Source organism: Sciurus vulgaris, assembly GCF_902686455.1.
Source record: "Sciurus vulgaris genome assembly, chromosome: 1".
Lineage (NCBI taxonomy): Eukaryota > Metazoa > Chordata > Mammalia > Rodentia > Sciuridae > Sciurus > Sciurus vulgaris.
Genome location: NC_136461.1, coordinates 90,311,036 through 90,429,874, shown reverse-complemented (window position 1 = coordinate 90,429,874; position 118,839 = coordinate 90,311,036). Strand labels below are relative to the sequence as shown.

The following is a 118,839-nucleotide window of genomic DNA, read 5'->3' as shown; positions in this document are numbered from 1 at the left end:
TTTAACTTCAATATTAATGAAATTGCAAAGTGAAAACTGTATTATTCATCAGCAGGAAAAGGATGAACAATATTGTTGTTGATCTACCCTGAAATCCCAACATTTGGCAGTTAAAATGGAAATATCTGAAGGCTACATATGTTTGTTTGTTTAGTGGTTATTAGCTTTTTAATACTATTTTGTTTTTCTGTGCTGGGGGATGGACCCAGAACCTTGAGCATGTTAGATAAGTTAGATAAGTACTTTACCACTGAGCTGCATGCCCCCCCACTAAATTTTAATGTTATTTTAAATTATCATACAGTGAAACTTTCCCATAATCTTGATACATAAGAGTATCATAGCTAGGCACAGTGGCATATGCTTCTAATCCCAGCAGCTTTGGAGGCTGAGGCAGAAGGATCTCGAGTTCAAAGCTAACCTCTGCAACTTAGCAAGGCCCTAAGCAATTTAGTGAGACCCTGTCTCAAAATATAAAAAGGGCTGGGGATGTGACTTAGTTGTTGAATGCCCCTAGGTTCAATCCCTGGTATCCAAAAAAGAAAAAGAAAAAAGTATCATCCTCTTCCCCCCCACAATTTCCCTTCCACTGTCCCTTTTCTATTTATCCCTCTATCCACCAATAATTCCTGGCAACCAATGATTTTTTCTCTTTTTCTGTAGTTTTGTCTTTTTGAGAATGCCATATGAATGTTTAAACAATGCTTTTGAGATTGATCCATGTTGTTTTTTGTATCAAAAGTTTATTCCTTTTTATTGTTAAGTAGTGTTCTCTTGTATGGATAGACTACAGTTCATGAAATGTGACACATTTTGAGATTTTTTTATGAAGTCTAATATTTGGTCTGGTTTCATTTTTTGAATATATTGTCGATGTCCAGTTGTTCCAACACTTTGATAAAGACTGTCCTTCATTGAATTGTCAATCTACTTCTGTTTGTCTTTTTGCTGTTGCTTTGTTCTGTGTCTCCGTTTTTCATTGAGTACTTCTGTCTTGATTACTTTAGCTTTGTGGTAAATATTAAAAACAAGCGAGCACATATGTAGCACACCTGTAGTCCCAGCTCCTTCAGAGGCTGAGGTGGAAGGGTCACTTGAGTCTGAGTTTGAGGCCAACCAGGTAAACATAGCAAGACCCCTTCCCCCCACCAAAAAAAAAATATATATATATATATCAAATCTTACAGTGTGATTACTTCTTCTTTTTTCAAAATTGTTTTAGTTGTTCTAGTTGAGTGATCTGCACCCTGACCTACGTGGAGGAGGGACAGAGAAAACAATATGAATTCGTTCTGCCCTTTAGAAGGATAGCTCTCCCAATCAGAAAAGTGGTCTTCTCTCAGGAGTTTTAAGCTTCTATATCATTCCATAGCTGCTATAGGATACCATAGGATTGCCTAGGGAAGTCTTTGCTTCAACTAATATAACTATAAATGTATAAACGTTACCTTCTTTTGAAGTCTGTAGCAGCCATTATGACCTGTGGACTAGTTAATGCTCAAGGAGAAGTTTGATGCATATAAAATGTAGACAACCTCTGTAGAATTGAACAGTGTTATGATCTAACTTGCTGCTTAGGATGGGAACACAGCACCCACCCTAATGTTTTTACTTAAAAATGTCAACCTTTTAAAATACTATTTTATGCCTATGTTCAGGAAATACTCTTTGGAATGTTTTTTGGTTTTGTATTACCTCTAATCCATTAATTTTTACAGTATAACTGGCTTACAAAGAGTATAGTTCACTTCAACAATTCATACGGGACCTTTCAAAGAGGATTAACTTCCTATTAAAAGGCACAATTTCTCCATTTTTTTCCAATAAATTTTGATTGCTGTGTCAGGATCAATGTATTTGAGTATTATCTCATTAGTATTTTTCTTGGTTATAGGAACTTGGCAGATAAAGTTGAATTGTACATTTGAATGTTGTAACTTATACTAGGCCTTAACTGTATAGATTAAGCTTAGAGGTAAGGCAGAATGAGCTGATAAATGTGTTTGAATGAACTAGAATTGCTTTAAAGTGCTACCCACTATGCTCCCTATGTTTGAACAGAATGAAATAATAAATGACTATCATTCTGTTTACATCTATTGGATGGGTTTGCTTCTCCCTGTCTTTGCTGTTTCCTGGTGTAATGAAAAGTTAGTTTATTGCCACAGTGTGGGTAATGTGATTGAAAAAGGAGGGAAAGAAAAGCATCAATAGTTTCCAGAGTTGTTCAAAGAAGTTGTACTTGATGAGCATTAGGGAGTTGCTGAGGATTCTGAGCAGAGGACTCTAAGTGGAAACTGGGAAATTAACACAAGGAGGCTTCTAGAAGGAAACAAACTAAAGGAAGATTGGTTGGTGCTGTATTGTGTTGAATGAGGGAAATTAACACAAGGAGGCTTCTAGAAGGAAACAAACTAAAGGAAGATTGGTTGGTGCTGTATTGTGTTGAATGACTTGCCTAAACCTGTTGTAAATAGAAGAGGCTGCTCTGAAGAGGTGTGGATAGGCCACTGTAGACTCTGATTAGGCCACAAGCTAATTCCAGAGAACACAGGAAGGGAGGGGAGTCCCTAGAATATGCTCCAGACCTCGCAAGTCAAAGTGCAGCATGCAGCAGGGCCAGCACAGTGACCAGGAAGCCAGGGAGGGGGAGACTGTTTTAAAAGGCCTGGGCAAACGTCAGATTCAGCAGAAATTCCTTGTACTCCCTGCCAAAACCAGAACTGTTTTTTTGAGTGTGTGTGGCGGGGGTGGGGCAGTGGGTCGTGAGCTGAAATAGATGTGACTTAAAACTGAACATGGAATAGATGGGAAGCCGGGCAATTAAATTCCAAATGTGATTCTGCTCATGGTCATCAGTGAGGTCCTGGAATGGGACAATGGAAATGAAAAAGGTGAATTTTAGAGAGGGAAGAAGGGAAAGACCTTATGAGAGGGGATTCATGAACTAGAGGTGACAAAGAAAATGTTTAGATTTCTAAGAATTTTATAAGGAATTGTGTCAGAAATTGGTAGTTGCAAAGAAGTTTAAATGGAAAGATGATTCTTTCTCTTTGTTTTGAATTTGCAATGCTGCTGTCATGGATATGACAGTAAGCCACTCATACCCTTAAACAACTTTGATAAATAGGCGGGAGTGAAGGCATGCTACAGAGCTGTAGAGACGGTTAGGAAGGGAGTAGGAGCCTGGGCACATAGTTCAGCGATAGAGTGCTTAGCATGAGTGAAGCCTGGGTTCAATCCACAGTTCTGCAAAACACAAGCACACAGCAGCCAAACACCTGCACCACAGAGTAGGTGTCCAGTAGCAGATATGCTGATGAAACCCTTATAGTGTGGCTGAGATTAATGTAAAGAGGCTGCTTGGAGGTGAGATGAGCAGGGACTAGGATTTGGTGCAGGCATTTTAAAAATAACTTCTGATTAAAAGGAAAATTTTAAAAGGAATGGAGCTCGTGTCAGATTCTTTGATCTTCGTTTCATATAATGAGATCATTCATAGAGGATGAGGTAAGAAAAAGAACAATTTGGGGTTAGTGGAAATATTCACAATTAATACTTTGAGACCTGTATATGAGGTCAGGTGATGAACAAGAGCCACCACGAGGCTCTGCTATGTAAAGAGTCATCTAGTATCTTGTCTGCTAATGAGTTCTGCTGCTTCTTCACTCTGCCAATTTTTCTTTTGCTTTTATATCACAGATCCTTTCTAATTTGTTCCAATACAATCCAGTTCAACAAACTGTTAAGACATAATTCAGATAAAGATTCTTAAACAAATTTTATTGAAAAGAATTTTGATACAGTTTCATGATTCTTTTAAAATACACCTGAAGTTAAACAAAATGTATATGTGAATGTGTGAAAGTAGAAAAAAGTGAAATATACATTCTGAATTTTTTATATTGCACTTGGGCAAATCATAACCGCTATCCTTAGCATCATCAAGCCACATCACAACATCTCAAGTGTGATATTTCCACGTAGCCTTGTATACAGACAGTTTTGGAAATGCTTTGATGCCATGACCTTCACCAAAGGAATCAAACCCAAATCCTTAGCCATATGTTTAAAAATCCTAAAGACAGAGGGGTAGAGTATAGTAGGCGTGTTTAGAATACTAAGAAGGGATTTGACAATTTTTCATAGCATTTCCAATATAAAATGCTCATTCTGCTTGTTTATCAATTTAGGAAAGCAAGAGAAAACTATCACATGGGAAAAAGTATCACTGAATTTGCTGCTATTTGAGAAAACAATGAACTTATTTGATAGACTATTGACAGGATAAACCTAGTTCAAAGTAGATTCTTCATTGAGGGTGGTATACAATGTGAAATATATAACCAAAACTCAAATACTAAAATTCAAAACAAAACTTTTTCCTCCCATCAGTATAAAGTAGAAGTTTTACAGTGGAAGCAACAATGAAAACAGATTTTAAAATGAAGAAATAGATTTATGTTTTATTAAACTAATATTTGGAGGGGGACAAGAGAAAAAAGGTACAAAGTATTCCAGGAATATTTAATTCACTTAATGATTACATGTTTTTATAGAAGCACCTTTAAGAAATACCTGTGAAACAATTTTGGATGATGATACACATGGGGATAAAATAGAAGACATACATAGGTCCTTTAAGTAATATGAATATGGCCATTCTCCATTAAAAAACAAAGGAGACTGTGGATGTGGTTCCTAATGTAAATATACAAAATACAAAAATTCTCAAGTGACCCAGGTTGCAGTCCCAGCTCTGCCAAATTCCTTTCCAACAATATGCAAAAAGGATAACATCTGTATACTTGCACTGTTTGTGTACTGAAAAGAATGGACAGCTCACAAGAATACTTGTGGGAAAAGTCACTTATTTGTGCAAAAAGGAGAAACACTGAGATGTTTTCTGTGACGTGTAGATTACTGATTTTACTTGTCTATAACTCTTGCTTTTATATCTGCTACTATCTACAATAGGTACTCACTATTAGCTAGACATTTGGTGAGCATGTTAAGTGTAAATTCCTAATAACTTTGGGGATAAAAGGATGTACAAGACAAAGACATTCTTCTTTATAAGCTTTCCAACATCATGATCAAAATTACAAATACTAAATTTTCAAAGCTGTGGTGGCAGCATAGATTTTTATGAAACAGATTTATTTATTTTGAAAAGATATATTGTATATATATATATATAAAATGTACAAATCCTACTTATCTTTTTCCTGCAGCACAAAATTATTTTTACTTCCTGGAAGACAATTCCTTAATAAAGTAAGTTAAGTTCAGTTTCTTAATAAAATAAACAGGAGTTCAGTTCCTTATACTGGCACAGAGGGCACTATCTTGATTCGGTCCCTTATGCAGCTTACTCCAACTGCCAATAAAATTTTGTTTCTTCTTCTTCCTTTTTTTTTTTAAATGGCCTTAAAAGTGTTTAAGAACTTCTGATTACTCTTTTCAGCCTGCATAGTTTTACATAAGTAGCCAAAATAGAAAATAAGCATAAGAGTATAGAAAGGAGTGAGTTTAAATAATTTATAACAACTGTTGCCCAACATTAATTCTGTCATGGTAATCCATTGGCTGGCTTTCTAGGAGTCTTTTTAGATCTGCTATGTCTTGGATCTGGAAAGTACTGTTGAATGACATACACAAAACAAGTAGTTATCAGAAAAAGTGCTGGGTTTGGAGTTGGTGCTCTACCCTAGGCAACTTACTTAAAATTCTCTTGACACAACTTCATCTAACAAGGGGATAAGAATTCCTTCCTTATGTTATGAGAATTAGAAAATATATTTGAAACTGCCCTCAGTAAAAGTCATGCAAAATTCATTCTTTATAGAAATGTGCAGATTAAATGTGATAACATGAGAAAGGCCACTATGTGCATGGCACATAATACTGAATAACAGTTATTCTCCACCCTGTTTTCTGTATAATCTGCAGTTAGGAAATGTTAAACCAAAGATGCCCTCATCAAGAAGGCTCCCATCCATTTGGCCTTTAAACAAAACTATACTTCCCTGCTCCTTTTCTGCAAACACTTGTTGGTGCATTAACATTTTTCATTATCGAGTCTCTCTTGATTCTGTGGTGGGAATCTGAGTCACTAAGGCTTTTGGAGAATCACAAAATAGTCTTGATACAACTTGTCAAAAATGTTTTTTAAGGAATAAAATTTCCATGGTTCTTGTGAATTGGAAAATAATTTGTTTAAAAAAAGGTGGCTTTTGTAAAAAAAGAAAAAAACCCTTAATTTTGTAAAGATAATGCCTTAATGAAAAATTGGAAGTAATGGTTTAATATTTGGAATTCTACTAAGATTTCAAGACTTTACCTTACTGAATTGGAAAATTCCTTCAATACATTTAATGCCATTTTAAAAAAATGGCTCCAAGGATTTCAGAAATAAATTTCTCCAGTGACTGAAATGCAGAGTGGCATGATTGAAATGATATAACCTGTGATTCACTTGGTTTCTAAAAAGTACCAGCTCACAGAATATAAACAAAAAAGGAAACTCAGCAATCCTTAAACTGAATTGAGTCTTGGAAAATTAAAAGGAACATTTTGTTCACAGAAGTATTCACTGTAAAGATGTCATCATTAAAAAAATTAGGAATTAGTTCCACAAGAATAAAAAAAGTAGAAAAAAAAATTACAGTCTTACACAAAGAATATGGAAAAATCTAAGCTTCATAATTAGTTATGAAAATGGAGACAAAATTACATTCATAAAGTGCCTTAATGTACCAAAAACGTTGATCGGATAGCCTTTATTTACAAATGACAAATCACAATTACAGAAAGGCAAATATTACGCTGAAGAGTCAGCACAATAAAAAACTCTCATCTTGGAGTCAGAAGATCTAAATTCTAGTCTTAGCTTTGCCACTAAAGATCTCTGAACCTTGAGTAAATTACAGCTTTTCTGGGCTTCAGTTTCCTCATCTGTAAAATGAGAGGTAGAGCTAGACTGCTTCTAAGCAGAGTCCTTGCTTAGATGTAAAATTTTGTTAAGTAATGTTATTCTTAAATCCCAGCAATATGTACCATATTGACATTTGTAAAAACTGCTTATTCCATAGGAGGTAAAACATTACGGAACTCTAGTCAGCTTTACAGAGGTACACAAAAGTCACAGTATCTGGGTTACTGGTAAATACGTGTAGGCTTTGAAGACTGCTGAAACATTTCAGACAAAGTGAAATCACCTTACCAGTGACACCTGTTTTACCTCTTTTGCCTCCATTGCAGAAGAATGTTACAAGTGATAGCATGAGGAACAGTAACCTACAGATAAACTAGATACTGTCCTTCACCAAGATGCATGGGGAGTTAGCAAATCAGGAAGTTATGCATATGTCAAGTCCTTCATCTTCAGTAATAAAATGAATTTTAAAAGAGACAACTAAAACAGGTGTATTTCTGTTTGGGAAAGCTTACCTGTCAAAGTAAACTTTCCCCTGAGTAATAATTGGAATACTGGCAAATTTACACTCAAATATGCATGGTTTTTGTTTTGCAAGGGCCTAATGCTAAAGACAGTCTAAATTTACAACCATAAACAGGTGGTATTTCTCAGTGAAATTATCTATCTTAGTAATAGAGCAATTATTTCCTGTGAGAAAAATGTTGCTTTTTCTCACAATAATTCTTTTCTGCTGTTACACAGGTATACTGACATTTAATTAAAGCAATGTTAATGTCAACCTGCTCAATGATATGATCTGGAAATTTCTTGAAACAAGTACAAAACTCAGAGTTTCATATCCAACACTCATCGAAGGGGAAAAAACCATACTCATGGATTTGTGCATTGAGGGTACAGTTAAATAAAGTGAAGTATATTTTGACAAAAATTTCACTTGGAATGGAGTGCTTAGTTTTAAGGCAGAACTAGATCTTCAAAATACACTGGTAAAATTTACAAACCAATGCAATTATCTCCATATGTCAGTATAGTTACGTATAATTAGTTTGTAAAGGCATACATCCAAAATCTCTGCCTTCATCTAGACCTGTCATTTTCTGTAATATGCCAAAACCCACAGACTATCCCAAAGTTCTATCAAACTTAGTGGTGGTTCAAACTTCCAAATGACTACTTACACTTGTAATGAAAAAGCAATACTAGTAGACCACATTTCCTTTTGTACTTTCCCTCCTAAAGGACCTTTTTCAATTAAACACAATCTACTGCAGAAATTCTTAGCTTTCAAACTACCTAGAAGTGAGCAAACATGTCCTGAACGGTTAGTTCATGGTAAGCTATAACAGTTTAGAAAAGCATGAAGAAAGTGGTGGTGGTTTTCTAATATAGAATAGTTCTTAAATGGTAAATCAGAAGTAGGGGAAAGGATACTCTAAAACCTATGCAAAATCAACAATGACTTTGTTGAGTGTGTGTAAGGTGTTACCTACACACACTCTTCTCTGCATTTTTGCTCTGCCAAGATTCCCCCTCAATGATTTCAGTGTTCTAAAGTAAAAGGGAATATATGTTGTGATAAAAGGAAGTACAATGGGAAAATGTTTATCCAAATCAGTATCTCTTCATAAAGAGAATACTTAAGTAGCGTGTTGAAGCACTTGTCTCAAATTGCAATTTTATTTTTCAAATACACAAGAACCTAGAAATTCAACTTATCTTGTACTTCTAAGGTACCTGTGTCAGAAAGAGTTCTACATCACCACATTTGCTCCGTACCTTAAATAATTCAAACTCAATCAAATGCTGTATAGTATTCCTGGAACCAATCATATTTGTGCAAAGCTTAAACAGGAAAACAAACTGTATGACTTGGCATTGAATGAAAATGCACATTAATGCTATGACAACCATTTCTGCCTTCAGTCTCCACTGCCATTTCCAAACATTAATAAAATTCATAAAAATGGGAGAAGGAGAGCTATTGGAAAATTTATCACAAACACAAACCTTTACAGAAATTTGGAATTTAGCAAATGTTTTAGGTCAAAACAATTTTGTTACATTTTCAAAGTTTTGAAAATCCAATACACAAAGTAATTTGATATGATTATTGAATTTGTTTTAAAAAGTAAAATAATACCTTTTATTTATTTTTTTGATGAGATAAAACAATAAAAAGAAACTTCATGTATCTAAACCGATGCTGGAAGTACACACAAAAAAAATGATCAGTATTCTAAGCAAGAGTCATGTTTTGTACAGATTATAGAATATCCATTTAAAAAAACACATACATGACCTTTGTTGGTACATTTCTATGCTGGCAAATACATTTTCTGATACAAAGGCACTTTGAAAACCCAATATGGTTTGGTTCATAAGTTTGCAAGGTACAAACAATTTTACAAACATATGATTATACTGAAGAACGTCAACAACTGTGACATTACATATAAAACAGATTTCCATTTCTTTTTAAATAACACTGGTTTTGTGGGAATAAAAGCAGTGGTTTCCAGCAGCTTCAGTGAAGACATTCCAAATCACTGGAAGCCCACAGTCTGAATCTCTCACCAGCTGGGATGAGTGAGGGACAGGGCAAGGGCATTCACGAAATTCCCTCCCACCCCCTGAAGTGGGGAAAAAAAAAAAAGGACAAATCAACCCCCTAGAACAAAACCAGAAACCTCAGAAACCAGAATGGCTTGGAGGGAAGAGCACAAATGACAAGTCCAGGAGATATCCTCTTAACTGTGATCCCTTAGCGGTGAACTCCCCAAATGGAGGACTCTACCTGGTCTTCGACGAATGGTGTTGGGGAGTTGTAGTGATGATATCTCTATTTTAAAGAGCTTAGTACAATGTTTCAGATTGTACAGTACCCGAAAAATTTGGTCAAAAAAGAAAAAAGAAAAACATTCTGTTCATTTACTACATGGCTGCAAAGTCAATCTGTACATAAAGCTGTCTCACTCCAGCCTGAAAAGTTGAAAAAAATAAAAGAATATCAAGAAAAGTAAAAGTTAGAATATCAAGCAAATAACAGACTATACATTTCAGAAAAGTAATAGAAAAATGTCAATTTTTACAAAAACAACTTTTTCTTTCCTGTCTCTGGGAAATAATTATTCGTATTTTATCATAAAACACCAGAAAATTATATCAGAAATATTACATTTATAAGTTGTAAAACAATTACCAAAAGCATGCTACTATTCACAAGTGATAGCAGAAAAATGAGGTTACCCATCTACACTTCTGTTGGAGAACACCATAATGCTTGACGGGTTAGCTATTAAAATTCAATCATCCCAGTCTAAATCTTCCCATGGTAAATGGTCAAGAAATACATTTAATAAGTATAACCATTTACTAGTTATTTGATTATTTTACACTCTAACTCCTCTCTTTAATTTTGGATATGTACTTACTACTCAAGAATCTTGCTCTCTAAATTGTCCCCTATCTCTTCTATATTATCAATTTTTCTCTCTCAACTGGATCATTTTATTAGTATACAAACACACTATTATTTGTTTCTCCTTTCTTGTCAGTACCTTAGGTAAACTAGAATTTTTAAAGCAAATGAGCAACAACAAAGAAAACCAGAGTGGGGAGACAACACTACCTTACAGTAATTTCTGGGATCCTTCAAACACTGCTTTCTAGCATGATTCCCCCCACCCCAGCCCTCAACATTCATATGGGAGGGCTCTCAGAAACCAAATGCTTGAGGAGTCAGAACCTACTCTAATGCAGTAAAAAGCTGGACAGACACTAGAAGCTTGCCAGTACAGAAAACATACTTTAACTTTTTTGCCCTAATTAAAAAAAAAAAAAAAAAAAAAAAAAAAAAAAAGCCTTTCCATGTAAGTCAAACCCCTGTTATTCAAACTTTGAGAGAAGACATTTACTAGTACCTTCTCCTTAGTTAAGAGGCTTGTGGCAAAAGACAGAATTTAGTGTCTGTAGATTTTTAAGTACAAATTAAACCAAACTTCATCATTTCTCATTTAACAGATAAATGCCAATATTAATCTTACAGAACTGTTACATATTCATCCAATAGTTAATAAGTACTTAAAAAGTCTTGCTACATACCAGAAACTGTTATAAGGATCATGAATGTTAAGAGAAAGAATTTTATATGCAATAAAAGCTATTTCAAGATATTCGGATAATATGATTTAATTTACTCAATCCAGATGGCCCCTGAAATAACTGTATTTAGGAACTACTTTGCAAAACTGTTGTATACCTAATCTTAACAGAAAACAATCACTACCTAAATTCTTAATAGCTATTCTTTTTTAAACAAAATTGTTAATGAAAGTAAAACCTGCAAAATAAATTGGACTCCTTTTATTGTGTCTACCATTCTCTTTACCCCTAGCCTTAATGCAGTGAAGATGGTAATAAGAAATGAAATAGCCCAAGGCAATAAAAAAAAGAGGAAAAACAAAGAGGCTAGATAAACTATCTTTGCATAATCATGAGTTAATTACTCAAGCTGATATCAGTCCCCTGAGGGGTTACAGCTTTCCACAAAAGCTGAGTCTAACAGCAAAATGGGGGGGGGGGGAAAAAAAAAAAAAAAAAAAAGTCACTTTATTTCATCCATCTGTCCCAATAGGGAAAGCTTCAAATTCTCCAGCTTCCCATTTTCCTCTTTCAATTTCCTTCAAAGTAGACAGAAAAGCAGAATTGCCAAGGAATCTTACGGTGAAGTCACCTACTCCCTGAATGCAAATGAGTCTTTGGATAGTTTCTTTGCACTACAAAGACATGACAGACATTTCAGCAGATGAAACAGTGCTCGAGTCCACCAAATAGTCTACCACTAGAATAATTTCAAGTGTCATAGGACTGGCTGAGGGCCATCCTTAAAAATATGAAAACCAAATAATACTCATTACGATAGCAATTTTCAAAATTGAGACTAATAAACCATACTGCAGCCAACACTTTTTAAAATGAGAAAGACAGCTAGTTACTTGAATACTTCTAAACTCATAAAAAAATAAATATTAACCTGGTAACACAAGCTTAGCATATCGTCAACAGATATTCATTGTTATGGAAAGGAAAACAAATGAGAAATAGAAAAGTTAGAAAAAGACTACAGAAAATTATTGGTTTACTTGTATTCTCTATCAATTAAAAGCCATTGAAACTTTCTACTTTAGTTTTTTGATTAAACATATAATATTAATCTTTGTCCCTTGAAAATGAAGTCTTGAAAAACTACTACTCTTTCATGGAAAACATTTCAGTTGGTGATATGGTAAGTGACTATGACTAAATTACATGTCAAAAACAATGTGAATGTAGGTTTTCTCTGTAAACTGTTTTGAGGCTCAATTAATATATTAGGTACCTATCACAGTGCATTGCACCTGGTAGACTCAATAAATGTTAGTTGCCCATGCTGCTATTATGTCCACTGATGTCAACCTACTGGTGGATATTTATACTATATGGGTTAATTAAAAACAAACCCAGCAAGGAAAGAAATTTTTAGACCAATATCCTTGATGAATATACGTGCAAAGATCCTTAACAAAATATTGGCAAACCGTATCCAAAAACATATTAAGAAAATTGTGCACCATGATCAAGTGGGGTTCATTCCTGGAATGCAAGGATGGTTCAACATTCGTAAATCAATAAACGTAATCCATCATATCAATAGACTTAAGGATAAGAATCATATGGTTATTTCAATTGACGCAGAAAAAGCATTTGACAATATACAACACCCCTTCATGCTCAAAACACTAGAAAAAATAGGGATAGTAGGAACATACCTGAACATTGTAAAGGCTATTTATGCTAAGCCCATGGCCAACATCATTCTTAATGGAGAAAAACTGAAACCATTCCCTTTAAAAATGGGAACAAGACAGGGATGTCCTCTTTCACCACTTCTATTCAACATTGTCCTTGAAACTCTAGCCAGAGCAATTAGGCAGACTAAAGAAATTAAAGGGATACGAATAGGAAAAGAGGAACTTAAGCTGTCTCTATTGTGGATGACATGATTCTATATTTAGAGGATCCAAAAACCTCCTCCAGAAAACTTCTAGACCTCATCAATGAATTCAGGAAAATAGCAGGCTATAAAATCAACACGCATAAATCTAAAGCATTTTTATATACAAGCGATGAAACAGCTGAAAGGGAAATGAGGAAAACAACTCCATTTGCAATAGTCTCAAAAAAAATAAAATACTTGGGTATCAATCTAACCAAAGAGGTAAAAGATCTCTACAATGAAAACTACAAAACATTGAAGAAAGAAATTAAGGAAGACCTTAGAAGATGGAAAGATCTCCCATGTTCTTGGATAGGCAGAATTAATATTGTCAACATGGCCATACTACCAAAAGTGCTATACAGATTCAAGGCAATTCCAATTAAAATCCCAATGACGTACCTCACAGAAATAGAGCAAGCAATCATGAAATTCATCTGGAAGAATAAGAAACCCAGAATAGCTAAAGCAATCCTTAGCAGGAAGAATGAAACAGGGGGAATTGCAATACCAGAACTTCAACTATACCACAAAGCAACAGTAACAAAAACAGCATGGTATTAGCACCAAAATAGACAGGTAGATCAATGGTACAGAATAGAGGACACGGACACAAACCCAAATAAATACAATTTTCTAATACTAGACAAAGGGGCCAAAAATATGCAATGGAGAAAAGATAGCCTCTTCAACAAATGGTGCTGGGAAAACTGGAAATCCATATGCAACAGAATGAAACTAAACCCCTATTTCTCACCCTGCACAAAACTCAACTCACAATGGATCAAGGACCTTGAAATCAGACCAGAGACCCTGCATCTTATAGAAGAAAAAGTAGGTCCAAATCTTCACCTTTTTGGCTTAGTATCAGACTTCCTTAACAGGACTCCCATAGCACAAGAAATAAAAGCAAGAATCAATAACTGGGATAGATTCAAACTAAATAGCTTTCTCTCAGCAAAGGAAACTATCAGCAATGCGAAGAGAGAGCCTACAGAGTGGGAGAATATCTTTGCCACTCATACTTCAGATAGAGCACTAATTTCCAGAATCTATAAAGAACTCAAAAAACTCTACACCAAGAATACAAATAACCCAATCAACAAATGGGCTAAGGAAATGAGCAGACACTTCACAGAAGAAGATGTACAAGCAATCAACAGATTTATGAAAAAATGTTCAACATCTTTAGTAATAAGAGAAATGCAAATCAAAACTACACTAAGATTCCATCTCACCCCAATTAGAATGGCCATTATCAAGAATACAAGCAACAATAGGTGTTGGAGAGGATGTAGGGAAAAAGGTACACTCATACATTGCTGGTGGGACTGCAAATTAGTGTAGCCACTCTGGAAAGCAGTGTGGAGATTCCTTAGAAAACTTGGAATGGACCTACCATTTGACCCAGCTATCCCACTCCTTGGCCTATACCCAAAGGACTTAAAATCAGCACACTACAGAGATATAGCCACATCAATGTTCATAGCGGCTCAATTCACAATAGCCAGACTATGGAACCAACCTAGATGCCCTTCAATTGATGAATGGATAAAGAAACTGTGGTATATATATACAATGGAATATTACTCAGCTATAAAGAATAATAAAATTATGGCATTTGCAGGCAAATGGATGAAATTGGAGAACATCATGTTAAGTGAGATAAGCCAATCTCAAAAATCCAAAAAGAGGAATGATCTCACTGATAAGCGGATGATGACACTTAATGGGGGGTTGGAGGGGGACAAGAATGGAGGAAGGAGGGACTGTATAGAGGGAAAGGAGAGGTGGGAGGGGTGGGGGGGAAGAAATAAATAACAATGAATCAAACATCATTACTCTATGTAAATATATGAATATGCAAATGGTATGCTGTTACTCCATGTACAAACAGAAACAACATGTATCCCATTTGTTTACAATAAAAATAAATTAAAAAAAAAAAAACCTAGCAATATATTTGGACTCATATTCATTCACTCCCACCTTCTGAGGATGATGAAGAAAGGTAAGGAAAAGATGGATAAGGAGCAGTTTGCAGAGCAAGTCATCAAAATCAGTACTTACAAAAGAGTATAAAGCTCCTTAGGGAATGGAGTGGGTGGAAAAAGAGCAATCTGCCTGGAAAAGGGTAGATAGCTTCACCCACTCCAGGTGCTTCTTTCAAGAAACAGAATAGGGTCAGGCAGGAAGGGATTATGAACATAGGAGAGTGATGGAGGTGGAGAGTTTCTGAAACTTAGAGAACCCCCATTTGGGGTTTGTGAGGAGGCTTTTTGATTCCTTCCTGGGTATCAGTGTTAATTTCTATTTTGAGACCAGAGAAAATAACACAAAAAGCTAAAGCAGGAAGCTGTGGGCTTATGACTTAATAGGCTTAACAGAGAAAGGCAGATGAGCAGAAAAGATGGAAGAGATGAGGTAGAAGTTCTTTCGGAGAGTAAATATTATGTATTAGGCTTAACTGCTGTGCTTTGTGAACTAAGGTGGATAGTGAACCTCAAACATGTTCTACATTTTTCTTCAAAGATGTTTAACATTTCTCTTTAATAAGTCGTCTTCAAACAACCTATTTCTAACAAGACAAAAGTATATTTATAATTTTAGGATTATAGTTATAATTGTGAAGTATGTCATTAAAAAGTAATAGATGATACTGGCATTTAAATTGCCTTCCTCAATAATATAAAAACTGGATTATAATTTAAGTAATAATTTCAAAAGAATCTAAGTACTAAAGTAACTTCCAGCAGTTCATTTGTATTACTCTTTATTCATGCAAACCACCTTCTTTAGCAATTAAAGATTGACAGATAATGAGATTCAAAAGATTGATGCCTAATACACAGTTCTAAAGTAGTCATAAAGCTAGTCTTAGTTTGTTTTTGTCTTTCCTTGCAGTACTAGGGAGTAAGTAATCCAGCACTGAGCTACACACCTCCAAGCCCTTTTATTCTGAGACTAGATCTCACTTAGTTGCCTGGGAAGATCTCAAATTCGAAATCCTCCTGCCTTAGACTCCCAAGTAACTGGGATTACAGGCATGTGCTGCCACAGCTGGCACAAAGCTATAGTTTTATGAACAAAATAGCAAGTTATGATTCTCAAACTTTTGATGTTGGCCTTTTCAGTTTAAAGTTATCCTTATGTAAGTTTTAGCAAGAATGTTTTCTACCAAAAATTAGTACTTCAATTCTGATTTAAGATCAGTTATAAGGAAGATATCTACAAATTTAATAAACATGAAGTATAACATTATAGGGGAAAAAATCCTTATTTTTTTTTTTTTTTATCTTTTGGAACTAAAACTGCTAGTATTTTAAATCCTGCTATGAGAAATATACCTAAAGCATTAGTGTGACCTTTTTTCTCAAAACACTGAGTAATCATGGTCTTATTTTTGATAAGTAAAAGTAACAGAAGTAATGTAAAAATTATTTTTAAAAAACTAAATTCCATGAAATGAAGCAAAATGCTATGGCAAGCCCTAGAATAATAAATAAGTACATCCATTACATAAAGACATGCATGACTAAGGTACAAGCTGAAAAGAAAACTAAATTAATAAAAGTATTTTGGTTTTGTATATGTGAGAACTAAAAAGATGATGGTAAGATAACTTTAAAATCATTACATGTATCAAATGTACAAATTAAATTCATTAGTGGGGTGACTTCCCTTGCCCCCCTGTGGAAAACGTGTTGAACTATCTTTACTGTGAGCCTCAAAAAGAAATCCTGGTCTCTGCAAGGAATGAGATAAAACTGTCATAACTTTAGGTTGATAAAAAGGCTTAAGTATGTTTCAGGGTTTAAAATAATCAAAGCCCAAATGCAGTTTCCAAAGCCAAAGAAGCAGCTGAATAAACTTTCAGCTTCACTACGATTTCTAACATTACCAGAACCACCACCTCCTATACCTACTTCAATAACAACTTCTGCTTGCACATTTCTCAACCTAGAAATTGCAATCCTTTGAAAATTGTGACTCAGAGCCAATGACTTAGAAGAATACAGGGTGTCCTGTAGATCAATAGAATCTCACACTACAGAGGGCACAGAATAACCAGGAGAAAATTCAGGATAAAGGAGAGCAAAATGATCTGGAAAAGGCAGTGAACAGATAGACTATTGCTTGCCTTATTCTCCTTTTGACCCTGAAACATGAAAGAGGTAGGAGAAAGATTGAGACATACCATGAAAGTCTTGCATACTTCATTATGAAAGTTATAATGATACAGACATATATAAAGTATCTGTTAAGAAAGAGTCCTAGAGCCAGATGCAGTGACACACGTGTGTAATCCCAGCGGCTTGGGAGGCTGATGCCAGAGGATTGAAAGTTCAAAGCCATCCTCAGCAACTTAGGCCCTAAGTAACTTAGTAAGATCCTGTCTCAAATAAAATATAAAAAGGTGGGGATGTTGCTTAGAGGTTAAGAGACCCTAGATTAGGATTAGTGTAAATCCTAATTACATATAAGATTATGTCATTAATTCATTCCTAAAGGAACCTAAACCATATGTCTTTTTATGAGAGGAAAGACTGCTTAATTTATGCTAGTATCCTGAATTTAAACTGTACATTATGTTGTATTGCTTCTATCTAAAGATATGTGCATGAGATAGAGACAGAGATGTACAATGTGATATATAAATCATAGGATTAAGTAATTTAGCTTAGAGGGATCTTTAAGGCTCCTTTCTAAGAGAAAGTAGCACAATTGACAGTTACCTTAGAGTAGGGTTTTTGTCCATATAAAAGCAACAGTCTGATGGGTTTAGAGTATAAATTACATGGCAGTGAAAAGCAAGACAGAGAACTGAAGTGAATTGGACCATGCTAATAAATTTTGGGCTTTATCTTGGTGGTAATAAGGAGCTACAATAGTTGGCATTTTTCAAGCATTTCTTTTGAAAAAATTTTAAGTCAAAACAATAGTAAAATAGGCACTCGCTACCTATATTCACCAGAAGTTAAAATTTGGCCACATTTGTTTTATCTCTCTACATGTGTATTTATTTGTAATCTTTTTAATTTTGCTGAAATATTTGAAAATTAAGACATCCTGCTACTTTACCATTAAATCCTTTGCACACTATCTCCTAACATTCTTCTGGAACCACAATACCATTATCATAACACAAAAATCTAACACCTATACAATTTATGTGAACTATTTATATAGCCTATATTCTTATCTGAACCAATGTGATACTCAATAATTTTCAGATTTGGAGCACTGTGGATTTTAGATTTCAGATTAGGGATGCTCACTGGTAGTCTGTGCAAACATTCCAAAATTCAAAAAACTCTGATCTGAAACACTTTTGCTCCCAAGAATTTTGCATAATGGACATTCAACCTATATAAAGAAAAACCCAATGTCATATTAAACTATTAAATTACACAGAAGGTAACTGTCATGCAAAAAGGCTAACAGGCAGGGTACATGGTGGTGCACACCTGTTCTCCCAGCAACTTGGGAGACTGAGGCAGGAGGACTGCAAGTTTGAGGCCAGTCTCAGTAATTAGCAAGGCCCTAAGTAAGAGACCATGTTCAAAATAAAAAATAAAGAGAACTGGGGATGTAGCTCAGTGATAAAGCACCCCTTAGTTCAATCCCTAGTACGAAAAAAAAAAAAAGTTGTAGATTTTGGTTAAAGTCACTAACAAAATATTATTATTATTATTCCCAAGTGCTCTTTTAGAATTGTTGGTTTCAAATAACATCTAATATGGAGAAGAAGGTGTGTGCAGTAAAGGAGAATCCACATTTTGTGGGGGAGGGTATCGGGCACTGAACTCAGGGGCACTTGACCACTGAGCTGCATTCTCAGCCCTATTTTTTTTTTTTTTTTTTTTTTTTGTGGTGCTAGGGATTGAACCCAGGGCCTTGTGCTTGCAAGTCAAGCATTCTACCAACTGGGCTACATCCCCAGCCCTCCCAGCCCTATTTTGTATTTTATTTATAGGCAGGGTCTCACTGAGTTGCTTAGCACCATGCTTTTGCTGAGGTTGGCTTTGAAACAGAGATCCTCCTGCCTCAGCCTTCTGAGCTACTGAGATTACAGGCATGTGCCACTGTGCCTGGTGAGAATCCACTAGTTTTTAAGAAAATCAAATCAATACAACAATGAGTAAATTGAAACTATCTTCCTTAAGAGTAGTAACTAAAATGAAGATATCCCAAATTTGACTCTGATTGGAGGAAAAATGTAGTTTTATGCATCCCTTATAGTTTAGTAGACTATATTTAATATGCTAAATAATAAATATTTATAAACTGGAACACATAATAAATTTTAAGAGCCTTACAAATTGTTAGTAACACAGTCTTACCTGAGTGAAAATATTATGTGTTTGGCTTAAAATCCATCTGGCATCAGCATCAGGTGCTACTATTAATTTCAAGGTCCCAATGTAAACATCAGAACATAAAGTCCAGAAGTGCTGTTCTTGTAAACTATAAACTCCTTGCAACTGCTGCACCTAAAATACAAAGGGCAGATATTAGCATCAAAATCAAATTATGTGCACTCTCCACTAAAGTTGTTATGCAGCCTATCAATAAACATAGATTCTATACTCTAGTTGAAAAAAGAGGAGGAGGGTATTTGAATTGACTAATACCTATGGACTACTCATTATGTACCAGATGATACCATAACAGGAGTTTCAGGAACAGAATGAACACATATCAAAACTTGTCAGGCACAATTGAGAATACCTAGAGAGAAAGTCACAGTTTCAAATATACTGATCAGAAAACATATATAAATACAAGTGGGGCCAAGAAGCTAGAGAAAGAACAAAATCCAAATAAATGAGAAAGGAGAAAATATAGGACAGAAATCATGATATAATATAGAGATTTTAGAACATGATAAAATTCATAATATAGAAATTAATTCTTTGAAAGATTAATAAACTAGAGAAATATTTCTTAATGGGACATATGTTAAACAGGACAATTCTTCAGAGTATGTGACTGTCCAAGAGACTACAGGACATTTGTCTCTCTGGGTCTCACAGAACAAATGCCAACATGTACCCTTCCCCAAATAATACGACACCCTAAAAGAGGGGAAGGAGACATCTATGTGAGAGATGTATCCAATAGCTCCCTAGGTTTCCACAGCCTTAGGTCAGAACCACACCAATGCAAACTTCTGATAAAGGTAAAAGATAAGAGAATTAAATAAATACAACATGAAAAAGGTAAATAACTACAAACACACACAAAAAAAACTTAAAAATCTACAAACAGGAATCCTATGAATAATATAGAATATATCAATATATAAATATACAAAATATTACAACCAAGTAGAATCCAAACAATTCTCAGTGAGACCTCCACTGCAATCAGCCTAATCCAAATGTCCCTATTTATCTCCAATCTAGATAATTGTAATAGCTTCTTAACTAGTTTCTCTACTTCTAGCCTTGCACCTTTCCTATCTAATCTCAAAATAGTAGCTCAAGTGAGAGTCCATTGGTTTACAGGTCAAATGCTACCACTCCTCTGTTCAAAATTCTCCAATGGCTTCCCTTCTACCTCTGCATTAAGCCTATATTCTTACAATTGGTCGCCCTGTTATGTTATTCACCTCACTACCACCTCTTCTCTGTCTCTTTCATCAGTTGCCCCAGCCTCCTCACCATTCTTTAAAAAGCCAGGCATATTTCTGTCTCAGGTTACTTGCTTGCCTCTGCTTGGAGTATTCTCAGATTTCTACTTTATTTAGGTCTTTAAACAAATGTCATCTGCTTAGTAAGCTTTTCTTTTGGGGGGGGGGCACATGACATTACACAGCATCATCCATCCATTCATTCATCTACATTTTAGGCTGAGCATCCCTAATCCAAAATGTAAAATGTAAAGGGTGAGAGTAAAAACACACAAGTGCATTAAAAATATATACAATTACCACCAGGCTATGTGTTAAGGTATAATGTAGTTAATGAATTTCATGCTTAGACTTTGGTACCATCCCCAATATATCCATCCTCAAATATGTATTAATCCAGTCTCAAATTTCAATAAGGAGCATTACCATCTACCACACTGTAAGTCAATACTTTGCTAGTATAATCCACCTCCAAAAATATATTATGAATGCATATTTATTTCCATCTTTGCTGCTATGACTGTAGAATAAGCCACCATTTTCCCCCACTTATATGACAATAGATAATAGACTGGTTGGTTGTCTTTGCCTCCATTCTCTCTAGAATTTGTTCTTCATATGGAGAAAATAATCTTTTAAAAACATAAGGGTTATGATACTCCCACTGGCTTAAAACCTTTCCAGTACTTCCCACTGCAGAAAAGTCTAAGCCTCAGTATGACCAAAACCCTGTAAAATCCAACCCCTACATTCTCTCCAACCTTCCGAGCCACTTGTCCTTAATTGTTATGATTCAACAACAAGTGTATTTGTTAAATACACTAAATCCGTCCCAGTCATAGAACTTTTGCACTAGTGTTTCCTTGCCTGGACCATTCTTCTCCAGGATTTTGATATGGCTGGTTCCTTCTTATCATCTAGGTTTCAGTGATTTTCTCACTGAATCTAATATAGCCATCCATGTCTATCATAGCACCTCATTTTATTTCTTCTATAGCAATTATTGCTGGTATTTTCTTACTCACCAACTTATTTAGTGTCTGTGTTTCCCCACTAGTTCTCATGTAGGCTTCATGAGAAAAGAGGCACTGTCTGTCTTTTTTACTACAAAATCCCCACTATTTTAGAAGAGATTATGATATTGAGTAGAAGCTTAAAAAATGCTAAATAAATGCTTATTTGATCCGATATTCATATTCTATATTTTGGAAGAACTGCTCAGTTTCTAGATGAGGACAATTTCTACCACATTTTCTTTAGTAAAGTTCAATGTTTTCCAATGATTTTATTCTGGTTTGTGTAAATGGTATTCATGGTCAGCATTCAATCTTGGGAGAAATACTAAATTATACACACATGCTACCCATATTTATGAAAGTTGAAAACCCTAACAGTTTGGAAACAACATAAAATCCAAGGGTCTGGAAACTTTGAAACTACCCTTTGATAGCACTGAGGCAAAGTATTTTCCAACAGGGGAGGAGTTCTCTGCATTAATATCCCAACAGACTCTTTTAAAGAGGAATAACACTAAAAAAAGGAAAGACAACACATTTATTAAAGGTACATTCTGACACACCATTCTGCAAGACGACAACATACTTTCCTATAATGGAACAGAATCAGATTTACCAGAATAATATCAGGAAAAAGATATACCACCATTGTTCCAAATTTTCATGTGATCAGTGAGTATTATCTATCTAAAAGAACTTCAGAAAATATATCATTGTATAAGACTAAACTTTAAATAAAAACTGACTAAAATTGAATCATCTAAATACAGCATGAATTCAACTTTCTAAGATAATCAGTCTATTAGACTTACTGGTCCTATTAATATTTACCAAATATTTATATCCATTTATCTGAACAATATTGATTAAAATATTTAAAAATTAATCTATCAATCCATTTGTCCCATATACCTCAAGCCTGGTAATTTCTTGGTCATATTTTTTAAAAAAGACTGGCTATACCCACAGATGTATAGTAACTTGGTGTGTCTAGGGATGGGACCCACAAGTCTGTATGTGTTAATGTTGGTCTTTAATCAGCATTGAAACTACTGCTTCAGGCTATTTGGAGATTAAATGTACACAAACACTAGTAGTTGCATTAGAGGATAGCTCTAATGTGACAACATTCTAACCTAGCTAGATATCAAATTTACTTCAGTCTTGTTTTATTTTCATTTCTGACATACTGAACCAGAATTTTTTTAAGGGAAGGTCCAGGCATCTATCTGTTTATAAAGCTCTCTCCAGGTGAGATTCCAGTGAGTCAAGGTGTTAACATTCTACTACTTGCAATAGACTGAGAGGTCATTACTGAAGGGTAATGAAGCTTATGTAAATAGCTTAGATAAGTGCTCATTTTAAATATGGAATCTCAAAATGTTAAAAGAAAAACTCTGGAAAATAGCTAGAGAAGAAGAAAATCATAAGAACATACACTTTTCAAGGAAGGTCGCATAGAAAAGCAGAAGTTAAAGTCTACCTTAAGGATTAGTATTTTCTGTCTTCCTTTTTGGTACTGAGGATTTCACTTCCCACTGAGCTACATCCCCAGCCCCTTTTTATTTTTTCATTTTGAGACAGGATCCACCAAGGTTTAGTAGTATTTGACAGAAGGGGAAGAAAGAGAAGGTGCTAATGAAGACCAAAAGATAACAGAAATAATGCTTATCTTGTGCACTAAGATATTCCCAAGGTAGCCTCATACAATGCTGCTCAATATAATTGGTTGGTTGAAAGAATGTAAAATACAGATATAGGTATTTTAGATATGGAGTAATGAAAGGCAAAGTCACAGGAATTGAATTAGGAGTCTTTCCCACACATTAAGTACAGCGATAATTACCTGGATAACAATAGGAAGAGTCGAACAAAAGAATTGAATAGAGAAATAACTGGTGTCTATCTGGATATAGTGAAAGACACAATGAGAACCATGTTAAGGACAAACCCAAGTTACTAAAAGTGTGGAGAACAGCAGTAATAAAATAAAAAAACTCCATGTGGACAGGAGTTTCAGTCACATTTAGGGTAACATTATTTGGTCACTAGTGATTTAAGAGCCAAGAATAATTAGAAGTTACCCTTAATTCCTTCTCCCATTATTACAACTCCATCCTCTAAATCACTAACCTCTCACGACTTCACAACCTAAATATGTCTTAATTTCATTCTACTATACAGTGCTACAATAATCTTCACATTTTTCACTTCAATTATTACAATAGCCTCCTAAGTTTTTTTGGCCTCTAAAACTATATCCTCAAGTCTACTTGGTAGGTAGATTCAAAGATGGTTCCCAATGACCCCTGCCTCGCCAGTATTCATATTCTTGTGTAATCCTCTCCCCTCGAATGTGTGTACAGGGTAGAGTGGGGACCTAATGACTTGCTATTACTATTGTATTACTAGTCACACCAATGAATAGAGTATGACAAAAGTGATGTCACTTCCAAGATTAGGTTCAAAAAAACTCAGACTTCCATCTTACTTACCCTCCTTTTTTGCTCCCACTTGCTCCCTCATAGCTGCAATGTTGTGATCAGTCCTACAGAGGACCATGACACAAGAAACTGAAGGATACCTCTGAGTGGACTAGATGCTCAGTTCAACAGCTCCAAAAGAGTAGAATACTATCAGCAAACACTGGAGTGAAGCTGGAATTCTCCCTCAAATGAACCTCAGAATAAGTGCAGTCCTGGCTGACAACTTGATTGCTGCTTTGTGTGAAACCCTGAAGCAGAGAGCCCAGTTAGCCATACTAAGAGGTCCTTGAACCTCAGAAACTATAAAATGATTATGTGTATTAATTTAGCTACTAGATTTTGTATAACTTATTATGTATTCACAGATAACTAAAATGGCCACTCCTTATACAGCTGTTAGATTAATCTCTATAAAAAAAAGTATCTTTCCCACTTAAAAATGAGTTAGGAGTTTCCTTGCCCTAATTAACATGGTATACTTTTCATCTGACCTCCCTATCTTCACCTTCTGTCAATTCTTTATAAGCTCTCTAATATAAACATATTTATACTTTACCTAATGATGTTTCCTACTTTCATGCTTAGGCTAATGTTGTATTCTCCGCCTAGAATATTCTTAAATTGCCCTTCAGTCTGATTTCTATTATTTTTTAAAAATCTCAAGTGTCAACCCTTGCAGGGTATATTTCTTGATCCTAACTGTCTTCCAGACCATATGGAATGCCTTTTTTGTGATCCTACAAAGAAACTTATGATACCTATGGATTTATTACATTATATAATTATCAGGTTGTTTCCTACACAGAAAAGTGCTCTAAGGTATGGAGTGTGTCTCTTATGTTTCTGTGCCCAGCATCTCAGTGTTTTGTGTATAAATGTGTATGGAGCAGAATTTATAGCTGATTACATTAAACATAATTAATTCATAAATTTAAAAAGTATACTTAAGGCCAGGAATCAACACTAAATCTTTCAGAGCATGGAATTATCAGCAGTTAGGAAAAAACACTAATGAAGACAATAACGGCACAATGAGTAAAGTATTCAGAGAAAAAGAAAAGGAAAGGCATTTCTAGCAGCACATGCCACAATGAAGGAAGAAATAACATAAACTGAAAAAGGCAGTTAGATTAGACAATAAAAATACAATTTGAAGTCTTCCATTGTATAATTTCAGATGACTGGAAGCCAGGTTGGAGAAGGCTAGAGTTAAAAAAAAAAATAAGTGGGAAACAACTGCAGATAGGAGTTAAGGATTTTGACAGTGAGAAATGCTGGTTATTTGTTCATTTAAATTGAAGTGTGGTATCTGTTTCTACCTACTGTATTATTTATTAAGTAGGTGAATGTTCCTTGGGTTTATAAAAAAGGTGAAGAAAACATGCTGGTAGAATAATGAGGCACAATTTACCCTTTATGATATTTGTTTCCTCCTTCTCTCCAACCTCATTTCTGGGGAAAAAGAAAAGTCTGAACTTAAAATGTTTATAATACTGAACTTAAAATGTTTATGTTTTACTTCTTTCCTTACTGTACTTCTCAGAAAATGAGACATAAAAATGATTTTTCTTGACTTATTGTTTGAAAATGACAAAAAAAAAATGTTTTCTACTATGTGCCTCCAAATTTAGGTATTTTGATAATTTCTTCTCCAATCACACCCTAAGGAATTACCAGTACTGTCTAGATACCTGAAGGAGATGTCAAATTCAAATGAAAATCATGCACTTGATTTTAATTCTGCCAGTACCCAGCTTTGGGCAAAAAACATACGCCCATCAGCCTTCTCATCTAGAAAACAAGGGAGTAGATTAAATAAAATTTTTAAAAAGTGTAGGCCCTTTCTTTTATTTTAGTAATTTCTCATTCAATGGTAAAAGTGCTCAAACTATAAAATATATGGGGAGAGAACATATTTTGAAATAAAATATATATATAAATAGTTTTTATAGTCTAAGAAAAAAAAAGGCAGTATCACCAATGAGACATACAATATACTTGATAAAGCAATTTACTCCATCACTAATTAGGTAATCCTGAAATGAATTTTATTAAGTAATCAGTACACTGCAAACAATTATGAAGCATCCACTATGTTTGGCATCAAGTTTTCTACAGCCAAATGGGATCTTACCCCAGAGTTGTATGGCTACAGCTTGACATGACTGTAGCCATCTTGAGTCATAACCACCATGACTGCCCTTGAGTAATCCCTGCTGTTTTTTCCCAGAAAACCATAAAGACATCAGAATCATACATGGGGCTTCACAATTGGACCCTTGCTCCAGGAACTTGTCTGATTCTTCAATATTATCTTAAGACAAACTAAGTACATTCCAGTCAGGATAGTCCCTTTTGTCCTAACCTATAAACTCACCCTTTCTGACCCAAATTGCAGGGATCCAATTGGTCTTGCTGCTGCCCAGGATCATGCTTCTGTCAATAAGTTCCCCAATTAACAGTACTCTGAACAGTCCTGTATCTATATGCCACGGTTCAGTCTTAGGGCACTTTGGAGCCAGTTCTCATACACTAGGACCAAGTTGTTCTGGAATGAGAGTCATGAGTATGAGGCCTCAAGCACCAAAGAAACTCACCTAAGGACATAGCTAGAGAGCAGGAGAGTTAGAATAGGAGACCAGGTCTTTTGATTTCAAGTAGACTTTTGAAAAGTCCAAGCCCACAAACATTTATTATATGTCTATTATGTGCCAAGAATGTGCTTGACAAAGGAGATAAAAAGATATGTAACACTTAAAGGGCTTCATAACTTAAAGGAAAAAAAAAAGCCTATAGAGAGGGCAATGGAAATCAGGCAACAAGCACTGATTTAGGGCCCACCATTTATTTTTTAGTTGTAGATGGACATAATACCTTTATTTTATTTACTTATTATTTTATGTGGTGCTGAGGATTGAACCCAGTGCCTCATACATGTGTTAGGCAAGTGCTTCACACTGAGCTATATAAAGCCCCAGTTCCAGGACACACCATTTAGAAGAAAGCACATATGAACTTAAAGTAAAAGGGGAGAAAAAAAGGAACAGAGGACATGTGTTCAACAACAGGTGAAACAGAATAGAATGGGCAGTGACGTTATTTAAGCAGTAAGTGTAAAACACCTTTTCAAGCAATTTTTAAAAGTTATTATTTTAGAATACTTGGGTTTAGTCTTAATTTTCCCCCTAAGAAGCTAAAATAAAATAAGAGACAGTAAGTTCAATCTACAGTATTCCTTGAAGAGATTAGCCTTAAAACATTAAGTATGTTCCCTTAACAGTCCTACAATCTCTTCATAAGACACCCAGAACAAACATCTATAGATTAAATCTTTGTTCAGATTTTCATGTGTATATACTGAGTGTTGCCTCCCAATATCTTCTATTCTCTGCCATCACCTTTGTAAAAAAGAATCTAGTACTTCACTTTTTCTACAAAATTCATTTTCAAGGAGTACCTTAATTTAGAGATTATAAAACTGGGAAAGATGTTACATGATCATGATTAACATCTCATTAGAATTAAAAGTGGATTTAGAGATCACTCATCTTAAATATTCAAGTAAAGAATCACAGTGCTGATAAAGCTTTCAATACCCTCACTTATTTTAAACAGTTATACATAAATACATTAGAAATATGCAAATACATGTTACATATGGCATCTGGAGACCAGGAGAGGGTAGGTCACCTGGACTCACCCTAAAATCTCAGACAAGTCTGCTTGTCTTAATGATGCTTGACTGGTTCATTTTACAGATGTACCCTTTTGTTTTAGGTGATTGAATGAAGTACCAAAACACGCCTCTGGCAAATGCAACTGAGCCCTTAACCTACTTCAGACCTCACCTCTCCAAGGACTCACCTACAACCCTATTTTTCTTATCTAACCTATCATAATGTAGATAAATAAACATTTTAGTACAATTAATGTCAGAAGCAAATATTTACTTTAAAAATAACTAAATATAAGACACCATTACTCATATACAGAAACAAATGTTGCATTGTTTTTAAAGGGTCAATTGTGATCTTTACTGATCTGGCCAGTCTATAAAATTTGGAATGGCTGCCCTCTTAGGTTGAATTCAAGTAAAATGTTTACATTCAATAGCAGAAAACACATCACCAAAGCACATAGATATATCACACCCTTTTTCTTCAGTAGTGATTTTAAAATAATGTAATCATTTCAGCTGTAGGAGCTACGTAGGTCATGAAACTGGTAGGGAAAAAAGGTGCTTGCAATTACAACGATAACATGCAATTGGTTCTAACCCAGGTCAATCTCTATAATAATTTCAAAGGTCCTAAAAATGTAAAAAAGCTGGAGAAACTCTAGTTTTGGCCTTTTAAAATTGTGTTGAGCTCAGGAGTTTTTACCCATATTTTTCTGATTAACTGTCATAATGGGGAATCATAAAACAAATTTTACCATGGATCTATCTAGCCATAATGAAAGGATATGTAGAAAAAGACAAGCTTAGCAAATTCCTAACTGAGCTAAGACTTAGAGCTGTATCCAAACCCAAAAAGTAAGCATTTGGAAACAATTAGAGGTTCACTTCTGGCTGACTAACTCAATTCTAGCTTTCACAATGAAACACTATTTTCCTATCATATATAAAAAGGGATGAGTCATTAGGTATGAGTGTACCAGTGAAACACGGTTAATGATTTTATCCTTCAAAAGTTGAAGGTAAGTCAAATTTATAATCATACTATGATAAACAAAATTAATTTGAAAGCTTTAACCTTAAATTGTAACAGATTAAATAAAAAATAGTATTATTCTTTTTATGCCAGTTACTTTGCAAATGAAAATATATTCAGATCTTACTTCACAAGTAGCTTTTAGGGAAAAACACCATTTCAACAGTAAATAAAATTATCTAGCAATTATCTAAAATTAAAAACAAAGCAAAGAGAAAAAAAGGGTAGTATACATTATGAAATCTTTTCAAGGACAACAAGGCTAGGTGACAATCATAATGTTTAATAAAAAAAAATTTCAGAATTAGAATTAAAACTATTATTTAGATTTGAGAATAAACATCCAATAATAAAAATTCTAAAAGGATTACTGATTCAACTTTGCGAATTGACTTGTAGGCTAAGTCCTCCTGCATATTATCAGGGGTTCTTACCATCTTCAAATAGAAAGGGGAAAAAAAACCTGTACTTTTAAAAACAAAACAAAATTTGAAGGTCTAACATAAGTCATACACTCAAAAACTCTTAAGTGGACAAAGAAAGCCAAAGAAAACTGACCTATAAGTGCAATGCAGTCTACGTTTTAAATTAAATGTGCAGTTACATTTGCACAAATAAATTAACCCATGGAGATGGATAATTATCTACTAATCCAGAATTTCATAAATCAAGTACAGAACTGATAACCCAAATCATACTACCTGGGAAAGTGGTTTATTTTATAATTTTCCTGATTTTCTGAAACTTGTGGTTTAAATCAATGCATACTTACAACAGAGTATCTAGTTTACTCAATGATAGGAAAATAAGATATACTAAGGTATGCCTAGAACTTGGAGCCAAAGTCATGGAAAGGCTGCTCTTTTCCTTAAGCTTCTGGAACTTAGTTATAACACCTAATACTTCTAATCTTTGGATCAAATATCAGTGAATTTGTCAAATTAGTAAATGGTTAAATCACATTTTTGTTTAGATAGCACTTAATAGTTTTTAAAGTGCTTTCATAATTTTTTTTTTTTTTCCTGATTGGACCTTCACAATATCCTTAACTAACCTTCAGAAAATGTTCAAATTACAGAATACCAGATGGAGACAAGATCATAAGAAATCATTTAGATCAACTCCCTCATTTTACAGATGAGAAAACCACAGAACTCAGAGGCTTTAAGACAACTTAGTTATACCTGGGCAAGAAGCAAAGATAGTGACAAGCCAAGACTAAACAAAGCCATCTGCACACATCACAGTATCTCATCATAGTTAAGCCCCCTAGAGCCAAGGTCACTTTATTCCCAATGCCCAGTCAGTGCTTGGAACATAATAAGCACTTAGGTCAGCCAAGTGCATTATCTATTTAAAAATTTAAATTGCTAAAGGCAAATCAGTGGAATAGAGAATAGCTATCACTTACATGACTTTCAAAGTAATAGCTAAATAGTAAAAGAGACGAGAGCCCCCAATTTGGTCACTCCTAAAAAGGACGTTTAATAAACAGACAAAGAATCATATCCTACACTTACATTTTAGGTGAGAACAATCAGCATTCTCAAATTTTAATGTGCAATTTTTATCCTTTTTTTTTTTTTTCTTTTCTAGTACTGGAGATAGAACCCAGGGGCATTTTTACTGAGCTATAAACCCCAGCCTTTTTTGTTTATTTTTTGGGACAGAGTCTCACTTGCCCAGGCAAGCCTGGAACTTAGCTCCTCCCTCCCCCAGCCTTCTGAGTTGCTAGGATCATAGGTGTGGGCCATCACCCCTAGTTCACTATTATTTTAATTAAAAAACTCTTTTCTTCATTTTCATAAATAATAAACTAATAATCACACCAGCAATATAGGTTAAAAAAACCCTTAGTATGGAAACAGACAATGGAATCAGTGAGGTAAGAAGACAAAAGCTCCACAAAACAGCTTCATAAGATTAGGCAAGAATAAATTCCTATCTGTGCATCAAATATGTTCATGTTTGTATGGATAAGATGAGACTTGGAAGAACTCCCCCATTACCTTTGGAACTGAATGAAAGTAGTAGTTAGATTAGTATGGACACAGGCAGAAAATGAAACTCTTTTAGGGAAATCTGCATTTTTAAAAAGTACAGAAGTGAAGAATTAGGATCTTGTTTAGAAAAACCAGATATTTATTAGGATTATTAAAATCAAATTGATTATCATTTAGATAGCTCTTGAGATGATGAGTTTTAGCCCAGAACAAAAGTCTTTAAGGTCAGCAAGAAAAATTCAAGAGAAATAGACCAAAGTGCTAATTAATCTCTAGGTTCAACAAACTATTAGGAATCTGAGCCAAACAATGTCTACCTAGTTTATCAATAGTATACGTATAACTGATCCAGTGTACATGGTGTTCAAACCTCATCGTGTCCTCACAATATAATAAAAGAGTTTGCCTTGTTTTAAAAAATATATTTTTAGGTGCTAGGGACTAAACCCAGGATTTCCCACAATGCTAAGGATACCACTGAGCTACACCCCCACCCTGAGCTTTGCCTCATAATGTCCAAGTATATTGCTCTAAAGAAATCTAGCATCCAAGAAGGATGCTGGAGAAAGCAAAAAAAGGGCATCAGTAAAAGTGTAGCAACCCCCTTGTCCTCTTAAATGAGGAGTAGAACCTCTCTAAGGTTTGGACCTCTCTGGATCATCATAATCAGCACTAGTAGCAAAGATGCATCTTTCCCTTCCTACCTCCTCATTTGATATTGAGTGAATCTGAGTGAAAGCATGTTACAGTAATAGAAGAAGACTACATTTAGGTGGGTAGTGCCAGTTTCCAAACAGCCTTCCTCTGGGAAGGCAGACAAACAATTAGCACTATCTTCCTATATGGCAGGTACTATTCCAGACTTTCTACACAATGACCCATGTAATAACACACAATGAATTATGAAGTAGGCATTATTATCATCTGTACTTTAAAGATTAAAAATTGAGGCATGGAGAGGCCAGGTTGACTTGCCCAAGGTCACAAAGCTGAGAAAAGCAGAATTGGAACCTAGGCAGCTTGGCTCCATAGGGAGTGCTGTAGGCCAGTCTGTGACACTGCCTCTACCAAGGCTCTCCCAAAGCACCTCTGCCTATAAGAAAGTCCTGACTTTAGGAGAAGCAGATCTTCATAGTGTACAAAAGGCCTATGCCACAAAAAAGAAATAAAAAAGCTCACAAAAGTATGAACAATAAAAATAACCCAAGAGGACCTTGGCAATAGGCAGTGAAGGCCAACAATGTGCAAGTTTTCCACCATCCAATAGCTGACTGACATGATCAAACAGGACCAAAAATAAATCCCTGACATTGAATTTCCATTATGGGTCATACTCAATGCTGACTTCTGAAGTAGTATGCTTGGCTAGAAGTAAACCTAATACATGAAATAAAGTGCAAAAGAAAAGAATCCTTTTGAAATTGTTTACCCAAAGTAATAAAAAAAAAAAAAACAGTATAGATAAATGGTAGATTTCTAATTGTTTCAATAAGCAACTGTACATTGCTAATACACTGGATGCTAAATATATTAAACATTCAATTGTCGAAGTAAGAGCAGAAATGGTGCTTTTAAAGGATTAACTAAGCAAAAGAACAGAGTAACTTTAAGTACAATCAGTATCTAATGGTGGGTTTGAAATTACACACAACTTAACAGTGAACATTAAAACTGAAGAACCAAAAGGAGCTGATATTTTTTCCTCTTTTTGTAGTAAATGAAGAGTTGAAAGATCGTAATATACTTTACACTTTTTTGACTTATTTTTTAGAAGGTTAAAATTATTGATGATTCCAAAGTCAAAAGTACATTAAAAATATACATCCAAAATCTCACTTCTAATTCTTTCCTTTCCCTTTGCATAGAGAACCACGTTTTTTAAAAATTTGCTTTTGGCCTAATTCTGGTGTTTCTTTTCGAGTTATATGAAAATAGGCAGATTACATGTATAGACCTTCTACTTCTTATGTAAAAGGTAGCAGTGCTTTTATATAGCAGGGTATATACCTGTATATCATGGGTAACATATTAAGTGCTTATCAACTACTATATTATTAAGTTTATTAATAATGTTTCTTGAAACCATGCCACATTATCAAATAAGGATCACTCTCTTTAATTTTTAGAGTTGCAACTCCCTTATTGATGGACATTTGTATCCTTTCCAATCTTTTGCTATAACAAATAAAGCCACAAATCAATAATAATTGTCCATGTGCGTGTGCATGTGTATGTGTGTTTTTACATCACTGAGGAGCAAACCCAGAGCCTCATGTGCTAGGCAAGGGCTCTACCACTGAGCTATATCCCTAGTCATCCATTTATGTTACTGTCAAATCTTCTCCTCAGAGACAATATTGTTCTCATTTCTATTATCAAAGGATAAACAGTGCCATTTGGCTCATAGCCTTGCCAAAAGATAGTTAACTTTTGGGTACTTATTCATCTGATCAGTAAGAAGTGGTGTCTCAATGTAGTTTTAATTTACATTCCTATTTTATAAATGGGATTGAACTACTTTTACATATTTAAAAATCATTTACAGTACTTTTCTTTTTTCTGTGAACCAAATGAACCTATATTTCCATCTATTTTCCTATCAGAATATTGGTCTTTTAATTCAAAAAACAACAAATTTTTTCCAACATTCTAAGGAATGAACTCAAGTTCTTGTAATATCAAGCAAACTCTCTACCACTGAGCTACACCCCTAGTCCCTAATTTAATTTTTATTTTGGGGAGTTCTTTCTATCTTAGGCAGGATCTCTTTATGATTACAATGGCAAATATTTATACTGGTTTACTATGTCCTTCATGATTTACATTCAAAGCTCTAATCTATTTGGAATTTCTCCAGGCATAAAGTATGAGGTATAGTTCCAAATTTATCTCTCTCCAAATGGCTATTCAGTTATTAGGCCATCTTTTTATCCACTGATTTGAGATAATACCTTTATCATTACTAAATTTCTATATGTAGCTAAGTCTATTTCTGGATTTACTAACCTGCTATATTAGTCGGTCTATTTTTTCAGGCATTTTATATCTTATTTCCTCCTGGTTATTCCTCCTTTTATTTCTTTACCAACTTTACAATCCATCTTTACTATCTTCTCTGAGGGAGGGGACCTGATGCTATTTTTATTAGCAAAGTTTTAAATTTGTAAATAAATGTTAAGTTGACATGTTTACAATGTTAATTCTTCTGTAGTGTCATAGTTAACAAAAAGCTCTGTAAAATTTCACTATTATGATTTTTAAAGTGTCAAGTTCTTCATATAACTTTTATATATTTTACCTCTACATTACCTTTGTTGTCTTTAATTATATAATTCAATTGGATTTTATGTATATATAAACAGGTATTGATTTTTGTACATTAATTTTACATCTAACTTTGCTAAATTATCTGTAGAGCATTTCTATCCATTCTCATGGGTTTCCTAGATATATACTTAGATACTTTGCATAAAATCCTCTTCTTAAAAATTTTTAAGCTTACATTTACCTTCTCTTGTCTAACATAATTGAATAATGATCACTAATATTAATTTAAATAGCAGAGGCAGCAGAAACAATCCTTGTCCAGTTTCTGATTTTGGTGGAAATGCCTCTAGTGCTCCCCACTAAGAATGATAATGGCAACCAATGAGGTGACCACATGCCCTGTAGTCCCAATAGGAGGACCACAAGTTTGAGTACAGTCTCACCATTCTTGCAAGACCCTCAGCACTTAGCAGATTCTGTCTCAAATAAGGGCTAGGGATGTAGCTCAGTGGTAGAATGTCCCTGTGGGAGGGAGAAGGAGATGAGGAGGAAATGTCTTTAGACCGTGAGGTATATAATTTGTCATGTTAAGGGAAGTATCCACTGATCTCCAGTTTTATTTTTTCCCTCCATCAGAATGGAACTGCATTTTTTTTCAAACAATTCTTCAGCATCATAACCAATGATCACATGATTTTTCTCTCTAAATTGATTAATGTGATAAATAATATTCATGAACTCTGTGGTACCAAATAATCACAGCCTTCTTAGAATGAACCCTACATGGCAACAATGTATTATTTCCAATATACTTTTGAAAAAAATAAAGTTTATTTCCTCAAATTTCATTAGATAACATATAACTCTTATAAATTGAAAGCCAAATTAGTCTCATTTCAAATACTCCAAATTTAATATCTCCAGGGATGGATTTACCAAAACTCTCTAATGACTTTGACAAACACAGAGAAATTATAAGACTATGTTCACTTATAGTGACTAGAATCATACTATGTTACCAAATCATACTATGTTACCAAAAAAAACTTGAGATAATACAGCTACTTAATAGGAGAACACTGTATGTAATAGTAAGGCAAATGAGAGAGTCTAGAAACCATGACTGAGACCTTGAGAAAGTAACAAGTAGCCTGTGGTTTAGTTTTTTCATCCCCTCATTTACCCTAACTTTCCATTCTGCACTGACATATAAACACTGACTCTTTTCTAAGCATTGAGTTAGATATTCATAATACAGAGGAGAAAGATAAAGTATGACTAACATACCCTAAAGTGACCCACCAAGTCATTCCCAAATAGATCCCCCTATTCTGTATGGACAAAACTTGGGACTTGCTTCTATATAACACAATATGGCAAAAGTAAACAGAATTATAAATGTAATTAAGGTCCCATATCAGTTGATGCTTAATTAAAACAAGAGAGAGATTATCCTGGGTAGGTCTGACATAATCACATGCAAGCCCTTAAAGGAGGGACTTGAGACCTCCGTGAGGTCAGATGCTCCCCTAAAGACTTTGAAGAAGTGAGCTGCTATGAGTTATCCAGTTGCAAATAAATTATTTCTGCCAACAACCACAAAGCTTGCAAGATGACCCTGCAACTCAGGTAAGTCTGTAGCACCAGCCAACATATTGGTTATAGCCTTGTGAGACCCTGAGCAGAGATACCAGTTAGGCAACATAAATTTGAGGTATAGTTTTATGCCTTTTCTGTCTCAAAATTCCTATTGAGGGCAACGAGTAGTTAGAAATAACTACTTCTGGCCCACATTAGGATGATCTGGGTTGAGATATACTGTAGAGTTGGATGGCTAGAGTGATGGTAATTTTATTAATGATCTTCCTTCTATCTGCCACATATTGATAAAGAATATAACACTCCTGAGAGAAGTCATAGGAAACTTTTGTCAAATAATAAAAACCAGTATCTCTTCTAATTTCATTTGTTTATTTAAAATAGAGATCTTAAAGCAATTAATTTTTTTTAGATAAAACTAGAAATATTCATGTAAAAAAGTAAACACCATAAAGAATTTTGAGCTGTCACTGAAGTTGGCTTTAGAAACTGCATTGTCTCCCAAGTATTGTTGCTCATTGTCAGAATAAGGCAACCATATTTAATAGTGATTAATATCCTATGTATAAGTACTGACAAAAAAAAAGCTACCTGGGTGTGGTGCTGCACACCTGTAATTCCAGCAACTTGGGGCTGAGGCAGGAGGATCATAAGTTTGAAGCCAACTTTAGCAACTTAGCAAGGTGCCAAGCAACTTAAAACTTGTCTCAAAATGAATAAATAAATAAATAAATAAACAAATAAATAAATAAAAAAGGGCTGGGGATGTGACTCAGTGGTAAAGTGCCTCTGCGTTCTATTCCCACTGAGTGGGGGGAAGCTAGGTACTAACTGTATTACTGCAATTCATTCAATTCCTATTTAGATGCTACTCCACATCATAAAATGTGTAGAATGGGTTGGGGTAGTAGAGTGCAAACTCCAGCTGCTGAAAGAAGGGGGAAAAAAATAGAGTCAGAGAAGAAACAGTTCACCAATTATGGCAAATATGTCCCTGACAAACTGATGAATCTGGAGGTGTCCAATGATTTCTAGTAAATTATTTATATCAGCTATTAGCGCAACAATAAAATGTGGAGTTATTTATATAAATGTGATATGCAAAAACTTGCCTGTGAATATAACCATGAAGAGATTTTCAAAACTTTGGGTACTATTATTCCAGATTTAGCAAACACTGGAATTGTGCATGACTCAACATAAAAGTTCCTTATTGTTTACATCTATGTTTGAAGTGCTATTTTAATTGGGAAACGTTGTTTTATCTAAAAACAAAACCCAAAAACCAAACATCTTTGGTTTCTGAAATGTAAACTGACTTGTATAATGCATTGAATGTCATTATTAAAAAGGTGTTAAAATGCCTGCCTTTAAAAAGTGCTATGTGAAGAACCTAGGTTTTGATGGAGTTAAAAGAAAGATGGTTGTTATGAGGATGAGGATGAGTATTAATAGTTTGTTTAATTAAAAAAATAAAATAAGACTTTCTTTCATAGAAATGACTCTCTCTTAACAGTCTGATTTGACCAACTGGGTTGATGATGAAGACTGGCTTGACAATTATGCTATATAGAAGATATTTCAATAAATCAAATGAGCAGAATCTGCACTATAAAGGTTTTGATTAAAATATATTAAACATGAACAGTTTAAAGTTTCAAATGTGAGTTACAAATAGAAATCAAAGTATTGGATGTTCTGAATTTCTAGGCACAAATCTGCAATTGAGCAATTTCATACATGAGTATATTGTTAAGTTCTATAGGCAGGTAATAGATTTTTAAAATTAACTTTTAACGTTGATTAATTTCTCCCCAGCAATACTGGGAAGATCGATAATTATAAGAGCATGTAAAATGTTAAGCAAAATTGAACAGCTACATAAACATTCATATAGTATAGTGTTATATGCATCCCTACTGGATGAGTCCTGCTTCTTATATTTATATAATGTGGCAGTATAAATAATTTGTCAGAAAATACCTTAACTTGATATTTCAACAAGATGTAACCTCTGTCTTCCTTATTTTTTACTGTAATATGAAAGTATCTTCAGTTTTTTAACCTAATTTACAAAGAGAAGAGATTCCTACATTCTTACAGTTCATGACCTAAGTGGTTCCTGACTGCCTCTATTTAATTCTGCAATGTCTAATTAGTTACCACTTTCAAGTTATTTTTATTTTCCAGTCCTGATAACTCACTAATTCTATATGCTTGAAGTAGTCTATATTCTGTGAATTCCTATTTTCTATTATCAGCCTTAGCTTTTAAAATGTTAAAAGTATCATATGTAAACACTCCATAAAGAGGTATTTAATCACACAATCATGAAAATTAGAAAGGAGTTAAAAAATCTACAATAGCTGAAACACAGGGTTCAGAAAGTTGTTGTCACAGAACTAGAACCCTGACCTGACCCTCCTCCGATTTCTACTTTCACCAGAATTCAACAAATATGACTATGTACAAAGCCCAACAATGCAGACTTGAACAACTCAGTCCTATTTTAATGCACTGGTAGGTATTATGTATGTAATAGACATACTAATAGATCTAGTGCTATTGATTCAGAAAATAACAACCTGATAAATTTACAGATAAAGAAATAATTTAGAAATAAAAGAAAAGTTCAGAAAAAAAAAATAAGCATTACAGTTGAGCCTTAAAGAATTTTTAGGACTATACCAGGAACAGATGAAGAAGAAAGGCATGCCAGATTAGAATACTATAAACAAAAGTACAGAGGCAGCAAAGTATAGGGCATACCCCATAACTAACAAGTAAAATAAAGGGTGGCAACATATATACTGCAACTACTACTGAAAATAATTATGGTTTGAAAGAAAGGCAGGGGCAGATAATAGAGCAATTTGATCATAGAAGATTTATTCTGTAAGTAGTACTAAAGTACCAACAGTTTTAGAAGAAAGGGTCTTTGATCAAATTACCATTTATACGTGACACTGTGCCTTGTATCAGTCAGCTTTCAGTCACTATAACACCTGGAGATAATCAACTTATAAAGAGAAAAGGTTTATTTTGGCTAATAGTTTAAGAGGTTTCACAGTAAGACACACCCATTATTTTGGGGCCTGTGGCCAGGCAGTACACCACAGTGGAAAGTGTACGGTATAGTAAAACTGCTCATCTTACAGTGAGCCAGGGAACAAAAGAGAAGAAGAGGCTGGGGTCCCACTATCCCCTTCAAGGAAAGACCCCCCTGGGATGTAAGGACTCTTCACCAGTTCATAAAGTTCCCACTACTCCCAATACCACCATGCTGAGGACAAATTCTTTACCACATGAACCATGGAGACATGTAAGATCCAAACTACTCATTAATTTTGTAGTTTTGCTCTTTATTATTTTATTTAAGTATAGGTCTCTTTCACTACTTGGCCAGATCTTTATATTTTACATCTCTGGAACACAGCCCTGTACCACACTTCTAATAAGGCCCTTAATTCAGAAATGCAACTATGCAAACCAAGTAATTCCCACACTATAAGATTATAAGACATAAAAGGGAGAAGGAAAAGGTTTTTGTTTGTTTGTTTTTTGCAGTACTGGGGATAGAACCCAGGGTGAAGCTATGTCCTCAGCACCTCCTTTATTTTTAAATTTTGAGACAGGGTCTTGCTAATTTGCCTAGGCTGGCCTTGAATTTACAATCCTCCTGCCTCAGCCTCCTGAGTAGCTAGCTGGGATTACAGGTATGTACCACCACACCCAGCTGAGATTAAATAATAAAAAAACTGCACGTGTATACCATCCTTAGACATCAAATATCCACTAACATATGTTTAGTTTTATTATTATCAATTTATTTCTTATTTTCCTTCTTTGTATGAGAATATAAATAGCAAATAACAAACAGTTTCTTATTGGATTAACAATTCTAAAACTTTTGTTGGTAAAGAACTGATTATGAATGTCTTCCTTCATTTTATCTTTTATACCTCAATAAAGTCAATAATATACAATATTTCCTTAGAAAAGCTACAGTTTAAATATACCAAGAACAAAAAATAACAGGATTAGATTAAAAGTAGAAATAGCATACAGAGTACGTTTGTCCATAAATTTTTTCTTTTAACAAAATAATTAAGTATAAATTAATAATTTTAACATATACTAGTTTTATGTTAGAGATCAAATAATACATAAAGCCTGAAGCTATCCTTCTTTTATTAAAATTCAATTAAGTAGTTCTACGCATTTGATGTTTTAGAGTTTTCTGATTTTAGGACAGAGGGGAAAATGCAGCCTGCTTGATGTTTAAAAGGAAATAGATGATGTTCAGCAACAGATTCCTGAGTAACTCAATAGAAAATGGTATCTCAAAAGGCTCCTTTCAGTTTGCATTCAAATAACCATTTTAGATTTGTGATATGGTATTTCCATCAGTAATAAAAAGAATACTTTAACTAGAGTTAAGGTGACTTCTAATCTACAAACTGATTGTGTTTTAAGGTATTTTTAAGTTAACTGAAAACCATTATTTTAGAAGCAATGCAAAAAGCAATTTGGGTCTATGGTAGATGTTTTAATCAGAGCATAGTGCTAAACTCTGGTATTAAAATGTGGTAACTGAAATAGTAATATTTTTAAAGAAAAAATTCAGTGAGTTTCCATTTTACAATATGAATACTGTATACACATTGAGTATAAATACAAGTACCAAGTTAAAATTCTGACAAACTGTTTACCTTTATCTTAGTCCCCAAAAGTATAGTTCATAAATTTAACCACTTAAAAGGCAAACCACAACGGAAATTGTTAGGGAACACCCAAAAACATTTTTTAAAAAATCTACAATTTCTCATATATGACCATTTGAAGATATAATAGCATGTTAAAAAAATTGCTTACTTTTTACTTAATACAGGCCATGAATAGTTAGGAATCAATAATATTTATCAAAGTCAGTATCTTGTTCAAATCCTGTACATATGAACAAAGGTGATCACTTATCATTTAGAATGTCATTTAAAAATTTTGTTTTCATGAGCATATTTGTATTTCACGTTTCTATATAGACCATTCCTTGTCATTTCTAAAGCCTGTTTTGTTTGACTCTAAAAACTTGGAGTGTTTTTTTCCTTCAAATGAAATAAATAAATATATTATTTAAAAATATTTTGTGCCTAACAAAAAGACCTTGTGGTTATAAAAATTTCTTTGCATATTCAAATGATTATGGTAAAAAAAAAAAAAGCACAAAGCACCATAAAAGATGATTATTGGTGAATTGCAGAAAAACGAATTTTTTAAAAATCCAGTAAGGCTTCAGAAATACCACATCAGTAACAAGACTTATTTCTGTGTTCTGTTCATGTTTTTATTTTCCATCACACATAGGTATCCCTTTTGTTTAAGTGAATAAAAAAATCAAGCTACAGATATATATAAATAGCATCATTTTTAAATAGCAGTACAATTTGAAGCCATACTATTGTTCAGATTTCTACATTCTAAGTTCTGAATTCACTTTCAATTCTAATTCACCTCACTAATGGAAGAAAACAAAACCATTCTGAAATCTCTCACAGAAAATACATTTCAGAAAATAAAAAATTAAAACTCACACTATTATGCTCAATCTTCTGCTCTTCAATGGGGGACAAAATGTATCACAGTACAATGCAGTTTTACCCAGAAATTTCTATCACCCTTTGTCTATGTTAGAATATGTTGAAAGAAAAACTTTCTTTCTCTAGGAAATCACTTTCACTGTGAAAGTGAAAATGGAACATTTAGCAGCCTAGAAGGGAGAGACACAAATTTCCATGGCACATTTTCAACTGAGCAATATCAGACCCAGAGAATATATAGAGTGCTATTATTTCTCTTATAATGGTAGAGAAAATTAATTTTTATATTCTACTTTGTTAAGTCCTTTAAGAGTTTCCAGGTATTTTGTCAATTTTGTTTGGGTTAATCAGACAAACTTTTAACCAGTCTAAAAAACACCCCAGAGTGATCTCTTCATAAATATTCCATTATCATGTAAGCATTTGAGCAAATTAAGTTTGCTGTCTTAGCAGAAAAATAGTCTGAGTTGGAATTTATTTGTGCTTTGGAGTTACTTTTGAAAAAAAATTGCTCTTTGTTTTAGAAAAAGCTTTACTTTAAAGAAATTAGGAAAGAAGAATACTTTTAAAAGTATACTACCCAGAGAGATTCAATTAGCCTCAGGGACACACACACATGAGCATGCACAGTATATTCTCCCCCTTATACCTGTGAAGAGGATATGGGCTTTTTACAAGAATGAATCATTCTTACGTGTTGCACTATACCTTGTCATTTTGTGTTACCAAATTAAGCCTTTATTGCTTAATAAATCATTCCAAAACTTTGTTTAAAATAGTAACTGTACTATTATCTTTCAACTCAAACCTATGAATGTTCTGATGGTGACAAGCTTAACAATCAGTGTATAGTTAAACCTCAATAATTTTTTAAAAATATGCCTTGACATAATTGTAAAGAAATAACGTCATGGCTTGGGGTGCAGCTAAGGATAAAGTGCTTGCCTGGCCTGTGTGAGGCCTGGGTTCAATTCTTGGAACTGTAAATTTTTTTTAAAAAATAAATAAATAAAAGAAAAAAGAAATGATGTCAATAATGCTTATATGTCCTCTGGGTGTTATGATCCTGTTTTTTTTTTTTTTTTTTTTTTTTCTTTTCACTTCTTTATAGTTTTCAGTATTTTCCAAGTGATGACTATGTGTTACTTTTATAATCAGAAAAGTCTAAAACAATTTTCCTACTAAAAATTACTTGATATGCATAAAATAACTAAAAACACTATGAAAAAAAATGAAGTCAGAAATAAGAGGGAAAAAAATCCAAAAAGCAAACCTATACAAATAATAATAGGGATCCCTTTGCTGATGGTTCATTTTTTCTTTATGGTTTCCTATACTATGCTGTTTCTTTGTCAACTATTCAGTATACTCTCTATATAATTAGAATATAGAATTCTAATATATAGAATTATTTCTATAAACAAGCTACTTTTAAATACTAATTTTCACTAAATCCTCTGCCTTTTCTTGAACAGAGAAAGCTGCAGAAAACTGGCTATCGCCTGAGGGCACTGTGTTCCCTAGAGCACTGTTTCAAAGAGCTATTTTCTCTCCTAATGATACTACTGGGGTTTGTGGGGAGAGAGATGTTCTCCTTGCTTACTACTACAATTTCGGTTCACTGTTCCTCCGATATCCTCCCACCCAGTAAAACAGTTCACTGAAGGCCACACCCATCAGATTATTCCATGCTCCAGACACCTGGTAACCAGCTCTTAAAATTCTTGATTGGTCCCCTTTAATTACATAAAAAAATTTAGCAACAGATTTAGCATCTTTTCACATCTACCTTTTTATTACTCTTGCTTTAAATGTCCACAAGTGCAACCCATCCAACCTTTGGCCTCTATTTGATGATCTTATTCTCTACCCCTATGATTATACCTTGGACTCCACAATCTCATTTTCAGCATTTCACAATGTGAAAAACCCTTCCTATTTCTGAATCACTTCTTTTAATACCTGCAGTCTAACGTTCTTTCCAAAACAACAACAGCAGCAACAACAAAAACCCCTCAAAACCTCTAATCCACTGACCCCTATGTTTTTTTTTAAAAGTATGTATCATTACCTTTAAATCTTAATTCTCTATCACTATAATCCCTGCATTGCCCTTTTTCACTGTCAGTACTGACCTGACAAAACCCAATCTGTTAAATCCAGCTCTCTGTGTATTCCACAAATTTAATCAAGTAGCTAAATAAGATTGGGGAAAAACAGACATCCGTGCTAGTTGTTTTCACTTTGAATTCATGACCACAAACCTCAAAGTGGGTCCTCAGTGCTGCCAGGCAATCACACCACTCCCCTTTACAGCAGAAGGCTTTGAAAAGGAGTTGACTGTAGTTGCTCTTTCAATTTCCTCCCCTCCCAGTCTCTCTTGAAGTTACTCTGATCAGGTTTTCATTCTTATCACTCTACTGAATGTCTGGTCTAAGTTGCCAATTATCATTCCAGGAGCATTTAACTTATTCTGTCCTGTTTGAAACACTTTTCTTTACATGGATTCTGAAATGTGTGTTCATGTCTTTCCTCCCACCTCACAGCACTCCCACTTCATTCTTCCTTGCTAATGCTGTCTCTTATTGCTCACTCTCCTAGGGCTTAGTCCTCAGTTCTCTCTCCTTGTTCTCTGGGTATATGCACCTAATCTCATGACTTTAAATACTGTATATAAACTGATGACACCCAAATTTATATCTTCCACCCCAACCTGTTCCCTGAACTCTAGCTATGTATCCACCACTCTGCTCTGCTCACAGCATTTCAGCTACACTGCTCCCCTTGCTGTTCCTCAATCATATCAGGCATGCCCCTGCCTCGGTGTATTTATAAATGAAGCTCCATCTACCAGGAGTACTCTTCCTCTGAGTACTCCCATGTCCCTCTCTTTTACCATTCAGGTTTCTGTTCAAATGTCACCTTATGAAAGAGCTTTTCAGGCTCTTCTAAAATAGTATATCTTTATCCTGCTTCAGAGCACTTGTCACCAATTGATTACCATTATCTGCACATTCGTTTGTTTTACTGACTGTTTCACCCATTAAAATGTAAGCTCCATAATAGTAGCATATCTGCCTATCTTGTTAACAGCCTACCTAACACAGGGCATCATAGCATTTGATGAATGATTTTAAGATACATTAAAGTTATCTGTTATCTCCAATTGGTGTGATTATAAAACATTTTAATAGCTATCATATATTTAGTAATGAATTTTTTACAATCAGCATATGTTACTTTAATTATTAGATAAAAGAGCAAATAATACAAATGCTAAAGCTTTACAATAATGAAAGGAATCTATAATAATGAAAAGGAACACAATTACATGACCTCAAATTTTATATATATATATATATATAAACTACAAAAACCTTTATAAAGAAGTCAGTAGAACCTAGCCAAAGATGACAAACAGGTAGGTGTTAGTTGGCTGGTTGTGGCTGCCTCAAACACTACACTGAAAGGACCCTGAAGCTAAATTGGTTTGAGCAAGAAGTATGATCTTGAGGAGTAGTTTCCAGGAAAACAAAAGGAATGAGAATGGTGGTATGACTCTGTGACTTTAAATCTACATGTGGACTATTTCTAATACCTATGTTCAGTTGACTGCTACAAGAATTCCATATTTGTACACTATCTACCTGAAATTTCCATATAAATGTCTAATGAAAGATCTTAAATCTGTGACAACTGAAACAGAACTTCTGATCTAGTCTCCTTCAAAAACTAACAAAAACATTACTTTTTTTCCAGTCTTCTTTCAATAACGACAACTTCATTAGCCTAATTGTGCAGGTAAAAACCCTAGGAATTATCTCTGATTCCCTTTGTCCACTCTATCCTGACCCTCACATTCATATCCATGAGCCAATCATGTTGGCTCAACCCTACTGCATTTTCTAACTTTATCCATGTCTGCCCATTTTCTACATTAGTACCTTAGGTCAAACCACCATGGCTTCTAACCCGGTCCGTGGTGATCCATCTGTCTGTACTTGTGCCCCTTATAACCCATTACCAACACCTTAGTCAAAATGATTTCTTAAAATATAAATCAAGTATTGTCACTCCTTTATGAAGATGTTCCACTGCACTTGGCACAAAATCCAAACTTCTAGCCCTGCAAAATTTCTCCTAGCCCATTTCTCCAATTTTATCTTAACTCATTCTCACTCCCTGTTTCAGTCATACTGGTCTCCTTTCAGTGTCAAAGTTATTTTCACTATGGGGCTTTTATATTAGCTGGTTCTTACACTAGAAAGTTCTTCCTCCCACAGGTTCTCTTGTAATATTCAGATCTCAACCTAAAGACCCTCTCTTCAGAAGTCTTCCCTTGACTCAGTTTAAAGTGGCAACTCAATCACCAGCACATAATCTTATCTTAACTCTCTGCACAATAAAAATAATTATTAATTTGTCTCTCTCTTGTTAACAGTGAAAAATCGAAACTAGTTATCTTCAGATCTTGTCTTTTTCAACCTAAGAGGACCTACTTTTAAGAAATTATTTGTTGAAAGTTATTTGTGCAGTTTTTAAGTGTGTTATATTTCAGCTTTTAAAAAGTTTTCTCTGCTTACTTATATTTATGGAAAAAATGAATGAGAACAGAACTAAGTAAAAAGTCCTTATTTGGGATTACAAAAAGTAATTCCCTAAGGTTGAAAAAAGAACACAAATTTTACTCAAATTCAGTGTGCCAACTTTCTGTCAGAATTAGATGCTCACTTTAAAACAATGGAAAAACATTTAAAGCAAGATAATTTTTCTATATCACGTAATCATCATTAAAGAAAGATCATTTGAGCCAGCATGAGGAGTCTCAAGGGAGACAGAAAGGAGACTGTCATAATTTTCCAAGCAAAATATAATAGAATTAGGATAATAACAATGGAGACAAAAAAGAGTGATAATATTACACTCCAAGAAGTATTAGAAGAAACTAAGAATTATAATACATAACAAATAAAATGACTACTGAATGTATCCATAAAGAAATACAGATGTAAGATTTACCAGATCCGTCAGCAGTTACGTTTCATGGAATATGTAACATCTAAGCTGACCTTTCAAGGAGGTGTAATAAGATTTCCAAAGATGAAGAAAAGTCATTCTAAGCTTTAGAAAGACTTCTGTACAAATAATATACAGAAATTAAAAATGAATCTACACTTAAATACATATTCTATTCTTTAGAAACTTAAAAATCCCCATCTATGAGTAATTTTAACATTGTGATTTCATTGCAATCTACTCTAATCAACTATGAGCTATAAAAATCATCATAATCTTACCTCTAAGGATAGGTCTTTGCTATCATGGCAAAAGAAACTGAGAGTAAAATCATTTGGAAACATAAAAATACTCTAATACAGACATTATATGCAAATTTTAAAATAACTGATGGCCATAAAATAAGGAACATATTATTCTGATAAAAATTAAGCCAATAATAAAATGTATCTCAGGGTAAGAGAAATTTCAGTGATAATAACTAACAATCTAATTCAGCAAATGTTTATTGAGAAGTCCTACATCTATATACACAAACACCTTTACAGGTACATTGGGACTGTGGTAGGAAAAAAAGAGCTAAAAGATAGGTGATTCTTCAAGAATTTTATAATTTAGGTAGGGAATCAAACATAAATTTATTTCAGTAAGCATTTTTGCAAGACTTCTACCATGATAATATGGCTTTATTATCAGAAGAGACTGATACTTTTTTGCATTCGATAGTATAAGATATGTATAAATGATATCTATAATTAATACCTATAAAGACTTATAGGTATTATATATTCTAACTATAGCCAATACATTTTATATTTTCAAAATCTTACTCTATATAAATGTTAGATTTTAAAAATTACTGCCGATTCAAATTACGACCAAAAGCTTAGTTGCCAAACACTAAGAAGAAATGTTTATTGGGCATGGTTGTGCATTTCTATAATCCCAGCTACTTGGGAGGCTGAGGATTACAAGTTCAAGGATAGCCTTCACAACTTAGTAAGACTCTGTCTCAAAATAAAATTTTTAAAAAGGGTTTGGGATACAGTTCAGTGGTAGAGTACCTAGCACGTCAAAGCCCTGAGTTTAATCCTACTGCCAAAACAAACAACAACAACAAAAAAGACCAAATTCCATGCAAGAAATAAATGAGAAAAAGAAAAAAATTATAAAAATGAAAAGAAAATTTTGTGGGGATTTTTAAAGAATTCAATGTTTTTCACCTACCTCTCATTTTAATACTGAAAGTAACAATAATACTTACCTTATAACTATAAGCAAGGCTATAAGGATGGAACAGATAGGATCTGCTATCATCAAACCAAAATTCTGCATCATGATTGCAGAGGCAATTACACCAATACTCCCAAGTGTATCTGCTAGAATGTGTAAAAATACACCTAGAAACAAAGCATAATAAAAGTAAGCACCATATCTTCTGTTCAATTTATAACAAATATTTCCTTGAAATATACTCTCAAATTCATATAAAAATCTAAATACCAATTTGGAAAATCAATCATCTAGTATATTTACTATTTAGTAACTGTAATGGTACATTTATGAATTGAAATGATGTTTTAAAATCAACAGGGTTAAACTATCTGATTGGTAAATTATACTTGCTCTTAACGGTATAATTTAAATGAAGAAGTAGAGAAAAACTGATTTTCTAAAAATTCAAACATTAAAAAAGAAAACAAATGGTGGAATGAGACAGACATCATTACCCTATGTACACGTATGATTACACGAATTGTATAAATCTACATAATGTACAACCACAGAAATGAAATGATGTATCCCATTTGTGTACAAAGAATCAAAATGCAATCTGTAATAAATAAATAAATTTTTTTAAAAAGAAGAAAACATGACAAACAGCAAACATTTACCTCTGGCTTAAAAGAATACAAAAGTTATTAATAATTTATTTGGGAAAGGAAACTGCATTAGGCTAAATGAACTGGTCATGGAAATTTTCTAATTATGAATCCATGTACATACAGAGCCCTCTGCTGGTGATTAAAATTATTACCATTTGGAACTAGAATTTCCTATGGCCCCTAATTCTGCTTATCCTGATATATGTATTAATTATCTTAAAGGTTTTGTTACCTAAATTAGTTATATACGGTACTCAAACTCCAAGTGAAAGACACCAGGGATTTAAATATTTAAATGAACATAAAATACATGTTGAATTTTTAATAATTAAATACTGAATTCATAGGACACTCATACTGATGCCCTAACTGCCCAAGAACTCCGATATGTTATCATTTAATAAGTGACACTTGCCGGGAAAACATTAACAATGTCAAGAAGGAAGTTTCATACACATTTTTTTTCCTAAAAAGATTCAACTAAGATAATAACTTATTCAATATTTAAATCCTTAATGAGTAAAATTTATTATATAACAAAACACTGTTAAACTCAATCATGTCTAGCTAAACGTAACAATATTACTCTTCAATACCATTAATTACTCTATCTGGCCTTATTTTTCCTGTACTTGCCTTAGAGTCACATATGCATGTGTGTGGTGGGGAGTTGGGGGAGGTGGCGATGCTAGGGATTGAACCCAAGGGCACTTTACCACTGAGCTACATTCCCAGTTCTTTTTATTTTTATTTTGACACAGGGTCTCACGAAGTTGCCAACATTGGCCCTTGGACTTGCGATCTTCCTGGGTCAGCCTCCCAAACCACTGGGATTTACTAGCAAGTGCTGCCACACATAGCTTAGCTACACTATCTGAAAAGAAATAGATAATGTGCAAAAAGCATGTACCCAACTTAGAATACTTATTTATTATTCCCTGAACAATAAAAGATAAACTATAATTATTTTTACATATAGAACTGAAAACAATTTCTAATAGTTTAAAAACTGACCACTAATAAGTCCAATTGAATCTTGTGTGTGCTAAGATATTATACTTCAGTTTACCTGCTACTATGGAATTTACATCAAGTATTATATCAAATATAACTCATCCTTCAATACCCACATCTAATTTTTCATTTGTATAGAGTTTTGACTTATTATAACCCTTTTCCAGAAAGTTAGTTGCTTTCTTAAGAGAAATTTTTCCCTAATAAGTTTTGTCAGAGAATACTTTTTAGAGAAAGATACACATCAAAGTGGACTGAAAGTCCCTATTAGGTATGGGATGTAGGTGTTCCCCAAAAACTTATGTGTGAGACAATGCAGGAAGGTTCAGAGAAGAAGTGATGGGTTATAACAGCCTTAACTCAATCTGTGAATTAATCACCTGATGGGACTGAATGGTAGCCGAATCCAGGTGGGGGTATGGCTGGGGGAGGTGAGGTACTGGGGGCATGGCTTTGGGGTATATGTTTGTATCTGGCAAGTGGAGATCTCTCTCTACTACCTGATCATCATGCAAGCTGCTTCTCTTCAACCACAATCTTCTACCAAGATGTCCTGCCTCACCTTGAGCCCCAGGAATGGAACCAGCTATCTATGGATTGAAACCTCTGAAACTGTCAGCCCTCAAATAAACTTTTCCTCCACTACAATTGTTCTGGTCAGGTCTTTTAGTCACCGCAATGAAAAGTTGACTAAAACAGTCCCTAAGCTATAAAATTTTATATTAAACATTTATACATTTTAAGCAGTGTTTGACAAAGAAAAGAATCACTTGTCCTTGATTTTCCTTAGATTGGAAAGTCCCTGGCTATGTGCTATTTGCTAACCTGAAAACTGGTTTCATTATCAAGTATTACTATCTAAGCCCACCTCATTTCACAGTAACTAAGAAGAAAAATCACTAAAGAAAGATGTAAACAATATGCTTAACTTATATAAGTTGAACCCTTGGAAACTTGATAGGACACTGATAATAAAACTCCCCCAAAACTTAATAAACCAGGGTTCTTACTTAAAGCAAAAATTAAAAAATTCAGTTAACTCATAGCTATTCATATGGGAGTATCTACATGGTAGTTTTATGGGAAAAGTTTGAACCAGCTATATCTGTCCTTCAGCTACCTACTGGCCTCCTTCAGTCACAATAAATTGAGAGATAATCAGAAAACACTAACATTTTCATATTAGCTACATAAAAGTAAAAGGCTAGAGCCTAACTTTCTTTTTCTCTTTTGTGATGATTTTCAAAACTAAACTATTATCAAAATAATTTATAGCTAATGATATAGCTGTATCAAATAGACATGATTATAATCTATTTCAGCAAAGGCTGTTCTAAAACAATTCTATATATTGTGTAAATGGATAATTAGTGACTGGAAGACACACTCAAGTCTTCTGAAAATAAATTCTTCAGTATGGAAAAACATTCTCAGTGAAAAAATAAAAAGCAGAAGTTAGATCAAGAAATAGTGGAGAAAATGGGAGCAGTATAGACTATATCAGATGCTACTGAGAAAGTCCGACTGGAATCAAAAGTAAATAAAGCTGGGAATTAGGAAACCTTAACAATAAAGTCTAAGTGGAACCTCATAGCCAAAGATTGGTTCACATCTCCAAAAGGGAAACTACAATAGTTTCCAGACAAGACAGATATTCTTTCACTTATAAAACTTTATAATGTATCAGTTTACATGACATGTAACACTTGTTTAGGTAACATCAACTGCAATCTACAAATATGACAGAGTTCTCATTCCGCATTACATTTTCAGCTCTAAATGTTCCCCACAACATAAGAATATACTGATTGTTATTCTTGGATAATCTATGTGATAATTCTATGAAGGCAAACAGAATACTACAGCATTACTACAGTCCTCAGGCCTGGCTATAACTTATGTTTAAACTGCATTGCTTCTGATTTTTTTTTTTAAACAGTCAAGTGACAAAAAAAAAAAAAAAAATTCTTAATATACGTAATAGTATATATGTAAAAAAATCACTAGGAAGAATAACATTTTAAACCTAAATATTTTGTTATCTATTTTTCTTAAAACTCCAGACAACTGAAAATTATGAATTTCATAAAATTGAGAAACATAAAAATTTCTTGTCATACCTTGTAAAATCTGTCTGCTGGGTCCTGTTGTTTCTTTTAAGGAGGGACCATCTGTAGAGAATTAAGTTAAATTATTTTAAAACATGTCTTCAATTCCTTATTCAAATTTTTGAAATTCAGAGTCCTTTTCATTCAATTGTATCATGAAGGATGTGTGACTAGCCACATGGGACCTACAAAATTATTTTTTAAATTTAATAAAGTAACTGAGGAGTAATAAATTTAGTAGAGGCAATTTAAAAATGCATCAAGGGTACAGAGTATTTTAGAAATACTGTATTAAAAAATAAAAAGCACAATAAATTTCAAAACTGTGAAACTGCTAACATTCGCAAATTGGAAAATTCAGACAAAACTAAATGTAGTATTTGAAGTAAAAGAAGTTTAAGAAATGAAGCCCAGATAGAATTCAAGATAACCTGATTATGACAAACAGTAGTTTTTCTTTTCTTTTTTTCTTTTTTTTTTTCTTCTTTAAATTACAGGTTGAGCATTCCTAATCTGGAATCCAAATGCTCCAAAATCAGTTTTTAGATTAGGGATGCTCAACTGGTAAAGCCTATGTAAATAATATAAAGTTAAAAAAAGAAAAAAACAAAACCGAAATGCTTTTGTCCCAAGCATTCTGGATAAAGAACATTCAACTTGTGTTACTTGTTTTGGGTGGGGAGTGGGAGAAGTAAAATCCAGAGAAATTTATTCAATAAGACTGACAAATACAAATGGCATGTTTTATTATAATACAATAAATGTTTAATGAGTTGTTTTAGGAACTGTGCTAGAATAAAGAAGTCAATAAGGCAGTCCTGAAGCTCAAGGGACTCACAGTCCATTGGAGAAGAAAAACAATAAAACAACAGAAACAAGTTTTACTAATAGATTACTTCTTTTGCCTTTTAATTTCAATTTTGTCTACATGGAATTTCAAAACAATTAGTTGAAACTCTCTTTAGGCTAATTCTAGAGTCCTATGTTGCATATTTTGCAAATATTAATTCCATTAAGTAAAAGAGTTGTTCAGTTTTAGATAAAAACAAGCAAAACATTCCAGTTAATAAGAAATAACACATGTGAGGGATTCATTTTCTAGATTCACAAAATTTAAAAGCTTTCCTAAGCTAAAATAGTTTTCAATTTTTGGCATTCTTTCCCCTTCCCCACACCGCTTTTTGTATGAACCTTAAATTGCAATAGAATTTCTCACTAAACATTTCTGAAGTGTTCAAATTCAAATGCCCAACACAGAGAGCCTTTTTCCACCAGGGAAAGTTTTAGCAAGCCTGATTTGGTATTATGAAATCTAATCCCTAACCCTCACATAGTACGCATAAAATCTGTATTGTCAGTCACTCATTACTCTCACTAAGGCAGCTTTTGCCACACTCTTAAGCATGCTAAAAGGAGAGGATTCCATTAGTCTCTTCATCAAGGTGCATTTTAGCAGTTTTCCAAAGGCCTACACACATGGTTTTGGAATCCATTAAAGTTTCTATTTATCACTCCAATCCCTCTTCCCAGATGTATGCTCTTTCTATTCCTTCCACACCTTCTATCATCTGCTGGCATGGTCAGTTCACAGACAGTGCTCACTGAAAATATAAGCCCTTATTCCCTAATAAAAAGGAAAAGGTATAAATGAGGAAAAAAAAAAACAAACAAAAAAACAGCTTTCCTAGAACTGATCTACCCAAGAATGTCCCAATGTCATGCCAATTCTTCTTTACCACCTATCATTTTCCTCCTTAACCAAAAAAGAGATACCTTTCATCTATAAATAATCTTACTACAGTGAATTGCCCGGGATATAAATAAAAGTTCTAGGGTAACAAGTAAGGGGTCACTTGAAAATATTGGTGTAAATGTTAGGAAAGTAATGACTTTAATGACTGGTTACCAAATCATTTTATAAGCAATATGGTTCCTAAGTCTTTGATTTTATAAATTTTTTTAAAAATTTTATAAAAATTTTATAAAATATAGTTAATAGAACTTCCAATTAATAGATAAACAAAAATGATTATTGATGATAGATTACTATAATTTTTGGAACATAATTCTGAAGGTATTCAAATTGACTGAATCTGCTATAACATAATTCCTCCTACTTAGGGTAACTAGTACTTATAAAGATGAAAAATAGGAACCAAACTGATGTAAAAACTTGCTCTATGCCAATAAGCACAATTAATCTATAAAATAATTTTAGTAAGAGCTCCGATCACATGATTGAGATAGTATTTCAAATAAAGTGTTGCTTTTTATGGTTAATAATTATATATCAAAATTTGAGATAGAACTATGATTGACTTTGTACTCAAGACTATAATAATTCCATTTAAAAGCAACGTCTGTTACTATTGCTTTGTAGTATAGTTGAAGTTCTGGTATTGCGATACCCCCTGCTTCACTCTTCCTGCTAAGGATTACTTTAGCTATTCTGGGTTTCTTATTCTTCCAGATGAACTTCATGATTGATTGATTGCTCTATTTCTGTAAGGTACGTCATTGGGATTTTAACTGGAATTGCACTGAATCTGTATAGCACTTTTGGTAGTATGGCCATTTTGACAATATTAGTTCTGCCTATCCAAGAACATGGGCTATCTTTCCATCTTCTAGAATTTTCTTTAATTTCTTTTTTTAGTGTTCTGTAGTTCTTATTGTAGAGGTCTTTCACCTCTTTTGTTAGATTGATTCCCAAGTATTTTATTTTTTTCGATGCTATTGTGAATAGGGTAGTTTTCCTAACTTCTCTTTCTGAAGATTCATCACTTATGTATAAAAATGCATTAGATTTATGAGCATTAATCTTCTATCCTGCTACTTTACTGAATTCACTTATGAGTTCTAAAAGTTTTCTGGTGGAATTTCCTGGTTCCTCTAAATATATAACCATGTCATCAGCAAATAGGGATAGTTTCAGTTCTTCTTTTCCTATTTGTATCCCTTTAATTTCCTTGTCTGTCTAATTGCTCTGGCTAGAGTTTTGAGGACAATGTTGAATAGAAGTGATGAAAGAGGGCATCCCTGCCTTGTTCAATTTTTCACCATTTAGAATATTGGCCATGGGCTTAGCATAGATGGACTTTACAATGTTAAAGAATGTTCCCACTGTCCCTATTTTTTCCAGTGCTTTGAGCATGAAGGTATGCTGTGTTTTATAAAATGCTTTTTCTGCATCTATCAAAATAATCATGTGATTCTTGACTTTAAGCCTATTGATATGGTGAATTACATTTATTGATTTCCGGATGTTGAACCAACCTTTCATCCCTGGAATAAAACACACTTGATCGTGGTGCACTATCTTTTTAATATATTTTTGTATGCGACTTGCTAATATTTTGTTGAGAATTTTTGCATCAATGTTCATTAAGGATATTAGTCTGAAGTTTTCTTTCCTCGATGTGTCTCTGTCTGGTTTAGGTATCAGGGTGACATTGGCTTCATAGAATGAGTTTGGGAGGGTTCCCTCCTCTTCTATTTCTTGAAATACTTTGAGAAGTATTGGAATGAGCTCTTCTTTAAAGGTTTTGTAGAACTCGGCTGAGAACCCATCTGGTCCCGGACTTTTCTTTGTTGGTAGGCTTTGGAAACAGCATGGTATTGACACCAAAATAGACAGGTAGATCAATGGAACAGAACAGAAGACACAGATAAAAACCCAAATAAATACAATTTTCTCATACTAGACAAAGGTACCAAAAATATGCAATGGAGAAAAGATAGCCTCTTCAACAAATGGTGCTGGGAAAACTGGAAATCCATATGCAACAGAATGAAACTAAACCCCTATCTCTCACCCTGCACAAAAATCAACTCAAAAGGGATCAAGGACCTCGGAATCAGACCAGAGACCGTGCATCGTATAGAAGAAAAAGTAGGTCTAAATCTTCACCTTGTTGGCTTAGGATCAGACTTCCTTAACAGGACTCCCATAGCACAAGTAATAAAAGCAAGAATCAATAACTGGGATAGATTCAAACTAAATAGCTTTCTCTCAGCAAAGGAAACTATCAGCAATGTGAAGAGAGAGCCTACAGAGTGGGAGAAAAATCTTCACCGCTCATACTTCAGATAGAGCACTCATTTCTAGAATATATAAAGAACTCAAAAACTCTACACCAAGAATACAAATAACCCAATCAACAAATGGGCTAAGAATATGAACAGACACTTCACAGAAGATCTACAAGCAATCAACAGATATATGGAAAAATGTTCAACATCTTTAGTAATAAGAGAAATGCAAATCAAAACTACACTAAGATTCCATCTCGCCCCGATTAGAATGGCAATTATCAAGAATACAAGCAACAATAGCTGTTGGAGAGGATGTAGGGAAAAAGGTACACTCATACATTGCTGGTGGGTCTGCAAATTAGTGCAGCCACTCTGGAAAGCAGTGTGGAGATTCCTTAGAAAACTTGGAATGGACCCACCCTTTGACCCAGCTATCCCACTCCTTGGCCTATACCCAAAGGACTTAAAATCATCATACTACAGAGATATAGCCATATCAATGTTCATAGCTGCTCAATTCACAATAGCCAGATTGTGGAACCAACCTAGATGGCCCTCAATTGATGAATGGATAAAGAAACTGTGGTGTGTGTATATATATATATATATATATATATACACACACACACACACACACACACACACACACACACACACACACCATGGAATATTACTCAGCCATAAAGAATAATAAAATTATGGCATTTGCAGGCAAATGGATGCAGTTGGAGAATATCATGCTAAGTGAGATAAGCCAATCTCAAAAAACCAAAGGACGAATGATCTCGCTGATAAGCGGACGATGACACATATAGGGGGTGGGAAGGTGGCAAGAATGGAGGAAGGAGGGACTCTATAGAGGGATAGGGGGGAGCAGTGGGGGAGGGAGAAAATAAAACAATGAATCAAAAACTATTACCCTAGGTAAATGTATGATTACACAAATGGTATGCCTCTACTTCATGTACAAACAGAGAAACAAGATGTATCCCATTTGTTTACAATAAAAATGAATTGGAAAAAAAAAAAAAAAAAAAAAAAAGCCCTTTGCTGTCTGGCTTCTGCCTGTGTTCCCAGGTCCTCTTTGAGGACTTACTGGCTCCTGCTCCTCATTTTCCAGGTATGCACAGAGGCCTTAGCACATGCTGTCCCTGGGCTAGAGTGGTTCTGTTGGTTCTTTTACTGCCTCCTCCTTAGAAAATGATTCTAAGGATGATTCTCATCTTCTGAGGAGGCCCCATGATCTCATGCCAGCCTCTGTCCCCTGTTCGTCAACCTTCTGTTGTAGGGCACATCCCAGGGAACTAAAAGCCTGCTCATCTATCTCTCATAGACCATGAGTATCTGCGCAGGGATGGGGTCTTATTTTTCTAATATGGTATGTGGTACCACACGGTACTTGCTGTTTTCTTTTTTTGTGGTGCTGGGCATTGAACCCAGGGCTTTGCACATGCGAGGCAAGCACTCTACCACTGAGCTACATCCCCAGACCATTTTTAAATTTTATTTTGAGAAAGGGTCTCACTAAATTGTCACCACTGGTCTCAATCTTGCCATCCTTCTGCCTCAGCCTCCCAAATAACTGGGATTGCAGATATATGCCACCACACTTGCCTTATTTTTAATTAAATAGAAGAAAAATCAGAAAACACAAAGCATCTTATGGGTTGATAGTCATAAGTAGACATTTTCTAATCTGGATTTTAAAGGAAACTATAAGAGAACAAATAGGGCTTTAAAGCTTTCTGATTCTTGCCATTGTTTTAGTCCTTTTGGATGTCTAAAATAAACTCCCATAGCCTGGGTGACTTATACAACAGGAAAAAAAAGAAAAAGAAAAAATAAATAAATAAAAGCAATGTCTGAATGCCAAGTATTGTACTTATACAAAACAATTTCTGTACATATTTTATTGCCAAGAAGGATGACAGGTAATGAAATAAAGACTTAATACAAACAAATTCCATTATTATAAAATTTAGGAAAGGAAGTGAAATGAAGAAAGAATTCAAAGAGAAACAGGATTATGTAAAATTTAGATGTGTTTGTATGTTTTTGATTAGGAAACAGTGCACTCTCACTAAGATATTTGGAGTCTACTAAATATACTCAATACAATGATGTAAAAGTTTCAATCTCACATGTAACATATATATAATTGCATATGTATAATATATATTAAATATATTCTTTTCCAACTCCTCAAAGTTTTTCTAGAAAAGAACTCATCTTATAAACGTGAGTGTGGTGATATGCATATTTTAAAATTATTTTTGCAACAATGTATATAAGCAAGAAAGTATGAAAAGCAAGGTTTTGATGCATAGTAAATACAACAAATTTTAGAAACTGACAGGACAAACAAGAGCAAAAACATAGACCAGGGGATTACACATCAAACTAAAAAGGTTCTGCACAGCAAGGAAACAAACAACAAAAGGAACTAACGGTAACCTACTGGAATGACAGAATATAACTGCAACTATATATCTGATATACCCAAAATACAAACAAAACTCAACAACTCAAGAGAAAAAAAGATTATCTGACTAAAAAAGTGGCCAAAGGAACCGAAAAAATAGACATTTCTCCAAAAGAATGTAACAATTAGCCAACAGGTATACTAAAATGTATTTCAACATCACTAAAAGGGAAAATCAGATCAAAACTCCAACAGGTATCATCTCATACCTCTTGGGATGGCTATTATCACAAAAACAAAGATAACAAGTATTGGCAAGGATGTGGAGAAGAGGAACACTTGTATACTGTGGAGGGAATATAACTTGGTGCAGATGCTATGGAAAAAATATAAAGGTCTCAAAAAATTAAAAACAGAACTAATGTGTCATCAGCAATTACACTTCTGGGTATACACCCAAAGGAATTAAAATCAGGATTTCAAAGAGATATCTGTACCTCCACATTACCCGTAACACTATTCACTATAACCAAGACATGGATAGCAACAGGTGAATGGTGTGTGTATGGCTTAGGGTATCTGGTATCCCCAAAAGCTCATGTGTGAGACAATCAAGAAGGTTTAGAGGAGAAATGATTGAATTATAAAAGCCTTAACCCAATCAAGTGAATTAATTCCCCCTGATAGGATTAACTAAGTGATAACTAAAGGACAGGTAGGGTATGGCTGGAGGAGGTGGGTCACTGGGGACATGCCTTTGAGGTACATATTTTGTTTCTGGTGAGCAGAGTCTCTATCTGCTGCCTGATCATGTGAGCCACTTCCCTCCACCACATTCTTCCACCATGATGTTCTGCCTCACCTTGAACCCCCAAGGAATGGAGGCCACTTGTCTATGGATTGAGACCTCTGAAACCATGAGCCCCTAGATATTATTTTTTCTCATTTTAAAAATTGCTCTTGTCAGGTTCTTTTAGTCACAGCAGCAAAAAAAAAAAAAGAACAAAAATACTTTACTAAAACAAATGGATAAAGGGTATGAAGTTTCAGTTAGAAACCTTTACAACTTTCAGGCTGGGGAGATAGCTCAGCTGGTAGAGTGCTTGCCTCTCAAGCACAGGCCTGGGTTCAATCCCCAGCACCACAAAAAAAAAAAAAAAAAAAAAAAAAAAAAAAACCTTTACAAACTTTCTAGATAAGCCTAGAGATCTGTACAGCATAATAGTGCTTAAAGTTAATACTGTACTATATACTTAAAATTTTGACAACAGGGTTTTTTTTTTTTTTTGTGTTTAGTTTTGGTATGTGGAGCATTGAACCCAGGAGTACTAACCACCAAGACACAGCCTTACTAGCTTAAGCTTAGGGACTGCTAAAATGCTGAGGATAACTTTGAACTTTGATCCTCCTGCTTCAGTCTCGAGTCAATGGATTACAAGCATTTACCACCAGGCCCAGCCTAAGAGGGTACATTTCATATTGTGTTCTTATCTACAATAAATAAAAAAAATGATTAAAAGAATAAAGGGGGCCGGAAGAAACTTTTGGTTGTGATGGATATGTTTATGGCTTAAACCATGGTGATAGTTCACAGGTGTTATACTTATCTCCAAACTCATCGAGTTATATACATTACATATGTACACCTTTTTTGATGTGCCATCATATCTCAAGGAAGTATTCAAAATGTTTAAAGACTACAAAATTAGAGGTTTAGAATGCTTCAGTCTCCAAGGTACCTCTCATATTTTCAAATCTAAAGTTTTAGGACTCTATTTGCATGGCAAATACAGATACTATTTGAGCATATAATCTATTTAAAGATCAATCAAGTTGTGTTAACATCTTTTATTAATTGATACTCTGAAATTCATAAACTATTTAAAATATAATTTAATTACATATTAAGTTGGTAAGTACCTTGAAACTATCTGAATGATATAAAAGTTAGCATACAGCACTAAAGAAAGATGGAGGTAATATCAGGCAATATAAACATCAATAAGTACAATAAAAATATGAAAAACTAAAAATTTTATAATATTTTTATAGGACTACAATATAGCACAACAGGCCTCATCATACTTTTAAAAAATCATTATTTTCATTTGCTAAACTGAAATATGTTTCTCATTCATTAATAATTAAAATCAAGGCATCTTAAGACATATTCACTGAAAAAACAAAACAAAACCATACATACTGGCTTATACCAAATTACTTTCATGCATACTAGAAATGAACTAACTCTAGGAACCATTTAGACTGATTCATTAGAAAAGAAGTGATGGGGGTATTCTTTTAACAGCCCATTTAAAGAAGTAGTCCACACAAATCTTGATACTTAGAAGGCTATTCACTTAAAAATGTTTCTGCTGTTACTCACCATGAGAATGAAATGTCCATGTCCATGAGCATGATCATGGCTATGTGCAGCACCATGCTTCACTTCATGACTATGGCAATGTTCTCCATGGCCATGTGCTAGATCTAGAGCACCATTAAAGAGGGAATGACTGTGTCCATGGCCTAGAAAACAAGTGTATTAGAAAAGAAGGTATGTAAAAATTACTATGATGATAATATGGTACTAGTGAAAAGAATCCAAACTCTGATTCAATGCACTGAACATATACTTGTGAAAGTGTTATTTTCATTAAAAACAATCCCAACTGAGGTTCCCTGCTAAGGAGTGTTGGAAAAAAAAAGAAAGCATATAAGGAAGTAGACAGACCTTAATACAAATGAAAATAAATGGTGACTGGAGATACTGTTGTTTATTCACTCAAGAAGTATGTATTTGAAACATGCTATGTGAAAGGCACTGGGGAAATGCAGTAAAAAACAGACAAAAGATTACTGTGCACACTAACAAAGATTAAACAAGATGTAGACAGATTAACTGAAGAAAAGTAGGAAGCTGATATCTTTGGAAAGAGGATCAATAAAGTTACATTAAAGCAGGCAGGAGAAGTACGACAAAAAAGAATGCAGAATTCTCTCTCCACAGCATAACTAAAAATCATCAAGAAACATACTAGCTATTCAAAAGGGCAGAAAAAAATGAATGTTAAACAATTCTAAATAGCAGAAAACCAATCCAGCACTGTGTTATATGAAAAGGTCATGACTATTAGAGATCATGTCCTGGAATAGTAGGAGAAAGGGGGCCTTGGTAACCCTCCTACTCTTCCAAAAACAACAAAAATATGGGGAAAACAACTACAAACTAACCATTTTAGAACTCTGGTAATTAATCAAAACCATCACATAAAATGAAAATCATGATCTAAGAGAAACGTCTGAACTTTGTTGAGATAACAATTGATGATTTTTAACTTAGAGTTGTTTCCATTCTCATTGCAACCCATGGGTAAAGTAGTCAAAGCCAGAAGGACTGTAGGTAATGAAGAGGATACGATGCTTCTGGTGCTTTGTTAAAAGCACCAAAGAACAGTTAAAATTTTGTGTAACTTGCAGTTCCCTGGAACAATTTCTATTTTCAACGATATAGATCTTAGACTCTAAGAGTTTAGCTCCACTTGAGGATGAGGATTGGGGACAGTGCATTACCAAAACAATGGCAAATTCCTAGGCAGGAGCTCACTTGCTCGCAGGGTATAATGTTAGCTGGGCAAACAAGGGCCTTGGGAAATTATGAGGAAATTTCAGAGAAGCAAACACCATAAGGAACTTGGAAAGTGCCACACAGTTCCTAGGAATCTAGAAGGCTACATGCATTGCTCTGTACATCTCCAACAAGACCTGAGGAAAGGAGAATCACCACTGATCTTTTGCTGGACCTTGAGACCCTGAATAAGGAAGTAAAAACTAAAGCTGTCTTTAAAACTGCCTGAAGTACGAAGGTATGTTTTTTCACAAAGATCCCTTTGGCAAAAGTAGAAGATTACAAGCAATTTATGGAAACCCTCTCACTAATTGTGGCTAACTACTAAATTATACTGTCTCAGATGTGATCCCTAGAAAGCCATGTTAAAAATAAAAAACAGGATCTTAAATTTAAAGAAAACTAGCGGAGAACTGCAGGAACATACTACTGAATTAGTCAAGGAAAGACAACAAGAAGAAATACAGCAATAATAAAAACAACAAATTTTGGAGGGCCAATGTTACCCACTGATGATATAAGAGTTGTTACAAATGTTATAAAAAAATGTCCAGTTTCAAAACTATGAGGCATGCAAAAAAAGCAGGAAATTGTGCCATACACAAATAAAAAGGCAGTAACTGAAATATTCTGAGGAGATCCAGATTTTGAACTTAGTAGTCAGATTTTAAATCAGCTACAATAAGCATGTTCAAAGAACTAAAAGAAACCTGAAGAATGTATTACGAGTCATTGAAGAGAGATTATTAATAAAGATATAGAAATTCTGAAATTCAAGCATAATAACCAAATAAAACATTCTCTAGAGGGGCTCAACAACAGTTTTTAGCTGCAATGATAGAAAACTTGAAGGTGGGTCAACAGAAATTATCCACTCTGAGGAGAAGAGAGCAAAGAAAATGAATAAAAATGAACAGAGCCTCAGAGAACTTGTGGAAACAATGAGTGTAGCAAATTAAGCAACATAGGAATCTCAAGAAGAGATAAGAGAAAAAATGTTAAAAATACATTTGAAGAAATACCAGCTGGAAACTACTCTGATTTGATGAAAATACACTGAACAAAATCATCAAACTCAAGTAGAATAAACTCAAATATAGTCATATCTAGAGACATCATAGACAAAATGTTGAAAGTTAAACAGAAGTCTTGAAAGTTGTGTAACAAAAAGAAAAAAACTTATGTACAGGAACTTCATTGAGATTAACAGCTAACTTCTCAAAAGAAACCATGGAGATCAAAAGACAGTGGAAGGACATCAAACATTGGGAAAAAAGATTTAACCAAAAACTCTATAATCTATTAAACTGTCCTTCAAAATAAAGGAGAAATCATTTCCAGATAAATAACCCCTCCCCAAAATATTATTTCAGAGTGAAATTAAAGGACACTAATAGTAGGTCAAACCTATACAAAGAAAAATTAAAGCACTGGTAAAGATAATTGCAAAGAATTATATAAGGAAGACACACTTCTTTATTTGAAGCTCTTTTCTCCTGTCTTAAATAAATGGTTGCATAAATCAGTAATTACAAACCGTGTTGATAGCTTTGTATAAGAATGTTTTTTGACAATAATACAAAGGAGGGAAAAAGGAATATGAGGATACAGGGACAAAGATTTTGCATATTACTAAACTAATTTACCATTCAGCTGAACCCGACTGTTTTAAGATGGTACTTATTATGTCCAGGGCAACTTTTTAAAGGTTTTCTTAAGATAATTAAGGGCCAAAACAAAATATATGAAAAAATGTTCACTTCTCTAGCATTCAGGGAAATGCAAATCCAAAACTACACAAAGATTTCATCTTTACTCCAGTTAGAATGGCAATTATGAAGAACAAGAATGAAAATAATGCTGACAAGGATGTGAAGGAAAAGGCAGACTCCTACATTGCTGATGAAACTGCAGACTGAAAAGAGCCACTCTGGAAAGCAGTACAGAAATTCCTCAAAAAAACTAGGAATGACTGGGCATGGTGGCACAGGACTGTAATCACAAGTTCAAAGACAGCCTTAGCAACTTACAAAGTCCTAAGCAATTCAGCAAGATCCTGTCTCAAAATGAAATAGAAAAAGGACCAGAAATGAAGTTAGGTGGTTAAATGCCCCCGGGGTTCAATTCCTGGTACCAGAAAAACAAAATAAAACAAAATGAAACCTAGAAATGGAACCTCTGTATGAACCAGTTATCCCACCATTCCTTTTTATTTTTATCTTTATGAATTCAAATTAGCATACTACAGCAATACAACCTTCTCAATATTTATAGCAGCATAATTCGCAACAGCCAAACTATGGAATCAACCCAGATGGCCATCAATAGATGAATGGATTAAGAAATTGTGGTATATATATGCAAAATGAAGTGTTACTCAGCTATAAAGAAGAATGAAATTATGGCATTTATTGTTAAATGGATGGAAATAAGAATATACTACTTGAAATACAGCAGACTCAGAAAATCAAGGATAGAATGTTTTCTCTCATATATGGAAGCTAGAGCAAAATAAAGGAAAGAAGGAGGGAGGATCAAAGATCATAAAGATCTAAGGAAGATCGGTAGAGTAGAAGAAGGAGTCTGAGAGGGAGAGAGGAAGGATGGGAAAACAGAGAAAAATAAAGAATTAAAAAAAATCCTGCTATGTGCATATACTACAGGGAATTTCGCCTTTATGTATAAGTAGAAAAAAAATCTAAAATAAATAAATAGATGAGTGAAAAGAAGATCAACAGAATAGAGGAAGGGGAATGGGAGGAGGAAAGAGGGTAGGAAAAGGGGGTAAACGTGAAGTGAAATTAAATACCATGCATGTACGAATCTGTGAGATGAACCTGACTACGATGTATAACTACAGTGTTCTAATTCAAAAAAAAAAAAAAAAAAAAGAAAAGAAAAGAAAATTAAGAGTCAATTAATGAATGCTGATTAGAAAAACTATTTACTCATACTAAGGGGAAAAAAGAAAAAAGTTAAGTCCTAACTCACCCATTGTAAAAAATAAATTATCATATAAAGGAGTAAAATGAGTAGAAAAACCCCATCAAACCAAATGAAAAGCATTAAAACATAAAGGATTATGTTTATGTCCCTAGAATAGAAATACTCCTTAAGCACAGAATAAAATAGACAAGAAAAATATAAGACAAAAATTAGATTATATTCAAATTAAAGTCCCTATGTAAAAGTTTAAAGACAGACCACAGACTAGAAAAAGACATTTTGTAACACATAAAACAAAGGATTAAAGTGATAAAAATACTTATAATTCTAAAAGAAGAAACATCTGAAAGACAAAATTATACTGGAAAGATACATAACTTCACTACTAATCAGAAAAAACACTAAATAAAATTAGAAACTATTTAGTCAAACACTAGTAAAACTGTCTTAAACCACAATATTAAATGTTGATGTGGGTGGGATAAATTAGTACTTGCATTTATTCTTGGAAGTATATGTGAATGAAGTCATTTTGGAAGGCAAATTGCAATGTCTATTGAAACTATGAATGTATAGATCCTAAGTTCCTGCAATTCTTATATTCTAGCACAGCATATTCAAAGAACTTTCCATAACAATGGAAATGCTCTACATCTGCACTGTATAAATATGGTAGCTTCATGTGGCTGAAGACTGTATAATATGGTAGCTTCATGTGGCTGAAAAGTATTTGATATATTATTAATGTTACTGAGGAACTGAGTTATTTCAGGAGTGGGTAACCAGGGATTGTACTTAGGTGTACTTGATCACTGAGCCACATTCCCAGCCCTATTTTGTATTTTATTTAGAGACAATCGTCTCCCCGAGTTGCTTAGTGCCTCACTTTTGGTAAGGCTGGTTTTGAACTTGTGATCCTCCTGCCTCAGTCTCTCAAACTACTGAGATTACAGGTGTGTGCCACCACATCCAGTGAATTTTTAACTTTAATTTTAATTAAGTAAAATTCAAATTTAAAAAGCTCCATGTGAGTAACAGGTACTTGCATGTGTTCACAAGGACATGCTGATTATGCAGAGATTGGAGAAAAATTGTAACAACTTGAGGTCATACACAGAACACTAAATCATGATGACCCAAACCATGGAGTTTTATGTGGTTTGAACAAGAACAGGTAGGTTGATATATACCAAATAGAAGGATAGCAAAAACATGATATACTACATCAATATCTCTCTCTCTCTCTCTCTCTCTCTCTCTCTCTCTCTCTCTCTCTCTCTCCTTCACACATACACACACACTAGATTTGTTTTGTTGTTTTCTGTTATCTGTTTTAGATGAATGATGTCACACAAAAGAAATGAATTATAGAAGTCTGAAGGGATCCACACAAAACTGATAACAACGTTCATGGCTCTGAGAAGGCACTTGGATGGAGGGGCATGGAGAAGTACAAAGGATGGTTCAGGAAGAGATCAATAAAAGTCTTTGGACAGATTACTTTCGTTATTAAAAAGTAGTATGCACTTTAATTTTTTAATTCTCAGATTTCTCAAGTAAATATGACAGAAATATAGTAGAAAATGAAGAAATAAAGGGTTCTAACCATCATACCAGAGCCATGAGAATGTCCATGGACCTCCATGCTTGAAAACAAATATTCCTATTAGGTTTACCACGAACCCAAGAACTGAAACAAGTAGCAGTCTCTCGTGGTGTACATCTGGAGGGGCTAATGCTCTCTAGAAAACACATAAACAAACAAATAGGATTGATACAATTTCTCACCGATAAACTGGTAAAAACATAAAGTCATATTAACATTTTTTAGTCACTTTTGAAATTAAAAGCATTCAAAAACATAATTTCAGAAAAAGTAACCACTGCTATTTTTAAATAAATGTAAGTATAAATATTTGGCCTCAAATCTGTTCCTTTTTGGTATTATAAAATAATACCCTTCATAAGTGTGCTAATTGTTACATAACAAATATTAAAGTTTCACTAGTAAAACTCAGAGGTTCTATTTTCTTTAAAAACACTTCCCAGCTGACCTTACTACCCAGATTGTACCTTTACTTTTCAGGGTCATCATTTTACTCATAGCTTGTAAAGCACAACTGCTTGGTATTCATTTCAAGAAGTTTCATATACATTTAATATTTTTCAACTATTTTGTAAGTTCTTCCTGTATACAAATATTTTATCTCATGCAAGACTATGCTCAATAAAAATCAAAAAACAGCTCTACTATATGCTATGAACATTTTCACACAGAAATGCTATTTACTGATTCTAGACATTCTCTACTATACCTCAACTCCTTCTGAGAAAATAAAAAAGCAGTGAAGATCAAAATAGGCCATTGACAAAGCCAGCCAGAACTTCCGCTCTAACATACCTAAAAAGAAGCAAATAACTACATTAAGTTATTTCTTAAAAATTAAGACATAAATTTATATTTCAGAGATTCCAAACCATATTACATGGTTATAATGCCAGCAAAGTCCTAGTATTTATAGTATAGTACACTTTACATATATTGTAGAAATGAGAAAATTAATAATTATGAATTATGTTTAATAGGAGAATGCCACAAAACTCATGGATTTGTACAAGCCATTCCAAAGACCTTCTTTAGTAGGTTTAGAAACATCTTTCACAGAAATGTAAATCTCAAGTTGCCAGTGGTGAAAGAACAAGATCAGACAAGTGGGCAAAGATGGAAGGATCCAAAGAAAAATAGGAGAAGAAAAGGTCTTGGAAAAGGGAGTTTTAGTACTCATTTATTCCTTTCTGAAGAACTTATACCTTCCGCTCAGTATCTTTCAGCTTTCAAATCTACAGAAAGTGGAGCTTTGACCTCAAGTAAAATAAAATTATCCTTGAATTATCCCAGAGACAACTTGAGATTTTTATTTCCATCACTCTTTTTCTAAGATTAATAAATTTAGCTTAAACTTTCAATTACCTATTTTTAGAATCAATTCTAGCTTCATATAATTCTAATTAAACTATTTTTAAAATACCTGTCTTTTTCTCCATGGACTTCTGAAGCTTTCTGCTTCCTACCTGTGTGAAGCATTGGGGAAAGATTTTATTTTTCCAGTTTTCTGGCTTTGTTAAAGTCACAGAAACAACTTTAACTTAGCATTTTTAATGTTCAGACTTTATTGAAAGTATGCTGACACCAGTTAATCACTTTGGTCCTTTAACAGTATATGGGAGCATCACAACTACTGCTTTTCCTGTTTTTTTTTATGTCAATTTCTAAATAATAAAATTTTACTATAAAAATATTTTAAAGTTAAAAAAAAACAAACTCTTTAAATATATGTTATCCAGTTAGGCTGGAGTTTGTTCTGTTAAGAATATTCTAGGGGCTGGGGCTGTAGCTCAGTGGTAGAGCATTTGCCTCCACATGCAAGGCACTGGGTTCTATCCTCAGCACCACATAAAAATAAAATAAAGATATTGTGTCCACCTACAACCAAAAAATATTTTAAAAAAAGAATATTCCAACATAGCATGTCTTTCTATACTCAGAAATAATGCATATTTCTATCTCCTAACACACACAAGTAAAATAAATTAATATACTATTTGTCAAAGTGTATTTTTTTCTGGAGAAATGTTCATTAAACTCAAATAATTTGCTGTCTTAGGTATAGATAATAAATCAGTAGGATGATTGTCCAAAAAAGTAAAAAGCATTCTTTCGATCTACCCTTTTAGTCCCATAGCTAATGCTTAATTGAAAGTCTTTTGTCCTTGAGAGCCACTATATTTCAATATCCAAGGCAAGAACATTGTTCAGGTATCTTTATGTTCCTAATTTCCAACTTAAAAGTCGTGCTCCAAAAATGCTGATAATTATATCAAGTGATGTAATTAGTTTTACTATATTCACTATACTTGCAGGTTTAAAATTAGGCACACTTGCCCTTACAAATGACTATGTTCATTTGAACAGAGAAGTTCTTGGAATTAGAACATATAATCCATGAAAGTGCTACTTCCTAATTAAGTATGCCTGGTGTTTGAATGCTTTATTTAGGTGAGAAGGAAAAGATGTAAGTATATGAATTTAAGCTTGTATATATGCATCTATTTACCCACTGAATATATATTACTTTCATGCTTTCTTTGCTATTTTAAAAAGAAGAGTGTGACAAGACATAAGGATGACTTTCCATAAAGATAAAGTGAAAAGTCTTGGCTTGCTTTTAGATTGACCTACTGTTTTTTCTATTATAGTCAGTCTGCTATTATGATCACCTTGAACTGGGAACTCTAAGGGGATTCACCCCTGGGGTTAGCCATCCTGGGTTAAGCCTATTCAGTGCCATTTTTATGTACTGACACTAGTAGTTTACTATTGCTACTACTTACTACTATAGCAATTATTCATAGATTCTATAGCAATTATTCAGTTTCAAAAATCACACCAGCTTTTATTTCTTAATCTACAAAAAGAACAAAGAAACAAATTAATACACACAATGAAGAAAACAAAATAAGGAACTAAAATATGGGAAGAATATTATTCTTTTATATCAACAAGCTAAAGTTAAACAGTAAAATAGCTATGGTACTAATGGAATTCAAATCTGTTTCTAAAATTTATTCTACAGAATGAGATAGTGCATTCTAAATGGGAAACAAAAGATAAGCATTAAGAAATGAGAAGATTTTGTAATAGTCATCTATTATTTATCCAGAAAGATTGCTAAATACGATATTCTAGATTCCTGATATATAATATATACAAATTATTAATTTCCCAACAAGAATTAAAACTTCAGATTTAATCTTCCTTTAATGATCAAAAATATACTTATGAATCTTAGTAGCTATAGTTCAAGATTATTTGATTATTAACAACACGGTGCCATAGAAAATGTTCTTGTCTGAACTTTCAAGCCTGTTTGAATTTCTACGTACATAGAATCTCTTGCTCTTTACTATAAAAATAGTATAATTAGTATTTCTGTCTCACTTTTAATTTTACAATTAACCATGTTCCTTTTGTTATAATTAAAATCAGCAAATTCTACCACAGAATTTTTTCTTTAAGCACTTGTCACAATGTAGGCCATTTACAGTATTTTTATAAAACTCTTTCCCCATCAGACCACAAGGTGCTTCAAGGCAGGAGCCATGTTTTATTCATTTTTACTTCAATAGAAGTAACGAAGTATTCGACATCTAGTGGACCCTCAATAAATATCTAAAGAGAACAGAAGCATGTGAAACAATGAGTGTGTTGCCTGCTACAAACAAAAACTAAAGCTGGAGGGAAAAAGGAAACAGTGAAGAAAGAAGAGTAAAAGAACAAGGGCATAAGAGAATGCATATAAGAGATTGGGTGCGAGCAGGAGAGAGATGTATGAGAGCTCAGGGAAGAACTGCGGAAAGAAAGACTGGAAATATAAGATTAAAAAAATAAACTGAGCAGAAGAGGTTAAGAAGGGAAGCAGAGAGTTAGAAACAGCCTGAGAGATAGAATGGTAAAAGGGAGAGGAAAAGAGCAAGGGAAAAGAAAAGAGAGAGAAAAGGTATGAAAGAGGGAAGAGAGAGAGAAAGAGAAAGATCAGGAGTGCAGGGCTGGACAGAGAGAGAGAGAGGGAGGGAGAGAGAGAGAGAGAGAGAGAGAGAGAGAGAGAGAGAGAGAGAGAGAGAGAGAGAGAAACAGAGGGAAAAAGGGAAGTGGATTGAAAGAGTATGAGGATAGGAAAAGAAGAATGAGAGAAAAGAAGAAAGACTGATGAAAGAAAAGAAAAAAGTTTCAGTGCATGAAAATGGTCATGTTTCTTCTTTTTTTATTGAAGGAATACTTTGCCATTTATTTAAAATCATTTCAAAATGTGGTTTTTATATTACACAGCAAAGTATTCCTTCAATAAGAAAAAGAAGAAAAGAAACATGACCATTTTAATACACAGAAATTTTTTCTCTTTCTCTTCTTAAAAAAACATTGGTTATGAGAAATTCTTCTATCTAGAACAATCTCACCTTAAAGTTTTTGGTAAAATCAAGTGCCTACTCACCAGTAAAAGAATTTAGATGCAAATAAAATTACATATTGTAGGTTCCAATTACATACTGTTTGAAAACAGGCAAAACTAATTCATGAAGAAAATGAGTACCTTTAGAGAGATGAATGGGAAGGAACTAGAGGAGGTGTGGGAGGGAGATTTCAAGGGTTCAAGTTACACAAGCATGTTCAATTTATAAAAATGCATTGACCTTAAGATTTGTGTGTTTTGTGTGTGTGTTTATCTTATGCTTCAAGAAAAAGATTTCTTAAGTCTTACCCATAGGAGAAAGCATCATTATCTCTCCATTTTGAAATAACAGAAGCTGCCAATCCAGCCAAAATGGCAGTGCTATCGAAAAACATGTGAAAAGAGTCGGAGATCAAACCTAAGCTGAAAAACAAACATATTGGCATATTATAATAAAAATCAAGTAGTAGGCATCCTTCTCTAAAAGTCTAAGGTTCAGCTTCTGTTCATCAGGAATTACCTTCTAAAGAGACAACATTTAAATATAATATATAGGAAGACATGAAGGATAACTTTTAAACACATAAAATACAAAATTTCTTATTCCCCGCACAAGGAAAAGTTGAGCTGCTGCTGGGAAGAGTTGAAACAAAAGCCATCAACTGATGGACAAGAGGTAGTAATCTGCCCCCCTGTCATTAGCAAAGGTCAGCTGTTACTAAGAGGAGGGGAGGAAAAACAGCCATTTGCTATTGAAAAAGAAGCTGAAATTGGCTTGGGGCCAGAATGTTAAACTAATGCAAAGCAAAAACCTGCTATTATTAGGTGTCCTGCACCTCACTCTTGATACCAGGATGTTGGGGTGGGAGGGAGGGACAGGCAGGAGATGTAGGAACATTAAGAAACCCATCCTAAGACACTTGCTGTATCTCACCATGTGATGCCCTCTGTCATGTTATGATGGAGCAAGAAGATCCTTTCACCAGATGCTAGCACCTTGATATTGGACTTCCCAACCTCCAGAACCATGATCTAAATAAACCTCTATTTTTTTTTTTTTTAATAAACCTCCATTTTTTATTGGGGAAAAAATAAAAAATAAAAATAAAAATAATTTAAAAAAAGCTACCCACCCTGATACTGAGGTTATACAAGGACTAAGTCTAAGACTACAAAGCGAGAACCTGGTATCACACCCTCTGTCCTTGAATAAGGTACAAGGGAACAGCAATCTACCACTGACAGTGCCAAGATTCCCTCATGGTGTAGGTGTGCAAGACTTACTGAAGACTAAAAGTGGAGCAAGAATCCTAAAAATCCCTCCAGTAATCCAAACCCCATACTAAGCACAAGGTAATAAGCACCACTGGAAAAGTTAAAGTCTGTGGCTTGCTGAAACTAACTAATGACAACAAAACCCAAAACCCAACTTAAATCCAGTTCAGCCACTGACCAGTCAGGTTTCAAAACCACTATCCACATTAACGGTCAGACAGGAAATTAGTGGGTGTCCATTTCTGGGCACAGTCAATATTAATCTCATTCTCAACTATTTAAATGCAGTATCCAGCACTCAATAAATATTTATAAGACATATTGACAAGAACAAGAAGTAGGGGGACAGCCAATTGTCAAGAACTAAAGTAGTAGTCAGCAGAATCAGAACCAAAAGTGGCCCAGATGTTGGAACTATCAGAGAAAAGCTTTAAAACAAATGATCAATATGTTGAAATATATGGTATAAAGCTAGAGAAAATTCAAAACAAATGGGGAATTTCTACAGAAAAACTACATATAATAAAATCAAATGAAAAGTGATTTTTTAAATTATAATATCAAAGCTAAAGGAAAATATACATGGGATTCTGAATAGAATGGTCACAGAATCAGATCAAAAGAAAGTATACAAAGTAAAACAGAGGAAGAGGAAATTGAGTAGAAACAAAAATCAGAACAGATCAAAACATGTTCAAGGGTATCAAACAAAAAAATAAGGATTTGGAATCTCAGAAGTAGAAAAGAAAGAATATTTAGAGGAAAAATATCTGAGAATCTTCTAAAATTCATGCAAGAAGGCAAATCACTGATGCAAAAAGCTTAATGAATTCCACGCAGGGAAAAAATCCAGACACCTGGAGCTTCTTACCACCAAAGAGAAACAGAAAAGTCTTAGAAAATCAGAAAGTGGAGGTCAGGGAGAAAAATTAGATAAAAAGAAGCAAAGATAAAATTTATAGCATTTTTTTTTAAACAAACCATTCAAGCCAGAATACAACACAGCAAAAGCTTTAAAGAAGTGAAAAAGAAAAAAAATCAACAATCTAAAATGTTATATAAGATACTGTTTTCAGATAACTAACTAAAACTGAACGAATTCACTGCCAACAGACCTGAGTTAAATCCAATAATAAAGTTACTTGGGTATGAATAATTTCACATGAAAACACATAAAAAGAGTAGTAGTGAAATTATAAATATGTGAATAAATATAAAATATAATTTTTACCTCTAATATCTTGTAAAGATAATTGAGAAGAGAAAAATAGGAAAAAATCAGTAAAGCTGAAAGTTGTTCTTTGAAAAAACAAAATTGGCAACCTTTAGACTGATCAAGAAAAGACTCAAATTACATAAAATCAGGAGTAGAAGAGGGCCATTACTACTGACTTTAAAGAAATAAAAAGGACTATAAGGAAATATTATGAACTATATACAACAAATTAGATAAAATAGACAAAATAGACAATACCTAAAATCGATCAATAACTAAATACATACCTAAATACCTAAAAACAAAACTGATGAAAAATAATAATCTGAACTGATGAAAAATAATAATCTGAACAGACTTATGACAAGAAAAAAGATTGAATTATTAATATTCAAACTTCCAACCAAAAAAAAAATACTTCTTCTTTCATTAGCAAATTCTATCAAACATATAAAAAACAATTAAACCACTCTTTTATAAATTCTTCCAAAAAACAGATAAGGGACTATAACACAGAAATAAGAATAATATTACCCTAATACCAAAATAATATCACAAGGAACTACATATATATATTCATACAAAAACCTCCAATGAAACACCAGCAAATCAAATGCATCAGTATATAAAAATAGTATATACATGACCAAGTGGGATTTAATTCAACAATTCAAATGAAAATCAATTGATATAATACACCACATTGGGAGAATAAAGGATAAAACCTACACAATCATTTTAATATATAATGAAAAGCATTTGACATAATCCAACACCCCTCACGATAAAAAATATATATACTCAACAAACTTGGAATAGATGAAACTTCTTCAACCTAATATGTGACATCTAAAAAAACCCACTGTTTTGTGAAATACTGTTTTCCCAGAAGATCAAGAACAAGACCATAATGTCCCTTTTATTTTCTTTACTGAAGAGTCTAATCAGGGCAATTAGGCAGGAACTGAAATAAAAGGTATCCAGATTGGAAGAATGAAAATTATCTGTTTCCAGATGGAATGATCTGCTTCACAGAAAATCTTAAGGAATATACTGAACTATTAAAACTAATTAATGAGTTTAGTAAGGTTACAGGATACACACTCAACATTCCAAAATGAACTATATTTCTATATAGCAGGAAAGAATAAAAATGAAATCTGGGGGGAAAAAGTCCCATTTACAACATCATCAAAAAGAAAAATTAAAACTTTCAGAAAAAAATTTAACAAAAAAGTGTAAGACTTATACTCTGAAAACTACAAATTTTATTGAAGAAATTAAAGATATTAAAGATAACCTAAGTAAATGGAAAGACTTGCAGGTTTATAGATCAGAAGATTCTTTTTTTTTTTTTGAGTGCTTGGGATTGAACTCAAAGCCTTGTCTCAGGCTAAGCATGTGCTCTAACACTGAGTTATACACCAACCCCAGAAGACATTTTTTTAAGATGGCAATGTTTCCCTAAATGATATATAGATTCAACTTATCTCTACCAAAATTCCAACTAACTTCTTTGAAGAAACTGACAAACTAATATTAAAATCCATATTGAAAAACAATGGATGTACAATAGCCAATACAATACTGAAAAAGAAGAGCCAAGTTGGAGAACTCACAATTCCCAATTTCAAAACCTGTATCGTTACATGAATATTAAAAAAAAAAAAAAAAAAATGTGCTGGCAAACAAGTAAACAACTAGATCAATGAAATAAAATTTAGTGTGCAGAAATAAACACTGGCATACATGGTAATTGATTTTTAATAAGGATGCCTAAGCAATTCAATGGTGGAAAGAATAGTTTTTAATAAATATTGTTTTAACAAAACAGTGCTGATAGAACTGAATATCTACATGCAAAAAATGATTCTGGATCCTTATATCATAAACAAAAATTAACTCAAAATGGATCAAAGACCTAAACATGAGAACTAAAACTATAAAAATCTTAGAAGAAAACATAGGTGTAAAAATTCACAATACTGAATTAGGTGATGATTTCTTACATCTAACACCAAAAACATTAGAAACAACAATGACAAAAGGATAAAACAGACTACACATAATCAAAATTTTAAAAACTGTATGCTTCAAAGGGTACAAAATGAAAAGACAATGCACAAAATGGGAGAAAATATTTGCCAATCCTACATCTGACAAGGGGCTTCTAATCAGAATATATGAAGAACTCTAAAAACTAAACAAAAGATAAACAACCCAATACCAAAAATGGAGTAAAGATCTGAACGTTTCTTTAAAAAAAAACACGAAACATTTTTTTTTAATGATTATTCTTTCCTTGTGTACATGTTTGTGAGCTGGAGATTAAACCCAGGGTCTCGTGCATGCTAGGCAAGGGTTCTACCACTGAGCAAATAACCCTAAATAATAGATATTTCTTAAAGATGACATACAAATGGCCAATAAACACATGAAAAGATACTTAACATTAACAGGAAAATGCAAATCAGCACCATAGTGAAAAATAATTTCACACCCACTAAAATGGCTATAATTAAAAAAGCAAATTAATAACAAGTTTTGGCAAAGATATAAACTAGAACCTTCCATTCACTGTGGGAATATTACTTGACAATAAAAGTAAATGAAATACTAATACTTGTATAAGATGGATAAAACTTGAACATATAATGTAAAGTGAAAGAAACTATTCTGAAAGAATCATATACTGTATGATTCCTTTTATATGGAATTTCCAGAATAGGCATATCCATAGAGACAGAAAGTAGAGTGGTTGCCTAGAACTGAGGGAGGTCAGGGAATGAGGAATCTGAAGAGGTAGACAGCTAGGGATAAAAAATTTCCTTCTGGGAAAATAAAAAGTTCTAAAATTGATTGTTAAGAGGGTTTTACAACTGTGTTAAATATACGAAAGCCACTGAATTATATACTTTAAACAGGAAAGTTGTATGGCATATGAATTATATCTCAATAAAGTTTTATTATTTATTTATTTTAAAGATAATTGACTGCCTAAAGCACAGATTCCCAAGCTATGGCCTATAGGCAAAATCCAGGCCTCTATCAGTTTTTATCAGTCTTATTGGAATACAGTTATGGTCATTAGTTCATATATTATCTACAGCTGTTTCTGTGCTACAACAGCAGAGTGGAGCAGATTCAACAGAGACTGAATTGCCCTTAAAGTCTAAATTATTTACTATCTTCTATTTACATAAAAAGTGTGCTAATCTCTAATATAAAGCATAAATAGAAATGCCATTGTTATGAGGTTTATAACATGCAAGAGTGAAATGTATGACAATAATAGCATACAAGGTTGAAGAATAAAATTAAAGTGCATTATTGTAATATTCTTACAAGATACGTGAAGTAACATTATTCAGGATAATTTAAAGACCCATATTATCCACACTAAAACAACTACTCAAAAGAAGCAGGGGCAGGAAATCCTGTACTACTACAAAGAAGATATTCAACTACCACTGAGGAAAGAGTAGGAAACCTGTTACTATCTAGGATCATACACATAACATGTGACACATTTTGTCTATCATGGGAGAAAGGGTAAAAACGTTGACAAAAGTATCCTAATTAGTATAATTTATACTCCAAGTGTGTATAAAATGTCAAAATACACACTACTGTCATGTATATCTAAAAAGAACAAATAAAAAACAAAAAAAGTATACCCCTGAGGTCCAGAAATACAGAATCTGCATAAGTCTAAGGCTGGGTCAAGTTAACAAATACCCCTCTGCTCCCACCACAAACCTAGCATAGAATAACAAGCAATAGTAGTGTATAGCTTGGGAAGGGGCAAGATCATGAACAGAAAGCTTCTGTGCCTCCTTCTACATTTCTTTAAACAATACAGTTATTGGAAACTTATACAACTGGAAACTGAGGTCAAAACATATTATTTGCCTGTAAGAAAAAAATAATAATTTATAAGTCTTTTCCAAATCATTACAAAATATTTTGGAACATGTCTTGGAATTTTTATCATGAACCTCAGATGTATGACTGTAGATATGGATGATTCAAAAGCTTAAATGCATATAGTTCTTTAACCATCTCATCTGATATCAAAGCAGAATGAAAATGAGTGAATAGATGAAAAATTTTAAACCCGAGGACAAGGTAAGGAGCTTATTATTCAGGCAATTCTCTCAGATTTAATATTTTAAGGTTTTTTCTTGGATGACTATATCATCAAAAAATTATACTTAGACAACAGTAGCTATTACACTGAAAGTAATGATTATATTTTGAAGTATGAAAGACCCATTAGAAGAATTTCTCTCTACTTTAACAAAACCACTGATAATACATTGTCTGATTCTGTTTTCTATACCCTGATAAAAAAATAATGTGAAAAAACACTTAAAATAATTTTTCTATTCTGAAAATACAGTGTAGTTGTGTTGATATTATGGAATTTTATAACTAAATTTAGAAAGTTAACTTCAGTAACTACATTAGTCTACACATTTAATAGGTTTACTTTTTTCTTCCTATATATGTTTTTATTTCTTAAAGTATAAGTTTTATTCTATATACGATTCTGGGGGGAAGGGGGGATATTGAGTATTGCACCCCCGGGGGCAGGGGAGCACTTTGCCACTGAGCTTCATCCCCAGCCCTTTTTTATTTTTGAGACAGGGTCTTGCTGAGTTACTTAGGCCTTCCCTAAATTGCTGAAGCTGGCCTCTCTAGTCACTAGGGATTATAGGCACCCAGTCTCTATATATGATTTTTACTTTAGGCAATCATGAGTCATTCTTAGAGGCAGAATATTCTTTCTAAATAAACATTTAAAAATTTACTGACTTTTTGTTCTACGCATAGATTTACATCAATAAGTCAGTAAGAACAACACGATGTCATAGACTAAATTGTATCTCCCTCATTCACAAAATTTGTTAAATCCCTAATTCACAGTACCTCAGAAAGTGACAGTATTTAGAAGTAGGTTCATTGTAGATACAATTCAGAGTAGTCATAAAGTGGGTCCTAATCCAACATGACTGGTGTTCTTATGAAAGAGAATTTGGCGGGAAAGAGACACACACAGAAGACCACTATGTGACAATAAGGCAGATAACAGGTGATGTTTCTACAAGCCAAGGAATATCAAAGACTATCAGCGAACCAACTTAATTAAGCCAGGAGAGGGTTGTGGAACAGATTCTTCCTCAGATTTTCAGAAGGAAACAATCCTGCTGACTCCTATATCTCTGATTTCTTGCCTCCAAAACTATGAGACAATCAATTTCTGTTGTTTAAGTCACCTAATTTAATACCATCTAATTTGTGGTATTTTGTTACAGTAGCCCTAGCAATTTTTTTCAACAAATTTATTTTATATACATCAAATGGATACAAAATATTATCTTAAAGGGAAAACATAAAAGGTAAATCCCTTTTGAATACTACAAAAATCAAGTTCCCTTTTAAAGAGGTGTAGGTATAGCGTAGCATTTTTAATATTTATTAAATGAAATCTTATCTAAATTCTAACTAAACTTAATTTTCATTAAAATATCATTTTACATTTAGTACTTTATAAAATGTGACACTACCTGAAAAACTACTTTGTCTTTTTGAGATGAAAGAACATCATGTTCTCTTAAAGCAGTGTGACGTGAGATATTTTTCCTTAAAACTGATACCATGATTTGAAAATTACTTAGTTAAAAATACATAGATCCATATGAAAAATCATCTATTTCTGATTCTCAGTTCACCTCTCATATATAAAAAAGTCTGCTCTGAGGAATGTCAATTTTACTGATTATTTTCAGTATCAGCAAATGTTCCTGATGATGAATTATCATTTGAACTACATGGCATGTTTCTTTCTTTCTCTGTACCAGGGATTGAACCCAGGGACACTTAATCACTGAGTCACACCCCCAGCCCTTTTCTTTAACTTTTTTATTTTGAGACAAGTTTCAATAAATTGGATAGGGCCTCACTAAATTGCTGAAGCTGGCCTCCAACTTGCAATCCTCCTGAGTCACTGGGATTACAGCATGAGCGATTGAGCCCAATAACATGTTTCTTTTAAAAGTAAAGATGGCATAGAGACTATCTAAGATTATATGATTTCTACACCAAATGAAACTTCAAAAAAATCACAATAAAGAAAAATTGTCTACCAACATCAGTATATTTTTTCGGGCTCCTCTTTAAGAACCATTTTCTTCAAAATGTATTTTGAAACTTTTTAAGTGACTATTTTCTAAAGACACTTAAGAGAAATATCTTAGGGTGTTAAGGAAAAATCTAAAACACTGGAGCAAAAGTAGAAAAAACATGAACTAAATGTACAACAAAAGACACTTGAAAAGGTTATGATTTAAGGTCTGCTGGAGGCAAAACAAAGAAAAAGAAAAAACTGTAAATTATAAGAGATTTAAGATCTTGACATATCAACTAAACTAACACTATGTGTAGATCTTGTTTGGATTTCTAATCTTGAAAGCCAAATGTAAAAATAATTTATAAGACGATGGGAGACATGTGATACTAACTGGGCATGTGATATTAGTGAACCATTAATTTTTATGGATGATAATGACTTTTGAGTTATGTTAAAGAGAGGTGGGCTTCCTATGTTTTAGAGAATCAGCCTGAAGTAATTATGGAAAAAGTTACATCTCATTCTGCTTAAACCAATCCAATGGTGGGATAAGGATAACAAATGAAATAAAAAGGTCATGGGTTGATACAATGTTAAAGCTGGTTGATGGATACATCATGTCCATTAAACTCTCTACTCTCATAAATGTTTAAAATCTTACATGACAAAAGGTTTTTAAAAGGTTGGTAGGTTACTAAGAATATATACGTATCGATTGCTAAACATCAATTAAAAATTGAAGGTAAGGGATCACCATAATTTACAAACCCCCTACCAGCTGGTTTCCATAAGGTAGAAAAAGGGGATAAAGCATTAACTATCAATTTATTACAAGTAGGAAATTCTCAGAATTCTGACATTAATAAAGTTAATAAACTAATGACATGAAATGCAATAAATCACAACTTCATTAATACAACTCTTAGTTAAGAATTCTCAGCAAAAATTTAATACTTAGAGATTTTAAAGCGAAAAATAAAACTACAAGTAAGCAAAAGGCATCACCATAGCTAGTAAGTAATGTTGCCTTTGGAGAAATAAAGTTGATAAAAGAGTGAGATAAATAAAATTTTCATTAAAAAAAAATGTGACTAATGGGAACATTCTTCTCTACTAAGGAATTACTTTTATTCTATGACATATTATATAGAAGTAGGACTGAATAAATGCCCAGTATTGTCTTAAACACTTCTTGAACAAATATCTACTTTGTTAATACAAAAACATTAACCTTTAGAGTCACTGGAGTTTCTTCTGTGTCCAAGGCAAAAATGGTTCCAACAGCTTTGGTAACTAATGTAACTGAAATTAAATTTTTAATAGATGGTGAAGTAAAACTAAAACAGAAGAGCATAAGAACAAACTACATTAATACTCTAGAAAAAAAATTATACTGTAGTTAGGGGGGAAAATTTTTTGGACAACATATGCTCTAGGCCCTGCTGCTACTTTGTGAAGGACAAAACTCTAGGCCTGAGAAAGAATCCTTGACTTTCAGACTGTTAACCAGAATAGACCACATTTGCAAGTAGACATGACAATGTGATAAAGTTTTAGTCAAAGTGTTGTTTCAATATCCAGATAAATCTCCTTAAGAGACAATGTGCAATCTTGTGTCACCTTAAGAATGGGAAGTTACACTCCATCTATGAATAAGATGTCGAAATAGACTCTACTGTCATATATTAAAAAGAACAAACAAAAATATTAAACTAATATAAAAAAAGAAGTTCATGGGACTGGAATAAGAGTAAACAGAAAGAACAATTGTTAGGATAGTGTCAACAGGCAGAAGGTAGGGACAGTAGGGATAAGTTCCTGAATGAGTTGAGGTAATTCACTTCTCCCTTCTCATCAGGGAAAAGTCAGTGGAAGTTTTTAAGCAAGAAATGATTTAAGGTATTTTTAGGATTATAATCAGTTTGGTATTGGTAAATATTCAACAATCAACTCACAGAAAAAGAGATACACAGTTCACCATTATATAGGATTTCCACCATTCAAACACAAGAGATGTAAAAGTGATCTCAAGATGATATTAAAATCTAATAAAATAATTAGAGAGAGAGAGAGAGATTGCACATGCCTTTTGCCTGTTTTTCTGTGACACTTTCAAAGACATTCTGCAGCAGAATGGCCAGAACTCTATCAGTTATCTTGAATATAAAGTATTATTTTGTTTAAACAACAATTATTTGGATTTTTTCTGTAATCTGAAAACAAACCCTAATGGTACAAAACCACATTCTTAATATTACTTTAAGATTTAAACAGTTACTCAACAATAAATAAATTAAAGAAAAAAATGCTAGAAGGAAAAGCACCCTACAAAGAAAGTAAAAACACACTTAGTATTCACACATTTTTTTTTCTCCTAACTTCTAAGAATGAAAGAAAGAAGTTTAATGGTTTGGGTTCTTTTTTCTCTAACATAGGTAGTTAGCATGTTTAGTCCAGATTTAAGCACCTACTATGCACCAATGTCAAGGTTCCTGAATACAACAGAAAAAGATTTCTATTTTAATAAAGCTGAAAGGTGAAAGGAAGCAGATATTAAATTCAGTGTGGGAAAAATACACAAAATGCTTAGTTATTCTCCCACTGAAAATACCTTCTCACCATTAAAAATATAAAAGAGCTATAATTAAATTCTTTCTTTAACATGAAGGCTCTAAGTGAGAACCAGAACAATTTAGTATTTGTTGCAACTATTTCAACTATTTCTATAAAGTTTATTTGTGAAAAGAATGTTTTATCTATGTTTTAATCTCCTATGGGAAAAAATTTCTTGACATGTCATGTTCTCAACAACTTAAAACTTACTTTTATAGAATCAAGCTGAACATTGAAATAATTATGACAAAGTGGGTTGTGGTGAGAAATTTACTAAAAGAACTTAAAAGCTAATTGAACCTAGAGGCACAGAAATAATCTAGTCATAAAGAAATTATTGATCAGTCAACCAAAGGAACTAAAAATTTTAGTATCTAAATAAAACATAGGAAGCCAGAGTATGAAAAGACCAGAGTAACTAAATCTGCCCAATATCACTGGAAACAGATCTGTACTTCATAACCACTGACAAGAATTAACATTGGGAATAAGCATTTGTGAATATGAGAGGAAAGTTAACATACATGAGCACAAGATGAATGCCTGAGAAATGATAGAGGTATGACAGATGCCAGAGCTATACTTCAAATCAGAAGGAAACAATGAAAGAATAAGCTGGGAGAGTACTGAAGAACAAGTCACCCAAAGGCAGAAAAGCAAATAACTTAAGAACAGAACAAAAAGTTACCTATCACTGATGTTTTACCTATGTACAGATGTATACTGCCAAATGGTTTGGAAAAATGATGGCTTTTGTACTTTTCTAATTGATCTCTACAGATCAAGAAGAAAACGTAAAAATTAAGGTAAATATATCATGATTAAAGTGTGACTATTAAAACAAGTTAAGATTATATTGCTTTTAACATCTATAGTACACTGAAGGTTATTAACTTATGGCATTTTTAAAAAAATCAATCTGAGGGGATATCTTCTCATACACGCATAATTTCCAGGGGATTCAAAATGGTTATTATTTTTGTACTGAGGATTTAACCCATGGGCACTGAGCTATATCCCAGTACTTTTTATTTTAAGAGAGGGTCTGGTTAAGTTGCTGAAGGTCTCAGTAAATTGCTAATGCTGGCCTCAAAATTGCTGATTGCAATCCTCCTGCCTTAGCCTCCTGAGTTGCCGGGGTTATGGGCATGTGCCACCTGACTGGTTTCAAGTGGTTATTAAATATAACAAGATTTAATTGTGTCAATATGCCTTTTATACTCAAGTTGTGAGGAAAACAACAATCTTTATAATCTGCTGATTACTTAATATTTTTATAAAAGTGAACTGATTATTGAATTGAAAAGCCCAGTTTTTCACATGAAAGTATAGATGTCACAAAATCTGATGACAGAATCTAAGTCGTATTAAACTCAATACAAATAAATATCAAAGACAATTCTCTCTAAAAATGAACCTTAAAGGATAAAGACTTAAGTCTGTTTACTCAGTAGAAATATAAAGCATAAATGGCATAGGTTCTTAATCTGGGATCCAAGATCTATTTCAGTAAACCCAAGAACAACCAAACTTTATGTAAAATTCTGAGTCTTGGCTATCATCAGATTCTTAATGGATATAAATCTAAAGAAGAAGTTAGTAGAAGGGTGATGATCTTATTTAGCAGAACAGTTTCACAAGACCTTAAATTATTTAACAGCAAAAACCTAAGTAATAGCAACTTCATTTCCATAGTTATGCTGAATTTTCCTCTTTCCGAAGAGGAAATATAGTAGGGGGAAAAATGTGACACCAAAAACCATCAACTTCATAGGTTTCCGAAAAACTATGGGATTTTCTTCTCAGTTAAGACCAAAGGGAAATCATGAGACAATTTCAGCATTAAAGAGAAAAGAGAATGGCATACATTTTCCTGGACATCCCAGTATTCCTCTCCGAACCTTAAGAGTGAAATCCAAGTGCCACTCCCCCACAGAGTCAGGGAACAGGTTTCTCCCAATACCAAATGTGCTAAGGCTATGGCGAACAGATTTTGAAACGAAATACTCTCTCCATCTGCCAAAATGAGTAGGGGGCTAGTCGGTCTTGTCTGACCGATTTGGGACAGAAAGGAGGTTGTACATTATAGGCCCTGAATCTTAGGATAGGCGAACCTACCACATTGGTATGGGTACGAAAAAGCAACAGAGAGGGTGGCAAAGGTAAGACCTGAACCTCCGGGTGAGGAGCTACGTGGCATTAAGCAAATAGTGCCTGGTCTTCCTCCACCCCCTGCTTCCGCCCCAATCATTTTCCCCTTTGGTTACCAGTTGCTCCAGATGCCATAGAGTAGTTCCACAAAAGCGAAAGAGAGGTTCAGGCACAGGAAGAAAAACAGGTTCCGGGACGTTTTGTCCGACAGGATAGACCTGGACATGACAAACCGGGAAGAGATTAAGGGGTGCCGGGACCCCGAAGCTGGGGTCCTCCTTTCTAGACCCTCCCAGTCCACCCGTTCTTTTCCCCACCGCGGCAGGCTGAGGGAACGTCCCTAACACTCCCTCCCTGGACCCTGAACCATCTTTAGGTCTCGGCTTTCCTTCTGCTGGACACCCGCTCCCAGCAAAACAGCTCCCCGCACCTAAACCAGCCCGAGATCTTGCCGAACAGATTGAACTTGGCTGGTTTGTATTCATCATCCTTGATGGACAGGGGCAACATCTTCTCTGCCCGGCGGAGGGCCGGGCCTACTCCCCTCGAGAAGTGGCTCCGTGGGGTGATGGCAGTGACAGCGGTGACGCCTCAGACCGGAACCCCCAGCACTTGACGGTGGCCACGCGCGGCTGCGAGACGCTGCGAGACACAGACAGACACAGACACAGACACACACCCGGGAACTCGCTGACTTCCGGCCCGGGCCGCGCAACGCGTCCTGGGACGGGAAAGAGGGTGGGCGGGGCTGTGGCCCGGGCTCCCGGCGGAGGGCGGGGCATAGGAGGGGCGCAGAAAGAAGTGGCAACTACGGCGGGACCTGCAGAGCTGAGCCAGGTGGAGTACCACCACCTGAACTCAGGAAGAAAATTCTGATGTAGCGATATGGCAGACTGGGCTGGCTGAGAGGTCGAGCCCGCTCACACTGACCGCCTACGACCAATGTTCCCGGATGCACTGGAGTCCAGCGCCTGCCCCTTCGCCATTAACACCCTGTAGGCATTATTAGGTACTCCAGCAGTAGGTTAGCAGTGCTTTAGAACCCAGGCGGCCACGTTTTCTCCCGCGGGTGCGCAGGAAGCCCAAGTGATGGCTTTGCCGGCTGAACGCTGTGGGCACCTAAATCCTTGTAATCCGCCCCTTCCCCGAAAACAGCGCCCGACCCTCTGTACTGTCACGCGGACGGCGATCTTTCGGAAGGACTTGAAGGTATTTAAAAGAAGCCCTTTACAAAGAGGTCTTCCTGAATTGAGGTTTGGTTAATGCATTGCTTCCCGCACGATCTAAATGCGCTGACACCCCGAAACTGTAATTCATACACGTCCTTTTCGCTTCCAGGTCATCCCCGGGGCAGCAGCTGCCAATATCATCCTTGTCAGAACCTCACTGCCCATTTTGGGGAAATGCAGACAGAACCCGGCTCGGTGGGGCGTAAGGGTGTGCTGGGCACCGGGAAGCGAGTCCTGGGGGCCTTGACTGGACAGTCACCACCGCGGGAAGCACTCCTTTGGACACCTTTTCAGGAAATTATTTGAGTAAAGTCAGGTGGTCTGTCACGTGAATGATTAAAAGTTGTTACCTTGCAGAAGAAGTGGGAGGGGGCGGGGAGGAAAGAACTGGCTTTTGGAGCTTAGCTGGAAACTACAAAACCGAGCTTCTTGGGAATTCCTTTTAGTCTAACAGGAAGTGGAGCGTCACCAAATAGGAGGGGTGGCTACTCAGTGACTGTCCCCTGCTTCAGGCGCTCACTTTGCGGGCGACCGTTTCCCAGGTTATCAATCCGACGAATGATGCACGCTGCTTGGTTTCGGAAAAAGGAAAAAACAAAAATGAGCAAGCGAGACGCCCCTTCCGTTTTATGCTAACCAAGCTGCAAGCAAATAAATCGGTGGCCCCACTGCAATTTTCTGCACTCGAGGTGAGGAGACAGCAAAATGCTCTTGCGCTACAATTTTTTTTGCAGGATATATGCATGTTTGCTCTCGTTCTTGGAACTTTCCATTGAGGGGTAGTAATTCTTTAGTTGATTTTTGAAAAAATGTAGGTATTCTGCATTTTTAAAAAACGTTCATGTTTTCAGGGCGCTGTGTAAAAACTGCTAGGTTCCACAAATTAAGTTCTGGGAAGAGTATTTTGTCTTTGCCTTTTTTAGCATCTGTTTCATTATTTTAATTTAAACATAAAAACATTTTCAATTAGTAGCATTTACTTTTATAGGAAGCTTTTATATTTGTATAGAATGAATTTTACTCTACCATGCTGCTGGGGAAACCTTAACTGGGTGAAAACTAGGTAGTTCAATGATAAATGTTTTCATTGCAATCCAATTTTTTCTTCAAAAGTGCCTTATTTCAGTACTATTTAAAGGAAGGGATATAGACATAATCAAATTTCAGTAGCCAAGTTCTCTTATCAAGCTCATCTGCAATTTGAGCCTGCTTTTTTTTTTTTTTTTTTCCTGCCTTTGAAAATTAATTCTGCATTTTACATTGTACTGGTACAAATCTGAAATTTTTCAGCAGATTTATGGAGAAACCTACATTATCCTTTTGAGACAGTTTTGAATATGTTGGAGAAATTGAATCTTATTTTCAGTTACATCAACTTACAGAGACTTCTGAATTTCCCCACTCTATCCCAAAGATATCACCATGTGGACCGTCTCCTTTCAAAAAATGATAATGTTACTTCACATCTTTCAGTTTTGAATTTCATAATGGCCAAACTCAATACTAAAAGCATTTTTATGTGCAAATAAATGTGTAGATGAACAGTTTAAATCAGGAAAAGTTCTATGAATGGAAAATATTCCACTGTGCCTTACTTCATTATCTTAAAATAATACTTGTCCCACACATGTTAACCTATATATGTTGTCATGTCAAAAGTCATTTCATGACTACTATGTGACAGATTCTGAGCCGGTCTTGGGGATACAAAGTCTGGTAAGTTAAAGTTCTTTCTCTGGAAGAATTTTTATGGAGAGGAGTTGAGGTGAAGAGAAGGATAGATTGATCAGTCTAGTATTTTAAAACTGTGTGATGTGTAAGTTGTACCCATGAGATGCTCTTGCAGCAATGAGGGCTAAAATCTATCACCCAATCAATCTTTTTGTATATCCTAACTCATTACTTTTTCCCCTTTAGTAATAATTTTATTATGTAAGAACATGATTTTGGAAAATAAAAAATGATTCATTAGCTCTATTTAGGTGGTCACTGTCTTGCAAGTCTCCAGATACAGTATTCAAAAGTCTACAGTTAAAATTCTTAGTGTCTTCATATGTTACAAGATTAAATGGATTTTTAAGATCATAAAATATAGTAATGAATATTTCGATACTAATAAATGCATTTCTGCTGTGAATTCTTAAATGTTTGTTTATATCATCAACTAATTACATTAGGTTAACTGCATATTCTATGGGAGACCTGTGATTAAAGACTGAGAAATGAAAGCAGAGAGCATGAAGGGGCAAGATTTCCTCTCCCACCATGGTTTCTCCTTCTTTCCAGCAGTAACCAGCAAGAATGGGAAGGATGCCATCTCTCATCCTCAGTCATCTACCCTCACACTATTTTAGACCCCATGATTTTTTAGGTGAATCAAATTGAATGTCCTATGAACTGCTGGTGAGAAAAAGAGTTGTGGTAGTGGATTAGAGTATAGATATATGTAAATCCAGAAACAATACAAATGCAAGTTTCTTATGTCTTAAGAGGTTTTACTCCATGGCATATTATGCTCTGGCATCAGATGTGTAAGCATAGGTGGTCAGAATGATGCTAGTTTTTTTCTGATTCTGGATCCTCAAGAAAGATGAAAACAAAAAATGTAGCACTGTTAGCACCAACCCACAGGAAGCCATTTTAGAACACAGAATAGCAAATTCTAATTTACAAATAATGTAAACAGTATGGACATTAGCATTAAAAGCATTGCTATTTTTTTTCATTCTCTGCTGATTAACAAAATATCACAGAAAACTCTTTTATTTTTCTTAGTAGTGCCAAGAGAGCTTATGCCTATCAATCACTGAAGCCATAAAAAGTTTTCTGAAAAGTTACTCACACAATGAGGTAAGCAGCAGTTTTTTTTTTTTTTTGCTTTTTAAAGGAACATAGTGAAACATTTTTAAGTGTATAGTTCAGTACCATCAAGTGCTTTTACATTGCTGTGTCACTAATCTTCAGAACTTTTCACCTTGTAAAACCAATTTACATATCTATTAAACAACAACTGTCCATTATCCTTCTACCACCATCCCCTGGCAAGTCTACTATCTCGTTCCATGAATTTGACTTTCCTGAATACCTCATTTATGTGAAATAATACAATATTTGTCCTCTTTGTGACTGGGCCAGTTTCACAAGGAATAATGTTCTCAAGGTTTATGCATGTTTAGCATGTATCAGAATTCCCTCTTTTTTCAAGTACAATACTCCATCAGATGTATATGCCACATTTTCTGAATGGATTATACATTCATTGATAGACATTTGGTTTGCTTCTGTCTTTTGCTATTGCTGATGATGGTGCTATGAATGTAGGTAAAGTACAAGAATTTTTTATCTGAGAAAAATTATCTTCTATAAAGGAATTTTTGTTTTTTTGAAGATAAAAGTCCTTACTTGAGCCAGAGCCTGTTAGAAAATACCATAAGGCCTCCTTTAGAACAGATACCATTAAAATACTACTCCAGATTATAAAATGAAGTCAGTACATATACTTTGTGTGTGTGTGTGTGTGTGTGTGTGCACGCGCGCTGTGGATAGAACCTATGGCCTCATGCTTTCTAAGTATGCACTGTACCACTGAGCTATATACCCCCAGCCCCAATACCTATAAGTTTGAAATATTGTTGTAAACTAGAATAAAGTTGAAAATAGACCTTGCAGATGACAAAGATAATTCAAAGTTGACTCAAGTGCTGGAGATATTTTATTTTCCTTCTTACTAAATATTTGAAACATTACCAATTTGAGGTATTATATAATATGAAGAAAGGACAACTATAACAACTTTCTTTACTATTGCTAAGCTCAGTGAGGGAAGGAACTACACCTGCCTGCTTGTGGTGCCTGACAGTGCTAAACACATGATATATTTAACTGTTATTTGACTTTTTCATAAGAACATGAGAAAGCTCACATAGATTAGATTGCTTCTACTTCAAATTTGAAATCTGAAAATATTTATAAGCCATAATTCATTTATATGAAATCTGTTTCTCTTAGAGAAGTGATTTTGGAAGTGCTGAAAATGTGTTGGGTAAAAAGGAGAGGTTCCCTAGAATATTCCAAGGACCTGTTGCCTAATAGTCTTGTCCCTCTTCACCCCCTCCACGGCCTTTTCCTATGACTAAAACAGATACAGGTTCAAATGAAAGCCTCCAGTAGCCTAGAATGGGAAAAGTAATCTATTTGCAGATATGTTTGGTTTCTCTTTGACTCATTTCTGGAACTAATTTTGCATTGGACTATACTAAGCTAAAGATGCCTTTCTATTTCTAGCTTTCTTCAAAGGATTTATTGACTCCTTGGATTCTTAGAAGTTATTGGTATACCTTTTAGTAATAAGGCCACCCTTAATCCCAGCCTAGAAGTTGTCTGTTGAATTGATCTTCTCCAAACATCTTAGTCATCATCATTATCATCATCAGGAGCAACAATTAATTGACAATTCAGGAGGAGGATTCCAGACTAGCAAGAAATTTCTTCTCACATAATTCACACCTATGCATTTCACAAATAGAAAGGACTTTATTGTCTGTCTCAGTAACAAATGACTGGATTGAAGGAGGCAGGTGATGCTTTGAAAATACTATACATAATGTTTACATGTTATTTCCCCTTAATCAATAATAGTAAAGCATAGTCCAACTAATTAATAGTGTTGAAAGAATATGATGAATACAGGAAAGGGAAGAGGAAAACTAGAAAATACCAGAACTAATGAGCAACTTTCACCATGGATAAGGGGGTGAGATCACAAAGAAAAAAATAGAAGCACAGGTTTTTATTTACTGATATCCCTATTCTAAATGTTGCCCTTGTTATCCATAAAGAAATGGCCCAACCTGGCTGTCAGCAGGAGGACCTGATAGGTAATATAATCAGTACGGAAATGCTTTTTTTACAGCTTGTACTGAGAAATGAACTGTTTCAGTAGCATCTATATATTCAAATGTGATGCTGTGATAAATGTAGCTATTTCTCAATATGTTTTAGTAATTCTTTTTCAGAACTGTAGTTTCAAAAATGTAGTAAAGACAGAACTAGGCCTTTGAAATGATAGGGTTTTTAAATAGTTATCAATCATTTTACATATACACATATATGATTAGTTATACTGTACATAGAAAAGATGGATCACTTTAATAGTCTGTAATACAGTTCATCTAGATTATGAGGATCCATTCACAGCACTATAATTTTTAAATTCTTTTTAGATATACATGACAATATAGTGATCACTGTATAATTAATTGATTTTTTTTTCTTTTCTTTTTTTTTTTTTTTTTTTTTTTTTGCAGTGCTGGGGATTGAACCCAGGGGCCTTGTGCTTATGAGACAAGCACTCTACCAACTGAGCTATCTCCCCAGCCCTAATTAATTGATAATGAGTACAAGATCACAAGATGAATCTGTGATACTACAGGGATCCTTTTATCATTATATGGCTATTCCTATTCCTGCTTTTCCTATTGTACTTATAGTTAACACAAAACAATTTAAATTATTTTGATTTTTTTTGACTTGCAGAAAAAGTAACAGAAGTTAAGAATCTTATAAGAGTGGATGGACTCTTTAGGGAAAAAAAAGTAAGATGAAATCATTTCGGAAGGAAAGAATAGAATTAGGATAGAATTGATAGAAAGTGAGAAGAGCTACATGGCATTTGTAAAATAACAATGAGGGGCTGGGGTTGTGGCTCAGTAATCTGGTGCTTGCCTAGCATGGGTGAGGCACTGGGTTCAATCCTTGGCCCCACATAAAAATAAATAAAATAAAGGTATTATGTCCCCTCTACAAATAAAAATATTTTTAAAAATAAATTTTTTAAAATAACATAATAAAATTTTTAAAAATAATTTTAAAAATAAAATTTTTAAAATATCATGAAAAAGGATAAGATTCTTAAGTTTAAGCCTATTTGGAGAATACTATATAACCTGGGGAAAAAACATGAAGTAAAGTGACCTTTCATGTTCTCTTTCTGGCATTTTGTATTGTACAGTGACATAAATTCTAGTTTATACTGATTAAATTTTAATGGGAAAGACTTACTGTAGCCAATAGTGAACTTAATTTTTCTTTTTCTGCCAGTCATCCAAAAGTCTATAGTTTATGTCACTCTGAGAACCCAAACTAAAGTTTCATTTGTCAACAAGGTGAGACTTTTTATCTGCTAAATCAGGTATGTTGCTTCCCTGATTAAGTAATATTTTTTAAAAAAATTTTTGTAGTTGTAATATGGACAGAATGCCTTATTAAAATAAACAAATAAGTTTATTTTTATGCGGTGCTGAGGATCGAACCCAGTGCCTCACACATGCTAGGCTAGCATTCTGTCACTGAGCTCAGCCTCAGCCCTAAGTAATATATTTTTTGGTAATTGTCACATCTTAAACCTCCCCTGGGAGTTTTACCTGGAGGTAAAAGTTTTACCTAGTACAACAAATAATGGCTCTCCCTAAGGCAGATTAGTTCATCAAGAGCTTCCACGGGAACAGGAATATCCAAAGATATTTCAATGCCTAATATCTTTGGAAAGAAGTGAAAAAAATCAGAGATTGGAGGCATCTTTTATTTATGAAGCAGCCTGGCCAGAGAACCGAAAGTAGAAAGGTGACTGGTATGTTGTGGGCTTAAGGTCACATTTCAAGACAGGCTCTCCTAGTTACCAGATGGGTGGTGACCCTGGTCTTTTACATGGGGAAAGGTTTCTTGTGTATTGTCTAGTCTTAATTGGGCCTTAATCTGCATTTAATTTTAGTTTATTTTCCTAAGGTTTTTGGCACCATTTTGAAGGTTAGAGCAGTTTGAACATTAATTCCCGTTCAACTGCCAAGAGTTATTAGCACTTACTCAAAAAATGAACCAGACAGTGTTCTGGACTATCTTGACTGCCATAACTTCCTCAAGAGACATTCACATTGAAAAAGGAGCTGGGGGCACAGTTGTGATGCTTGGAAGCAAGGTCTAGCACTACTGTGTTCAGAGTTCCCAGGAGCATGGAGGAAGGAGGGCAACAAGGGCAACTTTCACAGCACAGGTGATCTTGAAAGGGATGTTGCATGGGGGTTGTCAGATGGAGAGAAGGAAGGGCTGTGTAGATAGAGAAAACAGCACATGCCAGTACAGGGAGTCACGGAATAGCTTGCTCTATGCAGATACTGTGAGGAGAAAGACCTTTTGGAATTCCGTATCGTGTGCCCCTTTGCCTCAGTTTGAACAATGTCATGCATGCCATAAACCTGGCCGGGAATTGCTCATCAGTTGAATAACTGTCTCTTCCAACTCTCATATGCTCATAGAAGGAAAATCCAGATTCTGAATTAACCTGTGCATTCTACCTTGGAATGATTTTATTTCTTGGCAGCTGTAGGCCCTTTTGTGAGCATCCTATTCTATAATCATCAGTTTTTAAGCAAGCACATACCCTAGAGGATGAGCCAGAGGAGAAGCAATCTGCCTAGTATCAGACAAATCTCAGTGAAATGGTAGCATAGTTATCATTCTCCTACCATCTGTGGCATAAAAATGAAAATAAAATCTTCTCATCGTATGATGCCAATATGCTCTTTGTACTTCTACCTTTACAAGTTGAAGACAACTAATTTTTGTTCATGCCATACTCTGGCATATTTGTTTACACATTCTCTCTGGATAATTATTGCTCTTCCAGTCTCAGGAGGCTAGGCCTGAGGAAAGAATTCTCAACAGTGCTCCATCTAGGGAACTTTAATAGATGATGTAGTAAATAATCAAATAGCAGATCTTTGAAAATTCAAATTGCTGGTCCACTTACAGACATACATGAGAAAATACGTAACTGTTGCTTCATAGACTATGTATTATTTATTTTCGTATTTGACCTTATGTCCATGTTTAAGAAAAAAATAACGTCAGACAATGTTTCAATTCTCAGATATTTAAATATTTCTGACATAATGCTCCAACAGTTCACAAGGAAGAATTTTTGTTTTTCTGACATTTACAGTGTTTATCAAAGTTATATTTAATCTATAGTCATAGGGATGAGAGATGGGCAGAAAGATAATAGAGTAAGAGGTATCCAATCCTCTTTGAATGAGACAGGGTGTCGGTAAATATATAAAGACATAATTTTAAAAAGGAAAATTTAGGAATCAAGGTCAGGAGAACTGGGAGGTGCCTACATTTCTTCTTGGTTTCTTATGGCTAAGACACAGGTTATCCAGATATGCACTGTCTCATTCAAAACCCAAAGCTCTGAATTGGATGATAGGTTCTTTCTTTAGAAAAGAAAAGAAGAAAGCTATCAACTGTGAAGTCCATATAGCCATAAAGTCATTATTATTCTCCAAACTATATTAAAGCTGTTTCTGATGGACTCACAGTACAGTCTAGACTTCAGCTATTCTCATAGTGTAGTGTGTCATTTGCAGTACAGTCTGTAAAGTTCTCTCTTGCTTTTCCATACAAACTAAAAAATTTACATAATTTTATTAGATTGAATTATTTTAATAAATGCAAAATGAAATATTTACAATATTTCTAAAAATGTAAATTATTTATCATATCTTCTGAAACCTTTCTGATACAGGTAAAGTAGGGGATTAGAAGTTTATTGCAAGAGTAATTTTCTATACTGGGTCAAAAGAATAAACTGCTACTTAAAAATATAAGTAAAAGTGAAGTAGTCACTCATGAGTATCTTTGGACATTGTATATTTACAATAATCCACAGTAATTAATCTTTATTACTTTTTCCTCTACTAAATTGCCAGATAGTAAGCTATCAATGTCTACTTTAGAAACTAGATACTTTCACATGCAGAAAAAGAAAGATCATCTTGTTTTGGATACACTTCACTGCAGTTTTCCGAGTGGTTCTTTCCTCTAAGTGTTTATATCTGGCCATTCTTAGGTAGTACTGAAAATGTTTTATGGACCTGCCTTTGATTCAGTATTAAAAGAATTTTAAAAGCCTTTGAATCAAGATTATTAATTCATATGGTTTGTCTTTAGTTGACTATATTAACAGTAAGTGTTGTTTTAGTAAGAGGGTACAGTACATAAGATGAAAATTTTGTACTCTAAAGCCTTAAATTAATGTCCTTGAAAAATAATCATAGTAAAGCTGAGGTTACTTCAGAAATAATTTATTTAGTTCATGTTATATAGTGAGGCCATGAGAGAAAAGGAAACATAAAAATTGTTTTTATTAATAGAACGAACTACAGAAAAAGTCCAGGAGAGAATACCTCTAAAAGTTACTATGAAGGTAGCATTGCTTTTCCAGTCTCAACTGTTGAAAAGTGAGAGCTGCTCGGACAATCACTATTCCCTTGCTCTTGTGAATAAGCTCTTCCTTTGCTTGCTCATGCCCCAGCACACTGTCACATCATGAAGGCATTGTTACCTTGGGAATTCTCTCTTCTCACAACTTCAAAGGGAAATGATAAAGGCTTGGCCTACATGGTCTGTGTCCCACAACAATAGAGAAAACTTTGTACAATCACAAAATAACCCACAACATGAAACAGGTTCATGAAAAATGATGGTCACATTACCCCAACCACTGAAAAATCTCCTTAGTGAAAGACAAAAGGTTGATTGGACGTCATTTGGTTATTTAGTTGGATATAATACTCCATTAGACAGGGAGATTTTGACTGTTCTTAGGATTGCCTGTGGAATGATGGCCTAGAGGCAATTGCATAACTTTACCACGAGATATGAAATCAAGAGCTTAGATATTTCTGTGCATGTATACACAGTGTGCTTTTCCAAGAAGATAGAGAGAACCAAAAATAAGATGTACAGAAGCAGTGTTATGCCAGGGAGAACAGTGACAGTGGCTGTGTGCCATTAGCATGGGTTAGCAGTGAGAAGTGGTTTCAAGTTTCATTATCTTTGTCAGTAAATAAATGAGATATCTGTTTACAGTGTAGCCTAAAAAGAAAAGTTGTTCCAAAAGGAGCAAAAAAGGATAGACCATGGATCAAAGTCATCAAGAATAATATAAGTCTCATGCCTTCTTATTTTAAGAAAACTTAATTTTTTTCTTAAAGGTGTTTTTAAATGTTGATTAGAAATTCCTCGATGATTTGTGTTTTCAGTCTTTTCATAAGTAAATTTCTTTGAATTATTCATTTTCCTCACTTCTTGATTTTGTACTTGCACAGAGTAGTAGAGTAGATACGTGAGTCCTAGTGTATAAGGACCAGCTACCGTGGGACCAAAGTTAAAAGAAGCAGGCACATCCAGGATTACACAGAGCACAATTTATTAATTTAGGACAGAAGTGTGGTCTTGGGTGGAAGCAAGACTAGTTAGAGCCCTGCAATTTGGATCAGAATCAGGGGGTGTATATATGAGTTAGGACAAATGCAGTTTCATCCTAGCTGGAATGTACTTGGTTTATCTTAACATCAAAGAGTCAGGCTCATCCTGGAGCTAGGTCCCTTTTAAAGCTCCACCTAGCACTCTAAGGGTTTTGTTTATGGTTTCTTGGGAAAGTATGCAGGAAAACTGACTAGGGCTGCTTAGGGGGAATCATAATAGTTATGACTCAAGATGGCTGTAATCATGTCAAGCTAAATTCATACATTGCTAAAATGGATATGAATACTCAGTTGCTGAAATACAAAATAAGGACACTCCTAAAAGACTTATAGAGGCTTGTGGAGGAATAAATATTCGGGAGTCAGAAGCAGAAATAGCAGAAAAATAAAAAATAAATCATTAAAAGATAATAATGCTATAATGGGAGGCAGCAAACATAGAAATTAAAGTGTATGGAAGCCAGCAAATCAGTTCTAGGTCTCTATAAAATTGTCTGTGGGATTTAACCTTTTCTCACCTGTATAACTGAGAGATTTGATTACACAGAATTTTTTTGACCAGTGTAATAAATAAGCCACACTTATCTTTGTTCACTGCTCTTCTGTGGCCATCTTTTTAAGTCCTTTAAGTTTCTGGAGGAAGACTGGAGAATATAATATGTGGGTATATAATACCTGTGCTCTGTATTGCAAGACAGGAAGCTCAAGAAACCTAACCTCAGTTCATCCTGAATTAGAATAGAGGAAGAACACCATAGCCTATAGGATGAACAACAGCCTGGGCTCTGGGTGTCAACTTGCCTGACATAAATCCTAGCTCTGCTATTTAAATTGCTCGATTATCTTGGGGAAGTTATTTAATCTCTGTAAACATCTAAAATATTAAGCAAGAATAATAATAAAAGATAAATCAGATCCCATGAGTCTCCTGATCGGAATCCTCCAATCGCTTTCCATCTCACTCAGGAGAAAATCCAGATACATTATTGAGGCTGACAAGACCCCACATAACCTGGTCCTTGCTTATCATTATCACTCTGCTTTATTCCTCTCATAATCATACTTTCTTCATTACCATTATCCTAAATTATCTTTTGAATTTATCTGTCTCTCCCTACTCTCTGCTGCTAAGAGCAGACACCTTGTCTTATTCATTGCTATATCCACAGAACCTAGAACTATTCCTTCCACAAGGTGAGTGCTCATTATCTGTTTAATTTGTTGAGTAAATACATACTATGGCATGTGAAGCACACTCTTAGTATACAGGACCTGATAAGGAATAAACTCTCTATAATTGTTTGCTGCTGTTGTTACTATTATTTTCTGCTTTATGTATTAGGGTTCCTTATATCATTTTATTTGGAAAAAATTCTGGTACCAAAATGAAGGAAGGACTGTATAAAGGGAAAAGAGAGGTGGGAGGGGTGGGGGGAAAGGGAAAAAAAATAACAGAATGAATCAAACAACATTACCCTATGTAAATTTATGATTACACAAATGGTATGCCTTGACTCCATGTAAAAACAGAGAAACAACATGTATCCCATTTGTTTACAATAAAAAAAATGATTGAATTACTAGAGGAATATAATCTCTTTAAAAAATAATTCCAGATACAGATTGTTAGGATAAAATGGGAAAATGCTGGGTTATTATTTGGGGTATATAAGATCTTTTGTCCACACCTATATAAAAAAAAAAAGCACAGAACCAAAAAGGAAAGAACATTAGACTATATTTTTTATCTCATAGGCTAACTCACTTATCATAGAGTAAAGGAGAACAATTTGAATCAGCCAAAATAATTTTGACCCTATCATCATTGAATAAAATATGAAAACATGGTGACTGGCAAGAATAACAGCATTCTCTGTTTTATTCCCATTTCTACTCCAGGTGTTGCCCCCTCTGCAAACTTCCTGGGAGAGTAATGGGGATTCGAGTGCTTCGTTTTTCTTTGGTGATCATCCTTGTGCTACTACTGGTAGCTGGGGCTTTAACCAATTTACTTCCCAATGTCAAAGAAGACAAGATGCTCACTTTGCGTAGGGAGGTAAAATCCCAGGGCAAGTCCACTCTGGATTCATTCACTCTCATCATGCAGACGTACAATAGAACAGATCTCTTGTTGAGACTTCTAAACCACTATCAGGCAGTACCACATCTGCACAAAGTAATTGTGGTGTGGAACAATGTTGGGGAGAAGGGACCAGATGAGTTATGGAATTCTCTTGGGCCTCATCCTGTTCCCGTGATCTTCAAACTACAAACCACAAACAGGATGAGAAATCGACTCCAAGCCTTTCCTGAGGTGGAAACCAATGGTGAGTTAAAGCTGACTTCTGAGCCTGGAAAAGTTGCGGCTAACTAGAGTTAGGGTAGTGGGTTTCTGACATCCTGTCTATCTTAATGGTCTGGAGAAAAATGCAGGAATTTACTATAAGAAAATTCCTGAAAAGCTTGATGAGCAGTTTCCAAGAGCTTAAGAAGCAGTTTCCTGGGGAGGACATCATGTATGTCTTCATTACAGCAATAACCAGGAGGTTAATATTGTAAAATAAATAATTAAAGTTATGCTGTACTATATATCATCGCATTACAGAATGCAGTAAGAGGCCATTTAGCTTATGCTGAATATAATTTTGTCACTCTCCTCACATTTGTAACAGCTGCATGAGGTTTTAATTTGCTTAAAGAACCTTGACTTTATTTATTTATAGATTCATTAGTTTCTAGGATGATAAATGACAATTACATGATAATTTTCCTTTCAGGCAGTTATGAAATCAGTTATAATTCAAATAGCTTTTTTCTACTAGACATATTGCTCCAAGAATACATTTCTTATTTACTAATTGAGTTAGAAAATACTTCATTCAAATGATCTATGTAGACACAACTATATCTTACTACTTGTTTTCATTTCTAAACTGTTCAATGTAAATTTTTTTCATTTCATTTCAGCGGTATTAATGGTAGACGATGACACACTCATTAGTGCCCAGGACCTTGTTTTTGCTTTCTCTGTTTGGCAGGTAATGTTGCTGTATTCTTTATGAAACATATGTAGTTTTATCTAGTGCTTAATTAGGGCAACATTGTTTAATGTGGGATCTACTCAAACAGTGTAGCTAGTTTTTATCTAAAAGATAGGTAAAATTGTGGACTTACAAGGTTTCTGACCTTAGTTAAGCCAATCTAGATGTTACAGTATCTATCATCTATATTTAATTTATATTTTGGAATATTAGGAAAAAAAAGAACTGCAATTACCTTCCAGAGAACAGTGAGGAAGTAATCTGGTGCAGCAAAGGCTAGAATGCATAGATATTTTTCCATAGGCCACAGACCATGTGTCTCAAATGAGAAATGTATTTCCATATTAATATTATATATAACTTTATGGAGAGGGCATATATTACATCAGCAAAATTTAATTCTGAACAACGGCCTGGCTCTAGGTGTAGATCTTCTTGACATGATGATTACATAATAAATAATGGTCTCGTGACAGTGGTTCTGATACCATTGTTTAGAAATTGTGCAGTGATAATTTGGCATGTACCATAGTGATGGTAGGTTTTTATTTGTTTTATTTTGTTTTTTCCTAAATCCTAGCTTGAATAAATAGACATAAATTGTTCACTTGTTCTCCTGTTAAATGTGATCATAATTGCTGACTTTTATAAGTTCTACCACAGTTACCTAAAACCAGAACAGCATATAAATACTTTGAAGACCTGTAAAGTGATAAAACACTGTACTATCCAATAATTTGGTCTAATTTGCACCATAGTGACTCTCCTTTCATTAGCTACTTGGCATACAACATTAGATATTAGTGGTAAGTGAACCCAATACTCTGTAGATACCTACCAGTCTTCTAAAAGATTCAGTTTTTAACTTCATGCCTAGTGTAGTAATCAATAAATTGAAATTTTTTTCCATATCAGCAACTTTTTTCAGCCCTGTAAATAAAGACTTCTGGGCAAAAAGTTCTAATGTAATACTTTGAGATTTCTATTTAAGGTTGAAAAAAAATCAGTTTACCCAACATGTAAAGATAGGGGCAGGCAGAGTACAAAGACTGTGGTTGATTAGAACAATCTAACTGAACAATAAGTAGATATAAATATAATTTTAAGTTTTATTAGTAAAGACATTAAAAATAGTTTCAATCCACTGCCCATTGTTCCATGCAGTGAGTCATTGTTGCCCTGCATATGCAATGATTTGGGGTCCACAGGCAAGCAGGATCAAAGAGATGTTCATCTGAGTCGTTGCAGATGCCTATTACCTCCACTTTCAGTGCTGTCCCTTATCCTTCTCTAGCCATCTGAAATTTCTTTCATTGTTTAGATTGTGTAGATGCTACCTCTCTGAAGCTTCCTAGCCTTTTTCCCTCACCCCCTGACCTTCTGCTTTGCTTCCAGCAACACAGTTGTCACACTCTCCTCCATACTCCCATCACATTTACCCAGCTGCATTTACAGATTGCTCACAGCATTGTAATTCCTTGTTCACCTATCTGTATCATCCCCTCTCTAGACTATGAGTTCTTTGAAATAATATTTAACTCAGCCTAATTTGTGTTTATTCAATAAATGAATGAAACTCTTGCTAGAAGAGTGAACTAAATCTTTCAATCATATAAGTGTCTTTCCTATGCTTCAGTGTATTTCTTTTGTTGATTTTTGTTTTATCTTTATTCACACCTTAATTGTATGAAGTGTTTTGCTGCCATTTGTTTTTTTCTTCAAAGATCTTGATTATATGTGCATGTGTAATTTATATAGTTCCTTATTTATATTATCTTATATTTTTAAAAAGGAAATACCCAAACTGAGAAAGGATAAAATATAACATTGGTTAAAATCAACAGTGATTTTCAAGAACATTAAAATCAACATGGAAAAACAGTAAAACCATATGTAATAGATCATAATTTTGTATACTCCTAGGAGATTATAATATTTTTTCAAAATTGTTATATTGTATCTTTTCTCCTCCAATAAATAGCATTCCTGCAATCAGTTTTTCTTGCAGCAACTTGGAAGGACTAAAGTCATTTGTGACTAGAATTTTTTAAGATCAGATGATGTTAGAATAGTGTGTAAGGTTAGAATTTTTTTTTTCAGAGAGATTTGGGGTATGATGGAATTTGACCTGTTACCTTATCAGGACACAGATTTGTGAAGTTGCCTGGAGTTAGATGAAATTAAGATTCATATATGGGTAATAAAGAAAAGTTGACTAATAGTTCCAATCTTTCATAATAAATGGCCTTTTTCACTTATGTCTACTCTAAATAAATGTCATACTTAATTATTCTTTTTCCCTCTTTTCAGCAATTCCCTGATCAAATTGTAGGATTTGTTCCTAGAAAGCATGTCTCTACTATATCAGGTATCTATAGTTATGGAGGTTTTGAACTACAAACACCAGGGTTTGGAAATGGTGACCAGTACTCCATGGTGTTGATTGGAGCCTCATTCTTCAATAGTAAATATCTTGAACTCTTTCAGAGACAACCTGCAACTGTCTATGCTTTGATAGATGAAACTCAAAACTGTGATGATATTGCCATGAATTTTATCATTGCCAAGCATATTGGGAAGACTTCAGGGATATTTGTGAAACCTGTAAACATGGGTAATTTGGAAAAAGAAACCAATGGTGGCTATTCTGGAATGTGGCATCGAGCTGAGCACTTTCTGCAGAGGTCTTATTGTATAAATAAGCTTGTTAGTATCTACGATGGCATGCCCTTAAAATACTCCAACATTATGATTTCCCAGTTTGGTTTCCCATATGCCAACCACAAAAGTAAAATGTGAAAGTAAAACACAAACAAACCTGAAAACTGCTTGGTATTTGAGTAACTTCTCCATGCTATGTATTTTTGTTCTTAAGCAACATCATGAATTTTTTTCTTTTCCAGAAGTCTCTACAATAGAAAATAATATGCAGCACTTCTAGAATATAAAATTCACATTAACTTCAAAAACCAAGAAGCTAGTTTATCTACCTAGGTCTTTTCATGAAGAGTTTTCATCCAAGGTTGTAATGCCTTGGTTAACAGTTTTATTGTTTACATCTCAAGACTGTTTTATAATTGCTTTGATTCCTGGCATTTGCCTTAACGACCTATAGCAAGCTGTTTCCAGAATTGGAAACTCACGAAAGGCATTTCTCAGCTTTTTCACTAAGGCTGATTGTTTTAATTTGAAGCCTGAAATGCCTCTTTAGGAAAAGCCTGCAGTATAAGGAAAAGCCATGTGAGGAGAGAATTTTCAATCCCTTGTGAAAACACAGAAAAGATGACCCTTCCAGAGTTAGCTCTGCCCAGCATGGTTTGGATGCAACATTCTGTGTTGTTGTTTTTATTGCTAAGTCTGCTGTGACTGGGAGCATTAAGTTTTAGTAGCTAAAGGATGTCTAGTTGTTTGCTTGATTTTTGTGAGTCACTGCATGGATCACTCAAAAATGCAGCCTGTGTTTCTTATATGCAACTTAAGTGCAGCAAGGAGTAAATGTGTTACTGCATTTTGTGACTGAATCTGATTTGAAGAATGTACATTAATTCTTATACTTTACATGAAGTATGTTTAAGAAACGTGTTAAATAACTGGAAGAATGAGTAAGGAACTAGCAGAAGTGAAAATCCTCAATATCAAAAGATTTTTATTATTAAAGTGTGGGTTATCTCATGAATACTAAATAGCTGTATGTATTACATACAAATGCTTGCATTCAGAACTTTTTTTCCTTTGAATAAGATCCAAGGCACTATTCATCATGAAGAAATTTCAGTTGCATAGATATAAGAAAAAATGAGAACTGAGTCATAGCAGGAATTCTCTAGGGAGTCCACATCAGTTTATTGTTCAGATTGCCCACTCTGTTCTGTGAATCAATGTCTATGTCCTACCCAGTCTATGATTAGTCGTTCACTACTACTGACAAGGGGTACTTAATTAGGCCTCCATCACTTTTTCTTCCTCCTCCTCCTCACCCTCCTCCACTACCACACCGCCTTCTCAACTCAGTGCCTGTATACTCTCAAAGTTGCAAGTGTAGTAAAATAATCATGTTAATGTTCCAACATTGAGGTCATTGTGCAGTTAGTTCATTATATGTTTTGTTTTGTTTGTTTGTTTTTACACTGGAGTGTATACATGTCAATGTGGTCAGGCTAAAAAACATTGTTTTGAAACCTCACTAAAAATCAGTAATGTCAATCATCTGCTTTCCCCAACCCTGTCCAGTACCTTTTTGCCTTCTGTCAGATAAATAAAATAAACTTTAACCCTCAGTGTTTGTACGTTAATTAAGCAGATTCATGTTTTTGTGACTGGTGTTTTTGTAAAATTCTTCATATTTTGATATATTGCTAAGGATGAAGGAGAAAAATCAGTTACTTACTCCATGAAAAAATTTCCCATTAGGAAAATATTTCCCAATTTCATTTCCCATTTTGTGTTTTTAAACTTCTCTTAAATATGGCATAAGTTAATTAGATCATGTTTTCAGATATCATAGGGCAAATATTCAGTCCAGAATCTTGCTTTGTGGCTAGACTTCTACTAACACCATCTTTCCCTGAACTGCTCCTACTCTTGCCCCACATGATCCAGAAAAGCAGTGCATATAAGCCTTAGAGGCTAAGCAGTGCATATAAGCCTTAGAGGTTAAGAGTTAAGTGTGTAGGTTTTGCCATTAAGAGTACTTGGGAGGGGGGTGGGGAGATAGCTCAGTCGGTAGAGTGCTTGCCTTGTAAGAACAAGGCCCTGGGTTCGATCCCCAGCACCACCACCCCCCCCCAAAAAAAAAAGAGTACCACACACACACCAAAACAAAACAAAACAGTACTTGAACTCAGATCCTTGCTAGTCCTTACATTTACTGTACCATTCAGCATCAGTTTCCTTATTTGTGAAATGAGAATATCTACCCAAATTTTAAGGAACAAAGGAGATGTCTAGCATAAATATAGCAAATGCCTTGCCCATTTTAGATATTCAAAAAATGAAAACTGTTGGGATGATAGTGTTACTGATTGTGAGGGCAAATTTAACCCCGCAACTCACCCCCTTGGTAGAGAAAAGCCCTGCATCTACCAGTTGAGATAGTCAAGAAATTGTTTCTGTGTAACATTAAACAAGGAGACATGGTGAGTTCTTCTCATTTTGACTTTTTTTAAAATTTTCAAATACCTTTATTATCACAGCAGTACATATTTAGCAATTTTGGCGTATCTATAACAGTATAAGGATATGATTGCTTCTCATTTTCAATGTTGTTACTTCAGATACCTTTATTATTACAGCCCACTAAGCCAATTAATAATGGTATTTTGGTGTGTATTCCTACATACTTTTCTAGGCATCATTTTAATAGTCTAATTTCTTAGAATTTCTTTGTATGAATAAACCATGATTTATGTAATCATATTACCATTTTATTAGATGAAGTCAATATTACATTTGGATAAGCATCATTGCTTTGAACACTTGAGCCTATCCAAAATTACTTCTTTAAAATAAGTCCAACAAAGTTCAACACCTGAATCTAGCTAGTAGTATTCACGTTTTTATGGTTTTCAGTACATATTGCTATAGCTAAATGCCTCTTGGGAGTGTTACCATGGCAACACTAATATTATCACATCTAGAGCATTTGTTCCCATCAATCTTCCCAACTTTGAGTATTTAAAATTTTATTTGTTCCATGTGCAAAACACTTTAAAGCTGCAGTATTTTGAAGGCTTCTCATTCATAGAATGCTGTCAAAGGGAAGATCTGAAGGCAGTATAAGCTTCAGGAAGTTTTTGAAGTGCTTCTAGAAATGCTACTCCAAGGTTTAACACGTAGGCAATGAATTTCTGATCCTTTCTTGGTCTCTGCAATTAACCATTTGGAAGCAACAGAAAGTGCTCATATTTCTTCCCTTGAGAAGACCCCAGGCTTCAACCCCATGGTCAGGAGTGAATAAGTTGTTTGGGGGAGGGAGAGTCTATAAGTGTGCTTGTACCCGTGCATGAATTCAAGGGGTATGAAGGAAGGGAGGGAATGGAGGGCAATGCTGTGAATAGATGAGGAATTTGAGGGGACTGACTTAAATGGTAAGATTGAATTATTCTCTATTCCATACCAGTGTCTGTTGTTTATTTTGTCAGTAGGGTCGTCCCAACTTTGTTCTCTCTCTTCCCTCTTTTATCCCTGTCTCATACTTCCCTTTCTCTTTTCATGAAGGCCCTCTCAATGTAAAACCCAAATATTTTCTTTAAATGTATTTACCATGGGCAAAGCGAAAAGAACATTTGATACACCATGAATGTGTACTGAGTCCTAACTCCTAATTTTCTTATCTGCAGAATGAGGATGAAATACCATCCTAAAGCTACAGGTAGCTTTAGTTTTCAAAAGATATAACATATGGAAAGAACTTTGCAGTATCAAGAAAATCAAAATATTTTAAAAAGTCATTATGGAAAAAAAGAACAATTTTGCCAAGAGTTAAAAAAATTGTTTTGAAGTATAACTATGTCAGATTATAACTTAGAGCATGAAAAGAAATGAGAATGAATATTTTATAAATATTGAAAAAAATTAACCCTCTGAAGCTATAGCACAAAGGGATATTCATATGAAGTATTTCTCTAATCTGGAGATGACCCTTGATCCTCTTTTTATGTCATACTTCTTTTATTTGAAAAGCAAAAGAATCAAACTCCTGATTGGAATATTTTAAAGTAGTTTTAACAACAAAATCTGAAGAAAGCAGCCTTACTTTACAGTAGTAGTTCTTAACCTGGGCTTATTTTGTTCCCCAGAGAATATCTGACAATGTTTGGAAACGTTTTTGGTTCTTACAACTGGGGGATGCTACTGGCACCTATTGAGTAGAGGCCAGGGATGCTGCCTCACCACAATGTGTCACCAGTTCTGCAGTTAAAGGACTTTAAAAATGGTTGGCATTATATTATAAAACATTTGACTTATATATCTACATGACACACTTTCTCACAATGCCCATTTCATTCTTAAAGTTGTAAGATGTCTATTGGAACAGAAAATTAAGATGGGGGAATGTGCTTATATTGCTGATAAGACATCTGGTACATGATTCTGTGACTCCAACCATTGTGGGTGGGATCTGGAATGTCACCCAAAGGCTCATGTGTTAAAGACTTGGTCCCCAGTACAGGAGGGTTCAGAGGTGGGAATTTGTGGAAGGGAGTGGATCAAGGGCTCTGACCTCATCAATTGAAATCAATTGATGGTTTATAACTAGACTCTTGGGAGTTCGTAGAAACTGTAAGAATCCAGTTGGAGAGAGTGGGTCACTAGGGCTTGGCTCCTGCTGCCATGATGTACTACATTACCCAGAAACAACAGCCAAGTGGTCATGGAATGAAACCTGTGAAACTATAAACCAAAATAAAATTTTCCTCCTTGAAGTTGATTTTCTCAGGTATTTTGTCACAGCAACAAAAAGCTGACTAACAAACCAACCCTGATCAAGAAAGCAGAAATTGCCCCTCTTAAGATTTATTTCTTACTTTTTTCTCAAATCCACATGCCTCCTTCTGTTTTCATATCTGAAGAAACAGACAATGGAGGCTGGTTTCTGGGAAAGGAATATGAATACACACATATTTCTGAAACCCTAGAGAGCAATATTACATAATAGACTGTATTTTAATAGCATGTCTCTAGTTAAAGTCAGAATAGTTGATTTGAAATAAGCTAAATGTACACTCTTAAGCAATTTGTGTGTGTTTATTTTTGGTTAATGCAGTAAATATAAGCAACATATAGCTCAGTGAAGACAATTTATATAGGAAAGACTGGAATGGGAGAATTGGGGAACTGCTTCTAATGTCAGCTAGGTGACCAAATTATCTAAATTTATCTGGGTCTCTATTCCCACATCTACAAAAAAGATCTGCATACCAAACGATCAGTACATTTCTTTCCAATTGTAAGATCCTATGACCCTAAATCAGAGGGTTCGATTAGTAGATTTTAAAATAGCCATGTCATGCTTCCTGGCAAGAAATGGTACCCTTGAGCATAGCTGTGCTGGAACCGGCTGCCCCCACCTCCACAACCTAAGCCTGTCTCCAAGGAGCACTTCCTGAAGGTGAGTTCTAAGTTAAGAAACTCCACTACTATTTGTAGTATTTTAGGACCAAAATACATGATGACAACAGACTGAAAGAGGTTATGATTTAAAAGTTGTTTTACGTCTTAAAGCTTCTGTTTAAAGGATGCTACTGGCCATTATGCGAAACCCAACCCAGGCTAACAAGCCACTTGAATCAAATTGACCTTTGATTTGGAAATTATCATTTACAGCCCCTAATTCGTTAAACTCAAAACGCAAATGCAAGTTTTGAAGACAAGACTGTTCCATTTAAAGTTATAAACACAATTTTTATGGAATTTACTTTCTTACCAGCAGATGTCAGTATAATCTAAATAACATTTTTATCAGTTTTAAATACCTACCAGTAAATTGACTAAAAACAGTCTTAAAATAGCAAAGTTTAAAACTTGCCAATGCTTTTGATTAAGAATATCTTCAGTGGAGCTATAGAAACATCAATATTTCAAAAGTTAATTAAAATGAATCTTGGCTCAGGGAAATCACATTACATAAGCTGTAATACATGTTATCATTACAAATTATGTGACTGTAGCATTTCTTGGTAACATAAAAGATATGAACTTAATTAAATGCATAATTCTAATATGTAATAAAGTATTAAGTAACATTATTTTTAAAACACATTTAGACACTGCAACCACAAGAAGTTTATTTAGGGCTGGGTGTGGTGCAGCACACCTGTAATCCCAATTAAAAACAAAAATGATCTGGAGATGTGGCTTAGTGCTCAAGTATCCCCTGGCATCAATTCCTAGTACCAAAAAAAAAAAAAAAAAAAAAAAAAAAAAGTGGGAGTGGTGGGGGGAGAAAGAGAAGAAGAAAAGAAATAAACTCATTTATCTCTGTGTGACATATAGAATGCTGGACAAAACACATTAATTCCTAATGAAAACTAAAATATCAATGGTGTGACATGATTTGTTTTTTAGAATGTAACTTTTTGCTTTTAGCAAAGTTTTAAATCTAGTGACAGCAACAACAGCACCTATTACATGCTGAACACTCTGTTTCCATCATCTTCTTTAGTCTTTGCTGCAACCTTGCACAGTAGATAACTTATATCACCCACAGTTTGAAGATTCAATAACTAATGTCAATAGATGTAACGTGTTTATTGGATAAACCAAAATGATAGACTACTGACTCCAACGCTGTGCTCTTCTCTTCATGTAATACTTCATTTCTTTAAAATTACCCTTTCATGACTCTGTATTGAGGAGACTTCTCCTTGCTTATTTGTCACCCTTGGAGTTAAGCTACATTTTGTACCAAGCACACTTCTCCTCACAGTGACCCCAATAGTCCTCACTGCCACTGCAGACAACTTTACAGGAGACTCCTGCAGTCCTCACAAGCCTCAAATATGTTTAGAATTGCCCAGAGTTCATGTGGCCCTTTTACCACAGAGTAGAAGCTCACATTGTACATCCCTGACCCCTGAGATCTAATGGCGTGGCACCATCTTAAAGCTGGATCTACTGCTCGAGAGCATCCTGCTCTGGAAGTTAATAGCCACAGCATAGCTCCACTCTTGAGACTCCACCATCATTCCACCTTGCTCACACACAAGTAAAACACCCCTGATGCCAAACCCAGGAAACAGGCACTCACACTGAGAGGAAACTAAAACATAACTGATGGCTCAAGTGCACCTGTTCCTAGACTGATAGGCAACCAGGTGGCAACCCTGTCTCCTGCCCCAAGAACCACTGACCTGACATGCAGCCAGGTGGTGCTCTGCCCCCACCTCCATCTTCATGAACCTACCACATGGCTAGCTGGCCACCGGTAGATGCTCCCTTAGTCTGGTCCAGTCAGGCAGTGTCTTGTCCCATCAGTGAACCCATAGCACAACTGACTGCCTAACACACACACACACACACACACACAAACACAGCCTGAAACTGTCCCAATAGTCAGCTAGGTTGCACCTTTGTTCCCAGAAAAACATCAAGCCACTACACCACAGTCACAAATACAGCCTAGAGCTATTGACACAGCCAGCTGATGAAGATGACAGCTGAAGAAACTTTCTACTGAAAGCACCCAGAACCAAAGCTAACACACCATATCCAAGGAACACTCTACCAACCATCTATAGGAAAATGGCTCTCTCTACAGAAAAATTTTCAAAAACTCCATAAAACTTGAAAAGGCAACTGAAGTACTAGTTGCACAGATATCAATGCAGGAACACAAGAAAAATTTAGGAAAAAAAAAAAAAAAAAACAAGTATACACAAGATTCCCAAAAGAACACAATAGTTCTCTAGTCATAGAATCAAAAGAAAAGGAACTTTATAAAACACCTGAAAAGAAATATAAAAATAATGATCTTAAGGAAGCTCAGAAAGATATAAGAGAATATAGACAATTCAATGAAGTCAGGAAAACAATTCATAATTTGAATGAGAAATTAATTAAGATATAGGTATCATAAACAGGAATCCAACAGAAATCTTGCAGCTGAAAAATTCAATGAATGAAATAAAAATATAACTGAGAACCACAACTAATTAACCATAAAAAAGAATTTCTGATCTTAAATACAGATCTTTTGAATTAACCCAGTCAGAGGGTGAAAAATAATGAAGACTGCCTATGAGATTGATGAGATAGCATTAAGTATACGGATATCTGTCTAATGGAAGCTTTAGAAGGAAAAAAGAACAAGAAGGGCAGAGAAAGTATACTTAGCAAAATAATAACTCAAAACTTCCCAATCTGTGGGAGATATATAGACATCAAAATCAATGAACCTCAAAGAGTTCTGATTAGATTCAACCCAAAGAGGCTCTCTCAAAAACACATTGTAATAAAGCTGTCAAACGTCAAAGATAAAGTAGACTTTAAAAAGCAACAAGAGGCAAAAAAAAAAAAAAAAAAGGCAGCAAGAGAAAAACAAGTCACATATAAGGGAATACTCATTAGATTAAGAACAGATTTCTCAGCAGTAACTCTTTAATCCAGAAGAGAATGCAATGCTATATTCAAAGTGTGGAAGGGAAAAAATACAAACCAAGAATACTAGAATCAGGAAAGCTATCCTTCAAAAATAAAGGAGATGTAAAGTCTTTCTCCAACAAACAAAAACAGAAAATTCATCACCAGACCAGTTTTACAAGAAAGTCTTAAGGTATTCCTGCTTCTAGAAGTGAAAGGATGATAATTACCTTCAAAAAACATGCAAAAGTATAAAATTCCATAGTAGAGTAGATACACAAATGAGAAGATAAGGAATCAAACAGAAAACTACTAAAGCACAATGATTAACACAAGAGAGAAAGAAAGGGACAAAGACACACAAAACAACAAGAAAACAAAATGACTGGAGTGTGCTACCTATCAAGAACCTTGAGTGTAATGAATTTAATTTCCCAATTAAAAAATGTAGATTAAAAACAAGACCCAACTACATGCCCTATGAGAACCTCACCTCAGCAGTATAAAGACACACAGAATGAAAGTGAAGGGATAGAAAAAGATATTCCATGCAAACAGAAATCAAAGCAAAGCAAAAGCAAAGCTATACTCATATTAGATAAAAAAATTTAAAGATTTTTAAGCCAGAAACCACAAAAAAGATTAAAAAGGTCATTATATTATGACAAAACGATCAATTCAGTTAAAGGGTATGACAATTAAAATTAATGGGTCCCCCAAAACAGACCATCCAGATATGTAAAGCGAATATTATTGGATGTTAAGGGATAAACTCCAATACGATAATAGTACAATAATAATTGAGGGTTTAAACACCCACTTTCATCATAGTTGGATCATCTAGACAGAAAATCAACAAAGAAGCATCTGAGTTAAACAATAATATAGACCTAATAGACATTTACAGAACATTCGTTCAGCAACTGAAGAATACATGTTCTCATCAGCACATTTCCAAGATAGACCACATGTTAGACCACAAAATAGATCTCAACAAATTTTTAAAATTTCCAATCATATCATATATCTTCTCTGACCACAGTGTGATAAAATTAGAAGCCAACAGTAAGAAGAACCAAGAAAATTGTATAAATACATGAAAATTAAACAAAATGCTCCAGAATAACAATGGGCCAATGAAGATGCTAATAGTATTATTAAAATGTATTGAAACAAATAAAAATGAAACATATCATACCAAAATCTATCCCAGGAGGTAAGTTTGTAGCAATGAACACCTTCATTAAAAAAATAAAGATTTCAGATGAACAACCTAGCGACACAACTCAAGTAACTAGAAAAATCAAATCCAAAAGTAGTAGAAGGAAAGAAATAAGATCAGAGTAGAAATAAAAGAAATTGAGACTAAAAAAAAATCAATGAAACAATAAATTGATTTTTTTAAAAGATAAAATTGATATACTGTTATCTACAATAAGAAAAAAGAGAGACCCAACTAAGAATTTCTGCATATGACCCCAAAATCACAGGCAAAAATTGATAGATGGAATTATATCAAACTAAACAATTTCTGCACAACTAAGGGAACAATCAATGGAGTGAAAAGACAACCTACAGAATGAGAAAGAATATTTGCACTTTATCTGACATGAGATTAATATTCAGAATAAATAAAATCTCAGATAACTCAAGAGCAAAAACCAAAAAATCCATTTAAAAACTAAATAAGTGATCTGAACAGACATTTTGCAAAAGAGGATATACAAATGACTAATAAGTATATAAAAACTGAACCTCACTAATAAGAGAAATGAAAATCAAAACTATAATGAGATATCATCTAACCCTAGTTAGAATTGCTACAGAGTTCCTACATACTATTGGTAGGAATATAAATTATTAATAGCCATTAAGAAAAACAGTATATTTTCCTCAAAGAACTAGCAATAAGGCTACCATATGATCCTTCTAGTTCACTATTGATATATATCCAAAGGAAATGAAATCAGTATGTCAAAGAGATATCTGCCCATGTTCTTTGCAAAAGAATAGCCAATATACCTAAGCATCCATCAACAGATGAATGAATGTTATGGTTTGGATACGTGGTGTCCCCCAAAAGCCCATGTATGAGACAATGCAAGAATGTTTAGAGGTGAAATGATTAGATAGTGATAGTGAGCTAATACTCTGACATGATTTAACTGGGTAGTAACTGTAGGCAGTAGAGTGTGGCTGGAGGAGGTAGGTCATTGGGGGCATGAATTTGGGGTATACGTTTTGTCCCTGATGAGCATAGTTGTCTTTATGCTTCCTTGCTGTCATGTCTTGAGTTGCCTTCCTCTGCCACACTTTTCCACAATGATATTCTGCCTCACTTGGGCCCAAAGCTATGGAGTTAGCCAATCATCAACTGAACCTCTGAAACCATGAGCCAAAATAATATTTTTCTTCTCTACATTGTTTTTGTCAGGTTTTTTGGTCACAGTGATGAAAAAGCTAGCTAAAACAATGGATAAAGAAAATTTGGGATGTATATACAATGAAATATTATTGAGCCATGAAAAAGAAATACCATCATTTGCAGCAACATGGATGCAACTGGAAGACATTATATTAATTGAAATAGGTCAGACATTAAAAGACAAATGCCACATGCTCTCATTTATATATGGCAGCTAGAATTTGTTTCTTAATAGAGAATAGAATAGTGATTACCAAAAGCTGGGAAGACTATGGGAAAAGTGAACAGAGAAAGAACAGTTAACTGATTCAGGGATGCAATTGAATAGGAAGAATGACTTCTAATGTTCTAAAGAACAGTAGGAAAACTATGTTTGACAATGATAAATTATATATTTCAAAATAGCTAGTTGAGAGAATTTTCAATGTTCCCAATACAAAGAAATGATAAGTGTCTGAGGTGACTGATAGACCAATTACTCTGATCTGATCATTACATGTCGTTTACATGCATTGAAACATCACATTTTATTTCATAAATATGCAATTATTATGTGTGAATCAATAGGAAATTGTGTGTTGGTGTGTGTGTGTGTGTGTGTGTGTGTGTGTGTGTATAAGAAGGGGCAGTTGAAAATAGCCCAAGTTTCCATCCACTACTTAAAGGATAACTATGCTGTGGTCTATCCATACAGTAGAATACTTCTCACAATGAAAGGGCACAAACTTCTGATACTTGCAACAACATGGTTAAATTTCAAAAGTATTAAGCAAAACAAAAGACCACAGACATAGATGGCTATGTCCTATGTGTTCTCACGTGTGTGACATTTTGGAAAAGGCAATATTACAGAATCAGAAAACAGATTAGTAATTACCAGGACCTGGTTTGAAAGTATGGATTGACTACAAAAGGGTATAAGGGAATTTTGGGGTAATGTAGAATTTTCTAGATCATGGTTGTGGTGGTGACTATGTGACCATACACATTTATCAAAACTCATAGAACTGTTTACTTAAAATTGATGAATTTTACTTTATATAAAGTTTATATCAATACATCAGACTTTTTTCAAAAACGAAAGACATTGGACATGTATTTTCAATATCACCAGTAATAAAATTTCTTAATTATTGAGTCAAATCACAAGAAACAAAAGAGAAGTTAAAAAACATCCTGAATCCTTGCCTAGCCTGGGAATGGAGAATAAAAACTAGCACCCTGAGCTAACTGGCCAACCCACTTGTGTGACCTAGTGTGAAGCAGTATTTCTCTTCAAGTCTCACTTTTCCTACTGTTAAGTAAATTGCATTAAATTTTCAAATTCTTTAAATGTATTAAACTTTTCAAGCTCAAAAAGTAAAGCAAGGACCATGTTTACTATTCCAAAGACTTTTCTCCTTCCTGGTTATTAAAGGAAAGGATGTCACATGTAATTTCTTCAGTAGGGAAGAAGAGTTAATAATCTTAGTTATTATCACTCACCATTCCTTTGGAAAGGAAAATTATGCAATTTGGCCAGCAGATGTCATGCACTCATTTATGAAAACCTGACAATTCTTCATATCAAAATGTTTTTTAATTGAATGTTTGCCTAATATTTTTACTTGTAGTGATTATGAATATTATTTCTCAAAAAAAAAGCATAGAGAAAGGAAAATGTCCTAAATATTCAATATGTTGCCCATTTTTCTTCCTTTGCTCTAATTAAGTATGCTAAATCTATCTACCAAGATGGGAAAAAAATCTTTTATTCCAGTATGGTTAATGTTTCAAAGATTTTTTTAAAAAGGGTATTCATGACTGTACAGACATAACTTACCCAATTTTGGCAAACTCATTTCTTTAATGGTATTCTCTTCATTCTCAATGCCGTCTGCTGATGAAGCTTTCTCTGGGGACTCATATACCATACAACTTTAGGCTCAGCAAAACAGTTTCCAGGTTGTCTTGTAACTTTGGTAAAAGTCTCTTTTCTCTTTTGACCATAAATTCCTGGGAGGACCATTGCTGCTCACCCAACCATGTAGCATAGTACTTGTGCTCAATGTGTTTGTTGATGGTGTACAAACAAGTGAACTAAAACTTGAATCAATCTTATATCTCAAAATAGGTGATGTCTCCATGACCAGGTAAGAAGTAAAAAAACCAAAAAGTAGTCAGAACAATTGAAAACCACAGAGAGGCACATGACTATTTTCCCTGGAGGAACACGTGGGACAACTGGGATTTATAGAGAGAAGTAAGGACAGCAGCATGAGAGACCGAAAGCACTGAAGATAAAAGGATAAAGTTTATATAATAAGCGAGGAGGAAGTCTTAACCTTTTAGTGCCAAAGACATCTGGAGATTTGGCATCTGGCGATGCCTATGGACTCCTCAGAAAAATGCTTTCAAAACACATAAAATACTTAGCAGTTACAAAGAAAACTAATTACATTTAAATAGAGTTCTCAAAATATTTTAAACAATTTATTTATAAGATCTGGGAGCAGGTTTAAAATAACTACTACAATTTCATTAAAGTGATGAGTGTAAATGATATTTTGAGAAATCTGCGACAACTGTAAAATGATATGAAAAAATATTTTTGACAGTCACAGGTACTGTTAATCTTCTGTAATTTTTGCCTAAATTTGAAATGGGTAAATATTCTAGAATTCAATATCATGAAATTAAGGTTGTACTTTTTTCTCCTTCCTAAACACATGATTCTCTTTGTCTCCATTTATGAACCATTTGAGGAAGTCTACAGGTCCAAGATCAGGAACTCCTGGGCTGAAGGGAAGATAGAATTGTAGTAGAAGAATTTTCCTTCTACCTGCTTCCCTTTTTTCTTCAGAAAGTTCACAGTATTCACTTCCTCAATGTGTTAGCTTTGCATCCCTGCGACCAAAATTCCTGACAAGAACAACTTGGAAAGGGAAAGTCTACTTTAGTTCATGGTTCCAGAGCTTTAGGCCAAGGTGAGGCTAAGCATCATGATGGAATGGCGTGGCAGGGGAATGATGGTCCATTGGCAGCAGCCAGGTAACAGAGAGGGAAGTGGGGAGGGGCCTCAGGGAACATGAACCCTTCCAGTGACCCACCTGCAGCAACACCCCATCTGTCAATAGTTACCACCCAGTCAGTCCATTCAAACTAGGATGAACTGATTAGGCTACAACTCTTACAACATAATCATTTACCTCTAAATATTCCTGCATTAACAGTAACTTTTGGGGGACACAACACCTACTTCTCACTTATTCATGCCCTTTACAATAGGGATTGTATCCCAGTCACCCCATTAAATCATCCTTTCCCTAGCCGTACCTGACATATTGGAATTACATTGTCCAATGGACATGTGTTGGTCCCTACCTTATCTGATTTCTCTTCGGCCTTTTCACCTTTGACAGTACTCTTTCTAAACCTTCTTTCCTCCTTTGGCTTAACTCATTCTTCTCCTCTTACTTCTTTGGAGGTTATTTCAGCCTCCTCTCCCTCATCTTCTTCTTCTGCCCGTGGATGTGTCCCCAGAGTTCTCTTCGTGCTCCGCTTCTCTTCTCACTCTGCACAATTTCTCTGAAAAGTCTGATCCCTATCTCTAGCCCAAGCTTCTTTCTTGGTCCTAGATCCTTATATTCAAGGATATATAACTCTTCTGAAATATACCAAGAATCTCTCAAATGCAACATATCCAAAATTAAACTCATCCTCTTCCCCTCCCTGTTTCTTCTCTTTTGTTCTCTATGTTGGTGAATGACATTACATTCCAAAAGCTGCCCGTGTCAAGAGTCTGAAAGCTATTTTTTACTTTTTTTCCTTTCTTGCCCCCAGCATAAAATTAATTGCCATTTTTTCAAGATTATTTATCTTTAAGATGTCTAAGCTTGTACTTTTTCTCAGCTCTACTATTACTGCATTAGACATTTTAATAGCTACCAATCATTCATTGCTTACAAAGTGTCAGGTACTATGTCAAGTATTTTTAAACTTGTTGTCTTAATAGAAGGTAAAGAAGGGTAAGAATTTGTCCAAGGTCATAGGGCTTTCTTAAATGGCAGGGTCAGGATCAGAACCTTGGTCTACTGGACTCTAAAGCTGTACACCTCCTTGTTGCCAGGATCTCTGGTATTCCTTACCAAAATCATACTTCCACTATAAGTCTTCCTCTCAGAGGCAAATTCAAAGACCTTGCTCTGCTGCCTATTATTTTTCAGGGTTCCCAAGCACCTTTGCTATAGTGCTGATTCCTAACTGGCCTTCCTTAGCTTGCCCTTGTTTACCTCCACAGCCTCCTCTCTTGTCCCCACCCAATTGGCACTCCATGCTCAGGTGCTTTGCAACCACCTTCAAACCTTCTTCTCTGATCTACTGAATTAGTTTGCTATGACTGCCAGAACAAAGTGCCATAGACGGGTGGCTTAAAGAACTGGTCATTTCCACAGTTACAGAGGTGAGAAGTCAAAGATCAAGGTGTGGGTAGATAGGTTTTTTCTGAGGGCCATGAGGAAGCACCCAGGCCTCTGTCCTGACTTAGTGATGACCACCTTCTTACTATGCCTCACACTTAGACCTGGTATCTCCAGGTCTAACTTTGTTGTCCAACTTTCTTCTTCCTATAAGAAAACTAGTCAGATTGGATTAAGCCAAAGGTTTCATCTTAACTCAATTACCTCTTTAAAGATTCTATCACCAGTATAGTCATATTCTGAGATACTGAGGGTTAGAGTTCCAATGTATGAATTTGAGCAAGTGGACACATGATTCAGCCCTAACACCCATTTCCCTAGCTAACTGCACCTCACCCCTCTGGACCCATTTGTCCATGTCACCCTCTCTAGGATGTTTTCTCTAACTACCCCAGATCTCAGTTAAGTGCCTCTGCTACTTCTGCTTCCCTGTATTATGGCATTTACCACTATGTTGTAAATACTTTTTTTTTAAACTTCTCTGAAACCTCCCTTATTCAAGGCCCTGGAGTGTAGGAACCTTGTTTAATTATTCATTTTTCTATCCATAGATCCAAATCATAAACCTGAATCACATATGTGTTTAATCATCCAACTAATCAGCTAAAAACTTGTTAGTTCGTATTCTCTGAAAGCCTTATTTGGTCAGGTCTTTACACGAACTTAAGGATAAAGTCGCGAACAATACCAGTTTAAGCCCTGCCTCTCATGGAGTGGACATTTTAACAGGTAGACAATAAGTAGGGGAAATAAATAATATAATTCATGGTGCCAATAGAAGATAATAGAGTAAGATGATGGAGAGCAACTATAGGGGACTTGTTTGGCAAGAGAGTTTGGGGAAGGCTTTAGAAGACATTTGAAATGTAGCTTGATGCAACATAGCATGTATCTTCTGTAGAAAAAGAATATCAGGGGGACTTTAGAACATCCGCCATGGTCCCCTTCTTCCTCGCGGGAGAAGTCTATATTCTTACCTTTAAATAAAACCTGCTTGAAAAAATTTAAAAAAAAGAAAGAAAAGAAAAAGAATATCAGGCAGAGGGAGCATCTAGGGCAGAGGCCCTGAGCTAGAACTAAGGGATGGCAAGAATGCCGGAGTGATAGTAAAGCAGTTTCTGAAGGTGAGAGCAGAGGAAGTAACATTGGAAGCTTGAGATGTGTACTCAACTCAAAGGAAGGTATTGAAGTGATTTAAGTCAGGATCAAGATGTGATGTTTTATGTCCTTAATAGGATGCACTCAGCTGCTTTGTGGGGTATAGATTTCAGAAGTGCAAGAGCAGAGCAAGGAAAATCAATGAAGATATTGCTGACAACAGTCTTGACTTGGGGTGATTTTACACCCCCTACCCCCACCCTCAGGTATAGTTGCAATGTCTGGAGAGATTTTTGGTTTTCACAACTAGTGAAGTGGCAGTGCTACTGGCATCTAGTGATATAGAGAGAAATTATTGTATTTTATAGCAGAGTGGTAGTAATGGAAGTTGTGATGAGCATTAGAATTAAGATATATTTGGAGATAGTTGTACAAGATTGGACAGATTGAATGTGTGCTCCTACTTTTTGACCTGAGCAATGGGATAGATGTTGGTAATGTTTACTACGATGAGAAACACTGGGGATGAGTCACTAGAACACAGGTGATATGTAAACCTCATATTCATAAGTAGAATTTTGTATTCGACTTAGGCTAGCATTAATGAAAATTGCCCCCCATTTAAAAGGCATAGAATTGATTGTTGCAATTTACTTTTTGTGATTTTTCTCTTGCAAGTTTCTTCTTGAAGGAAACTGGTGAGGGAACAAGGCACAGAGTGCAGCTGGCCCTCAGCCTTCAGTCTCCTGTGTGCTGTCCAGCTCTCATGTTCTGAAAAGAGACTAATGTTTCTTCTGCCAAGGAAATATTCCATTTCCCTACCTATGGTTGAAACAGAGATGTGAGGATTGAGGAAGAGGTTATCTAAGACCCCAGGAGATTATCTGGAGAGTATCAAGATTTTCCTTTGTAATTTGGCTCCTATTTCACATTTAGCTCACTATACATTCTTGGCAGCAATGCAATTTCCAACAATACTGCAGAACTACCAACTAAATATAAAATATGACACGTCCTTTTGGCCAAAAAAAAAAAAAAAAAAAAAAGGCAAGCTCCACTGGGTTTCCCACATTTTAAAAGCTTTTAATCACGATTTTTATTCTCCTACCCCCAACAATGACAAACTTTTAAGGCATTTTAATTTCTTCTAAGGAGGGGTAGTGGGTGAAGAGGGAGAAATCGATAGATCTGATTAATGTGCACACAGTGTTATTGATGTAGTTCTGTATCACATGAAAAGTTAGATTCTGTATCACTCTGTTTCTGAAATATTTATCTACCATTTGCTATTCGTCCCCCTCATTAAAAAAATTGTCTTTTAAAAAAAACTTTATTTTCTTTTTGCAGTCCTGGAGGATTGAAAGGGTTTCATTCATGCTAGGTAAGTGCTTTACCACTGAGCTATATCCCCAGCTTTTAAAAAATAACTTTTAACTTTCTTGAT

The 118,839-nt window shown here is 34.5% G+C and overlaps 2 protein-coding genes and 1 pseudogene across 6 annotated transcripts; 2 read left to right on the top strand and 1 right to left on the bottom strand.

Moving 5' to 3' along the window:
* Window positions 1-9,168: 9,168 nt before the first annotated feature.
* Window positions 9,169-84,448, bottom strand: SLC30A7 (solute carrier family 30 member 7). The gene is given in 15 exon segments (XM_079110829.1): window positions 9,169-9,919; window positions 19,319-19,468; window positions 22,051-22,130; window positions 22,133-22,140; window positions 47,571-47,706; window positions 51,327-51,377; window positions 60,158-60,169; window positions 60,172-60,300; window positions 65,960-65,981; window positions 65,983-66,087; window positions 66,661-66,700; window positions 66,702-66,746; window positions 70,663-70,776; window positions 83,858-83,959; window positions 84,172-84,448. Coding segments are annotated over 15 exon segments (1,122 nt in total). The 5' UTR covers window positions 84,252-84,448; the 3' UTR covers window positions 9,169-9,871.
* Window positions 84,449-84,817: 369 nt separating this feature from the next.
* On the top strand, window positions 84,818-85,663 carry LOC306664923 (annotated as a pseudogene). Its single transcript, XR_013766931.1, has 3 exons — window positions 84,818-84,950; window positions 85,080-85,178; window positions 85,483-85,663. The product of XR_013766931.1 is annotated as an uncharacterized misc_RNA (transcript).
* Window positions 85,519-102,637, top strand: EXTL2 (exostosin like glycosyltransferase 2). 4 transcript variants are annotated; one of them, XM_079110938.1, is made up of 6 exons: window positions 85,525-85,659; window positions 87,148-87,341; window positions 87,749-87,820; window positions 97,195-97,622; window positions 98,263-98,333; window positions 100,647-102,637. In XM_079110938.1, exons 3-6 carry the CDS (start codon window positions 87,816-87,818, stop codon window positions 101,133-101,135), a joined length of 993 nt encoding a protein of 330 aa, XP_078967064.1. In that variant the 5' UTR covers window positions 85,525-85,659; window positions 87,148-87,341; window positions 87,749-87,815; the 3' UTR covers window positions 101,136-102,637. The 4 variants fall into 4 exon arrangements, with proteins under 4 accessions (XP_078967062.1, XP_078967061.1, XP_078967064.1 ...); XM_079110937.1 differs by having other exon boundaries at window positions 87,746-87,820; XM_079110936.1 differs by lacking the exon at window positions 87,148-87,341 and having other exon boundaries at window positions 85,519-85,659.
* The last annotated feature ends 16,202 nt before the right edge of the window (window positions 102,638-118,839 follow it).

What these genes read in the sequence shown, in the direction of transcription:
- EXTL2 (XM_079110936.1), top strand. An exon ending in TCCTGAGGTGGAAACCAATG is followed by an intron (nt 97,623 to 98,262) that starts GTGAGTTAAAGC and finishes ATTTCATTTCAG; the next exon opens with CGGTATTAATGGTAGACGAT. An exon ending in TTGCTTTCTCTGTTTGGCAG is followed by an intron (nt 98,334 to 100,646) that starts GTAATGTTGCTG and finishes CCCTCTTTTCAG; the next exon opens with CAATTCCCTGATCAAATTGT.